This window comes from Stenella coeruleoalba (assembly GCF_951394435.1).
Source record: "Stenella coeruleoalba genome assembly, chromosome: X".
Taxonomy (NCBI): domain Eukaryota; kingdom Metazoa; phylum Chordata; class Mammalia; order Artiodactyla; family Delphinidae; genus Stenella; species Stenella coeruleoalba.
In genome coordinates this window covers 21,026,475-21,148,370 of record NC_137152.1, presented here as the reverse complement: position 1 = coordinate 21,148,370, position 121,896 = coordinate 21,026,475, and the positions used below count along the sequence as shown (strand labels likewise).

Below are 121,896 nucleotides of genomic sequence, written 5' to 3'. Positions count from 1 at the left end.
AAGAATTTGAAACTAGATCACCTGTAAGAGTCTCTCTGTACTTAAGTAAAACACATTCAAAATGCATGGGGAATTTGTCACACAGGGTCCACCTAATAACCAAAACACATTTCTAAGTACTTTAACCACATATACTTATAGTAGGAATAATGCTAGGTGAGTGAAGTTCATATTTGGGCAAGGGTTTTGTGACAGGACAGACTTAGGTTTGTGTTCTAGCCCTAAAACGTATTAGCTGCAAGTGAGCCTCTTTGAGCATCAGTGTCTTCCCCTGTGAAACTTCAAAAAGAGAACTTCCTTGCCAACCTGTTTTGGGAATCAATTAAGATAACTTACATAAAGCAATTAATATAATGTCTGGTGCCACGATGCTGCTCACTTTCTCTTTTTCTATGGAAAAAAAGAAATATAAAAGAACAATCTGTAAACAAGACCAAATGAATTTTATCTTCATATAGCAATTCAAACTTTGAAAATATAAACTTCTTAAATCTTCCTTTGGATGTTTATAAACATACAACACCCCACAGTAAGGGTGTGTGTGTGTGCGTGCGTGCGCGCGCGTGTGTGTATGTATGATGCTATTGTGTGAATAAAGTTCCCTTGTTAGCTGAATGAATCTTATAAGTTGGGAGACTTGAATATAAAATGTCTCCCTTGGTGGTTATAAAGGAAAGTCATGTGTACATTTCTGAATGTTCCATTATACACACTTTAATTGCAGTGGTATTTTAATTGCACAGTGATTGCAGTTTTATAAGTGAGACTTATAAAAATAGTCTATGCTATACTATATTGAATGAAGCATTTCAGCGTTTAAGAAGATGATATAAAAAGAGTTGTAAACTACAACTTAAAAAATTAGAATTAACTACAGCTTAAAAAATTAAGCTCTTTTTTTTAAGGTGATTGCTCTTTAATTCCACCTTCACTGCCCATAGGCTGAAAACAGTTGGAAGATGAACATTGTAATTGACTAGCATGGGAGATTTTAACACTTACTTGCAGTGTTGAGGGAAATCAGTTTCTGTACATCTTCTGAACTAAGCTAAAATCTCTATCTAGAGCATTCCTATTAAGTGGCCATCTTATCAACCTTCCCTTTATATGTTTCATTCTAATTTCTTTGTGGGATACCCTTGCTCATATAATAAAATATAAGCATGGATATGTTATGCTTTTAGGATCAAGCATGGCTTCTTTGATCATTCCTTTGTGGATATTCCAGGTATTAAGAACACACATGGTTGAAAAATTACATTTTTAGAAGTCCTATGCCCACAATATCTGCTTCTGTACTTTCATACTCTTATTACTTTCAATTTCCATTTTTTATCCCACTATATTCAAAGAAACTAATATCACCATGAATAACATGCTGATTCAGACAGATTTTTAAAAGAAATTAAAAAGACCAAAGATCACAGCAGCTGTTTTTCATCTAAGTTCCTTCTATCCAGGACCAATTTTCGAATGAGTGACTAATATTTATGAGGTTCTAGGCATCAGAATCTGCTGGGATTGAACCAGCTTTACTGAAAGATAATACAATAGATAGTTGTTTGAACCATTTTGCTTCTGAATGAACAGACTCAACTAATTCTGTCTCACATGTCCTTCTTGGCATATGTGCAGTTGACCCTTGAACGATGTGGGTTTGAACTGCGCAGGTCCACTATAGGCAGATTATTTTCTATAGTAAATATTACAGTACTATGTAATCTGTGATTGGCACATCCACTGATGCGGAACCACCTATGTGGAACTGCAGTTATTCAAAGGTCAACTGTATTAGAAATAGTTTTCCTCCTAATTTAAAAGTACTATTTTTACATGTTTGTAATTTTCTCCTGTCCAGAACTGAAAATTGGCAAAATCTAGAACAAACAAATGTGATTCTGTCAGCTTCCTAACCTATGAAATAAGGAGGTTGGGAACTAATTGGCTTTTAAGGCTTTTCTTCTGAGTCATGTTCTATGGTTTTAGTTTTCTAGGCTCCCACATTTCTTGCTCAGATAATTGAAAAAAAATTTGGTATCCTATGTTTCTTTTCTACTTTCTTCATATTCCAAGGGCTTGCTTGATTATTTAATGAGATTAGGAATACATGCATAAAATGGGGTCACCTTCTTCCCTGAAAACAATTGAGAACAAACAGCATGGAAAAATAAAAACTCAAACAAACTTGGTGAAAAAACCCCACAAAAAAACCCCAATCCCCAAATCCCCAGTGAATTAGAGTAAAATGGAACAAATCAAAATCTCAGCCCCAAAGAAATTACATGCTTTTCAGTTCTAGGGCATCTCTCTCACAGAGCTGTTCATAAGTCGGTAGCCTACTAAGCTGGCCATCCCTCCATTGAACCAAAGGGCCATTTACCACAGAGAGGCTAGAGAAGTGTGGCAAAACTCACATGATACCAAGAAGTTCAGGGGAAAGTGATGATCAAAGAATTTGATAGACATATCATTATTGAAGGAAGCAGATTTTAGTTACGGCTAAGCTTACACACTTAAGCAGGTTGAAGCTAAAAATCTATAGTTGCTGATCTGGTTAACTGAAGAGCAGTGGGAGCTAAATCACCATATAAAAGATTATCAAAGTGCTGGATTCACTGAGAGTCAGGCCTTCTACCAACTGGTAGGTGGAAAATACTCTCAGCATTGAATGTCAGGGAGAAAGAGTTTTAATTCTATTGATCTAAATCTAAGATACTTACTCCTTAATTCATCCCCTGGGTCTTTCTACCTTACAGCATTTAATGAAAGCTTGGCAACAAGAGAAGCCACTGCAATGATGCAATGAGAAGCCCGCCCACTGCAATGAAGAGTAGCTCCCGCTCGCCACAACTAGAGAAAGCCTGTGCACAGCAATGAAGACCCAACACAGCCAAAAAAAAAAAAAAAAAAAAAGAACCTCAAGGGAATTCCCTGGTGGTCCAGTGGGGTTAGGACTCTGTACTTCCACTGCAGAGGGCACTAGTTCGATCCCTGGTCGAGGAACTAAGATCCCACATGCTGCGTGGTGTGGCCAGAAAAAAAAAAGTTAAAATTAAAACCTCAAAATCCTCACAGGAAACAACTCCTCTTAGAATATACTTTAATAAAAATGTTTCATATTGACAGAAATTCTGCCAGGGTCTGAATTAGATGTATAAAATACTAAGAACACTGGATACATCAGCATTTGATGTGCAGCTAGACGGTGAGTGAAGACGTATTACTTAATTTTTGAGGATTCTTCTTGTACAGAGTTAGAAAGTGCTTGTATTTAATCTTTGATAAATTCTAAGCACTTCCTTAAGATATTCTTTTCTGCCTAGGGAAATATACTCATTAAAAGAATATTTTAAGATGTAACTTAATGAATAAGAGCAAATATTCATGAGAGAGTAAGTTTCTATGTGTTTACTAAAATTTTAAATAAAAATTCACTTAAATCAGTTCAGCAAATGTTTATTTCACATCTACTATATAGAATGTACTAAGCTAGATGTCGTGCTTAAGTAGATAAAATGTCAAAGCAATACTGTACATATTAGTGGGAAAAACTTATTACATTTAAAATGTAACCTTATTCTATTAACGTTGCTTTGCTATAGAATATGCTACAGGTTTCCTCATACCTTATTTATTTGCGTGTTGCTGGGTTTTTTTTAAGGAGTAGAATAACATATTTATATGCTCTTATTTTTCTTTGCTATTTCTTTCTTATTATTTTTAAAGTAATATCTTCATAGCAGTTTTCAGAAGAAATTTAGATTATAAAAAGAGAAGACATACATATGTGGTAATATCTTTTATGCACACCACACAAATTTCACAGCTTATTAAATTTCTTCTTTGGTTGTTGCTAAAATGCACCTCTTAGCAAACCAAAGAAATTTACTTCATGACTCAAATTCTCTGTTCTTTGCAGAAGCCTAGCATGGGTACCATTTCAAATTTTTGGCTCCATAGTTTTAAATATTTGATGTTCAAGAATGTTTCCTGCTGATCGAATAACTCTTTCACTCACAAACATAAGAAGGAAAAAAGTGGAAAAGAGAAGCTGAGGGAAACAAATTGTTCTTAAAATACAACAGCTGGCTGAATTAAATTGAGTCAATTACAGATTGCATCTTACACTGAAATACAGTTTTCAGCAAAGAGACAACAATAATGTGATGATTTAGTTTTTGCATGAGATTCTCACTTATTGAACATGTAAAATAGACAAATATGACATTTATCAGGAAATACATGTTAAAATTTTAGCCCTCTGGGTTGACAGACTGTGTCATAGTGAAACTTTGCAGTGACAGTAGGGCTAGAAGAAAATTTGAAGATTATATCTTTTTATTGCAGCAGTAATTAAGTGGGCAGATGTCTCAATTGTGGTGCAATTGGCCTACTTTTCCACAAGCTAAACTTCTTTGCCCATCTGGACATGGCCAATGACCTACTTTTCTCAATTCTACCAGTATTGTATACTAACTCACAAAAGTGAAAAGTAATCTACATATTATGAAAGGAAATACTGTGGTCGAAATGACGTATGATGTTTAGCAATTACTCTTGTTTTCCTAATATATTTGTTATGGGGTAAATATACTTTCTTATAGGCTATTTTATGTAGATTCCTAAATTTAACCTCAATATATAGCAGAAAGGTAAGCCTAGATGTGAACACACACACATACACACACATACATTTTGATTTTGATTTCACATTTTATTTTCACCTTTAAAATACTCTTTTGAACCTGTCTTCCCTTATCTGGACTTGCTATGAAGACGGCATAAATTTACTGTTTCTTATACAAATTTCAGGGAGTGACCTTGAGCCTGAGTCTTGGGCACTGTTGCCTGTGTCTTCCTTACGTGAAATTGTTCAGTATTAGATTTTACATTGATTTTAACTGGAAAATGGATATCTTTCTTGAACTTTTCACTACTATTCTTTCTCCATGAGACATTGAACACACTTTTCTTTTTGTTTCATTCCTATATATATTCATGAATACATATATGGTTTTAATACATAAATTCACTAAAAATTATTATTATTATTTTAATATTTTAAAAATTAATTTAGTTTATTTCTTTTTGGCTGCATTGGGTTTTCGTTGCTGCGCATGGGCTTTCTCTAGTTGCAGCAAGTGGGACATGGGCTTCTCATTGCGGTGGCTTCTCTTGTTGCGGAGCACGGGCTCTAGGTGCGCAGGCTTCAGTAGTTGTGGTGCACGGGCTTAGTTGCTCTGCGGCATGTGGGATCTTCCCGGACCAGGGCTTGAACCAGTGTCCCCTGCATTGGCAGGTGGATTCTTAACCACTGCGCCACCAGGGAAGCCCACTAAAAATTATTTATTAAATCCCTATCCTGTGCTGAGTACTTTGCTGTTGTGGAAAATATGACTATCTTATAATGGATATTCAGAAACTTAGAATATTTTAAATCTTGAATGTTATGTCTACCTCTAAGTATAAAACATAACTTAATATTCTGAACTAAGTTTTAAAGATTTAAATAAAAGGAACATGTTATGGTAATTTGAGACATAGTTTGTCTCAGTCAGATAGAATAAGCTGTTCCGTAGTAACAAAAATTCCCCAATTCTCCAAAGATGATGATAATGGTAAAGTTGATATCTTGTTTATTCTACGTGTCTGTTCTGGGTCACTGGGAAGGGATAGGGGAAGTACTTTTTGTTCATGGTAGTTGCACACGGAGTCAAGCTGACAGAACCACCACCATCTGGAATATTGCTGGTCATGGGAAAAGTGCAGAAAGGGATCTATGTATGGTAGCACATCTGTAATTTAATGAGCCAGCTCAGTAGTGACGAGCGCTGCTTATACTCACAGCAGCAGCTAAAATCTAATCACACAGTCCTATCCAACTGCACAGAGAACAGGAAGTACAGTCCTATCATGTATATAAATGGGAAAATAACCAGAAATATTTGTCATACAGCACTAATAACTGAAGAAACAGTGGTGTTTGACAAACAGCCCCCACCTACTGATCATTGAATACTATTTGGCTCACCCTCTTTCTCTCATATAAAATACATCTATGTCTCCTCCCCAAGGAGATAAACCAAAAGCCTCTTTTAGGCAAAACATCAATTTCAGTGTCCAGGATCACAGCGTTACCTCTATCAGGGAGACTGACGTGTGGCAAAATCTATGAACAAGAAGAAACACAAGGTATTTCCCTACACCATCCCACCATATGCAATGAAGGAACAAGTTCAGTATAACTGCAGTAAACACTCCTCATGAGAAAATAAAGGATAGGGGACTTGTAGAGTTGGGTAGCAATTCTGACACGTCACTAGGAAGACATTTGAATGTGGGGACTATTCCTTGATTAGACTCCAGATTTTCTCCCTAGAAGGAACTCCCCAGCCATTGATTTTTAAAACCCTTTTCTGTGTCCGGTGGTAGGTTCTTACATTTTTATTACCATCTTTGCCCACATTTGAAATGAGATTTCAGACTAAGCTGTTCTTGAGGGCTGTTCAGCTTTCTCATCCTGCTTTGTCTATTCAGAAGTTTGAAAGCCCAAGTATTGCTTTGTGTCTCAAAGAACTGTAAAAAATTTTACTACAAATTTGTGTTTTCTTTCTCTTCTACTCCAGTTTGTTCCGTGTGTAAACACATACACACACACCTATTAGTTTTTTGTGTGACATAATATTCTTTACTCACTTTTACATGACATTTTTGACAAAGCTACTCAGCTCTCCTCCTATTACAACTTTTTCTTTAACTTTTTATTTTGAAATAATTAAAATTTACATAAAAATTGCAAAATAGTAGAGTTCCCATATACCTTTCATCCAACTCCCACCAATATTAACATTTTATATAACAATAGTATAATTATCAAAACCAGGAAATTAACAATATTAACTAGATTACAGACTTAATTCAAATTTTATCAGTGTTCCCACTAATGTTTTTCTTCTCTTCCAGGATCTAAGCCAAGACTCCGTATTGTATTACTTGTCATGTCTGCTCAGTCTCCTCTAATTTGTGACAATTTTTAACTTTTTATCTTTCTTTCATGACCTTGACACTTTTGAAGAGTACTGGTCAGGTGTTTTGTACATGTTTCTTAACTTGGGTTTGTCTGATGTTTTCTCATAATTAGATTGAAGGTATTCATTTTTGGCAAGAATATCACAGAAGTATTATTCATAGTTATTTTTTGAGATCTTTCTCTCTCCCTTTCTTAACTGTGGGCACATTGTTGGAACAGTTTGTTTCCATGTCTGCTACCTAGTCCTAAAGCTAATGCCTCATATTTGAGACTTTTGTTATAGCAGTACTCCCTTTCTGGGAATCAACTTTGTGTCAGTCATAACAGACAGGTTACGTTATAGAAAGTACAACTTGCATATCTCAATGCTTAAAGAAACACATGCTTACTTCTCACTCACACTACATGGCAATCACTGGTTGTTAGAGAGGCTTTCTTTGCTCATGGTCGTGTCTCAGGTATTCAGGCTCATGAAGCAGCCACTATTTTCAATGTTTCTGGTCATAGCAGGAAGTATGTTACCTCAACAATTAAATGCCCCAGCCTGAAAGTGACACATCATGCTTCTGCTCTCAATTCAATGTTTTGATCTAGTCAGAGGTCACCAGGAAGTATATTCCTACCATGTGCTTAGAAGGAGGAGGCCAGAAATATTTGACAAACAGCATCAATGATGATCACATTCCTACTATAATACTTCATAAAATTTAAATGATTTTATAAAATTATTTTCTGATTTTGCATATTATGTGCAATGGAAAAATCTGAAAAGAGCAAAAAAGCATGAAGGATAAACATCACATTATTCCTAATTCAGCCCTCAAGAAATTATGCATAAGTGTTTATGCTTGTTTCCTTGCATTTGCTTTTCTGTGTGTGTGTGTGTGTGTGTGTGTGTGTGTGTAACCAGGATCACACTTCAGAAACAGATTTATATACTGCTAAATTTGACTTACTGTAAAAATTCTACTATTTCAGCAAAAATTTTTTGAAATGATTGTTTTATTAAATAACTATACTATTTCATCACATATATACAATGACATTTTCATTTATATTTTTCTTTGTTAGATATATTGCTGTTTTTAATACTCTACTATTCTAAAACTGCTATGATATAATCTATTTAAAATACATTCTTTCTGTTTTTCTACTTATTAGCATGGCAGATGAAAGCTGGACAGATTGTCATGAGACTTTGGAGGCTTATATATGGTGCTTGGTTTATTATTATTATTCCTGGATATTAGTTATCATGAATAAATAAAGTTCTTGCTGCACCATACCTTAAAGCACAGCACATGGAGTGTTCTCACTTACCTGCAAAGCAATTTTATCCTAATTCCAGAACATCACCAGCCCCTCATATGAATTTTAAACTGTCGTTTAAATAAGAAATATTTTGCTGTTAATCTTCTTGGGGTTTCCAAGCATATCTACAAATTCTCGTGGTTTTCTCTTATTTAAAAACTACACTGTGGCAGCCATGAGAATGAGCCTCTTAGATCTATGATTTCAGGGAGCATAATTGACAGAGATCCCCAGTTACTGCCCTCTGAAATCCGTCATGGTATTGGCACCGAGGTCACACTTCCCATGAGCTGCTCTCAGCCAGTGACTGAGCATGGCAGGGATACTAAGACAGACAGACCCGTCCTGGGAAACAGAACTCCTCTGACTCTTGATCTTGGCTCAAGGACTCCCCATCAGCTTTGCTGAAATTTTTTAGAACTGCACTGCATTCTTTAATTTTCTCTCTCTCCCACCTTTCCACTAAGAGGCATGCCAGGGATACTGGCCTGCTTTTGCTTTTCCTTGTTAGGGGGCAACTATGAGAAGAAATTCATCAGTGTTCGAACAGTGTGGGAACCAGAGCATCAAGGTTGTCTGAGAAAGCTAGCTTCCCTGCCTCTGGAGACACTGAGGTTCATAACAGGTGTGTTGCCCCTCCTTTCAGTAAAAGGAGCTCATCTATCCTTGGAGAACTCATCCACCCATCTCCTCCTGCTGAGAGAAGATTGTACTCAGGTCTCAGGCAGCTCATTGTCTAACAAGCTGAAGTAAGTTCCTAGGGTCACATTTGGACACTTTTGCTCATTGCCCCTACCACACATTAAAATGTTTGCTGGTAGTTCAAGATACTATTTTTCATAATACAAAAGTGTCCTTCTTTTATATTCATAGAATTATTAATATTAAGCTATCTTTTCAATCCTGAGATAGCCCTATTTTTTTCTCAGCAGTTAAATCACTTAATGAACAATTGAATTTGTTTTCATGAAATCAGGTATTCTCATTTGAATTTACTGGAGATTGAACTATTGTGGAACCATGGTTTTACGCAGATGTGTGCGTGTGTGTGTCCACAATGAGCTTATGTGTGTCCCTTACATTTGCCAATTATTGACAGCCTAGGTGTGTTCCATTCAAATACAAATTGCTTGGCTTTCCATTATTTTCTGTAAGAGTAAATGGTTTACTTAGCATGGAAATTATCATAACAGAAAACAACACATCATCTTTACTTAGAACCTATTTGAAAACTTTGGTATATTTTTCCATTTCTTCCATGTTAATTTGTTGGTTCAGGTTTTGTCTACTTACATCAATTTAGATAATTTATGTTTCCATAAATATTTATTTCCTCAGATTGACAGAATGTATGTAGTCTGTCTCTATATTTTTAAACAGCTCTGTAGGTTTTTCTTTCTTTTTGCTTCAAATTTTATTTATCAGTGTTTTCTATATTTAACTTGCCAATATTTATTTATGAAACACTTTAAGAAAACAAGTATTCTATTTGTTGTATTGTAATTGATTGTCCATATTCTTATTTATTAATTTATGTTTTAAGTGTTCTGATTTTTTTCTTGCTTTACTTTGGGTAATTTTTTTCTTTCTAAAATTGAATTAATTATTTACTTAATTAAAATTATTTTTTCTCTAAGGAACATATTTAAACCTATGAATCTTTTTTCCATGAGTAGGGCTTCCAGCAAACTTCCTATGTCTTGATAAGTAATATTCTCACTGTTTTATGGATTATTTGCAATGACATTTTCTTATGCTTTTGTAATTTACATATTTTAAATGTAAAGAATAATGCATGCTTGCCGTGACAAACTGAGCAATACAAAGATTTATAAAGAAATTCAATATCTCCTCTACCCTGGACCACCAATGTTATAATTTTCTCTAATATCTTTTTGCATCTTTCTTTGTGCTTCCTTCTATAGATACTTCCAAATATCCATAAATGCATAGTTCCTCCCCCTCATCTATATGTTTACAAAGATGGGATCATTCTCTATATATTACTCAGCTATTTAAAATTTTTGTTTGTTTTTTCTTAGTGATATACCATACTTAGCATTCCATGATAACACATGTAGAGCTAGCTCATTATTTTTCGATAATCGCTTAATATTCTGTGTTGAAGGATTTAGGCTCAGGCTACGGATTATTTCTCTATTGAGCTTCATTACCCTTTGTAACTAGTCAGATTCATTACAGGTTCGACCAGTTAGTTTTAGTTAATTTAATTTGGGGTATGTTGGAGTTTTTTTTCCTTTTTCCTTTGTCTTTGGCTCAGAAGACATTATTTGGAAAAATATGAGAGAAGATATGTTAGCAATTTAAAGTCAGATCCAGCTTTAAGTTAGTAGTCTCTCTAACTTTTGTGTTATTCTTTTCAACAAGCCTTGCCCCTCCATCCTCTTCATTTATGACTGTTCATTCTTTCTCAATTGGAAGTTAAAGCTAGAAATTAAATTTCTCATCAAGATATACAAAGACCTCCATGACATCTTCTCTCCTCTTTCCAGCCTCATCATCAGCCATTCCCCATCTCCAAACAGACACTACACAATCATTTTCAATCCTAGATTATTCTTTGCTTTTCTGGACCTCCTTATTTAAATTCATGTTTTTCCTTCTGCCTTGAATATCCTTTCTCCTTTTCCATTTCTGACTAATTCTTATATATCCTCAACAGTCACTTTAGAAAGCACCACGTCTGTAAACCTCACCCCATCTCCACCCCATCCAATTTTAGGCCCATTTCTTTCTTTTGCACTGTCTATAATAGCACCTATCATCCTGTTGCTGCTGTATGTGACAGCCCTAAAAGTGTTTCCTGAGCTTCCCTGACTCCTCAAGTTCTCATTATGCATCTCCTCTTGGTTACCTGGAATAGCAAAACAGTAGCACCTACCACAAAATTTAACATTTAAACATAAATAATAAGGTACATGAAACACATATACATATGTATTTACTTATAAATTAGATAGAATACATAGAGATAACTTATCAATATGGACTTAAACCCCAGATGTCTAAACACAGAATACACTGCTAATCAATGAATATACGTTAAATGACAGATGTATCTTTTTTACTTCATAGGGAAGAAATAACCTTACATGGTTTTATTCTCTTTTTAGATGATGTTCAATGAAATTTTTAATGGTTAAATTGTAAGAAAGGGCCATGGATGCTTTATACGAGCATGAATAGGATAGACTTTTCTGCCTCTGAATGAAGACTATCCATTAATAAGAACAATTACAATTTACAGTCAGTTCTGTTTTCAATCTCTCTTCACCATCTCAACCCCCCCAAAAGATTTATAAGAAATATGTTTGTTACAAGCATCACACTATTTTTTATAATCTGGGCACTCAGTAATGTTGGGAATATAGTCCCAAACCACCTGTGTTTTGCCCTGTGAATTACAGGAGCAGCAGCGCCAACAATGTTCTATTGTCACCTTCTGCCCCACTGGCCTGCTGGCCTCTCTGCTCAGCCACCTGATTGCTCCTCATACAGAATGATCAATGCTAGAATTAGGATGGACCTTAGCACCAGCAATGTGAGCTCCCTTATGTTACTGATGAGGAAATTGAGGCCCAGAGGTTCAGTAGCTTGCTCATTAGTTTGCAGTGAGTCAGCGATAATGCAGACTCTTATCTCCTTGGCCAGTGCTTCTTTCTTTCTTTTTTCCCCCAATTTTATTGGGATATAATTGAATCCAGAACTGTACAAGTTTAAGGTGTACATCATAATGATTTGACTTACATACATCATGAAATGATTACCACAATAGGTTTAGTGAACATCCATCCTCTCATGTAGATACATTAAAGAAATAGAAAAAATATTTTTCCTTGTGATGAGAACTCTTAGGACTTACTCTCGTAACTTTCATATATAATCTACAGCAGTGTTAATTATCTTTATCATATTGTATATTACATCCCTAGTATTTATGTATCTTCTAACTGGAAGTTTGTACCTTTTGACTACTTTCATCTAATTCCCTCTCCACCCACCCCCTGACTCTGGCAGTCACAAATTTGATCTCTTTTTCTGTGAGTTTGTTTGTCTGTTTGTTTTTGAAGTATAACTGACCTACAACTCTACGTTAGTTCCTGGTACACAACATGGTGATTCACTATTTCTATACATTTCAAAATGATTACCATGATTAGGCTAGCTGTCCTCTGTCGCAAAACAAAGATTTTACATAATTATTGGCTGTATTCCCCATACTGTACATTTCGTACCCATGACGTATTTATTTTGTAACTGAAAGTTTGTACCTCAATCTCCCTCACGTATTCGTTTCTTCTCCCAACTCTCTCCCCTCTGGCAACCACCTGTTTGTTCTCTGTATCTATAACTGTTTCTGTTTTGTTATGTTTGTTCACTTCCTTTGTTATTTAGATTTCACATAAGTGAAATCATACAGTATTTGTCTTTGTCTGACTTATTTCACTTAGCATAATAACCTCTAGGTCCATCCATCTTGTTGGAAATGGCAAGATTTCCTTCTTTTTATGGCTGAGCAATATCCCATAGTGTGTATATGTATACATATATACACCACATCATTGTTCATTCAGCTGTTAATAGACACTTAGGTCACTTCCGACTTCCATATCTTGGCTATTGTAAATAATGCTGCAGTGAACATTGGGGTGCATATATCTTTTTGAATTAGTAATTTCATTTTCTTTAGATAAATACCCAGAAGTGGAATTACTGGATCGTATGATAGTTCTATTTTTAATTTTTTGAGGACTCTCCTTACTGTAAGGAGAGTCCTCAAAAACTGGCTGCACCAATTTACATTTCTACCAACAATGCACGTGGGTTCCCTTTTCTCTACATTCTCACCAACATTTGTTATTTCTTATCTTGTTCATAATAGCCATTCTGACAAGTGTGAGGAGATCTCACTGTGGTTTTGATTTGCATTTCCCTGATGATTAGTGATGTTGAAGATCTTTTCATGTGCCTGTTGGCCATTTGTATATCTTTTTTGGAAAAATGTCTATTCTGGTCCTCTGCCCATTTTTAATTGGGTTGTTTGATGTTGAGTTATATGAGTTCTTTATATATTTTGGAATATTAACCCCTTGTTGGATATTTCATTTACAATTATCTTCTCCCATTCAGTAGGTGGCATTTTTGTTTTATTGATAGTTTCCTTTGCTGTGCAAAAGCTTCTTAGTTTGATGTACTCCCATTTGTTTATTTTTGCTTTTGTTTCCCTTGCCTGAGGAGACATATCAAAAAAAGATATTGCTAAGACCAATGTCGAAGAGTGTATTGCCTATGCTTTCTTGTATAAGTTTTATGGTTTCAGGTCTTACATTTAAGTTTTTAATACATTTTGAGTTTGTTTTTGCATATGGTGTGAGAAAGTAGCCTAGTTTTATTCTTTAGCACATAGCTGTCTCTTTTTCCCAACACCATTTACTGTAGAGGCTGTGTTTTCCTCATTGTACATTCTTGCCTTGTTTGTTGTAGATTAATTGTCCATATAAGTGTGGGTTCATTCCTGGGATCTCTATTCGGTTCCTTTGACTTATCTGTCTGTTTTTGCGCCAGTACCATACAGTTTGATTACTTTAGCTTTGTAGTATAGTCCGAAGTTAGGGAACGTGCAGTCAGTTTTATCTTAAGAAGAAGGTAATGTTCAGGATGATTTAAAAAACTGAAGTTTCATTTTGGAAAAATATATATGTATGAAAAGAAGAAAAAATTTTATATGGATATATATTTCTTTTTCAATTGTTTCTGTAGGCATAAAAAGAATGAGCATCAAGAAAAGAGAATTAGAAAAGTAGATAACTTTATGTATTATGTATGTATGTATTCATTTATTGCCTTATAAATTATAATATAGAATTGAGGAAGATAATACAGGGTTTATAACAGTCAGCAAAGCTGATAAAATGACATGAAGACTTAGGCAAAGCTAAAAAGCTCCTTAAAAAGTCAAAAAAAATTAAATTAGTAATTTTTGAGCTTGGGGAAATACTGGTGGAGACTAATTTGAATGAAAATGTTGGTTACCTCTAGAAATATAATATGGAGTCAGAGAACTATCACTTCCCAAATTAGGCAAATTATCTGATTTCTCTGAGACTTAGTTTCCTTCACTATAAAATGGCACCAAATGGCATGCCTATCTCCCAGATTTGTTTGAGGAAGTGAGATAAATACACTAAAAGCCTTACAATAACACCGATTAGTATATAATCTGATTCTAAAGGGAGAAGGGGAGGGATTAAAGTCCACAGCACCAAAATCACCCATTGCCATCCATGTTTAAGCTGTACTTGCAAGTGATTTTTCTTGTATTTGCAAGTAATTGATGACTTGTAAATCCCTATAGAAATGATAATTATAATCCCATAGGATTTCTAATAGTGTCATTATTAGTTCTTTTAGGGATAAATTTTTGGTTAATAAAATCAGTCTACTGAGAAAATCAAAGCAGAGGCTTAAAAGGTTTACTTTGTCTACAATGGTCAAATTAATTAAATTTCATTTTTTCTTAAATAAACATAGTATTGATGTACCTGTTAATGACAATGATCCCTTACATTTTTTAGTGAGAAGGTTGAGCCTAACAAAGGAAATTTAACATTTTCAGGAGGTGAAATTGGAAAAGATCATGAATAATTTTCCCAAAACTGGAAACTGATAATTCAAACTATATCCATTTACATACCTAAGTGTAATGAACGTCATGAATCTTGTTCATCTCTGTTGTCTAGAACATAGCCTGGTGCATAGTAGGTGCTTAATAAATATTGGATGAATGAACTTTGTATTGCATTCTAAAGGAGAAGGAAATCACAAGGAGTGAAATTATTTAAATTAACCTCTGAGCAAGTGTGTTTACCTTGAAAGGTTTGGATAGGATTAATACATTATGAAATGTGCATATTCTTTTATAGAAGACACACCATAACTTCACTTGGGTAAGCATGTTTCTGATTTGCATGTAAATGTAAAATACCATTGGATTCTGCGACAATTCATTTAATCAGTCTAAGCCTCAGTTTCCTCATTAATAAGGTCAGGAATTTGGGTTGGATACTCATTCCAACTCTGGCAATTCTAAATTTCTGTAATTCTGGGTTTTACTTAAATAAAACAGGTTCATTAGATACCTGGGTTTTATGGCTATAAATGGGAAAACCTATACTTAGTTCACAGTATCAATAGTATATAATAAAAATAATCTATTTGGCTATGTCTTTTGTAGTTTGTGTTTTTCCTCCATCTTACTTTCCAGAACACATGCATATTTTCTTGGTATTAATTTTATTTTTTATTGCAGCTATACAGACAAAAAAAAAGCCAATTACTTTTTTAAAGGGTGTAAAAATGACTCAGTGCAGGAGACTTGGAAGTTATAACAATAGGGGGAATTTCTGTTTCTAAATCCAGTGTCTGTTATGGCTCCCGAAGGATTGAGAAGTGTTTTTAAAACACTGTGCAAGTTCTTGCTCACGACTAATTGCTATGAAGAATATTGTGCTCATATAGTATCAGTATGTATAATACAGAAAATCTAAATTGAAGTTTGACAGTACTTATCTGTTTTTTTAATTGCCACAAAAAGCTATTAAATTTGCTGAAGCACAGTTTCTATGGAACCACTTCTCTGAGTTTTATCTCAGTTGTTGCACAGCACCAGGGAAGAGTATTATCTACTCCTCATACCGTCAACAAATCTAGCTTTGTGCTAGTTTCAAAAAGTTACACACACTATGTAAGGAGAAATTCATAGAAACTTAAAAAGAAACTTTTCATTTTAATGAAAATAGTGTCTAATAACTTGAGATTGTCTCTTTGCTCACCTGTGAGTCACAAAAGAAATTGGGGAGAAATTGTTCTTTTTATTTAAAATGACCATTGGCAGGCATGTAAACCTTATCTGGATGTATTTTAGTTAAATTCCTTGAAGTAATTCACTTCTGGGCTAAGAGCAAGTAAGAAATTTCAGCCCCCAAAAGTAATTTTTCACGACAAATAACTGAAGCAAAGATTTGGAAGGAAGGTGCCATCTGAACTCAAGTTATAGCACTGATAATTTCAAGCCTGACGAAAACTGATTATTGTGTTTGCTCATCTTAGAAGACAGGGAAATCCTAAGTAACGGGGTAGAAAAAAATGTAGTCTGAAAATCTAATTGACTGTCCATGCTTAAAATAAATAATGCAAATAATAAAAACACAAAATAGGCTTCTTTTGTTATCATAAAGTTATATAGTTTAAAATCTGAATTTGGACCCCTTGAAGTAACAGAATTTACTTGAGGAAATTCTAAGTACCTCTCTTACTACAGAGAGTCATAGCAGAGTCAAAAGTCCTAGCATGAAACTGCTGAAAGTGGCTAATTAAAGTGTTGCATGACTTGACAGAGATGATAAAATATGGAGCTGCCTACCTTTAAGGAGAGAGTGGTTCATTTTCATGTCTATTTTTAACCAAGTATGAGAAAATAATGTATTTTTTAACAGAAATTCTGAAAGCTTTCGAAAATACAGAAAATACAACTTTAATGCTTCAATTTTAAGAAAATTGAATGAAATTTGACTACCTCCCACCTTTTCCTTCTCCATTTTAAAGATCTGGAAACTGAGGATAAATGACCAGACCAAAGATTTCTGTTAGCTCATCTCAGGACTGGAATTTAATTTTATGATACTCTGCCATTGGTTTTCTCTCCTCACTGCATTGATTCCAATATTCAACGTTCCCTTTTTTTCTTATATAATTTATATGATTTTTCTCTTCACTACTTACTAGGAAGCCAGATTAATTAACCAAGCATTTATGTTTGGTTTCCCAGATAATTCCCAGACGCTATGACTCTGTCCAGGATGTCAAGGTTTCACACAGTTCTGTGGGTCCTGAGAGAGGAACGGCCAAAGCCTAGATGGCAGAACCTTCTCTTTTGTCCTCCTCCAGCCTGATATCGTCACTTGTTCTGGGATTCCCATGGCTTGGGATTCATACCTGCCTAGTGAGCGAGATGCTGAGAAAACTCAGCTTGGGTTTTTCTGCCTGGGGATTACCTTCTGATGTTTTCATTGTTGATGCCTTGGGCTGACTTTTCATATCTGCTAACTTCCTGCAAATTTCTGCCAATGAACATAATAAATAAAATATTCCCAAACCAGGTGGCAGTGTGGCCCAACAGTGTAGTCTGGGGGTCAAGAGATGGGATTTTGGCCTTTCACTTGATTTCTGTTCCACCATTGTACATAGTTCTGGAATAACACATGGTTTGGAAAATAGTTTTTTGAGTTCAAACACTGGGTTCAAAGCTAGCAATATGTTCTTGAGGGAATAACTTGGGAGCGCTGTGCCTGTTTCCCCATCAACCAAAGGAGATAAAAATAAAATATAAATAATAGAATTGTTGGGGAAAATGGCAATTTATTTGAAGAGTTTAGAATTATGCCTGACAAACAGTGTCACTTGATAAAATGTAGCTATGATTATTAATATTACTGTGGTGACATTCCACTATCCATTTAGTAAGTAGGACTGCCATCTACTTCCACCTTAGAAAGAGTTTATTGAAATCTGCTGTGTGGAGAAAGGATGGGTTTTTGAGTTAGATCTTACTTGCATTTGAAATAGCAATTATACAAGCTGAAATATCAATTATACAAGCTACTAGGTATATAAACTCTGGATAAGTTATTCACTCTTTCACAGCCCTCGTAGTCCTCATCTGTGAAATGGGGATTGTATCAGAGAATTGTTTTAAAAAAATAAAGTGAAAACTGATAGTGAGAGCAAGAGAGAGATTGATTGTGTTTTTGTCAAGTGGTGATGTGGAGGTAAGCCTTATGGAAAATGTGCGTGTGGGATGCGTTGGGGTTGGCGGGGGACTAATGCAATTGAGAATCCTGTAAGATTTGTAAGGAAATAATTTATTTATGAGCATATTTGTGTATTTAGTAGTACTTCAGGAAGTTCTGTAGGTGTGACATAGAAAATAAATTGCCAAAATAAAAATTAAATAAGACATTATCTCTGTTACCCCTTTTAATGTAAAACAGTATCCTTGGCAGTTTGCAGCTGCTTGTGAGCATAGTATGTGTGTTAAAAAGCCCAGAGGTCTTTGGAAATTTGAATCCTCATAGCTAATAAAGAACACAAATGGAAATGATAATGTTGCAGTTTCAGTACACTGGGTTTTGGATTATTTTATAATTATGATGTTATGGTTTTCTCTTACTAAAATACTAACGATTCACTCGGCCAGAAAAGCCTAAGAAGTTGGTGGCATGCCAACTATGGTGAGCACATCGTTTGATTTGCTCCTATGGTTGCAGAGAATTTGAGTATTTCTGAAGCAGAAACAGAGAAAAGAAGGCTTATTTAAATAATAAGATCCAGAAGTGAAATAACGAGGAAAAAAAGAAAACTCTCCTGGTGTTTGGGGCCCGTGTGTCTCTGGTCCAAAATGCTCTCACCTATGAAGGCCCTCTCCAGAAGTATAGCTCCCATGAGATGTTCAGAATGACACCATCAGTGATTACACTTTTTTCAAAATAAAAATATTTCTCCAAAGGATAGTACATCAAGTCTCTTATATTGTTATTTAGTTTCTTACTAATTGATTTCCCCCCCAGAGCTAAAGAAAGGGGCTGAGAGAAGGGGAGCGGAGAAGAACCAGGGGGTATTGTAGATTATATAACTGCTCAGAAATATTTACTTATTCTTGCCTCTCCTTTTTCAGGGGTGGAGTTTATTTCCCTATCATTTGATTTTTGGGTTTATGTGACTTGTGTTGACCAGGAGAATGCAGTAAAATTGACAACATAACCGGCCTGAGCCTTGGTCTTAGAGGGCTTCGTGGTTCTTTGCTTTCAGTCTGGTGGTTCTGCCATTGCCATGGGGATATTTCTGAGTTTGCCTGTCAGTTTAACAAGGAAAAAAAAGATACATGAACAGAGCTTCTCCAGCCAAGTCCAGGTGATCCGTAGCTTAGCCATTTATGCGTAAGAAATAAATGCATAGTATTGTATGTAACTAGGATTGAGTGTTATCCAGTGTGTCATAGCAATTGATAACTGATGCAGTAGGGCGTGCTAAAAACCAGTTTTGCCTTCGCCACAATTTCTCAAGTTCTCTTCCCCTCACATGAGGCCTGAAGAAAGTCGTTGAGGGAATATAGTATAGACATAGCTCTACTAGAGTCTTTATTCATTTTCCAGGCCTAAGTAAAGCATCCATGATTACGTTTTCTCTTGAAGTAGATCAAATTGCCTCCTTAAAGCTTGCTGTTTTTAGTTGCATCTGTTGTTTTTAATCCACATCTTTCATGAAGAATCTTTTAAAAAAACAAATGATCAGTGAAGGGTGTTCTACTTGTCTCTTTTGCTCTGGTTTTCTTCAATCTTCTCATGGTGATTTATACAAACTGATTCTTTGTCTAGGATTGTCTATTCAAATCCCAGGTCCTTAGACTTAATATTTAGTCTTCTTTAGCTCATTGTTATTTACTATTTTGTACTGTGTGCAGGAAAAATCATCATTATTGGAGATTTTAAAAAGTGGATGAGATGGAAAGAGAGTAAAGTATATTCATCTTTATTTTGATCCTTTCAGACATGCTCTTTCACTATTTGTAAAACTTAGAAGATTGAGCACATCTTATGAGGGCATCTCCAAACTCTCTTTAATCTCTATAAACGTACGTCAGTTACAAAATAAACCAATTCAGTCAGAACTGTAGGTAAAAACATTAGCTTACTCTTCCTCTCTTTAGTCAGGTGAATTTTGCCCTAGTTTTATAAAGGGAGACACTAGAATTTAGTCACTTGTTAAGTTATGAAAAAGTTTCAATATGTTAAGTGGGGTATCTTAGTGGAAAAAGCAGAACTTATATAAGATTTTTTCCTACATATCTCTGGTATTTACATGGTTTATTCTAAAATTGACCCACACTTATTTTTCAAAACATAGTTTTCTCTTATTCAGGGCTCTTCCCTTTATGGTGTTATTATAACTTGACAATTATGAGTACTACAATAGTGATCCTTTTTTACTACCCAATATCAATTCTATTGGAGAACTTTTACATGCTCCAAAAAACTCTTTCCTACTCCCACTTTTAAATTTGATCCAACTTTCATCAATCCATTCTCCACTTAATAATCAAAGTGATATTTTAAAATTTAAATCAGATTATTTCTCTTTTTCTTGGCTTAAATTCTTCAGTCACTTCCAATTTCACATGGAATAAAATTTAATGTCTTAAATGAGGTCCTAAATTCTCTATTTCTCCTGCTTTTCTTTTATGTCAGCCTCACTATATTCTTTTACATCCTCTGAAAACCCCTTTTCTGGAAAACTCTTTTCTCATCTCAAGCCTTAGCAAGTAGCATTTGCAAAAACATGGAAGTACAAGAATGTATGGAAAATTCAGGAAAGGAAAAATTGTTCATTATGAATGTGGCATAGGGACATATCAGGAGTGGTTACAAAAATTAGCTTGTGTTTGCTCACATGCTACAGAAAATACTTGTGTTTATGTCAGCACATGTGATAATATATGCATTACACAAGTGCATATATATCATGTTTTTCTTGGTAAGTCAAGATAAAGTGTAATAAATTCAAGTTGGCAGGTGTGATCAAATGTCTTTACCATACAGGTGATATAAATTATTTAACGTCTTTGAGCCTCAGGTTTCTCACGCAAAAAAGAAGAAGAAGAATACCTACTCACAGGGTTGTTGTATTTCAGAGATTTCTTTTTTGTAAGGCGCACTAAACACTTGGCACATTGCAGCTATTCTATGCACATCAGGGAGTTAACCGTAGAGAGGAATGTTAAACAAAAAAACACAGATTTTACTCCCAGTGAGATTTAAAACTCTCAGAACAGAAATCTTTACAGGGCAAAAGGGGTAAGTACCCATTAACCTACTCATCTTTTAATATAATGACTAAAAATAGTAAAACTTTCTGGACTGAGAATTCCATATCCCAAATGCAGAGTCCTGCCATGAGGTCACTGAGGAAAGCTTTGATGGTGAGCATTGACCTCAAATATTTAAAGAACTAAATTCACCATGTTTGTGTGACCAGGACCCGTGCCCCTTTAGGTTCAGACACTGTATATTTCTCTGTGATTAAGCACATACTACAATATCAACTAACATTTTTAACTTGATTGTCTTTTGGTAACAAAGCTTCCAGGAGCGCCTGAGCCAGCTACGTCATTCAGGAAAACAGCTTAAAATTACGACACTAGTTTAGTTTTAAAAATATTATGAGCCGGGCTTCCCTGGTGGCGCAGTGGTTGAGAATCTGCTTGCCGATGCAGGAGACACGGGTTCGTGCCTGGGTCTGGGAAGATCCCACGGGCTAGGCCCGTGAGCCACGGCCGCTGAGCCTGCGCGTCCGGAGCCTGTGCTCCGCAACGGGAGGGGCCACAACAGTGAGAGGTCTGCGTACCGCAAAAAAAAAAAAAAAAAAAAAAATATATAGATATATAGATATATAGATATATAGATATATAGATATATATGTATATTATGAGCCAGTCAGGTAATGGAGACTATTGTAATGCCTAAAGGAAATGAATACAGAAAGCGTCTAAGAAAACAAGTTAAGAAATTTGTAGTCTATATATCACTTTGCAAAAAGCTCAAAAGTTTAGACTTTAAAAAATAAACCGAATCCTATCCTTTACAAATTTGTCACAAAACTTATGAGTACAGATTTTTTACCCGATTGTTAATGCCTCTTGTAACTACTGTAAATGCAACTTGTATTGTAATAGTCTAATATTCTTCAAGGATTTTATTTTGGCCAGAAACCATAATTGGAGAAAAAGGTTATTAAAAACAAATTCAACCTCAAAAAGTTGAAGATTTACTTTGATACTAACTGGGAAAGGCCTAATATAGTAGAATGCAAATATTAATCATGAGTTTATAAACTACGTAACATATTCAATAATAATTTCATCTTACAGAAACATTGTATTTTGATTTAGTTTATGCCAAACCACAGACTCAATCCAAGGAATTTTCTATGGCGCAACTACTCACTTGGAAATACAAGGTTTCTCTAGAAGAGAAGCTTAACTATTATATTCTTACTGATATTTGATTGCTCTAAATGAGACAGAAGTAGAGATAGAATGAATATAGCACTGGCTTAGTTCACTACATTTGGTGTGAAATGTAGGTTTAAATCCAGGGTAGTAGTTTCATGACACTGGACAAATTACTTAACTTCTCCATGTCTCAATTTACTTCTGGGGATGATATTAATGGTCCTCAAAATAATTTGATGATAGCTAGAAGTTGTGTGTGTTGTAGTAGCAGATTGAATTCCCCAGAAAGCTAACTCTGACTTGAAGATTAAGTTCATTATGGAGTACTCTTGGGATAAACACTGTGGAAGGGAATATGCAGAAATGGGATTAGGCAGAGGTAGAAGCTAAGCGGCAATGCGCTGTCAGTGGAAGCCTCAGCCAGCCCATGGAGAGTTCTGTAGATAGGATGAATCTTCAGAGGAGTCCTGAGTTTGGATGAGAGGAATGAGTCGTTTTACCCCCTCACAGATCAGTCATAAGATGAGGGCCATCTGGAATGGCGGAATGACCTTGGCTGAGGCTGTTCACTTCAGCTGAGGCAATCATTGAAGAGGGCTTGGTAGCTTGAGGGCTGTCAATCATTAGCAGTACTTCCAGCGCCTGGGATAATTGACCCTTCCTTTCTGAACGGGATCTGGGCAGCACTTCAGTGTCCACTACAGTTAGTCACAAAGTCAACTGTAAGTGTTTAACAGTATATGTTACTATGAGAAGGGTCATCTTTCATATTTCAAAGAGACTTTAGAAGTTCCCTCCCGCCTCTTTTTATTCAGTTGCACTATTTTTGTATTTGAATTTGCTCTTCTATATTGGGTCAGGCACCCTATGAGGTATCTTGCATGTCTTATATCATTTAATTTTCATAATAACCTGGTAAATTGGTATCATCTTCAACAAGTTACTAGAGGAAACTGTTGTCAAAATTGAGGGTATAAGCATTTTAATTTACAAATCTAATATACAGTGAAATATGAATTCAACCCCAATATTTTTTAAAATCTAAAGCCTATATTTTATTGAGGACTTTGGTGTGGTTGGACTTTGCTATAATTTATAACTTAAGCTATTTTGACAAAATCTTTTAATGCCTATAAGGATTTTAATTTAGCATATGCTGTCGGCAACAATTATCATATTAAGATTAAATGTAAGATCTTTTAATTTTTTATATAATTTTATAAGTAGGTTAATTACATGAATTTAGTTTAATTATTAAAACTTGTATTTAATTTGGATAGACAGGTAAACCTAGAATTTTCATGAATATCTGACAAATATTCTCATATCTTATATAAAATATTTTGGCGCCATAATTTCTTACTGTGCTATTCACTCATTTTGACCTAGAAACACAAGTGAACTGATTAAAATAAGGATTTACCTAACTGTTAAATACCAGTGTCCAAAACAGAATGAACCAGAAATATCACAAGATATAATGACACACACATTAGGTGGTCTTCAAACAAATACACTTTGTTCTTTGAGATACATTAGTTAGAGGAGCAGAAGCAGTACACCATGAGAACAGCTGGGTTTTTCAAGTAGCTCACTCATGAAAGGCAGGTGAGTGGGTGGTGCATTCAGTTAAGGGATTGAGGAGTTAAGGACCTTTCTCCATAACTGAGGGCTCAGAGAAAAGCCTTGGAGGTACAGAGAAAGCGAAAAGGAGATCCAAGTGAGAAAAAGCACAATGTATAGTGGGCATACAAGTCTAGAAGCAGACAGATAACAGGGATCGCTTTTGATTTGGCCTGTGACCAAGGATTGCAATCATATGAAACATGTTGGGGTTGGCTATTTTATTTTATTAAAAAAATTATTTATTTATTTTTTTGGCTGCACCACGCACCATTTGGGATCTTAGTTCCCTGACCAGGGATTGAGCCCATGCCCCCTGCAGTGGAAGCACAGAGTCTTAATCACTGGACCACCAGGGCTGTCCCTGGGGTTGGCTATTTTAGAAGGCTTCCAAAAGCGTTATTCTCAGCAGTTTAGTGATAGAAAGAAACAGCATCAGCCTCCAGGTTATGGGATCAGAGATCAGCTTCATCACATGAGAGTTACTAGAAATTTCCCCCAGGTTGTGGCACCAGGTTTTTAGACAGTTTTAGCCTCTGAGAGTGATATGACCTTTTCTTAAAAATCTTCCGTGAGTGTGTCTTCAAGGTATTTTAGAAGTAGATTGGAATTTATTGCATTGGGGCCTGGATGTAATAGTTAAGATGAATTTTAAACAAGAAATTCTTGGAGCGACATAGGTCATTCCCAACTTGGCTCCCCTTCCCAACAAGAACAACTAAGAACTATTCATGGACAAGACACCACTGAAAAAATCCTAGAACACAGTGGTGAAGCTAAAGCACCCCCTGTATCACAGAGGCCAAGACAGAACCAATCAGAGGATGAGACGAGCAGTTACATGCTGACTTCAATGTCCCTCCTGCAGGCTGGCCCAGTGACCAAGCCCCGCAGATTCCCGCACAATCCCCATGAGGTAAGAGCAGAGTGGGGACTGCCAAGAAGCAACCGACAGGGCTAAGGAAGCTGGATGTCGGCAAGAACTGTAGGCTCAGAGATCTCCCCTACAGTTCTTAGCCTACAGTTCTTAGCACTGTGGGTCACTTCTTGTCAGTCCCCACTCTGTTCGCTTCATGGGGATTGTGGGGGGAATCTGTGGGGCTTGGTCATTGGGAACCTGATTGTGACTAAGAAGCGGGGAGGAGCTCACAACAACCAGCACTTAGATCTGGGCAAACCAAGTTCCTATCTACAGTACCCGAGTTGTAGTCCCAACCAGCAGCTATGCTCATCTGCAGAGCCAAGTGGGACAGTTTGACCAAGGAACAGGGAGGGGTGCGGATATGCCTGACTTGGGTCCTCAAAGGAAGAGCCTTGCTGGCCCTGGAGCCTGATCTGCCTCGCCCCCTGCCCACCCAGGCAGAGGAGGTGTCATAGCCCCACCCCTACTGAGTGTAGCTCCCAGCTCTGCCCGACCAGAAATCCTGTCCGGAACATGTGGAAGCTGTGTAGCCCAGCAACACTCAAGTGGAGAGTCTGGAAGACAGAACTGATCTTCTGCAGAGCAAAGCCAGTGGCCCCATTCAGCTAAGGAACTTGGGGTACTGGTCGGGTTGAGTCAAGACCGCAAAGAACCTCGCTAACTTTGGAGTCAGTTCTGCCAGGACAGGGAAACTAATTTGTAGCCCTACCTATGACTGAATACAGCCTTCAGCCCATCTGACTAGGGAACCTAACCAGAGCACACTGGAAGCTGCAGACCCCATTCAACAGCCCTGCTTACAGTGTCACTTGAACAGAGAGCACTACCAGTGGCTTTCCCCATCTGCAGAACAAAACTGGTGTCCCCATCTGGCTGGGGAATTCAGTGAATATTCTTGCTTGATTCAGGTCAGCGAACAGAGAGCACTGCAGGTCTTAGGGCTGTTCTGCTGCCCCCCAAGTGCAGGGAAACTAATTCATAGTCCCACCTACAAGAGTATAGTACCCAGCCCTATTATCTAGGAAGCCCAACCAAAGAACCCAGACAACCATGGAGCCCATCCTACAGCCTCGCTTGGGCAGGGAACAAAGCCAGCAGGCAGTTCTAGCCAACTGTTCTCAGCGAGTGGCACCACCCCAACCCCACCTCAGAGCTTGGGCAATGGCCTTGCCCCCAAATAGAGCCCATTAGTAAGCTCCACCTGCCCAAGGACATTACCAGCTGACACGTCCAGAAACCCAAAATGAGCTGCATGGTAGAGAACTGTCTCTGCCAAACACATTAGGGTGGTTCAATGTATGCAAATAAATAAATGTGATGCATCACATTAATAGAATGAAATATAAAAATCATATGATCACCTCAATAGATGCAGATAAAGTACTGGACAAAATTCAACATCCTTTCATAATAAAAACTCTCAACAAATCAGGTATAGAAGGAACATAACATAATAAAGGCCATATATGACAAGCCCACAGCTAACATCATACTCAGTGGTGAAAGGTTCAAAGCTTTCTTGCTATGATCAGGAAAAAGACATGGGTGCCCACTGTTACTGCTTATTCGAAGTCCTGGCTGGAGTATTAGGCAAGAAAAAGAAATAAAAGGCATCCAGATCAGCAAGGAAGAAGTAAAATTGTCTCTGCTTGCATATGATATGATCTTATATATAGAAAAGCATAAAGACTCTACAAAAAGTGTTATGTCAACAAATTCAGTAATGTACAACCTGGTAACTATAGTTAATAATACTATATTAGTTAAGTACTCGGAAATTGCTAAGAGAGTAGATCTTTAATGTTATCACCAAAAAATGAAATGGTAATTATGTGAAGTGATGGAGGTGTTAACTAACCCTACTGTGGTAATAATCATTTCTCAATATAAGCATCAAATCATCACATTGTACATCTTAAACTTATACCAAATTATATGTCAATTATATCTTAATAAAGCTGGAAAATAAATAAAATTCAGTTCCTCCCAAGAGGCCAATCCTCAATTAGATAAGGAGCTGAGCCAGAATGAAACTCAATGCACTGCTTCCTTCTTTGAGAAAGTCATATCATGAAAAATAGAAAGCTGGCTGAAAGAAATAGTGTGCTTAGTGATATAGCTGAATTACATTTTGGCATAAGCTCCTTATCTCATTGTAGTCTAGTCATGGACAGGCAGCCATTAACTTGGTGTAGCAAAGTTTTACCTGTATCATTTAATTTAATCCTCAAATCCATGCTATGAGAAATAATTATTAATCTCATTTTACAGGGAATTCAGATCCAGAGAGTTAGTGTAATTCACTCTCGTGTCTGCAATTAGCAAGTGCTGGTCAACGATTTTCAATGCAGACTGACTCCATTGTCCTCCTGTTTAATTATTGTGCTTTACTGGCATTTCGAATATAAATGGGCTTTAGAAGCTTTTACACAATAATTTTTAAAATGAAATCTCATGTGTGTTCCAACACATAAAACAGATAAAAGTGGATGTATCTGGTTTGATTTGGGAAAGCAGGGAATTTGATATCTTACTTACTCAGACTCTATCAGCCCCATCTGTCTTGTTTTGTGTCTCTAGACACAGCTTGGACCCCTCTAGTCTAGATTATACTGGAGATTGGCATAGTTATTAGAGCACAGACAAGTTTTATTTTGTTCACTTGATAACATAACCAAGGTATGTATGTAGTACACAAAATACAATTTCATTTTGTGGATCAGACCTATAGAGAACAAAAGGAAGTCATTATTCAAAAGTCTGGGGGAACACTGATAGAATCAACCCAAGATCATCAATCTGGGAATATCTTATTCTTGTTTCAATGGCTCCTTTAAGTCTCTCTTTACCATGCTTTTATTGATGCAAACAATCATTTGGGAAACCCAAATGTGATCAAAGAAGCACAATTCCTCAGTCTATGCAGGTACATGTTAATTCCATTTAAAAAAATTTTTCAGAGGATGTTGAAAGCATATCAATACTTCTACCATTTTATGATGAACTCCTTGTTAGGGTCAGTTGCCTCAGGTTAAAAAAAGTGTAAATATGCTGTTTCTTTCAGTGAAATTAGCTCCTTTTAAGGCCTGGAGGGATAAAGTTTGAATTGCATCTATGATTCCTGATGTTTATGTACTGAAGTTTGCATACAGGTGAGGTTCTACATTGTATTAAGGGAATGATCAACAAATCTGTTAAGATTACATTTCTTCCAGGCAAATCTTAGGATAAAAATGTAGAGTTAACAAAGAGACTTTGCAACGTGAAAATGTAGTATACGAAAATAACCATATTAACATAAAATATTTATATGTCCCAACCTTATTTTCAGTAAAATAATTTTATACCATATAACTATTCTTAATAAGTGACCAAGTAAAATAGCAGCTCATTGATACTAATTATTTGACTTATCTCCCTCAAAATATTTCTTAAAGTATGCTTCCATTACTAAAACCATACTGAAAAAGCCACAAGCATCATTCAAATAAAAATTTCTGACTATGCAGTTCACCAGCAAGAGGAAATGCATTATTAATTATCAGAGCATTTGCTAGTTCCACTCACATTCTGCTTGGTAGTAGTTACTGCCATTTGCCATTCCATAATTTACACTCCACTCAGACCTAATTGCTTGCAGCTTCTAAAACAAACAAAACTGTTTTTAATCTTGGGTGCCTGCTGACACAGTTCTTTTTATCTGGGAACCCACTCTACTTTTAATAGAGTAATTAATGCTCCCTGCTATAATAAAATTCCCACAATCTCATTGCCTTAACCTACAAAGATTTAGTGCATTTTATCAAATCTAAGCTGCCATCTATTTTAAGGTGCATTGTTTTGTATAGTGCCCAGGAAGAAAATGAATTCTCCCAGTTAAATTATGGTACCTTGCTTCCTTATCACTTTAAGAAGCATCCTTATTATAGAGAAATTAAAATGTAAGGAGGAAAAGTACCTGAGAATCAATGATACTGCTTTCTCCTTGTGCATAGTCTACTGAAGATCATCTAACTGGAAAGGGTCTCCATCAGGCTGTGACTAAGGCATCCTGGCTCTTTCCATCTTGAGGCTCCACTGTCTCCTGGCGACTTCTGAGTTCTCCATAGGATCCTGTCCATTGAGATTAGCAAGAAGTCACGAGAGAGAGAGAGAGAGAGAGAGAGAGACAGAGAGAGAGAGAGAGAGAGAGAGAGAGAGAGGATGGCAATCGTTGTTTCAAATGTCAGGTCTAGGAGTGTCTTACATCACTATCACTCACATCCCTTTGGCAGCACTGATCACATGACATATCTAGATTTACGAGGAGGAGAAACGTATTTTTCCTGTGGTCCAGGAGGAAAATGAAATGGTGTGAATACCACATGGTATCACTACTCCAGTTCAGCCCCTATCACTTCCATTCATCTTTCACAACTTACCACAAGAATCACCTTTTCTGTTCAAGTTTTTCTTACTCATTACTCTTCCAAGTTAAAATGACTACTCTTCCTTTCGTGCTGTACTGATTTTCTTTTTTTTTAATTTAATTTTATTTATTTTTTTATACAGCAGGTTCTTATTAGTTACCTATTTTATACATATTAGTGCATATATGTCAATCCCAATCTCCCAATTCATCCCACCACCACCACCCCACCCCAACTTTTCCCCCTTGGTGTCCACACGTTTTGTACTGATTTTCTGATATAAAATTAATAACCCTGTATGTTTGCATTAGACAGTGTCATAGTCTGCTAGGGCTGCCATAACAAAATACCACAGACTGAGTGGCTTAAACAACAGAAGTTCATTTTCCCAAAGATCTGGAGGCTAGAAGTCCAAGATCAAGGAGCCAGTAGGGTTCCTTTCTGGTGAGACCTCTCTTCCTTGCTTGCAGACAGCTGCCTTCTCACAGTTTACTCATGAGTCCTTTTCTCTGTGCATGTGCACCCACCAAGAGAGAAATCTCTCTGGTGTCTGTTCCTCTTCTATAAGGACACCAGTCCTATTGGATTAGGGTTCCATCTTTATGACCTCATTTAACCTTAATTACGTCCTTAACGGCCCTATCTCCAAATACAATGACATTGGGAGGTTAGGGCTTCAACACAGGAATTTTGGAGAGACACAATTCAGTCCATAACAGATACCAAGTCCTTTTAAATGAGTGGATCCCTTCTGCCTGGAAGAATTTAGAAAATTAATACATTTGTTCTAGTTTAATTGGAATTAAATTGGAAGATGATGAAGAAGGGAAACAGTTGGGTTCTAGTTCTAGAATTTACATCATTTATCTATGTGATCTTTTTTTGCAGTACGCGGGCCTCTCACTGTTGTGGCCTCTCCCGTTGTGGAGCACAGGCTCCGGACGCGCAGTCCCAGCGGCCATGGCTCACGGGCCCAGCCGCTCCGCGGCATGTGGGATCCTCCCGGACCAGGGCACAAACCCATGTCCCCTGCATCAGCAGGCGGACTCTCAACCACTGTGCCACCAGGGAAGCCCATCTATGTGATTTTTAACCCTTCAGACACAAGTTTCTTCATCAAAAATTTTAGGAATTACAACAGATGGGTCTTTAAGTTTTCTTGAATGCTAAAATTTTTAATCTATTTGACACCCACAATAAAAATCAATGAAAGATCTTAATTCTCAATCAGGGCTCACAATTTTGATATACATACATCTTTTAAAGCAACAGATCATATTCCTGTATTGGGTCACAATTTACATTTATGCAAATTCATGATTGAATTCATGATTCCTGACTTTGTAACTATATCCTACCACACGCTGAAGACACATAATGCTATTCCAATTTCCCTTGCTATTGACTGGGTTGAAGTATAATATATTCTAATAATTATTTGCCATCAGGGAATTCTTTAGCAAATCTTTCCTCAGTTATTCCATTTCTGCAATACAGATGGGGAGATTTTTCACTTTTCAAAACGCTAGTGAATAAAATTCACATAAAGCTACCTTTCAAAATATAAAGAATTCATCTCATTTGAATCCTACCAAGGTCACCAGTGACTCTAAATTTACTTGAAAAAACACATTTAAGTTAGAATGTGTTGTTAAAAAAGCAAAAATCAGCTAGAGCATTGTGAATGAGGGATAATGATAAACAATATTCCACCATAGAGTTAGAAGTCATCAGCAGTAGTAAGTTAATACTATTAGCTTTGAGGCTAGTTATAGTTAGTATTTTTATAAAAATACATTAAGAAAACAAAAGAATGATAATTTATTTTTCTAAGTAGGAAGAAGTTAGAACAAAATACAAATATTCAAAAGAAAAATGTATCACTTCAGATTTGAAAATGTTTCCAAATATATTCATTTCTCCGTAATTTAATTACATATTTTGGGACTTTCAAATGATACTTCTCTGTTGAAAGCAGGAAATAAAGAATATTTTTAAAAGTTCAACAAATATACATGGTAAGATTTGGGTATATATAGATATATATGTTATTAATGGCACCAATGATCAGAAGGTTTTTTTTTTTTTTTAAACAATTAAACTATTTTTATTTTTGTGGTACGTGGGCCTCTCACTGCTGTGGCCTCTCCCGTCGCAGAGCACAGGCCCCGGACGTGCAGGCTCAGTGGCCATGGCCCACGGGCCCAGCCGCCCCGTGGCATGCAGGACCCTCCCGGACCGGGGCACGAACCCGTGTCCCCTGCATTGGCAGGCGGACTCCCAACCACTGTGCCACCAGGGAAGCCCCAGAAGTTTTTATTGAGCCTCACTATATACCAGTCACCATATTCAGTGATTTAAATATAAATCCTCACACTAAATGAATGAGGTAGGTACTATTAACATCCTGTTTTGTAAATATGGAACCCAACCAAGGTACAGAGATTTAATGTCAAGACTATACAATTAGAAAGTTGTGGAGCCCAGACAATTTGACTCCAGAATTTGTGTTCTTTCCACCATATTCAACTATTTCTGATAACACTGGGGCATCAGTTATGTGATTCGTACCTAGAGTAAATAAAGTCTTAATAAATTTTGTACCTTTTTGTGTATGGTTGTAAAGTAACTTTTTATAGTACATAATTAAGAATGAATTAGAAGTATTTTTTTAGTCTTGCCAAAAATGTACCAACAGAATCTAACCATGAAGAAACAACAGATAAGCACTGTACAAAGTACTTGTATTCTTCAAAAACGTCAAGATCAAGAAATACAAAGAAAGGCTGAGGAACTTCTCCAGAATAAAAAAAGACTAAGGAAACATGACAAGTAAACGCAGAGGATGATTTTGGATTGGATCCTGGACTGGTGATAAAAGGGAATATATATAAAGGGGATTATTGGAAAAATTGACTAGATCTGAATATGAGCTGAAGTTTAAGTAATAATGTATCAATGTTAAATGTCCTGTGTTGTGGTTATATAAGAGAATATACTTGTTCTTAGGAAATACACACTGAAGTACTGAAATGTGTGTGTGTTTGTGTGTGTGTGCATTGGTGGGGGGTGCATATGAAAGGAGAGAATGATAAACAAATGGGATAAAATGCAAATATAAATGAATTAATGAATCTGGTGAAGGCCATAAGGGGATTTTCTTGCAACTTTTCTTTAGGTTTGAAATCATGGAGAACATCATGCTAAGTGAAATAAACCAGACACAGAAAGACAAATGTTGTATGATGTCATTTATATGTGCAATCTAACATATTAAGACTCAGAATCAGAGAGTAGAATAGTGGTTGCCAGGAGCAGGAGGGAGGGGGAAACAGATGTTGGTTAAAGGGTACAAAGTTTCAGTTATGCAAGATATGCTCTGGAGATCAAATATACAGTATACAACACGGTGACTATAGTTAACAATACTGTATTGAACACTCAAAATTTGCCAAGAGGGTAGATCTTAAGTGTTCTCACCACAAACAAAAAGAAAAATAAAAAGAACATGGTGACTATGTGAGGTTATGGATATATTAATTAATTTGATTGTGGTGATCATTTCACAATGTATTCAAAACATCAAGTTGTACACCATAAATACATACAGTTCCTATTTATCAATTATACCCCAATAAAACTGAAAAAAATAGGAAAAAACACACTAAAAGGATAGGATAGAAAGAAGTATGTTATCGATTGTTTAATTCATAAGCTTATAAAAATATAGATTAATAAGCCATCAAGCACTAAAGCAGGCACTAAGGATCAAATGAAATTGAAACTAAGTATCTTCATCAGGAATGTAATTACCTGCGAAGAAATGTTTGAAAGTAATAAAAACCTTCAGTTAAATAGAGAATTGGGATATGTTAGTTTAATTGTTTTTTATTAAGAAAACTATCAAGAGACTAAAAAAATATATTCCAGATAATATTAAAATATGTTGGCTTCTTTCACAGGAAATATCCATTTTAATCATAAGAATGTTTCCTTTCTTGTGGATCTGCTTTGGTAACTTTTTTTAACTAAAATAAGTTAGGCACTTTCACATTTATTATTATTTTAATTCACAGAATCATTCTCTAAGTTGTGTTATTATTTCCATTTTTGTAGATGAGGAAACTGAGGCTCAGAGCAATTAAATAACTTGTTCAAGGGCACACAGGAGTTATGCTTCTTGGATTTCACATCCCCATCAGCCTGATCTTAATCCCATACTTTTTCTACCTTAACCCTCTGGCATTTAGTGAAAGGTGATTCATTAAAATATAAAGTAAATTGAAATAGCCAAGACGACTTTCAATGAAAAATGAGATGGGAGCCTTCTTAGTGGCAAAATGGATTTTGAAACTTTGCTTTGTAATGAAATGCTAGCCCTTTACAAATTAGAAGTTGTTGATCTTTAAACCATGGCTCATTTCAGTTTACTGAAGGGGGAAAAAAAAAGACTAAAATGGAAAGAAAGAATAAAAGAAATACTGCTTTTATCAATGTGTTAGACATAAAAATGACTGATTAATTGAAAAATTGTCACATAGCTTCTCTGATATTGAATACTTTCAGACACATTTGGCTTAAAACTGAATGATTCCTTAGAGACCTTTTTTCTACCCCCATAACTGCAATGCACCTTAAAAAACCCTTATTGGCAGGAGTCTCAAAGCTGCTGCAGCATTTTGTATGACAAAATATCTGACAAGAACTCTTCTCACTGGGACAGTCATTAGAAGCCCAGGAAATAATGCCAATAGAATAAGTCATCCATCAGCTAAAGAAGATGTGCCTTCTTGGCTTTTTCATTTTATTTTAAGGAGAATCATAAAATAAATATGTGCCATTGTCATTGATATCCAAAAGAATTTTTTGAAGTGTTACATAATTATTTACTGAACTATTAAATAATAAAGAAAATAAGTTATTGTGTTAATTAATTAGTCAGTTATTTTGTATACTGTTGTTGCTCCACAACAGAGATTTTCAAAAGTGCATTAGAATCACCTGGAGGTCTTATTAAATGCAGATTGCTAGACCCCAAGCTTTGAGTATCTGATTTAAGATTGGGGTAGGGCTTGATAATTTATATTTCTAACAAGTTCGTAGGTGATGCTGATGCTGCTGATCTGGGGACCATACTTCAGGAATATTTGGTCTGGAATATATGTAAGATTTTTAGATTTCCAAACTAAGATTCTTCATTGATCATCTGGAATCACTTAGAATCCTTTGTATTCAAGAAAAGATTATAAATATGCAAACATAACTATCTTTAAAAGGCTCTGTTTCCACCTGGTTTGTTAATTGACCTTTGGACTTAGATCTTCACTGTCCAATATGGTAAACACTAGGTACATGTGGCTATTTAATTAATTAAAGCTAAATAAATTTAAAAGTTCAGTTCTTCAGTCACACTAGCCACATTCAAGTGTTCAATAGCCACATGTGGCTAGTGGCTTCTAGAGTAGACAGAGAAGAACATTTCCTTCATCTTTGGAAGTTGTATTGGATAGTTAATAGAGTCTTCCTTAACTTTTTAAAAATTTTTTATTAAAAAAATTTTTTTGACTGCGTTGGGTCTTCGTTGCTGCTCGTGAGCTTTCTCTAGTTGTGGCAGGTGGGAGCTACTCTTCGTTGCAGTGCATGGGCTTCTCATTGCGGTGGCTTCTCTTGTTGCACAGCGCGGGCTCTAGGCACACGGGCTTCAGTAGTTGCAGCACACGGGCTCAGTAGTTGTGGTATGCGGGCCCTAGAGTGTGTAGACTTCAGTACTTCCAGCGCATGGGCTCAGTAGTTGTGGCACGTGGGCTCTAGGGCACGCTGGCTTCAGTAGTTGTGGTGCACAGGCTTAGTTGCTCTGCAGCATGTGGGATCTTTCTGGACCAGGGATCGAACCCGTTTCCCCTGCATTGGCATGCGGATTCTTAACCACTGCGCCACCAGGGAAGTCCCTTCCTTAACTTTTTCAAGTTAACATAACATAACATAAACAGAGCAGGCAGATCAGTGATGTAATTTCAGGCATTTGGTCTTCCTCAACATCCCCCTCCAGCTAAGATCATCTGTGCGTGCATACATGCACACTTACGAACACAATTTTCTCACTCAATATCTAATATCTACAAGCTAACCTTCAAGTCTGGGATCCAGTTTAAAGACATACACACTGGGAAAGATTGTCCTTTACATGTTTTAATCATTTAAAATTCTGTAGGTTTTAAGAGCTTCCTGAAGTTCTAATTTGAGGGCACAGATAATAGAGAAAATTAAAAGTAAAATTAAAATAGTAAAACATATTTTGATCCTGGAATGTTGGAACAGAGGAATGTACCATTCAGGAACATGTAAAATATTCAATTTTACTTCATTTTCTTCTAAATTGTCCTGCGTATTATATTGAATCCTCTCTATAGTGCCAATTTGGCTATGAAGAATAGAGAACAGGGGGCTGTGGCTTTCTATACGGAATGCTGTATGTCTATGTCCCCATTCTACTCACTTTTCTGTGACATTGTATGACATCATTGGATCTCAGTGCCTTGTTTATAAACGGAACCAACATGATTGTTGTAAAGAGGACATGAAGAAAGTATGTTTGAATGTACTTTGTATACTGTCAAAGCTTATGCAAATTCTGTCTATGGCATTTCTCTCATGCTAAAAGTTGATATTCTGGTTGTGAAAGAAAGCTGATAAACAGCCTCACGAGACAGTATGGCACTACAATCCCAGAAATTCTCATCTTCATCTCTGTGAAACAGGGCTGCCAACTCAATGCACTTTGCAGCACTGTGCAAAGATAAACAACAAAATATTTCAGCCTTTTAAAGCTTCACACATTCAACTTAGAAGTATAAGATGGATGTGATAAGTAGGATGCTAAGGTGTCTCTCAATGTTCTTCACCCACTCCTATGAGATCCTCTGCCCTTGAGTGTTTGTGGGACCTGTGAATATAATGAGATATTACTACCATGATTATGTTAAATTTCATGGCAAAAGGAATTTTGCAGATGTCATTAAGATCTTAAATTAGTTGATGTTAAAATAAGGAAACCATCCTGGGTGGTTCAGACCTAATCAGATGAGCCCTTAAAAGGTCCTGAACTCTTCCTAATGCAAGAGATTGGAAGTGTAAAGGATTCAATGAGAGGGAAGGTCTCTGTTACTGACATTGAAGATGAAGGGGGCTACATGGCAAAGAATGTGGGAGGCTTCTAGGAGCTGAGAGTAGCCAGAGATGATAGCCAATGAGGAAATGGGGACTTCATTCCTACAACCACAAGGAAGTAAATTCTGCTAACAACCTGAATGAACTTGGAAGAGAATCCCAAGCTCCAGATGAGAGTGCTGACATCTTGATCGCAGCCTTGTGAGATTATGAGCAGAGAATCCACTCATGCTAGCTCAACTTCTGACCTATAGAAACTGTGAGATAATAAATTGGTGTTTAAGCTGCTAGATTTATGGTGTTTTTGGTACAGAACAATAGAAAACTAACACAGTGCACTGGCACTTAGGAGGTTGCTTTTTAGTATCTATTATTTGAGAGAAAGAGACACTTTGACTGCAGCATTTCTGTACATAAAGTATTTGAAATCATAGCATGTTATTCATATTTAGTGTGGTTCAATTCCTCAGGAATCAGAGGACTTAAAGGGAGGAGAGTATGCAGTGAGTAGATGATTCCTAGGCTCTAATTCAGTAGGTCTGCATGTGTGGCCTGCAGTTAAGACTACTAGGGAACATCTGTCAATGGTTACTGAGAAAAAGTTAATTAAAATCAAGGCCACTTGGTCCGTACAATGAATTTTATGGGCGTGCCGTGTGAGAATCAGGTAAGGTCCTTTTAAAAACTGACTTAGAGAGAAAGGCACAATATATATATTTGTGATCACCAAAGTGTCAATAATATCCTAAGCCTTCTTACAGTTTTTCCATCTTCCATTCAAACTGGTAATAACATACAATATTCTAGAAGAAAGAGAGTAGAGAAAACCTTACCACAGAAGTGTCTGTGTTTTGAAACATCTGATACTCCTAAGTGATCATGATCCACCTTGTTCTCATCTTGGGCTGTACGGCCAACATTATTTTTATTGAGGACGATCAACTGCCTTACAATGTATCTTTGGTATGCAACTCAGTGATCTGCAAAGTCGAGAAACAAAAAGAGATCATAGTGAAGACTCTGCTTATTAACAGCCACCCTGCCTTAATATCAGAGCCACAACAATGATTGGAAAATTGAACATTTTTTATTCCTTCTCAGTTAATTACAAATTTCCTTCTGGCATTAATATTGGACTATCATATGTTTAAAATTATATCTCAACATCGATGAACCTATATTTTAAATAATTCCTTAATTTGATTCTATTACTGCTGGTTCATTGATCTTCTTTTGAGAATCAATTGGAGAGATCATTGATAAAGAGCACTTACAGTGGCTGAGAAGTAATTTGATCAGACCTACTACCGTAGTCAAGATGAGAAAGTTACCAGTTCTGCCTATGGAATGAATCAATATTGGTAGTGAAATCTAAGTATAGGGATTTATTCCTCTTGACAATTATCTCCTAGGCATACAGTTCTGTTCCTGAAGATTGTTCCATGGACCACCCACATCAGAATCACCTAGAAAGCTTGTTAAAATGTACATGCCTTGGCCTCACCTCTGGCCTATTCAGTTAGAGCCTTTGGTTTTACTGCCCAAGAGTCTGCATTTTAAAGAAGCTCCCTACAAGATTCTTAGGAACACCTAAGTCAAGAAACAGTGATAAATGGAGGCTAAGAAGTGGAGTTGTTTTGTTTCCTAGGTCTGGTAGAGTCCAGACCTCTTCAAACTTGGCATACCCTCTCTTCTGAGGTTCATGAGGCCTACCTTAATGGTCTCTGATCTCAACTATAATGACAAATCCTACCTCAATATTGAATGTCTTTGTACCCTCTGCCAACAACATATCTCAAGTAAGAGACTGTTTCTAACTTGTCTTTAGCTTTGCAAATATCTCCACTTTCCTCCATTTTTATTCAAAAGAGTAAATCACCTAGAATGCCTTTGAATATGATGCTACTATTTTATACCAGATGAGTTAAGATGGTAGGCACATTTGGAAGGGGTTGTGCCTCAGGACTCCACAGTCATATTTTGAACCTGAAAACCTGAGACTTTTCATGCTTCAAGAGACGTTATCTTAAAGCATGTCATAAGATCATGTGATGGGCCTGAAACTTCTGGGAATTTAAACAGGGATGATTAACTTTCGTGATCATGGATGAAAGAAACCCCTCAAAAAAGTCAGGAGGTGAACTTTCACCTATACTTTACATATATATTTTGGGTCTTGGAGATGGATAGACGTCAAATTGTACTGCTACTGTGTTACATTCGAACCGTATGTGTCTGTTTTGTCTTCTATAAAGTTCATGTGTATATGTCTCAATTTTATCATCTATAAAATTCACCTGCCTTTAGGATAGAGTTTTCAGATAAAATATAGGACGTGCAGTTGAATTTGAATTTCAGATAAACAACAAACAATTGATTCAGTATAAGTGTATCCCATGGAATACTTGGGACACATTTACATGAAAAATTGGTTTGTTGTGTATCTTAAATTCATATTTAACTGGGCATCCTACACTTTGCTAATTCGCACAACCTTAGTTTAGGGATTTAAATTGCATAAGTCTAAGGATTTTTGGAACAATTAAATGAGCTAGCACATGCAAAATGCAAAAATGAATGTTTGGTAAATATTTGACATTGCTGTGTACATTTTCCTACTTCTTATCCATACCTTCTGTTCCAGTTTGGGCACTTTGCATAGGTGGAAGCTCTGACAGGAAGAGATCTACTTGTCTTCAGATTTTTCCATCTGACTAAATAACAACGTTTATAGTTAAATCCGCTATTAGTTTTCATAGCTTAGCTATATGTAAATTCCTATATTCTACTTTGCAAAAATTAGGAGCACAGAAAAAATGAGCTAAACATTATTTTATCTAAGCCCTGGAACAGGTTAATATGTATATCTAATAACAATCAATGAAAAGTCCTTTTATTGATATGAAACATATAGGTTAGATATGAGGTATAGTATATAGGAAGTAATTTCCTTTGGGTATATCTTAAAAATTTCTGAAAAACATTGTGAAATTGCATCAGTAACTTTTTTGATAATGCAGAAATGTTTCAAGAAGCCAAATAGTAAGCCAATTTCTGTACCACTTCACTTCTTTATAAATGAAAATGGTGTTTCAGTCTAATTCTAGTTGTGATTTTCTTGCCATGAATTTTCATAAAGAGAGAAAACCAATATGTATATACGTTAATTTTTAAACTTCATATTATATACTTATATAAGTAAATCCAGATATACTTAATAAAATAAAAATGGGAGTCTTGTTTATTATCATTTACATCAAGTTGGTGATTTGATTTTGAGTTGGGTGCTCTTCAGCAGATCAGATTAATTGGAACTTCTCAGTACAGTTCAGCAAATACTGCTAAGTGATTTTCAACTGTTCGCAGCTGATGACTAGGAGGACAATAATTTGGGGGGCCTTTTTAGATCAAATACCACAATATTTTAGATTGAACATACCTAATGTTAAATAGCTGAGTACACTTTGCTTTGGCAGACAGCACAAAGGAAAAAGACACAATCTGCCTTTGGTAATTTTAACTCATCGAGGAGATAAGTTTGTATCTATTTCACTTTCTGTAGTTTCAAGAGTGTTCTTTAATTCAAGGTCCAAATTGGTTCTCCAAATATCAAGAGGTTTTTAATTAATAAGTGTGTAAAATTTTGGTAGAAATGTTGTATTGTTTATCACTAGACTGTGTGGTCCTCAATTTCTTCCCTATTCCAAAGTTTAGGGATCTTTGTGTGAGGGACAGGAGAATTAATGTGCAACAGGAAGCCTAGCCTGCTAAAGGAGAAACGGTTTGCTCAACGATTAACCACTTCAAATCGCAGTGTGGGTAGTTGCAATTAATTCGGGATCTCCCTTCTTTCCAGCAGAAAAGACTGTGTCTTCTAGTAGCAGCATTGTTCCTATCGTGTCATCCCTTGGCAATTCTATACCTGAGGAGTAAGAATGACTTAGGTATGTCAGAGGAATCACCTTGAAAGAGAACACAAAGTAATAAAAACAAACATTTATTGAGTGCTTCAATTTGCCATGCACTTTTCTAAGTTCGTACTCTACATATGTTACTGTTTATATTCTCAACAAATCTGAGGTGGATAGGATTATCCTCATTTAAAAGATGAGGTGATTGGGACACAAAAAACTTAAGTATCCTAACTAGTGTCACACAAGAATGAACTGGTGGAGTTACGATTTGAACCCAGGCGGTCTGATTCCAGAGCCACTGCTCTTATGATTTATATCATAATTGTGGGGAGATGGTTAGTCCTTCTTCATAATTCAGATTTCTCCTATCAAGAAACTATTACTATTGAGTGGAGTTCAAGATAAATCTTGGAGCAAAACATTTAGCCTAAATTATTTTCTTCCTTATTGTCTGCCACATGTCTGTAATTTCTTAGCACATTCAATCATTCAACATATGTTTATTGAACATCCACTACATTTGGGGATTATTTGAGACTTCAAGGTTAAGAATGCAAATAAATTACAGTTTGGCATTAGAAGAAGTTAACTACTTAAAGTGCAAGGTCCGGGAGGTATTAGAAGCACCATGTATAATATGTGCTGGGGAACAGAAAAAAATAAGGTCTTGGATTCTGCCTGGGCCCTTAGGAAAGGCTTCCTTCAGATTTTCTCTCTAAAATTATATGGTTTTAAGATCAGCATTAACTTAAGATCTTGATTGCTAACATCAAGGATCTACAGCAATCATACTCTGCCTTTATACCAAGACGTCAATAATGAGCTAAATAAAACATTCTGTATTATAAAATATTATCTATTTATATAATTTTGGAACTTGCCTTACCAGTTCTCGTTCATAGATCCTACTAAGCAAACACATAACTATATATCCATGCTATTTAGTAGCGGCCATAATCTTCATCCAGGGTATGATGTCATCTTGATATCCCTCAGTGTTCTGCCTATATTATATCAACTTGACTCTGTATCTTAAAAAATGTAGCTGTGATCATTTGCTAATTTTCAGGGAAAGGGCCTTTTAACACTGACTAAGGGAAAGAGAAAATCAAATTCCCCTTTCTGTTCTTTTTATCCCTATACACTTTTTGGTGGTTAAGTTATGGATGGAGTATTATAGCATAGAATAAACACATTAAATGTACAGACTAGTGAACATACCTCCCCTCACATCCGTAACATGTGCCTGTACGCACACAAATACACACACACACAGGAAAATACAGACTCAGTAAATGGCCATTTATATCACATTTCATATAGAGCAGAGAAATACTCATATTTGTTTTTTTCCTTTCTAGTTTGCTTTTCTAAACAATTCAGGATATATAACAATGATATGACACAGATATATTACTCTGTGGAGATATGCGCATTCACGACATTGGCAAGTGGTTTGAGATTGATGACATAGAACTGCTCTAGCAGATGATCTGGCATTGTATGCTCTTCTCCTCTAATGAAAGAAGGAGCTACACATGGATCATAATTATCAAGAACTATCTGTTACTGTCAGTGACAAAAGGAAATCACATTGTTTCACTGTGTGTGTATTAGATATTACTGCTGAAGATTAAATAAATGTAATGTATTATAGATACAGAAGGAATACATTAAAAATTAGCTGAGATATTTATAAGATGCCACAATAGGAAGCAAGGGTTCATGGCATTATCCAAGGTAATGATGATTTTGGCATTGAACACGACTTACATGTTTATGCAATGGTAAATGTTTTCCTGTTTCAGAAGTTACTTTTTATAGAAAAAGGCAACAAGAATGTAATCACTGGTATTAAGTGCATTAGGGGAAGTAACTAAGCAGATGAAATCTTTCTGAACATTCTCCAGCATTGTAAAAATGCACCTAATCATATGGCCATATCGCTGGTTACATGACCTCTTTAAAAAAAAAAAAATCTGAAGAGGAAGCACAAATATTTTAAAATATTTTTTAAAACAAATACTGTGTTTTTGGCAGGGAATATTATCTAAGTTGTATAGATTAGGATGACTTTGCTCTGTTTTAAAATCTAAGTTCAAAATTATTTAAAAGTGAAATGGAAATGATATACAGAAATACTATTTACATTACCAGATATAAATTTTCAAATATTCGTAGTAATGGACGGGAACCTGGAAAATACTGGTTGCAATTAAATTTGGATTTGGAATTGTAATCACCTATTCACACCCTCAGCATTCAGCTAACTAGTTTTTCTATTACATTTTAAAATTATCTTAGCTATACCTACACAAGTGTTAGAAGGCTTGAGTTTATAACTTAACAATTTACTAACTGAGGAGAAAGTAAGTGATCTTCTTTCACGTTAATCAGTTGTTACAATTGATGACACTGAGCAGAAAGAACAACCAGAAATCAAGAGCTCTGGAATTCTCAAAGCCTACTGCTTGGTTTCATTGCAGCAGCTGTTCCACTTTGGCTGTGTGAATTCAGCAGCAGGGTTTGGTCTCCCTAACCACTCCTGTGGTTGTATATTCATGCTATACTCTGAAGTCCACTTTCAGAGAACCTCCACTTGCTGGTTTTTGGTTTGTTTGTTTATTTACTTACTTACTAGTGTGGCAATTAAAAATATGTTTCTTGTAGGTCTAGACAATAAATTCATGCATACTTGGTAGCTAACTATAAAAAAGAGATGAGCCATCAATACATGTTCTGTAGAGGCATTCCAAAACAGGAGTGCCTGGTATATTTAACACAGGGCTTAAGGTATTATAATAATTTAAAGACATGCTATGTTTGGTATTTTACTATTATTATTTTACTTTATGGTATTTTTGTTTATTTCCCCTTTTTGTTATTTTTCTGGACTAAGTTGCTCTACATGCTTTTTTTTTCTCTGTCACTTAGAAGGCAAGACTCTTTAAAAATTTTCTGTTGGTGATAGGATGACTGAAATGTTTGGCCTTATCAAGTACTATCAAGGATGTGGAATTTTAGAACACTTACATTGCTAGTGATGATGTAAATTTGCACAGCTGTTTTGGGGAAAATACCTAAAATTACTTACTTAAGCTATGCAGCAACTTAAGCAGCTTATTTTATTCCTGGATATATACCCAACAGAAATAATTCTTCATGCATGTACAAGGCATGCATGACAGTGATCACAGAAGTTTTATTCATAATAGTTGAACGCGGAAAACAACCTAAATGTACATCAAAAGTTGAATCGGTAAACAAATTGTGATATATTTATGCAGTGGAACACTTTACAGCAATGAAAAAGAGCAAACTACCGATAGGAGCAACTAGATGGAGTAATTTCAAAGACATAATATTGACAGAAAGAAGTCAGACACAAAAGAGCATGCACTGTATGATTCCATTCATGTGAAGTTAAAAATACAATTTGTTGTGATAGAGATTAGAATAGTATTTATCATTGTAGGGGGACGCTACTGACTAGTCAGGTGGACAGGAGAAACTTCTTGGGATGTTGAAGATGTTCTCTAACTTGATGTGGGTGGTGGTTACATACGTGAGTATATGTGAAAATCCAAAGAAATTAAGATTTATTTTTTCAATTTAAGTAATTCTTCAGTTAAGAAAAATATACTGTACCAGTATATTATATACCAGTTGTATATAAATGTCAACTACTTTTGAGTTAATATTTCTTTCTTTTCTTTTAACATCTTTATTGTACTATAATTGCTTTGCAATGCTGTGTTAGTTTCTGCTGTATAACAAAGTGCATCAGCTGTATGTATACATATATCCCCATATCATCTCCCTCCTACATCTCCCTCCCACTCTCCCGATCCCACCCCTCTAGGTGGTCACAAAGAACAAATCTGATCTCCCTGTGCTTTGCAGCTGCTTCTCACTAGCTATCTATTTTATATTTGGTACTGTATATATATCAATGCCACTCTCTCACTTCGTCCCAGCTTACCCTTCCCCCTCCCCAAGTCCTCAAGTCCATTCCTTATATCTGTGTCTTTATTCATGTCCTGCCACTAGGTTTTTCAGAACGATTTTTTCTTGCTGTTAGATTCCATATATATGTGTTAGCATACGGTATTTGTTTTTCTCTTTCTGACTTACTTCACTCTGTATGACAGACTCTAGGTCCATCCACCTCACTACAAATAACTCAATTTTGTTTCTTTTTATGGCTGAGTAATATTACATTGTATATATGTGCCACATCTTCTTTTATCCATTCACCTGTCGATGGGCATTTAGGTAGTTTCCACATCCTGACTATTGTAAATAGAGCTGCAATGAACATTGTGGTTCATGACTCTTTTTGAATTATGGTTTTCTCAGGGTATATGCCAAGTAGTGGGATTCCTGGGTCATGTGGTAGTTCTATTTTTAGTTTTTTAAGAAACCTCCATACTGTTCTCCATAGTGGCTGTATCAATTTACATTCCCACCAACAGCGCAAGAGGGTTCCCTTTTCTCCACACCCTCTCCAGCATTTATTGTTTGTAGATTTTTTGATGAGGGCCATTCTGACCAGTGTGAAGTGATACCTCATTGTAGTTCTGATTTGCATTTCTCTAATGATTAGTGAGGTTGAGCATTCTTTCATGTGTTTGTTGGCTGTCTGTATATCTTCTTTGGAGAAATGTCTATTTAGGTCTTCTGCCCATTTTTGGATTGGGTTCTTTGTTTCTTTGATATTGAGCTGCATGAGCTGCTTGTATATTTTGGAGATTAATCCTTTGTCAGTTGCTTCATTTGCAAATATTTTCTCCCATTCTGAGGGTTGTCTTTTGGTCTTGCTTATGGTTTCCTTTGCTGTGCAAAAGCTTTTAAGTTTCATTAGGTCCCATTTGTTTATTTCTGTTTTTATTTCCATTTCTCTAGGAGGAGGGTCAAAAAGGATCTTGCTGTGATTTGTGTCATAGAGTGTTCTGCCTATGTTTTCCTCTAGAGTTTTATACTATCTGGACTTACATTTAGGTCTTTAATCTATTTTGAGTTTATTTTTGTGTATGGTGTTAGGGAGTGTTCTAATTTCATTCTTTTACATGTAGCTGTCCAGTTTTCACAGCACCAATTATTGAAGAGGCTGTCTTTTCTCCACTGTATATTCTTGACTCCTTTATCAAAGATAAGGTGACCATATGTGCATGGGTTTATCTCTGGGCTTTGCATCCTGTTCCATTGATCTATATTTCTGTTTTTGTGCCAGTACCACGCTGTCTTGATTACTGTAGCATAGTAATATAGTCTGAAGTCAGGGAGCTTGATTCCTTCAGCTCCGTTTTTCTTTCTCAAGATTGCTTTGGCTATTCGGAGTCTTTTGTGTTTCCAAACAAATTGTGAAGTTTTTTGTTCTAGTTCTGTGAAAAATGCCATTGGTAGTTTGATAGGGATTGCATTGAATCTGTAGATTGCTTTGGGTAGTATACTCATTTTCAAGGTATTTTATTCTTTTTGCTGCAATGGTAAATGGGAGTGTTTCCTTAATTTCTCCTGCAGATTTTTCATCATTAGTGTATCGGAATGCAAGAGATTTCTCTGCATTAATTTTGTATCCTGCTACTTTACCAGATTCACTGATTAGCTCTAGTAGTTTTCTGGTAGCATCTTTGGGATTCTCTATGTATAGTATCATGTCATCTGCAGTGACAGTTTTACTCCTTTCTGGCTTGTAGAGTTTCTGCTGAAAAATCAGCTGTTAACTTTATGGGAGTTCCCTTGTATGTTATTTGTCGTTTTTCCCTTGCTGCTTTCAATAATTTTTCTTTGTCTTTAATTTTTGCCAATTTGATTACTATGTGTCTCAGCATGTTTCTCCTTGGGTTTATCCTGTATGGGACTCTCTGTGCTTCCTGGACTTCGGTGGCTATTTCCTTTCCCATGTTAGGGAAGTTTTCGACTATAATCTCTTCAAATATTTTCTCGGGTCCTTTCTCTGTCTCTTCTCCTTCTGGGACCCCTATAATGCGAATGTTGTTGTGTTTAATGTTGTCCCAGAGGTCTCTTAGGCTGTCTTCATTTCTCTTCATTCTTTTTTCTTTATTCTGTTCTGCAGCAGTGAATTCCACCTTTCTGTCTTCCAGGTCATTTATCCATTCTTCTGCCTCAGTTATTCTGCTATTGATTCCTTCTCGTGTAGTTTTCATTTCAGTTATTGTATTTTTCTTCTCTGTTTGTTTTTTAATTCTTCTAGGTGTTTGTTAAACATTTCTTGCATTCTTGATCTTTGCCTCCATTCTTTTTCTGAGGTCCTGGATCATCTTCACTATCATTATTCTGATTTCTTTTTCTGGAAGGTTGCCTATCTCCACTTCATTTACTTGTTTTTCTCAGGTTTTATCTTTTTCCTTCATCTGGTACATAGCCCTCTGCCTTTTCATCTTGTCTATCTTTCTGTGAATGTGATTTTTGTTCCACAGGCTGCAGGATTGTAGTTCTTCTTGCTTCTGCTGTCTGCCCTCTGGTGGATGAGGTTATCTAAGAGGCTTGTGTAAGTTTCCTGATGGGACGGACTGGTGGTGGTAGAGCTGACTGTTGCTCTGGTGGGCAGAGCTCAGTAACACTTTAATCCGCTTGACTGTTGATGGGTGGGGCTGGGTTCCCTCCCTGTTGGTTGTTTGGCCTGAGGCAACCCAACACTGGAGCCTACCTGGGCTCTTTGGTGGGGCTAATGACAGACTCTGGGAGGGCTCACTCCAAGGAGTACTTCCCAGAACTTCTGCTTCCAGTGTCCTCTTCCCCACGGTGAGCCACAGCCACTTCCTGCCTCTGCAGGAGACCCTCCAACACTAGCAGGTAGGTCTGGTTCAGTCTCCCCTGGGGTCACTGCTCCTTCCCCTGGGTCCGGATGCGCACACTACTTTGTGTGTGCCCTGCAAGAGTGGAGTCTCTGTTTCCCTCAGTCCTGTCAAAGTCCTGCAATCAAATCCCACTAGGCTTCAAAGTCTGATTCTCTAGGAATTCCTACTCCTGTTGCCGGACCCCCAGGTTGGGAAGCCTGATGTGGGGCTCAGAACCTTCACTCCAATGGGTGGACTTCTGTGGTATAAGTGTTCTCCAGTCTGTGAGTCACCCACCCAGCAGTTATGGGATTTGATTTTACTGTGATTGTGCGCCTCCTACCATCTCATTGTGGTTTCTCCTTTGTCTTTGCATGTGGGGTATCTTTTTTGGTGAGTTCCAGTGTCTTCCTGTCAATGATTGTCCAGCAGCTAGTTATGATTCTGGTGTTCTCACAAGAGGGAGTGAGAGCACGTCCTTCTACTCCTCAGGGAACATTTGTATCTCTACCTTCTCTGTGCTTGATGAGGACACTGCACCGTGATATGACTTGCTTGGGTTCTTGTCAAGTGCTGCCATCTTAATCAGGTAAGAAACATTATTTGAGGTGAATTTTCCTCACTATACCTTTGGATGATTTTCTGTTTTCTATTGCAGCCTATATCCTGGGCCTAACATTTATCTATTCTTAAGTGTTGCCTGATGGTCTAATATATTAAAAAAGGATACCAAATGGCACCTTCTCTATCTGCCTAATAGCCTTTTTCCTTCTGTTTTCCCTTTTTAGTTTCTACAGATCCATACTTTATAAGATGAGATGCAAATTGTTTCTTGGTCTCTTTCTAAGATTTATTATCATCTGCACCACATTTAGCAGAAATAACTTTCATGTTTCTGCCATGTGTATAACCCTCTCCAGTAACTCACAGAATTCTTGCTGTCAATAAAACAAAAAAAATAAGCTATTCAGACATAGCAAAGTTTTTCTGATCGTGAGAACGATAGTGACTTCCCCCAAGGGCTCTCATAAGGAAAACATTGTATTTTGTTCTTTAGTGTGTAACACATTTGATAACTTAATCATCAATAAACATGTGAACTAATTTTTAAATTTTGATTTGGATCATTCTGTCTTCTGACCATCATTTTTTATCCATCTAGATAACTTACACCAGTACTCTTAATTCAGCAATTATTTGTCTTTATGGAAGCCTCCCACCTGGAGATTATCCATTGTCCATTGCCTGTGGATGTCTATATTCCCCTCTTACCCAGGTAACATTCCTGATCCATCATTAAAGTCACTCCTTTGCAATTTCTTGCAATATTCTTGCTCCACTCTTTCTCCCGTATACATGGCTGGCTAAAAGCATCTATCCAAATACTTTGTGCCTTCAGCCAGGAAGCTGAAATCAACATAAAAAATGCACACAAATATATTGGATATATTTTATATTCATGATCACGCATTTAAAACATACACAATATTGCGAGACAAACTTTTTTCACTTTCTTAATTTGACTGATTTCCCATCCTTCGAATTATTTTTCGTAAGTTTTTCTCTCTCGTCAAAGAACCAACATTTTTCCATCTACTCCCTCTCTCTCAGCCGATATTCTAATCTCACTCATCTCTTATGAGATAGAAACAATAAATGAGAAAACTCCCTCAGTTTCCTTTGACCAAGTTTATCATTGTGACTTCTTTTGTATTCACATTGCCTGCCTTTCTTCCTTTGCAGTGTCCCTACTTCTAAGGCCAACCTCAACAATTGCTACTCTTGATCTCAACCTCCCTTATCTTATCAAGCATAATATTCTTGCAATCATACACTCTCTCTCTCTTGCTCTGTCTACTAGTCTATCTCTCTACTAGTGCATTTTCCAAAATACACAAAATGATACTTTGCCAATCACCTTAAAAACATTGCTGGGATATTAGTCAGGACAGGCTTAGCTCTGCTGAGGTAACAATTGAAACTATTTATTTCTGGCCAAACACAAGAAAGGTTTATATTTTCCTGATGTCAGAGTCCAAGATGGGTAGCTTGGCTCTTCTTGGAAGCTCTCCTTAATACTGGCCCAGCAACCCAGGTTGCTTGCATATTGTGGTTACTGTTTCTGGGACACATGTCTTTCAAGTTTGCCACTGAGGGCAAAAAAGAAGTGGAAGACTGCATGAGATGTTTTCAAAGCTCAGTGCTGAGAAATGGCATGCATCATTTCTATCAACACCCCATTTTCCAGATGCAGTTCCATAGTAGGAACCTAACTACGAGGAAGACTGAAAAATGTACTCTTCCTATGCTTAGGAAGAGGAAATGTTGTGAATACTAACATTTTCTCTGGCATAGTCACACTAATCCCACATGTCCCATCCAGCTATTGCTCTTATGTCTCTGTTCTTCTTAAGAACAAAATTTTTAAAAAGATCTCTATTACCTATTTAAACATCCTTAAATTCTTTTTTCTGTTCAACATACAGCAATCCATTTTCCATGCCCACTAAATCATGCTGCTATTATCAGTGATCTGAAAGGTGACATATCAAATGGTTGAACTTCTATTCTCTTAATACTACTCTCAACAACATTCCACACAGTTGGCCACTTCCCCCTTCCTGGTATTTCTTGATGTATATCATGTTTGGTGTCCATGAAACCATAGTGCTTGTCTTCTGCCTACTCTACTAACTTCCCCATCTCATTCTGCTTTGAGGTTGCTTCAACTCTTCCTCAAGTTTTTTTCGTAGGCTTTCTACTTTCTTCTCCAGAGGAGCACATCTGGTTTTGTGTTTTTAAATTCTTAGATGCCACTCTGTCCTAAATTTATACCTCCTGTCTCATCCTCATTTCTTTTTTTAAAAAATTGAAATACAGTTGATTTACAGTGTTGTGTTAGTTTCTGGTGTACAGCAAAGTAATTCAATTATATATGTATTCTTTTTCATATTCTTCTCCATTATGGTTTATTACAGGATATTGAATATAGTTCTGTAAGCTATACAATAAGACCTTGTTGTTTATCCGTTCTACATATAATAGTTTGCATCTGACCATACTCATTTCAATGTGGCTTTTCATATTCAATGGCATTTGGTTTCTTTCTTTTCTTTTTACTGCCTTTCCATGTAATCTATCAGTGAGTCTTACTGGTTTCTCCTCAAAGATGTATCTTAGGTGTGAACCTTCTTTCCATCTCCACTTTTCCTCATTAAGAGAAGCTTATATTTTTCTCTCATCTAGCCTAGTACAGTAGTTTTATAACTGGTTTTCTTGATTCCTTTCTGTTGGTTTGTAACTCTTGTCTTCATAAAATCTGTTCTCCAAAAAACAGCCAGAGATTTATTTAAAAAAAAATTATATCACTCTCTTGCTTAAAACCTTACAAAGGCTGATTATAATTATAATATAGGGTTGAACTCCTTACTATCACCTACACAGTCCTATAAAATATGTCTCTTACTTGCCACTTTGACATCATGGCCTACCACTTATTCACTCTACTCTAGCCACTCTAGTCTTCTTGGCACTCATTGAACATTGCTCACCTCAGGGACTTTGCAGTTGTTCTTGTTTTCACTAGGAACTCTCTTCCCCAGATCTTCCCATGGGTAGTAACCTCTTGTCATTTAGCTCTCATTTCTAACACTACCTTAGTGAGATCTTTCTTAATTACCCAATTAAAACTTTTGATTTCCCTCTCCTACTACGTTAGTTTTAGTTTTCCCCAAAAGCAAATCTTGAGACAAGGCCTTGAATGCAGGTAGTTTATTTAGAAGTTTATTCCAGGAATCACAAATGAAGGAATGGGGAAAGTGAGTCAGGGGAGTAAAGAAAAATGAGTAGGTTGCTGTAGTGAGAAAATGGAGCTAAATCCTTCTAGGATACCCTAAGAAACTGTGGAACACACTTTAGAATTATCCCATCAGAGAAGGACACTGTAGTATTTATATACTAACTCTCATCCCCCATTGGTTGAGATTGAGGTGAACCCTGCCCTTTGCACTGCTGAGTTGTGCCTAGTCAGGCATACTACTGTGGTGCCAGAGAAAGTCCTCAGGCAGAGAAGCAGAAATATGCATGTGCTTGAGGTTCCAGATGGTGTTCTACCATAGTTGCGGGTGAATTCAACGTAGGCCATGGAAATACATGGCAGGGCATTAATAGCATCTGTCACACACCTCTGTCCCCCAAACACACGTACACACTACCTATGCCTATGCTGCTTGTCAACTATTAATACATTTCTATATCTTCTCATTTATCATTGTCAAAGTTATCTTACATATTTGCCTTCTTATTTATGTTTGCTTTCCCCACAAAGAATGTGAATTTCATAAAAACAAGGTTCTTGTGTTTCTTATTCACTGTGACTTTCTGAGTGCCTTGGACAGTGATTGGAATGCACACAGCAAATATCTTTTAAATGAAGGAGAAAACAATATTCTCTGCAAATATTTCCTATAAGTACTGGGATCATTTTCTAGAACACTTTAAGGTTACCTTATCATTTTCTTATAAGTCTATGATTTTCCTTTTTTTCTAAAGGTGGGAACTGTGCTTTCTAAACCGTGACTGTCTTGCATTATTTACTACTGGAGATGTCAGCATATTTTGTGCAGTTGATGACATTTCTTCTAAAAAAAATGCCATCTTCCAGCCATATTAATCAGTAAGTGACAAGGCATACATAGAAAAATGTCTCTAAGCTCAAGTGACAAGAACATATAAGCATACACATCACCAACTGCATGCAGCTGTCCCAAGAAAGAACTAAGTGCTGTACATAAGAGAAAGTGGAAAGGAAACCAAAAGAAGAGAGAGAATGAATCATTAAAGTGATAGGAGTGGTACATCCTAAGTAGGTTCTAAAGATGCCACCAGAAAACTACCAGAGCTAATCAATGAATTTGGTAAAGTTGCAGGATACAAAATAAATGCACAGAAATCTCTTGCATTCCTACACACTAACAACGAAAGATCAAAAAGAGAAATTAAGGAAACAATCACATTCACCATTGCAACAAAAAGAATAAAATACCTAGGAATAAACCTACCTAAGGAGGTAAAAGACCTGTACTCAGAAAAGTATAAGACACTGATGAAAGAAATCAAAGATGACACAAACAGATGGAGAGATATACCATGTTCTTGGATTGGAAGAATCAATACTGTGAAAATGACTATACTACCCAAAGCAATCTACAGATTCAATGCAATCCCTATCAAATTACCAATGGCATTTTTACAGAACTACAACAAAAAATCTTAAAATTTGTATGGAGACACTAAAGACCCCAAATAGCCAAAGCAATCTTGAGGGGAAAAACCAGAGCTGGAGGAATCAGACTCCCTGACTTCAGGCTATACTACAAAGCTACAGCAATCAAGACAATATGGTATTGTTACAAAAACAGAAATATAGATCAATGGAGCATGATAGAAAGCCCAGAGATAAACCCATGCACCCATGGTCAACTAATCTATGACAAAGGAGGGAGGGATATACAATGGAGAAAAGACAGTCTCTTCAATAAGTTGTGCTGGGAAAACTGGACAGCTACATGCAAAAGAATGAAATTACAACACTCCCTAACACCATACACAAAAATAAACTCAAAATGGATTAAAGACCTAAATATAAGACCGGACACTATAAAACTCTTAGAGGAAAACATAGGAAGAACACTCTTTGACATAAATCACAGCAAGATCTTTATTAATCCACCTCCTAGAGTAATGGAAATAAAAACAAAAATAAACAAATGGGACCTAATGAAACTTAAAAGCTTTTGCAAAGCAAAGGAAAATATTTGCAAATGAATCAACGGAAAAAGGATTAATCTCCAAAATATATAAACAGCTCATGCAGCTCAATATTAAAAAAACAAACAACCCAATCCAAAAATGAGCAGAAGACATAGACATTTCTCCAAAGAAGACATACAGATGGCCAAAAGACACATGAAAAGCTGCTCAACATCACTAATTATTAGAGAAATGCAAATCAAAACTACAATGAGGTATCACCTCACACCGGTTAGAATGGGGATCATCAGAAAATCTACAAACAAATGCTGGAGAGGGTGTGGAGAAAAGGGAACCCTCTTGCACTATTGGTGGGAATGGAAATTGATACAGCCACTATGGAGATCAGTATGGAGGTTCCTTAAAAAGCTAAAAATAGAATTACCATATGATCCAGCAATCCCACTACTGGACATAGACCCAGAGAAAACCATAATTCATAAAGACACACGTACCCCAATGTTCACTGCAGCACTATTTATAATAGCCTAGTTATGGAATCTAGCTAAATGCCCATCGACAGAAGAATGGATAAAGATGTGGTACATATATACAATGGAATATTATTCAGCCATAAAAAGGAAGGAAATTGGGTCATTTGTAGAGACGTGGATGGACCTAGAGACTGTCATACAGAGTGAAGTAAGCCAGAAAGAGAAAAACAAATATCATATATTAACGCATATATGTGGAATCTAGAAAAATGGTACAGATGAACCAGTTTGCGAGGCAGAAATAGAGACACAGATGTAAAGAACAAACGTATGCACACCAAGGGGGGAAAGAAAGGGGGTGCGTGGTGCTGGGACGAATTGGGAGATTGGGATTGACATATATACACCAATATCTATAAAATAGATAACTAATAAGAACCTGCTGCATAAAAAATTAAATTAAATTTAAAAAAAAGAAAAAAAGAGAGAAGTCATAAAAAGGAAACATGTATTTCAATGAAATTTATAAGGAACATTAAGGACATGGGTTTATAGAAAAAATACATCAGGAAAAGGTAAGTGACGGTGCATTGAAGGTGAAGCAGAGATTTTAATATTAATTGTGGAAAGAAGAAAGTGGGCTTTGGAGTGGAGATCAATGCTGTGAATCACAATCAGCTAAGCGCCTTAGACACTAATATGGATGTTTATAAATGTTTACAGCTGTGAAATGGCTCGGCTTTTTAGAGAACCTCAGTGGTGTTGGGGGATAATAGCTGTGAGTTCAGCACCTATAGCTTTTCCACCCCTAAAATCACTACCATGGTATTTTTTAATTTAGGATGAGTTGCTTTGGTGATTCTTGTCTTGAGCAGTCCTAGAGGGGACTAGGATAATGCATGATTATCTGGATTGGCACAGTGGACTAAACAGAGGCTATTTCTAACACAAACTAGTATCTTATTGATGAAGTGCAGGTTCCTGTTTTTGTAGATCACTCCTTGGCTTTGTGCCTCACCTTTGTTTCCAGATCAATCTTTAAATCTTCTGCCTTTAATGCATGAAACTATTTGATGTGGGGCTTCGCTTGTGGCGCAGTGGTTGGGAGTCCGCCTGCCAGTGCGGGGGAGGCGGGTTTCATCCCTGGTCTGGGAAGATCCCACATGCTGCGGAGCAACTGGGCCCATGCGCCAAAATTACTGAGCCTGTGCTCTAGAGCCCACAAGCCACAACTACTGAAGCCCACGTGCCTAGAGCTCATGCTCCGCAACAAGAGAAGCCACCAAAATGAGAAGCCCACGCACTGCAACAAAGAGTATCCCCCACTCGCAGCAACTAGAGAAAGCCCGCGCGCAGCAACGAAAATCCAACACAGCCAAAAATAAATAAATAAATGAATAAATAAATAAATAAATAAATTTAAAAAAAGAAACTATTTGATGTAACACTTCTTTAGAAAGAAGAAAAATGGGGGATAAATTCCTTGAAATATTTTCTTGTAATATTTTATAAATCATTCAAGGTGGAGATTATTGGTAAAACGCCAAAAATGAAGATTCGAACTATCTTAAAAGAGACTAACAAGACAATATTTTTACACATTTCTATCCACATACATGAAGGTTCATTTAGAGCATGAAAATATAAGCACTTCAAGGAAGATTAATAACTTTATATATCCTTTTTAATTTCACTTAAGTCAGTATCTGAGTGTATATATACAATCTCCTCTTTAAATACATGTGAAGAATCGATGTGCAGGGTGTGTAAACCATGACATAATGAAGCAGAAATGGCACTCAAATCGATTTTAGTATCTACCATATTACAGCCTAGCATGGTGTGTCATGATTGCAGATGGACGGGGAAACCACTGTAACCCGCCCTCTTGCTTGATGGATGCTTTTAATCCAAGGGATTCTCTGTTTGAGAAAAGATGAGAATACAACTGGGATGTTAAGAGAAGAGTTAAATCGTTTGCCACTTTTCCAGAGAATAGCTACAGATATGAATAGAGAGAGAAATTCCAGGGCACTCAGGGTGGAACGTCATTGGTCCTGAATTGCTCATGTCAGAATTGCTCAGGCCACACATAGATTCTAATTGCTGAGAATAGCAACAGCTTTAATAATGGAGGCTAATAATAAATGTATGAAATGGGATGGGCTGTTGATGTTCAGACCCACAATGAAAAGGCTCTTCCAAGTGTTGGTACTGCTGCACTGGGATTGTTTTTTTGCAGTCATCCTCAAAAGTAAAAAATCACAACAGAATAATAATCTAATTTTTTAGAGGGGAGGGGATAGGCATAGTGGAAATTATACACAGCAAGAGAATTAAACAAGTGAAAATTAAGAAAGAAAAGAAAGGGCAACAGTGGATTATAGGAAAGAAGAAAGGGAGGGAAGGAAGGAGGGGGGAAGGAAAGAATGAACTAATATTCTTGGAATGATTATTGAATTTTGGACTCTTGGCTCTATACAAAACAATTTAAAATTCTACTTAAAGCTTTACACATAGCTCTCTAAAATATCTAATTTTATTTATGCAGTTTTTGTCTATAATTGGACTCTTCCACTAGTTAAGAAAGCTCTGTGAGGAAAAGACTTTGTCTTATTCATCCCTGTATCGCCTGTGTCTAAAACAGAGTCTGACTCATTGAAGACCTCGAGGGAACATGTGCTAAATAAACAGTCTAACAAAATAGGGATTCTTTTCCAGAAAAGGTAATAACTGAAGGCTGAGCTGCTGGTGGCAGGATGCACAAGGGAAGACTTTTTCCACCAAAAAACTAAAAATCTGTGTAATTTTCTTCTATTTCTCCTTATTAAAGACTGTTTTCATACACCTGATGTCCACTGTCAAGTTCAAGGTTCTATTATCCCTGAAAGAACAAGGTACATTCTTGTCTAGGCTCTAGATATATTTAATTCTGTTACAAACTTCTAAGGTATCAATTCATATTTTTAATATATATCTGATGCCCCCATAATTGAGAAGGTATTTGAGGGCAGAATATATTTCTTTCTTTCTTTTTTTTTGAAAAACACATGGTAGCCTCTTGACTGTTGTACCAATTAAAATTTCATCAATAATGTGAGAGAGTTCCTTTTTAATAAGTAACTTATACATGCTGTCAGAAAAGAGGGAAAATGGAGTTATATTAAGAGAGCTGCAACAGTTAGATTAAGGAGACAAATAAAATTTGTGTAAACATTTGATAAATGGGAAAATCATAATGCCCTTTTCAGAATAACCATTTGATTTTTTGTGGGTATTATTTGAGTGAAATTAATGAATTTTCATTTGAGCATGTTGGCTTTTTACTCATAAAGGAAAAGCAATTCAACAGAATAGTCAAAAGCAAAAACCTTTTAAAAATTTTACGTTCCAAGGGATGATTCAGCCCTCTTCTTTACTTCGTCACTTTGAACTAGGCTGCTTACATTTATCAAATTAACTAGATGCTTTACAAATCTTTGTATGTGCTGGATAAAACTGGCTGATGTCTGACAAACTATAGTCTACAATCTCCACATCAGTTGTCTGTAACATGCTTTGAGCTGAATTCTAATTTTCACTTCCCTATTTCTAATTTTTGATAATTGCACATTGCCTATCAATAATGTTCTCATTTAAACCCTTGCTGTAATAGATACATATATATCTAGTTCTTTTGCTCTTGCATAAGACATTGTGGCAGTTAATTCTATAGTCTAAGGACCATTTTGTAATGAAATTTTGCTTGAATTGCTTATAAAATAATCCCCTTCTCAAACTTGATCGATAAACCTCTTGTTTTTCTAATTAGTTATTACATTGGCTCAAACAGCTTCCTAGAATCAATCAGTTCCTTTCTATTTCAAACTTCTGTGCCATCATTTCTTTAACTCTATCAGTCACCTCTGACTAATCTATCTTTATAATTCATACCCACAACCCTGAACTATTTCTCTGCCTTCTGACCTAAACTTTTCAATCTCCACTATCCTTTCCCTAGTTTAGGGAATCTGGAGGTAAGCCTGATATTTCAAAAATGATACTACTGGACTTCCCTGGTGGTGCAGTAGTTGGGAGTCTGCCTGCCGATGCAGGGGACACGGGTTCGTGCCCCGGTCCGGGAGGATCCCACATGTCGCGGAGCGGCTGGGCCCGTGAGCCATGGCCGCTGAGCCTGCGTGTCTGGAGCCTGTGCTCTGCAACTGGAGAGGCTGCAACAGTGAGAGGCCCAAACGATACTACCTCCCTTTGGTGGGACACATTTAATAATTTTGTTATAAAATACTTTATGTTCTTTTTCCATTTTGTCCTCAGTTTGAGAATAATATGGCTTTTTGTTTGATCCATTTGTTGATACACTAAAGTCAAATTAAGTTATGCTTAATAAACCTGAAACTTTTATATGATTCAATGTGCCACAGTTGAGATTTATTAGTAACTGAGGACAAATTATCACATTAGTATATTTTATTCTTTCTAAATACAATTTTTATGTTATATGTCGTAAAATTCACTTTGTTGTGTACATTTTTATTAATTTTGGCACATTTGCAGAGTCATGTATCTACAGCCAAAGTCATGATACAGAACAGTTTTATCAAATCATAAACTTTCTTTATGGGTTTCCCTGGTGGCGCAGTGGTTAAGAATCTGCCTGCCAGTGCGGGGGACATTGGTTCGAGCCCTGGTCTGGGAGGATCCCACATGCCGCGGAGCACTGAGCCCGTGAGCCACAACTACTGAGCCTGCGCGTCTGGAGCCTGTGCTCCGCAACAAGACAGGCCACGACAGTGAGAGGCCGGCACAAAAGAAAAAACCAAAAAAAAACCTTTCTTTATGCCTCTCCTTGATAGTCAACCCTTTCCTCTACCCTGAACCCCTAGCAACCACTGATCTATTCTCCATCCCGATAGCTTTGCCTTTTCCAGAACATCATATAAATAGAATTATTTAGTTTGTAGTCTTTTGACCTGGCTTTTTCCAGTTAGCAAAAAGCATTTGAGATTTATGAATGTTGTTGCACGTATCAATAGTTTTGGGTTTGGTTTTTTTTTTAAGTTTTATTGCTGAATACTATTCCACTGTATGGATGTACTACAGTTTGTTTATCTGTTCACTGGCTGAAGAACATTTGGGTTCTTTCCAGTGTTTTGTGATTATGAGTAAAGCTGCTAAAAACTTCCACATACATGTTTTTGTGTGAACATAATTTTTCTCTCTTTTGGGGGGAAGTGGGATTTCTGGGTCACATGGTATAGGTGTGTTTACCTTTAAAAGAAACTGTTTCTGCTTTCCAAAGTGATCATTTTGCAATTTATGAATGTTCGAGTTGCTCTGTATCCTCACCAGCAACTGATGTTGTTTTTTAGGCATTCTAATAAACATTTGGTAGTATTTCATAGTGGTTTTAATATGAATTTTCTTAATGACCAGATAAAATGAACATCATTTTATCTGCTTATTTGCCATCCGTATACCTTCTTTGATTTAGTGTATATTCAAACATTTTGCCCATATTTTTATTGTGTTGTTTACTTTCTCTTTGATGAGTTTTGAAAGTTCTTTATATATTCTGTAAACAAGTCCTTTGCCATATAGGTGATTGACAGATATTTTTGCCCTGTCTGTGGTTTGTGTTTTCATTCTCTTAACAGTGTGTTTTGCTGTCTCAGGTCTTCTACCAATCTTTTGGGGGGAGGGTAGGGGAGCGAGGCCCATGGAGTAAGTTAGGTGTTAAGAGTGGGTCTCAACTCCCTCCCTATCTATGATCCCCAAGGGATCCACATACTCTTGCCAGTCTCTACTTGTCCTTTACCAATTTGTTAATAATTTCAGCTGAACTCTTTTTAGATTTTGGTCTAGTTGGCTACCCTGTGACTGAGGTCTCTTACGGATCTAAAAAAAGTTGTAAACCTGCAGTTTGTCCAGCTTTGGTTCTTGTTATAAGGATGGATTAATGTTTTTTTCAGCTCTCTACTTCCCATGTAGAAACCAGAATTCTCCTCATTCTGTTTTTCATGTGACTTTTCATTTACCTAAGTTGGGGAAATATTATTAGAAACAAAAATCGTTTGTTAACCTAGAAAACCTCTCCACAAAGGTAGAAAAAGAGAAAGAAAAGAGTTTTATTATTGAATGAGCATTAAACTGGAGTGTGATACATAGCACAGGCAATCTAAAAAGAATGCAAAGACAGAAAGAAATCTTACCCTTTTATACAACCAAGCAGATACAACCCATTATATACTTGTTCCCAAGTAAACAATAAACAATAACAAGCCTCAAGTATGAGGACTTGACAGCACCCTTTCTCACACAAAGTTCATCCAAAATTCACCTGGTAATTGGAGTGACCATTTGTGTTTGGTAATGGTCTTTATCCAAAAGAAAAAAAATTTCCTGGATCTTTATGACAGGAGCTAGGTTTGCAACTTAGAGCCAGATACCAGCTAAACTTAGGCTCCTGTCCTCCGTGGAAACTGGGAGATAGGGGCACTATTTTCCTTGATGATTGCATTTCAAATCATGGCTCCCTGGTCCTTGAGGAAACATTACTGGGTTGTAGAACTAAAAAAAGGCTTACTTAGCTTTTGAAAAGATTTACATACATTTCAAAGAGGCAGAGAAAGATTTTATAATTACTGAAATTCTAAAGTAAATGCTTTAAGAAAAGGAAGGGGGAGGAGCCTGTTTCCCTGTTTGCACCAGGGAGAATTGATTTTTTTTTTCTTATTTTTAATTTGTATTTTTTCTTACACCTGTAAACATCAGGAATGCAGCCCACAGAAAGGTTTACACAATATATTTAAATGCTTTGGTTTACTTGAGATTTACAACAATCCTGTGAGGCAAGCCAGAAAGTAATTATTTCTATTGGTCCAGTTTAGTAGATGAGGAAATTAAGATGCAGAGAAGCCAGTTGAATTGTCCAATTACACACTTCTAAGAAGAAATAAAACCAAGGCCTCTCAAATCCAGCTTCTCTGGAGTTGTCTCCAGTCCTGCCACTCTATACTACCTTCTCAAAAGCTTATATATTAATAATCCCAAATTTATGTTTAGGATCAAAGAGTAAACACATGCACACTTCGCAGGTCTCAACAAACGTTTAGGATATATAATTTAGCCATATTAAATGTACCCTTGATTGGTTCAGTTGACAAGTAATTTGGCTGAGAGCAAAAGAGCCAACAGAGTTAATATTTATTGATACATTTATTATCAATACACACATCTCACCTCATTTATGCCTTCAAAGAATATTTATTGAATGTGTATTATGTACCACATATCATTTTAGGGGCTGGGGAAGCAGTAATGAATCAAACTGATCAAGTCCCTGCCCACATGAAGCTTATATTCTAGTGGGTGGAAAAGAGAATAATACTTAACACTACATAAAATATGTATATATATACACAAAGTGATTGCAATGTATACAGTGTAGAAAACCAAAGACCAAAACAAGAAACAGGGGACAATATGTGTTAGGAGGACACAAGAGCTTTTTTTTTTTTTTTTTGGCAAAGGCCTGAAGAAAGCTAAGAGTAAGCCATGATGATACCTAGGGAAAAAGCAAATACATAGGGGAAAAATAAGTAAAATGTCCTTGAAGCAAGACTATGTTTGTGTATTCAAGTAACAGCAAAGAAGATATGTGACTGGCGCTGAGTTCAGGAGGAAAGAGAGGTGGAAGGGGCTAGGTTATTAAGAGCCTTGTAAGTGAGATCAGAAGCCTTTGTGTTTTGAGAAAATGACGTTGATCAAACATTTAAAAAGTTCACTCTGGCTGAGAAGACACTATTGTGGGTCTAGGGCACCAGCATTGAGACCAGATAGGCAACTATTGCAATTCAGCTGAATTCATGGTACCAAATAGGGGGAAATATCCCTGCTTTATCTTATTGTTATAGTTTTTAAATTCACTTTTTTTCAAAATGTTTTTTTAAATTTATTACAGTGGTAATAGATTTATGATACCATGTAAATATAAAATATGGACTTTAATACATCAGAAGGGCATTTGCTTAGGAAACATTTCATTGACATTTCATGTAGAAAAATAACTTCACATTTGCCTAGGATAGGCTGAGACCATGACAGAATGAGTAGTAAGAGTGCTCCGAGCTGTGTTTTTCAAATAAGAATTTACTTGATAGTTTATCAAGTAGACAACATGTGGAGAGAAAGATAGAGTCTGCACATCCAAATTCATCTTGTAGTTACATTTGCGATTGAGATTAAGGAGAGACGTACTGGAGTAAATTCCTATCTGCTTAAGAACTGACAAAACTGATTTACATTTGTCAGTTTCTCAGTATTACTGAAATATGTATTGGTCCACTAACAAATTATTGCGGAATATCTTCCACAAATTCAGTAACAGTTTTTCTGCACGGTGTCCCTATTTTTATCTTAAATGTGGCAAATTATCCTCAACTTTAGGATAGTCTTCAAATTCCTTTGCATGTTAAGTAAATTTATTCAAAGGGCTTTTAAGTCGCTTTATAATTTTACTAAGATCTGCAATACAATTTCTAGGCTCTTTCTACTTTATTAGTTTGAAATAACTAACTGAAGGCTTTGGAAGAAAAATCAGTATCTAAAAATGTTTTCCCTTTTTCTATTGTTAGAGTAAAACAAAGTAAGTGTTGAGATCTCTTTGTCACCTATAGATTTCTCATTACCCTCATAGCATTCCATTGTTTGCTACATCCTTAATTGAAAGACTGTTATAAACACTTATGATCATCGATCTTAGTAAGCTCATGTAATTTAATAGACTTCTTGTGGGGTAGTTGTTCCTCAAGAAAAAGTTGCTCTTTATTGTTCAGTTTATTTTCACATTAATGGTTGTTTGAGAAGCTGCATCTATTTGTTTCTTTTCTTTTCTGACAGCTTTTAGCTTCTCCTCCTTCTTGTATTTATTTTATTATTATTATTTAAAGAATCTAGATCCTACCCTCATCTTTTACATAGAGTTAACAATAAGAATGACTAAGGTAAAGATGTCACTGACATCCCCATGACCACAACATAAATTCAGTCCAAATTAAAAGCCATCATCTTCCAGGCTTCCATTTCTTTGACCTACACCTAGGTATTTTCCTTTCTCATTTGAGTATACAAAGCCAACCTTCTTCACTTTCATACCCTTTTTCTAAGATCATAAAAACTTAAGTCCCTATTCCATAAATACACTCATTCAACACAATTTATATGTAGAATATATGAATCAGTGGTATCATCAGAAAAGGCAAAGGAATATGCATTGAATCTTGGGATCAGATAACACTGAGAGCTATAATGGACCTTCCAGATTATTTATACCAGCAATTTTATTTTATTGGTAAGCAAATTCAAAGGTCTGAGAAGTTAAGCAGCATACTTCAGGATGCACAACAAAGTGCAAGTACCGAATTGGAACACTGGTATCTTGACTGCCATTTCGTGTTTCTGCTACTACACCACAATGATTTTCACCTACATAAGTAGTCATAGTAACAGTATAATGAAACAATACTTCAAAAAGGAGAATTAAGATTATGTTGATGATAATTATATTACTAAGCACCTGCTTGGATATGCCATTCTTTCTTTCATCCAAATTACTAAAACAGAATACAAAGCACTTAAAAAGATACAACTGCTATATTATAGTAACTTATAAAGAAGAAATGACCATGGTTATAATATAAATAATTTCCAGAAATGTACCTAATTATGGAACATTTTCAGAAAGTAAGCATTTGCTTTATAAAAAATTAAGTGGCAAGGTTTTCTCTGATTTGAAAGAGAAGAAATCAAAGGAGGTCAGGAAAAGTTGAATATGCACTTTTATTTTTGTTTAAAGGAGAGTAAAAATTTTAAGTGGATACTTTATGTGAATTTTTAATGTAGAAAGTTATAGAGGCATAAGGAGTTCTAAGAGAGAATCAAATAAAAAGATAATTCAACAATGAACCCCGTTTATTACATTCTTACTATGTAACAGATGTTTCCTGGCTCTGGGTGGTAAAAGAAAATAAGACCTAGTTTTGGATCTTAGGAATCTCAAGACTAATATTAAAACAAATTTATACTATTTAGTAAACTACAATATAGGTAGAAATATATGTAGGAAACATGATACAGACGAAGTACAAAAAAGGAATTTGTTTGCTTGACCCATCAATGTCAAGAAAGGCCCTGCCAAGAAATGATGACTAATATTGGTGTCAAAAGTTAAGAGTTCACCATAGAGACATGAGGAATATTATATCTCAGCAGGGGAAGCAGTCTGTTTAATGGTTTGGGGACATCAAACAACATGACATGTTTGAGCAAGGGCCAAAATTTTTCCTTTTGGATTATGCTTAGAATGTTTCAGGAGATGAGGATATAGAATTAGATAGAGAGCAGGACTTGGGAAGCCTTGCTCTACATAACACATCAAACAGCTTTTTCATAAGAAGTGAAACATACGGAGAAAAAGAAAAACAAAAGAAATGTACAAATCTGGGTTTATTTTGGTGAAATCTGTTGAAGCAAACCTCAGGATCATGATGTTATATATATTGTAGTGAAAAGTAATGCTTTGGGAAAGACAGAAAATCATCCACAATCGCATCATCATTTACCTTGACTTCTTGAAAGGTAGTAGCATCACACTCCCCTCTACATGCCCCTTCTCACTTTCGTTTCCATGAAGAGCCCCTCACTCCAACTTTTCTTCCTAGATATCTAAGCTCTTTGCTGCCATCATGCCCATAACTTTGTGACTTGAGGATGTAGTGGGATTGTAAAAAATTCCTCAGCAAATAGTAGTGCAGCCAGGGAAAGAGGAATGGGCAAATCAGTTAAGTCAGGGGAGAAAATAGTATGGTTAAAGGCAATGCAAATTGAATAGGAGACTCATGTTTAAGTTGAGGAAAAATGAGGAGAAAGACATAGTGATTTGTGTGAAAAAGACTAGAGGACTAGGGCTGAAATTAAAACCCTTAGAGCTGAATTTTAAACTAAATGTACAAAGTAATTTGAAGCAAAGCTAGTGGACCAAAATATAACAAAGAGTCCAAATTGTGCCTTTCCATAAGCAAAGGTCATGAACCAGTGGTATTTTCTTTGTAATAGGAACCCTATAGGAAATCTAAGATCAATGCTGGATGTAGATTTACTTGCATTAAACATGCTGATTCTACACTATTTTTGAAAGGTTAAGAAAACATGTGAGGAGCCCAATACAATGAAAAGTGTTTGCATGATTTCTTTTTTGAACCTGAAGAGGTTGAAGCAAACCCTAGACTGAATCTGTAAGATGATAGTTGTAGCAGACACAGATGGCATCCCACCTCTCACCTTTACCATCTTGATTCATACTTGTGAACTTCAAACTGCCAGCTCTTAAATTTATGTGTGTGTGGGGTTTTTTTTTGGCCCTTGGGGCTTGTTTTGCAGCTAGACAGCAGACCAGAAATTATAGGCAATTAATAGCTCCCAGGACAGCTACATGTAAAAGAATGAAATTACAACACTCCCTAACACCATACACAAAAATAAACTCAAAATAGATTAAAGACCTAAATGTAAGGTCACACACTATCAAACTCTTAGAGGAAAACATAGGCAGAACACTCTTTGACATAAATCACAGCAAGATCCTTTTTGACCCACCTCCTAGAGAAATGGAAATAAAAACAAAAATAAACAAATGGGACCTAATGAAACTTCAAAGCTTTTACACAGCAAAGGAAACCATAAACAAGACCAAAAGACAACCCTCAGAATGGGAGAAATTACTTGCAAATGAAGCAACTGCCAAAGGATTAATCTCCAAAATTTACAAGCAGCTCATGCAGCTCAATATCAAAATAACAAACAATCCAATCCAAAAATGGGCAGAAGACCTAAACAGACATTTCTCCAAAGAAGATATACAGATTGCCAACAAACACATGAAAGAATGCTCAACATCATTAATCATTAGAGAAATGCAAATCAAAACTACAATGAGATATCTCACACCAGTCAGAATGGCCATCATCAAAAAATCTACAAACAATAAATACTGGAGAGGGTGTGGAGAAAAGGGAACCCTCTTGCACTGTTGGTGGGAATGGAAATTGATACAGCCACTATGGAGAACAGTATGGAGGTTTCTTAAAAAACTAAAAATAGAACTACCATACGACCCAGCAATCCCACTACTGGGCATATACCCTGAGAAAACCATAATTCAAAAAGAGTCATGAACCACAATGTTCATTGCAGCTCTATTTACAATAGCCAGGAGATGGAAACAACCTAAGTGTCCATCAATAGATGATTGGATAAAGAAGATGTGGCACATATATACAATGGAATATTACTTAGCCATAAAAAGAAACGAAATTGAGTTATTTGTAGTGAGGTGGATGGACCTAGAGTCTGTCATACAGAGTGAAGTAAGTCAGAAAGTGAAAAACAAATACCGTGTGCTAACAAATATATATATGGAATCTAAAAAAAAAAAAAATTCTTCTGAAGAACCTAGGGGCAGGGCAGGAATAAAGAAGCAGATGTAGAGAATGGGCTTGAGGACATGGGGAGTGGGAAAGGTAAGCTGGGACAAAGTGAAAGAGTGGCATGGACATGTATACACTACCAAATGTAAAATAGATAGCTAGTGGGAAGCAGCCACATAGCACAGGGAGATCAGCTCGGTGCTTTGTGACCATCTAGGGGGGTGGGATAGGGAGGGTGGGAGGGAGACGTATGAGGGAGGAGATATGGGGATATATGTATATGTAATAGCTGAGTCACTTTGTTATAAAGCAGAAACTAACACACCATTGTAAAGCAATTATACTCCAATAAAGATGTTAAAAAAAAAGAATGCTAAGTGGTAAATTTTGAAATCTAATTTTATATTTAATATTTCAAAAATCTCCCTGTAACCAAAGGCTACCCCCATTAGAACAGTGGTAAGGATTCGGGTGTTATTATATCTCACTGATTCCTTATTTACAGGATATTAGAGAATATAAAATATGCTTCATCAGAGAAGGAAATGAATGCTTATTATTGTGCCATTGACAAGCTGAGAACCTTGGGGTCAGAGCACTCAAGAACATCTACCTGTCATGTACTAATGGTAAGTGTGTGTAAAATGTAAGAGGAAGGAAGATTTTTCCTAACCCTATAGCTTTCATTATATTCACCTATCTGTCCTTTACATCTTTGATTAATTCCATTTAGGGGCACATAGATGTTTTCACAGACAGTTTATTTTGATTCACAAAATGGAAAAACAAAGGACCTTTTTTCATTTTGCTTAAGCTTTAACTTCTAATTGAAGAAACTCACCTGGAATAAGCTTTACAATAGTGAGTACATTTTGTGAGTCAACTGTCACTTAAAACATATAATTCCTGAAACAAATTGGTTTACATGGACTTTAATTTTTGTCCTACTGTTTACTTTCTCCCAATAAAATATGCACCAGATGGATGTTAAGAAAATGGATTGAGTGAGAGAATACATTTTTGCAAAGGTGATTTCTCCTCAAGTAAATTGTTCATATTACTTCGCCAAAAGTTTGTGTCTAAGGAGGAGAAAATCAACTATACAAATGACTAACTATTAAACAGAACATATAATGTTTAGGGACAATTCTCTATGGGTCACTTGCTATTCTGCATATCTTGTGAGGCACTGGCTGCCCTTTGTCTGATATTTTCAACAAAGTCTGTGTATCAAACAGCCTTGGAAGTTATAAATAATGTCTCCAGAGCAGGGGGGAGGCATGCTTTCTGCCCATTATACAAAATTCAGGTTTCCTAAGCACAGGGCTCCTTTCCTGCAATGCAACTCACTGTATGTTCTGGTGTCACCTGGACCTCTCCATGTCACTCTCTGGTTACTGGGACTTGGATAACCAGTGTAAGAAAATGCATATACTCTGGCTACTACTATTGCTTTGAGTAATAACGTTCTTTATCTCTTACCCAAGCGTCTTGTGTTTTTTGCCAGCATCCATGAAACTGTGACAGGCTAACTTGTTAGCTTGCAAGAAGAATAAAAATCTTAGCTTCTTCACAGCTCTTGACAGCAGCAAATACCTCTGTTTTCCTATTTGCAAACAAAAAACAAACAAAATTAGCCTTTAAAATAGCATTTAAGGGCTTCCCTGGTGGCGCAGTGGTTGAGAGTCCGCCTGCTGATGCAGGGGACACGGGTTCGTGCCCCGGTCCGGGAAGATCCCACATGCTGCGGAGCAGCTGGGCCCGTGAGCCATGGACGCTGAGCCTGCGCGTCCGAAGCCTGTGCTCCGCAATGGGAGAGGCCGCAACAGTGAGAGGCCCGCGACCTAAAAAAAAAAAGCATTTAAAATTTTCCTTTTGCTCTTACTTTTGTTTTAATATGTATCATAAGTCTGAATTTCTTCAAATCATTTAGCTTCAAATATATGATTAAAATGTGAGATACGTAACATGATGAAGAGTGAAACTGTAAATCAAGGAATATAGTTTTGATATCAGTTATTTATGAAAGTGACGCTACAGCCATTTTAACTTGTCTCCTTGTAGCACTGTGTTCTTTTTTTAACAGAACATCAAATTCACTAAGGTTAAGTAATGATGATAAAATTGAACTCTCTATTGTTACATATACATTATTTTTACTTGTTTATATCCATATTTTTTACTTTAAATGTTGTCAGAACTGTAAGAATAACATATATGTGTATATATTACACAGGTATACATTATTTAGATCTAAATTTATATACATTTCAGTATTATTTATATACTTACGTTATATATAAATTTATATATTTTTATTAACATACATTTGAGGAATATGTGTGAATATTTAAGCCACATCACTATAAGCTCCTTTGCTAATTACTTATCTAAGTCTGAATTTCTTCTGTATTTAAGCAGAATAAACAATTTAAAATTGTAGGCAACAAATTAATTCTACTCATAATCTGCACTGATTATCTTATATAATTATCTAAAATAGTTGTACACAATGTTTGTATGGTGTTATATGCAAGAACATGGGGGAAACAAAGGTATTTAACTACTGAAAAATTTCATGACTTCCTGTCATAGGCTTTTGTCCTATCCCCTTCCCCATGTATTTTCTCTTTTGAATTTTAAGTACTGCACAATTTCAAACATGTGCTCCTGTGGAGAAGAAGGGACATGCAGTTTTACATCCAGGTGTGATGCGACAGATAGCATCACTGAGTTCTGTATACACAGAACAGTATTACCAATTCCATGTCATAGTTATCTATACTACTATAGTGCTTGCTAGAGCAGGGAATATCTTCTCCCTGGATTTCATCAGCATCAGGATTAATTTGCTGGCCTCAGTGTTGACCAGGATACTGGTGCTGGTGGGGTTAGAGATCTGGACATCATCACAAAGCTATTTCTATCACCAAACAACAAGGACTACTCTAAAGAATAGGCACAGTTTTAGTAAATCATTTTTATGCAGTTGCACTTGACGTCATTACGGGAAACTTGGAAGCTAGAATTAGAGGACATTTTTGATCCTTTAAGAAACTTTCCTAGCTCAGCAGACTATGAATACTATTAAATCTCTTTCAGAGATAGTATCAGCATGATGGCGTACTTAGGATTGGACCCTAAAAACCCATCTAAGTCAACATGAAAAAAGAGATTTTGGACATTCACTACAGTGCTATCAGTTTGAGAATGTTTGAAGTCTGTGCTTCCTCTTCTATTATTCCTGTTTTTAGATTAGAAACTCGAGAAAGGCAATGCTAACATTTGTTCCTAATTGCTAGGCAGTATGCTAAAAAATAAAGATAAGCAGAAAATAAAAATGTTGATGGTTGTTGTATCTAAGTTATATGATGATAGAAATATTTTTTTTGTTCTTTAAAGCTAATTCTATATTGCCAAAAATCACAACTCATTCTCGAGCCTAATCCCTGGAGACAGATGTAAAAACAGAATTCATAATTGGTTAAGTCTTAAAGAATGGGGCAGAGATTAAGAATATGGTGAATATTAGCACATGAGATATTGTCCTAAGACGCTGTGTTTTTGCTGATGGGTAGAGGGTCACTGATGAGATATGGAGTTTAGGGATAACAGAAGTAGTAGAGATGGGGTAGGGATGACTGTTACATGAATTACTTGCTAAAATAAGTTAGATCTTAATAGCTGATTTGGGGTTTAAAAAAACGTAAATATCAAAATATGATCTACATGAGAATGACCATATCAAATGCCTAGGTAAAGCCCAGTGATCAATATGGTGAGCAGTCTCAAAGATAAGTAGTCTATTTTGAGCAAAATACCACCTACCTGTGAAATGAACAGTCAAAAAGCTTATCTTTCTGTAACAGGGTATAGATAATATACAAATATCTCACGCACTACATCTGACTCTCTTCTTTGGGGCTTATGCCTTGAGGCCACATAAACGTGTTTGCCATAAGTTAGTTTATTATTCTCTTTCATTTTAAGTAACTTATTGAATATTTCCTGTACTTTTATGGTAATTTTACAGTAATTTGCTTCCATTATGGTAATAATGAACGTTTATCAGCAACACTGTAAATAGTTAAACTACCTACATTTTTTTTTAACAGTCTGGCTTCAAAAATTGCTCATCTAGAACTTATCTAGCCTTAATTACAAAGCAATGTTACCTTGTTCTTTTTGTTATTGTGATATTTGGGATGGGGTTAATTATGACCAACAAATATTAGGAATCGATTCTAGATGAAGGAGTAAGATGGGCTCTGAAATGTCTAAAAGATAGAAAGATCAGTTGAAGGATGTATATACAATACCATCACAGCCATGTGAAAAGGGAAAATGCATGGAAAATTACTCAAATACTTGGTGTATACAAAGCTAAGAAGGATTAAGTAATACTTAACCTATGCTTCACCAATGCGTTAAATAAAGTGGATAATTAAACATTATCAGTAAAACTTGGGTATTCCTGTTTTCTTAAAGTTCATGTTGTTCTATTCTGAATCATATCGTATTCTTATAATTCTTATACAATATTCATAGAGGCTATTCACAAAACCTAAATGTATACAATATTCATAGAGGCTATTCACAAAACCTAAATGTACAAATGCATACACATATGTAACCCATCCCCATCAAGATATAGTGTTATTCCACCACCTCACAAAGATCAGTCATGCCTTTCCCAGCCAATTCCAATAGACCACCTCCACATCATTCCTCTTCCACAGTTCTGATTTCAACTATAGATTGGATTGGCTCATTCTAGAATTTTTAACAGCTTTATTAAGGTGTAACTGACATACAATAAACTGCATATATTGAAAGCACAAAATTTGATAAATTTTGGCATATGAATACATTCACGTAACAACCAGCACAATCAACATAATGAATATATCCATCACCCCCAAAAGGTTCCTCATGCTCCTTCGTAATTTCTTTCACATCCCTCCCAGTCCACAGGCAACCACTGAATGATACTCTTTACGTCACTATACATTCGTTTTCATTTCCTAGAATTGCATATAAATGAAATCATACAGTATGAGTTATGTTGTTATGTGTTATGTTCTTTCACTCAAAATAATTATTTAGAGAGCCATGTATGTTACAGCATGTATCAATACTTTGTTCCATTGTATGTATACACCAAAGTTTATCTATTCCTCTGTTGATGGACATTTGAGTTCTTTCCAGTTTTTCACTATTACAAATAAAGATGCTATGAACTTTCATATAAACATCTTTGCATGGATATAAGCTTTCATTTCTCTCAGGTAAATACCTGGTGGTATAATAGCTAGGTCATGTTGCAGGTATGTGGTTAACTTTTTAAGAAACTGCCAAACTGTTCTCCGAAGTGGATGTACCAACTTACATCCTCACCAGCAGTCTCTGAGAGTTCCTTCACATCCTTGGCAATACTTGGTATGAGCAGTCTTTTTACTGTGCATATTCTGATATGTGTGTAGTGGTATCTCATTGGGATTTTAATTTTTATTTCCCTAATGATTAATGATGTTGAGCATCTTTTCACGTGCTTCTCTGTCATTCTTAACTGTCTTTCAGTGAACTGTCTGTTTAAACCTTTTGACCATTTATATTGGGTTATATGTTTTCTTATTATTGAGCTTTAAAAGTTCTTTATAAATGCTGGGTAGCTTTTTACCATATAAGCCTTTTACCGTATATATGTTTTGCAAATATTTTCTCCCACTCTATTAGTTGTCTTTTCATTCTCTTAGCAGTGTCTTTTTGAAGAACAGATGTTTTTAATTCTGGTGGAATCCAATTTATCAATTTGTTCTTTTATGAATTGTCCTTTTGAAGTAGTAGCCAAAAAATCTTTGCCTAGCCCAAGAACCCAAAGGCTTTCCCCTACATTTCCTTCTAGCAGTTTTATAGTTTTGGATTTTACATTTAGATCTGTGATCCATTTTTTGATATTTTTCTTGTACAGTGAAAGTAATGGATCAAAGTGTGTGTGTATATTTCCAATTGTTCCAGTATCATTTTTTGAAACGACTATCTTTTCTTCACTGAATTGCCTTTGTACCACTGTTGACAATCAGTTGTTTATATATGTTAGAGTCTATTGCCAGTTTTTCTATTCCGTTCCATTGAGCCATTTGTCTATCTTTACAAAAATACCACATTGTCTTGATTATCATACTTTATAATGTCTTGACATGAAGTAGTGTCAGTCCTCCAAATTTCCTTTGCTTTTTCGAAGTCATTTTGGCTATTCTTGTCCATTGTATTCCCACATAAATTTTAGAGTATATCAATTTCTTTAAAAAAATATAAAGGCCTTCTGGGATTTTGATGGAGATTTTGTTGAACCTAGAGATATTTGGGGGAGAACTGACAACTAAATGGTCTCATTTTCCAATCTCTAACTCCTTTATTTCATTTATTTCCTTTTACTGGGCTGGCAGGTGTCTCTTTTACAATGTGGAATAAAAAATAGTGATAGTAGCCATTCTTATCTAATTCCCAATTTCCAGTGGTTTTCCACTAAGTATGATGTTTGCAATGGAGGGTATTTTTTTGGTAGATATCCATTATCTAGTTTGATAACATCTCTTTTTATCATGAATCAATATTGATTTGTATAAAACAATTTTCTTTATCAACTTGTATATTTGTCTCATTTAATATGTCATTGTGTTATGCCAGCCCTATACTTATTTGCCCTCAGAGCCACTCCTTACTCTTTCTTTGCTCTGCTCTGTAGTGTTTTGCAGATAACTCCTGCAGGCTGCAGCTCCTAGGTTCTCCAATATTTGGCTACTATCAAGGATCGGGCAACAAGGACACCAGCAGATTATAGTCCAGGAGGAGAGAAACAGTCAGACATTTTCTCCTTCTCCCTTTCTCTCTCTGAATCAAGTGGCTTCTCCTTCAATGGTTACATCTTCTCTATGACTCTAGCCCCCAATATGTTGGTTAACCATGGTTCTGGATCCTGCTGACCCCAACTCCCAGTCTCCAGTAACACTACCTCGTCTCTTTGTCTCTCTATCCTAAAGATGGGAGTGATTTCCTCAAGTTGCAAAGTATTGGTTTTCCTGACTCTATCCTGTTTGGCTTCTCCATTATTTGAGTAACCAATTTCTTGCATTAAATTCTACCTGAGTTATCGATTGAAAGTAACTTCTGTTTTCCTGAATAATCTCTGACAGTTGCATTTGTAATTATTTTGTTTGATTTTCTAATGTGAAACTCTCCTTTCACTCCTAGGAAAAACTCAATTCAGTCATAAGCAGTTAAATGTGTTCAAGTCTCTTATATCATATATAACCAAAACAAAACAAAGCAAAACACCCACTGGGACCCTGAAACCTCTCTAAATAATTCTCTGCTTCTCTCCTCCTCTTCACATCCTTCTCCAAAATAATTTTCTCCACTTACTAGTATTTGTGTGTGTTTGCATGTATATGTGTGTGTGTATGTATATATATGTATATAGATATTCAAAAAATTCTAAGAACATAAGGAATACAGAGACATTCAGCTTGTAAAAAATTCCAGCACTACACATAAAGCTCTATTAGCATTACTTGTGGGAAACACCCCAAGTGGTACTCAGAGGGATATTTATAGCCTTAAATAAATTTATTTAAAAAATAATGCAACTGTTATGGAAAACAGTATGGAGGTTCCTCAAAAAACTAAAAATATAACTACCATATGATCCAGCAATTCCACTTCTGGGTATTTCTTGGAAGAAAATGAAAATGCTAACTTGAAAAGATATATGCACCCCCATGTTCATAGCAGCATTATTTACAATAGCCAAGATATGGAAACAACCTAGATGTCCACCAATGGATGAATGGATAAAGAAAATATCATATATATATATATGTATGTATATATATATATATACATAATGTAATATTATTAGCCATAAAAAGAAGGAAATCTTGCCATTTGCAACAACATGGATAGACCTTGAGGGAATTATGCTAAGTGAAATAAGTCAGACAGAGAAAGGCACTTATATGTAGAATAAAAAAAAAAAATGAACTCAATGATACAGAGAAACTACTGGTGGTTGCCAAAAGCAGGGGGTGGAGAGTGGGCAAAATGGATAAAGGTAGTCAAAAGGTACAAACTTCCAGCTATAAAATAAATAAGTCCCGGGGATGTAATGTACAGTATGGCAACATGGTTAATAATACTGTATGTGTATATTTGAAAGATGCTAAGAGGGTAGATCTTAAAAGTTCTCATCACAAGAAAAATTGTAACCATGGGTGGTGATGGGTGTTAACTAGACTTATTGTGGTGATCATTTCACAATATATACAAAAGTTGAATCATTATGTTGTATACCTGAAACTATTATGATGTTATATGTCAATTATAACTCAATTTAAAAATAAAATCCATTAAAGAGAATAGAAAGCATAGAGACCATAGGAATAAGAAACTAGGGAAAAGAACAGGCTAATTTGAAAAAGAACTAAAACAATATCTGGAAATAAAAATATAGTTATTGAAATTAAAATCCCAATGGACAAAAAAAAAAATAGAAATATTTAAAACATGCAAAAAATTTCAAGAAACTAGAGGAGCACCATATTAAACCCCCCAAAATAGAATGTATGAAATAGTGTAGAAATGATTAATTAAAAGACAATGAAAAAAAAAAAAAAGGGCTTCCCTGGTGGCGCAGTGGTTGAGAGTCCGCCTGCCGATGCAGGGGACACGGGTTTGCGCCCCTGTCCGGGAGGATCCCACATGCCGCAGAGCGGCTGGGCCCGTGAGCCATGGCTGCTGAGCCTGCGCGTCCGGAGCCTGTGCTCCGCAACGGGAGAGGCCACAACTGTGAGAGGCACGCGTACCGCAAAAAAAAAAAAAAAAAAAAAGACAATGAAGCCAACTAACAAAAGCCTACTCTTTGAAAACGCTGATATAACTGACAGTTTTATAGTTATCATCAATTACAAAAGAAAGAAACAGAAGTGATATTAGTTGAATAATATTGTACAAAATATAGGTGCAGAAGGAATTTAAATATTCTAAGAGAACAGTATAAATATTACCAAATGGAGGACAAGGATAGGTTTCTACATAAATATATATTTCATCTAATAAATTCAGAAGGAATGATAGAGAAAATTAACATTGTGTAACTCTCAATTAGTTAATGGATAAATATGCTAATCTTCAAAGACTGCAAACATCAACACAAATGGAGACAGACATTAGGTTCCTAGTAATAAAAGTGCACAGTATCACCTATGGAGCAGTCTTTCCAGAAGAAGAAAAAAAACAAAGAGAAAAAAGTTAAACCTTAATCTGATCTAACTTCAACCGATTTAAAGAAATACACGGGGAGAAGGACACCAGTGTTGGCATCAGCAAAATCCAGGCCATACGAAACCGGACTGAACATAAGATGAGGGTTTTCCCCCGAACAACAGCAACAAAATGACAAGGAAAAAGAAGTAATGTATCTATTGGAGAGGGGGGAGGATAAGATCTATAAATTAATGGACATAAAAAACAATGACAATGAACAGACTTTACTTGACTCTAATTCAAGGACAAAACATTTAAAAAATATGTCAGGTAAATGTGAAAAGTAATTGGACATTTGATGATATCACAGAGTTAGTTTTTTTAAGGTAGAATATGTATAATCCTACCATATAAGGTTTATATTTCATAAAGAGTACTTACCTTTTGGAAACCAGCACTGACATATTTAAAGATGAAATGGTATTATATCTAGGATTTGTTTCTCATTATTTCAGTGGCAGAGATTGGAGTACCTATGGGTATAAATGGAACCAGACTGACTATGTATTGATAATTGTTGATTCTAATGTCAGATGTATTGGTTTTACTACACTAGTCTCTCTATGTTGTATATGTTTGAGAATTTCTCCAATGAAAAGAATATACATGTTGCCATTAAATTTGAAACCCCAATGAAAATAGACCATTATTTAGAAAAAATATTAATTACCCAATTGATCCAAAGAGAAATAGAAAACTGTAATTGAGAAATACAAACTGAAACTCTCCTCAAAGCTCCAGCCACCTTCAAATGTTTCAGGACAAGGCAGTTCTGCCATATAATAAGCAAAAAATGAACCATTATCTTATGTAAACACATCCAAAGCATACAAAAAGATGGGAAATCTTTCAACTCATTTTCCCAGGCTAGCTTTCCTTGATAAGAAAACCAGCTGAGGACACCCCGAAAACAGAATACTTGAGCCAAGCTCACCCACACACAGGCAAAGATCCTAAATAAACCCATAGAAGTTTCAATACAGCAGTGAATTAAATGTAGAAAAATGAGGCTGAATCCAAGAAATGTAAAGATGATATAACATTAGGAAAAAACTGCCTAAAATATTACCACATTAACAGATAAAATTTTAAAACGCTTTGACCATGTACTGAAATGCAGAAAAAGCTTTTGAAAAGAACTCAACACTAATGCATAGTAATACCATTTAGCAAACTGACATTAGAAGGGAATTTTCATTTCCTAAAATCTACAGCAAAAGAATTGAACTGTGAAACACAAAGTGTTAGTAGCATTCCCGTTAAGGTAAGGAAGAAGACACAGCAAGCAGAATGCTACCAACTCTACTGTTCAACACTGGACTGGAATGCATAGCCAGAGGATAAGAATACAAAAATAAATAAATTTTAGGACTATTAAAAAGAAACAAAAGTTATTCGTTGTAAATTTGATCATCATTTTAGAAAATCCAAAGGATTTTGTACAAGTATCAAATGAAAGAGCCCGTTACCAAGGCGGATATGTTGAGAAATGTAATACAGATGTACAAGAATCACTTCTATAAGATCCTCAGGAAAGCCTCTGAGCATTTGGAGCTGGTCTTTGGCCTTGACGTGAAGGAAGTGGATCCCAACAGGAATATTTATGTCCTTGTCAATAAACTGGAACTAAGCTATGATGCAAAGCCGAGTGATGACAGAGAGGTTCCCAAGACTGGTGTGCTGATGACTGTTCTGGGTGTGATCTTCACGAAGGGCAACTGCGCCACTGAGGAGCAAGTCTGGGAATTGCTGAATATAATGGGGTTGTATGCTGGGAGGAATAACTTCATCAGTGGGGAGCCCAAGAAGCTCATCGCCAAAGATTTAGTGCAGGAAAGGTACCTGGAGTACTGCCAGGTGGCCAACAGTGATCCTCCATGCTATGAGTTTCTGTGGGGCCCGAGAGCCCGCGCTGAAACCAGCAAGATGAAAGTTCTGGAGGTTCTGGCCAAGATCCATGATACGGTCCCCACTGCCTTCCCATCCTGGTATGAAGAGGCTTTGAGAGATGAGGGAGAGAGAGCCCGAGCCAGGGCTGCAGCCAGGGCTGGCACTGCTGCCCTGGCCAGCGTGCGCTCCAGGGCCATAGCCAGCAGCTTTTCCTGCCCTGAGTGAAGGCTGAGGAAGATTATTTAACATGTTCAAAGAGAACAGCTAATGTTCTCATTAGTGGAAGGTTGGGGCAGGGCTGGAGAAAACAGAGTATATAACATGTTTGTGCTCCTGTTCTATGTAGTAACTTGGATAAATTTGCCTAAATGTTGCTCCTTTTAGTAGAAAGTTTAAGTAGCTTCAGAGTCTGAGTTTATGAATGATGTAAATCAGACATTTATTGATGTTTATGAGGTTTAAGAGTTTTACTATTTTATAGAATTGGGAAATTTTCCATCTCATTTAGTTATTTGGAACAAGATAACATGTCATTGGGTTAGGCATTTCCTTGGAAATGTGAAAAGAAATCAGCAGTAAAATGGTTGGGATCAAGAAATAGAGGAAAAAGTAAAAGGCGATAAATATTTACATTCCCTTATCATGTTTAGTCTGTTCTTCTATAAAATTAAGAGATATATACTTGGATGTGCTTACTTTATTCAAGAATGTAGAATTAATTACATCATAAGAAATTAGACCTCTTGCACACTGTCTCATCTATTTCTCAAACATTCCATGAGCATCTGCTCTTTGGCAGGCTCTGGGCTACTACTGGGAATGTCAGGAAAAACAAGACCAACTGTGCCCATAGAATTTTAGAGTCTAGGAACAGCTGTAAAGTAAGGAAGATAATGAGATACACCCTAAGACCTAAGGACAGGTCAAAAGGAGGAGAGGACATAGGAGGATCCAGAAGAGAGCAGTCAAGTGTAAATGCCCTGAGGCCAGTGGGTTTGGGAAATGGCAAGTCCTTCAGTGTGAGTCAGTGCTGTGGTAAGCTGGGAGGCGGGTCAGATGAGGCTGTGGGAGTGGTGGGCAAGGGCCAGACACTCAGAAGGTGTGTCCAGAGTTGAGAGACTAAAGCCTGAAATGGAAAATTTCTAGCAGTTACGTTTGAGTCATGGATAAACCAGAGAAAGTTCTCCACCTGGGATAAGAATGGAAGGTGACCTACATCCTTTCCAGTGTCCTTTTCCCAGTGCAGTTGAGCACAGCACGTGAACTATGTGTTTTATGCTCATCATCCCCAGGGAATTTCTGAGAAATAGGGGTGATCATCTATGACATGCATGTGGTTAGAAGCCACCATGCTAGCAATCTTTGCTCTGGCCTGGGAGAGACAGAGTCCACTACATTTGAAGTTCATCTTATTTAGGTTGTCTTGTGTGTAATTTGGCAAACTCCAGGTTAGGGCTAGATTTTTTTTTTTTTAGGGCTAGATTTTTAATGGGACTGAAATAAATGAAAATAGAGGTGGTTTGAATGGAAGGACAGTTGGAAGGGATGGAAGGAGTTGGTGCTTGACACAAATTCTGGAATCCCTAAGTTCCACCTGGGGAAGATTCCCCTAGACACACAATAAATAACATAACCTCAAAAACTTATGTAGTAAGTAATTTAGTTTTACTTGCTAAGCATCATGTTAGCTAATATGTTATACCATATCATAGGGTGCCCCATATTCTCTGATATCTCTTGGATTAAAAAAATCATAGAGCAGATTTTGGTAGGGTCTGCGGTCAAAATAATAACAGTAATAACTGCAAATCATGAAAAGACTCAATACTTGCCAGACACTGTGCCTGGTGCTTTCATACATTACATACATCCCAGGAGTCCTACACAGCAGGGCTTATCAAACTCACTTCATAGAAAAGCCTCACAGAGCTTCACAATTTTCCTGACTTCACATGGCTCATGAGTGTCAGAACTGGGACTAGACCTCTGGTCTGAATTCATTTAGGGCTCTCACTGTTCCACTCCTTGAATAAAGCAGTTGCTCTGTCGCTTAATTCAGTTCTACTCTCAACACTCCACAATGTCTTTTAGGCAATGAAATGAAGGACCCTGTTGCCAATGTACTAACGCCAGGTATAATAAGTAAAAATTAAAATGAGAATTAAAAACAATTCAGGATAGGCTGTGAGCTTAGTTTACCTAGGCTCCTCCTGCCCCTACCCCCAGAGATCCTTGAGATCTGACTCTGCCCTAATCCAGCACTTCCAGAAATATATCACTCTTGGCCTGGGTCTTCCTCCTGTCACAATCTAGATCCTGACTTGCTGTCTAGTTTCCTTTCTTAAGGCTGCTATCTGCTCCCAGTGGAAAAAAAAGCCCCGAATCACCTGCCTCTCCCCTGATTTAGAGCCTCCCAATCCCCACAGATGTCCCCTGTCTGTCCCATCCTTGACTATGGAATCCCTCTGATAACAATAGCCCCGTCCATGTGGTTGTTCACTTTGGCAGTGAAGTTTAGACGTCTGCTCATCTGCTCTGGGCCCTTCCCCTACACTCAAAGTTTTTTCCAAATTGGCCTGTGAGTAGAGTCTGGTTTGGCACAGGATCTACGGGTTATTGGAAGATAACCCTGAAGTTAGGGAAGAGATTTTAGAAAGCGGATGAGGTTAGTAAGAAAGGAGAATTTAACTTGGGATTTATTTGAGACTGACCACTGAATCCATACACTGAAGAGTGAGCTTAACTAAGTGGCCAAGAACCAAAGCTTCTTTCCTAAGTGGTAGATGAGGAAGGACCAAGGAAATCGCTGTGTCACAACCATCTGCAGAGGCTGGATTCCTAAGAACTCAGGTTTTTAGGAGGATTTAGTATTTTTCTATTGCTGACAAACAAATTGCCATAAATTAAGGGACTTACAACAACACACATTTATTCTCACATTTCTGTAGATGGGATATATGGGTTGGCTATGCTGTTTTCTTTGTTCAGGGCTACACAAAGCCCAAAACAAGCTGTTGGAGACTGGGTTCTCATTGGTAGGTGCTGAGAAGAATTGCATTCCACTCTTACTCAGGTTGCTCTCAGAATCCAGTTCTATGAAGAATTCAGTTCTTTGTGGTTATAAGACTGAGGCCGTTTCCTTGCAGACTGTCAGCCGGAGATGCCATAGTTCCTCTAGGCCTTCCTTCAGTCCTTGCAAATGGGCCCCTGCTTCTGAAACAGCACATTGCATCTGTCTCTTGTGGAAACTCCTACTTTCCCCTCTGCTGCATCTCTCTTCTGCATCCAGCCAGAGAAAAGTTCTTTGCTTGTAAGGGCTCATGTTGTTTGATTGGGCCCACCCAGATAATTCAGTATAACCTCCCTATTTTAAGGTCCATTCCATAATTTTAATTACATACACTAGGTGCCTTTGGCTATGTAACATGACATATTCACAAATTTCAGAGATAAAGCTATGGGCATTATGTGGAATGACTATTGAGTCTACCACTGAGGTAGAATATGTCTCCTTGGTGGAGATGCCAGCTTTAATAAGGAAAAGAAATTGACCATCATTTTCCTGAGTCTTGTCTGTATCTGCTCCAGAGGAAAACCCTGCTTTTCCAGTGTGCCTAGAGACATCTGTACAAGTGTTCAGGCATGTTCAACAGGTGGTGAATAGCAGAGACTCACAACTATGATTTTTTCATGCAGCAGAAGGAAGAAGAAAAATCTCAGTGTATTGAGATTATAGAGGTTACTGAAAAGGTCAGTGTAGAATGGTGCTAAGAATGAAGAAGGGTGCATCCTCCCTGCTGAGATTTATGAGATCCTTTTGAAAGCTGAGGTGACCCTGTATTTGAAAAACACAGGTCACATACTGGCACTAGAAAAAGTTGTTGAATTGCAAGGAAATTTGATCTTCCCAGAAAATCCTCCAGGAATGATGAGGGCTAATGTCATAACAAATTTTAATAGTTGCTCTTTTTTGAGCAACTACTGTGTGACAGTTAATGGGAACGTCTACAAGTGCTCATTCACTTCGTGTCCTACTCTCCATCCTTGTAGTTCATATGGAGACTACACGCGCAACCACTTGTAGCTAAGAAGGGTCATGTGATTATCCATGACACTGAAATATGAGCAGAAGCATGCTTGTCACCTCCAGACCCAGGTATTTGAGAACCAGTATGTCAACTCCATGCTTCGTGTTTCATTCAGCAGCAAACGCGGAGAGCCTGTGTTGAGATGTGGAAGCTCATGATGGAAGCAGCCTAGATCCCTGAGTCACCTGACAGTGTAGACACCACCACCTCCTGCCAGCACCCATCAGATTTTATGTGCATAAGAAATAACATTTTGTTATGTTAAGCCATTCAGAAATCAGATTTCTCCCATCACATCTCATAAAAATCTTTATCTGAATAATACATACCTACTCTTTGTTATTTTTATTTAAATATCTTAACCAAAAAGGAAATAGGACATATATTCTTGTTTCCAAAACATTCTAACAATAGGAAGAAATCCCAATTCCTCTTCCTTGCCATGTTCCTCCAAAATTCATCCTTGCCCAGAGGTAACTGCATTAAAAATTCTTCTGTGTAGTATTTTAGCATTTATTCCAGGCCTAGTCTTACATACCTGTGCTAGAAATATACACTGTGAGTTTTTAAAATACATGCATAACACTATTGTTCTGGCTTTTGCCCTTGTCACTGAAGAAAATGAATGCAGGATCTTTCCGTGAGAACATATATAGATCGTGTCGCTCTTTTAACTATGCCCTAGAATTCTAAAGTGTGTATGTGTTGTAATTAATTTAACCATTCTCTTCCTGACAGACACACAAGTTGTTTCTCATTTGCTGCTATGATTAACAGAACTGACATCAACATCATCGAACATCAATTCTCGGGCAAATGTGCATGTTTTATCATAGGAAAGATGTACAAAAGTGCAATTAGATTAAAGTGGAAGGAGTGTGATGATAGTAAATTTTTATGAATATTGGTGATATTCTGTTCCAAGAATGCTATACTAAATTATCTTCTCACATATTTATGTATGTGAATAAATTAAGCTCTCATTGGTATTTTATCAAATTTTTAAATTTTGGTCAAACTTTTGATTGAAAATATATCATCTCACTGTCATTTTAATTTGTATTTCCCTATTTTCTAAATAGATTGAGCAGAAAATTAATTTAGTCCTTCACCCATATAAAGCAGAGTTTCTTCAGTGATATCTTAAGTACCACGATTGCCCTAGGTGCACGCTTTAAGAATTCTGATAAGTCAAGTAAATGTTCCCTTTACTTTGAGAAGCAAGGATCTGTCAGAATGATCAGGTGCCAGGAAATGAGCCTGGACAGGAAAACATCACTAAGTGAGGGACAACAGGAGGATGTTGGGAGGGGTGATGGGGTGATGGGGGGATGGGGGGAGTAATTTCCAGAATCCATGAGAGAGATCAAATATTGAAACAAGTCCAGAGAGCCTAGGGCAGCTGGAAGTCGGGGACCTGTATACAGACTTCAGCAAAAGATGGAAAAGGTACAAGGAGGAGAGAAGGTGGAGAATCTGGTGGAGGGTACTGGACAGCTTACATGGAAAGGCTAGGGAATCTCTGGATCATCATTACCACCCTGAAGTTGTAGAGTGGTCTGAGTGGGAAGGTCTGCTGGATCAAAGTACCAGAGGCACGCCTGAGAATGCCCCTCCCCAATGTCAGGCAGAGTATAGCTAGCTGATCTGTGTCATCCACCAAGTGACGTTATTGACGGATTCTGGGAGGGTACATCTCTTCACTACTCTGGTGGTTCCGTGCACCCTTGCCAGTGTACCAGGGCCGAGAGCTGTCTTGATGCCTGACGGAGACGACTATTTCTCCCCATGTATGTGGCCCTCCTACTGCTGAGGCTGAAGCTATGCAAGTGGATGGAATTGGTTGGTGATCCAGGTCAGGTTTTAACTGGGCAAGTATTACTAATGAGTAGAAGGGGGTGTGCAGCTGCAAGGAGGGGGAAACTGGAGGAGGAATTCCCTAAGGCTAATTACCTCAGTGACTCTGGGAATAAAGGGCTGAGTATAGACATGCCTTGAAAAACAACTCTGGTGTTATCCCCAGCTTGGACTGCCTCCATGGTTCCTGATTTCTTTGCACACCAGAGGGCAGAAGTACTTTGGCTCTGTTTGGTGGTCTGTGTTGCTACCAGATACTGACTGGAGTAGGGGGCTGGTCCACAATGCAAACATTTACAGGGTAGATGGAGAACCATGTAGTTTGTGTAGTTCCTTGTTAAATGGACGGTGGATGACAGATATATGTGGAATCCAAAGCTATATCTCTCTTATGGTAATAACTCTTATGGTTTAACTTGATTGAATTAAAAGTAAAAAAAGAAAATTCTGTGCCAGCCATTCCTGAAATCATCACAGTGATCTGTAGTAAATATAGTAAAATCAAACTCTGAAGTGAGGACAGTGGACCAGCCTGTCAGTTTCAGGCTGGCTGATGGAGGAAACCCAGGCCCTAACAAAATTAAAGGTGAGGACTCTGAATGAGGTCAGAGGGACCAGCCATTCCAGAACAGATGGTGCCATACAGAGGCCCATCCCTGTTGTCAGCCTTGGGAAGCTCCAGAAAGCGTGGCTGGAAATGGCTTCCCTTGAATTCTGTCTCTGGTGTCTAAGGGATGTGAACACTTTGATCTGAGGTGGGCAGCATCAGGTCAGCAGAGGGAAGAGTTCCTGTCTTGCTTGACGTTTAGGTAAGGTCCCTGATTTAGTTTGAGGGGACCCCGCACCCCAGAAGAGTGGACCCCAGGGCCTCACCCCTGCTTTCAGTCCTGGCAAGTTCTGTGCAGGGATTTCCTAAAGTAGTGCCTTCTGCATTTCCCCTCTGGGGACTCAGAAAGTTGAGGGCATTGGACCTGAGTGTCAGCTCAATGGAGAGTGGGTCCCAGGCACTAACAGAAGTAAACATGAGAATTCTGTTTGATTCTGAAGGAACCCCAGAACATGTGGGCAGCAGAGTGGCCTGCTCCTGGTGTCAGCTCTGGGAAACCCCGGTATGGCTATGAGGCTCAAGAAGTCCCTTCACCTCACCCTTTGAAACCTGGAGAGCGATGTATGGAGGGCCTTGGTTTCAGTCTAGTTAACCAGAGGGAGGATACACAGGATCAGGCAGGAATTAAAAAAAAAAAAAACCCTATGTGAATTCCAAGGGAATCCCCACCCGTACAACAAAGTTGAACCCATAGAACCCCGCCCCCTCGCCCCATGTCAGTCCTGGGAGACCCCAGGCAAAGCTGGCCGGAAGTGGTGCACTCTGATATCTGCCTTGGGGTCTCAGGGAAGTGAAGGCATAGGTCTGAGGGGAGCGGTGTCTTGTACGCTAAGGGAGGCACTCTGGGCTCTGCCTGGAATTACAGGAAAGATCCTGAGTTAGATGTGAGGGTACCGCCCGTCGCGGACTAGAGAGGCTCCCAGAGAGCCCCGCTCCTGCTATCAGCCCTTAAAGAAACCAAGCAGGAATGTAGCAACCTCTGAGAACCTTCTAAATTCCCTCTGAGAGGTCTAAGGCAGGTGAGGGCGGTGGGACCAGGGTGTCAGCTTCAAACTAGAAGAGGGACGAGTCCCAGGCCCTAAAGGAGTAAAGGCAAGGACCCTGGGCAAAGTCTGAGGGAACCACCCGCTCCAGCGCATAGGTGGCCTCGCAGAGCCCAAACCCCTTTTGCCGGCTGCGGCGAGGGGCCTAGGTAGGGGTAAGGATGTGACGTGGGCCAACTTCTGCCTGTGGTGTCTGAGGAGGCAGCATCACGTCAGTCCAGGGAAAAGCTCCAGGCTCTGTGTGGAATTACGGTAAAGACCCAGAGTTGGGATTGAGGGGACTGGCCAGTCCAGATTAAAGGTGTCCCCAGAGAGTTCCACCCTGCTCTCAGCCCTGAGAGAACCTGGATGGCAATCATCTGACCGAACGACCTGTTAAGTATTTTTGAAATTTCCCCTGAGGGGATGAGGGCGGAGCAGGGTGTCAGCTTCAGACCAACAGCGAGACGGGTCCCAGGCCCTAATGGGGGTAGAGGCGACATCTGTCTCTTTGTGTTCCGGGGGGAATGAACACTCGAGAATGGGAGGAGGATGGCATGGCGTCAGGGGGAGGTGCTCCCAGGCCCCGCGGCCTGTTACAGCGAGGGCGCCGAGTGAGGTCTTGGGGAACTCCCACCCCCGACAAAGGGGGCCTTGCAAAGCCCCACCACCGCCGTCAGCCCTAAGCAGCCTCCCGTAAGGGGTGAGGCCGAGGCATCCCCTCGTGTGCTCCTCGGGCACTCTCAGCAAGACGAAGTCTGGTCTGAGACAGCAGCCTCATGGTCATTAAAGGGAGGGAATCCAAGCTTTTCCAACCGTCAGTGTGAGGATCCCGAGTGAGGGCCGGGGGGACCACCTGCCTCAGAACAGTGGGGGTCACAGAGAATCCTATCCATGTCATTAGCTCCGAGGGTACCTGGGGCAGATAGGTTAGACTGAGGCCTCCCTAACCTCCTCCTCAGAACTTTCAGGATTTGAGGGCCTTGCTCTGAGAGCATAGGTCTCATGTCAGCAGAGGGAGGAGTCCTAGGCCCTACCAGAAGCGAAAGTAAGGTCACTGAGTGAGGACTGAGACAGCTAATCATCCAAGGATAGAGAGGGTCCCACGGAGCTCTGTGTTCTCTTCCCTGTGCATTCCCAGGCAAGTGTGGTATAATGAAGTTCTGCTCATTTCCATCTCTGGGGTCTCAGAGTGATAAGGACTTTGAAATGAGGGGTCAGCATCAGACCAGTAGAGCACAGGAACCCCAGGGCTTGCCAAAAGTGAAGTGATGACACTCTGTTCGTTAACTCGGAACAGAGCCACTGCTCTAAGCCCCAGTGAGCCCCAGGCAGATTTGGTAGGTAGGAGCTAAGGTACACCCTAGTTATTTCCACAGGGTCCTCAGGGAAGAGGCAAATTAGAGAATAGGAACTCTGTGGGCTCCTAGAACAGTGCCCTCAAGGAAACCTACAGAGGCGGCCTTCAGTAGAGGCCAAGCCTGTATGTATCTCCCTGTTGAAGTGGCCCAGCAATCTCATCCTCTTTCCTTTAGGTCACTGAGTCACCCGCCACTTGCCTGCTGCTTTTGTTGAAAGTCATCATGCCTCGGGGTCAGAAGAGTAAGCTCTGTGCCTGAGAAAAACGCTGCCAGGCCCTAGACGAGCCCAAGGATCTGGTAGGTGCTCAGGCCACTGTGAGAGTGGGAGAAGAGATTCCGTCTTCTTCCTCATTGCAAAGCTATTTCCCAAAACTCACCTATTGCTTGGTCATGTTGCAATCCACAGGGTCAGAGAGCCAGAGCTGTTTCATACACTGAGCCCATCTACAGAGGCCATATGGATGAGAAGGTGGTTATACTGGTGTACTACCTGTTGTACAAGCATCAAATGAAAGAGCCTATTACCAAGGCAGATATGCTGAGAAATATAATCCAGATTTATAGGAATCACTTCCTTGAGATCCTCAAGAGAGCTTCTGAGCACCTGGAAATGATCTTTGGCCTTGACCTGAAGGAAGTGGATCCCTACTGGCACATCTATGTCCTTGTCAACAAGCCAGAACCAAGCTATGATGCAAACCTGAGCGATGATAAAGAGGTTCCCAAGACAGGCCTGTTGATGGCTGTTCTGGGTGTGATCTTGACTAAGGGCACTTGTGCCACTGAGGAGCAAGTCTGGCAAATATTGAATGGGATGGGGTTATATGAGGGGAGGAAGCACTTCATTTTTGGGGAGCCCAGGAAGCTTATCACCAAAGATTTAGTGCGGGAAAGGTACCTGGAGTACCGCCAGGTGCCCAACAGCGATCCTCTGTGCTATGAGTTTCTGTGGGGCCCAAGAGCCCACACTGAAACCGGGAAGATGAAAGTGCTGGAGTTTGTGGCCAAGATCCATGATACGGTCCCCAGGGCCTTCCCATCCTGGTATGAAGGGGCTTTGAGAGATGAGGGAGAGAGAGCCTGAGCCAGGGCTGCAGCCAGGGCTGGCACTGCTGCCCTGGCCAGCGTGCGCTCCAGGGCCATAGCCAGCAGCTCCTCCCACCCCAATAGAGTCTGAGGCAGATTCTTCACTTTGTTGTTAAAAAGAGAAGTCCACATTCTAAGTAGTAGAAGGTTGGGGTGGGGCTGCAGACAACATAGTGTATAACATATATTTGTGTTTCTGTTCTATGTAGTAACTTGGATAATTTTTTAAAATATTGTTCCTTTTAGTAGAAGGTTTAAGTAGCTTCATAATCCAAATCTATGAGTGATGTTGCTCAAACACTGATGGCTGTGAATGAGATTTAAGAGTAAGAGTTTTATTATTTTGTAAAACTAATTGGAAAAGTTCTACCTTATTTAGTAATTTGGAATAAGATAACATGGCAATAGACGAGGCATTTCCTTGGAAATGTGAAAAACTCAACAATGTAATAGTTGGGGTCAAGAAATAAATAAAAGATGATAAATTCTTGGCTTCATTTATCACTTTTGGTCTGTTATTTCATAACATGATATATATATAAAAATAAAATAATATTGTAATAAATATTGTAATAATAATATTTATTATTATTAATATTGGAGAAATAATATTGTAATAAATTAGACCTCTTTTTCAGTGGCCCACTTTTTTCTCCCTTAACAATAATTAAGCATCTAATCTTTGCAAAGCTCCCTGTTAGTATGGGGAATACTAAGATGAACAAGAACCATTCCTGCCCATAGAATTTTAAAGTAGAATTTTAAAGTCTTGGAGCAGCTATGACGTTAGGAATATTGTAAGATATTCCCTACCACTAAAATGACAAGTCAAAAGATGGTGTGAGGACTTGGGGGTTTTAATTGTAGTGAAATGTAAATATCCCATGGTAAAGGGGTTTGAAACCTTGGGAAACTGCAAGCCCTTCAGTGGGAGGTAATTTTAATTAAGCTGGGTGGTCGGTCAGATGAGTTTGTTTGAGTGGTAGGCAGAGACTAAAATCTCAGATGATGTGTCTCAGATTGAGAGACTAAAGCCTGGAATGAAAAGCTGCTTTTAGCAGTTGCTTCAAGACCATGTATAAAGCAGAGCGATCTTCACCTGGGGCGGAAGTGGAAGAGGGCCTGTGCTCTTTTTCCAGTGTGGGGGAACACAGTCCAAAAAATAGGTGATTTGTGCACATTATAACAATGGAGTGTCTGAGAAGTAAGCGTGATACTTATATGAGGCGGGATGCTCAGAAGCCACTGTGCTGGCAATCTTTGCCTTGGGCTGGGAGAGACATAGTCCATCCAATAGATGGGCATTTTAATTAGGTTATCTGGGATGTAATTTGGTAAACTCTAAGCTAGAACTAGATTTGTGATGGAGGTAAAGTAACTGCAAACACAAGTGTTTTGGATGGAAGGGAAGATATAAGGGAGGGATGGAAATAGCCTTTGACACAAATTTCAGGAATTTTGAGTTGCATCAAACTGGGTAGGATCCCCCACACCAGTAATAAATAATATATCCTAAGAAAATTTATACAGCAAGTAACTTAGTTTAACATGCTAAGCAACATATTGGCTGATTTCTTATGCCATATCCTAGAGAGCTACAAATTCTATGATATTTCCTGGATTGAAAAAAAAATAAACCAGAGGGGGAGGTTAGTAGGTTTTAGGGTGAAAATAATTATAGTAATAACTAAAGTTTAGTAAAACCCAATAAATGCCAGAGAGTGTGCCAGTGTCTTGCATAAGTTACATTCCAACATTCCTATTTACATGATATATGTGAAGCAAGAGCAAGAGGACTACTTATCAAGTCCATTTCACAGATGAAGACTCTGAGGCTCATAGCGTTTTGCAATTTTCCTGAGTTCACCTGGCTTGTAAGTGACAGAGCTGGGACCAGAACCCTGGTCTGAATTCCTCTAGAGCCCACACTGTTCCACCCCTCCCAGCCTGAGGCCAACTTTCTATCTTTTAATTCATTTCTCATTACTCCACAATGTCTCCCGGGAAATAAAAAAAAAGAAGTTATCTGCAGCCAATGTACTAAACCCAGGTGTATTAATAAAGTGAAAATGAGAATTAAACACCAAGTGAGGACTATCTATGGCCTGCATTTGCCTAACGTTCTCCTGCCCCTATCCACAGGGTTCTTTTAGGGCTGATTCTACCCAGTGCTGGTACATGGGACCAGATCCAGTCCTTTCCGAATTACATCGCTCTTCCCCTGGGTTTTCCCCAGTGTGCCCTCATGCCCACATCTGGATCCTAACCTGCTGTCCAGCTCTCCCCTGCTTCCTTTTATAAGGCTGCACTCTACTCCCAGTGGAACAGAAAACCCAGAATCACCCACCTTTCCCCTGATTTAGAGCATTCCAACTCCCTGCAGACATCCCATCTGTCCCATCCCTGACTGTGGAATCTCTCTTCTAGCAGCAGCCCCAACCACTGTTGTTTACTTTGGAGGTGAAGTTTAGAAGTCTGCTCATCTGCTCTGGGTGCTTCCACCACACTTTCAAAATTTTTTCCAAATTGGCTTGTGAGTAGATTAGGCACAGGATCTACAGGTTCTTGCAAGATAAACCTGAAGTTAGAAGGTTTTAGAAAGCAGACAATGTTAGAAAGAAAAGAGAATTTAATCTGCTGACTTATTTGAGACTGGCCACTGAATCGGTACACTGATGAGTGAGCTTAACTAAGTGGCAAAGAACCAAAGCCTCCCTTCTAAATGGTAGATGAGGAAGGACCAAGGAAGTCACTGTGTCACAACCATCTGCCTAGACTGGATTCTAACAGACCCTGTAGCCCTTCCAGAAGTTTATGCCAGTATTCCACATATTGCCACAAATTTAGCAGTTTACAACACAAATTTATTCTCTCACATGTCTGTGGGTAAGAAATCCAAGTTGCGTCTGCTGGTTTCTCTGTTCTGGGTTTCACAAGGCCCAAGTCAAGCTTTCAGCTGCCAGACCTCTCCTCATGAGTTCTGGGAACAATTTCCTTCCAAAAGCATGCAGGTTGTGACAGAACCCAGTTCTTTGTGATAATAAGACCAAGGCCCTGTTTTCTTGCTGACTGTCAGCTGGAGCTGCCATAGTTTCTCCAGACCTCTCCCCCGTCCTCACATGTGGGCCCATATATTTTGAGTCAGCAATTAAACTTTGAATCTTCCTCACGCTTGGCATTTCTTGAACTTCCCTGTCTGCCACATCTCTCTTCTGCAGCAAGCCAGAGAAGGTTCTCTGCTTGTAAGGGGTCATGTCATTAGATTACCTGGGGTCCAGCCAGGTATTCCAGTATAATATCTTTATCTTAAAGTCGCTTGCATAACCTTACCACATCTGCAAAGTGCCTTTGGCCATGTAACATAACATATTCACAGGTTTCAGGGATAAGGTATGGGCATCTTCATGGAGCAATTATTCAGTCTACCAACAATATAGAACATAATCTCCCTGGTGGACATGCCACCTTTGATAAGAAAAAAAAATTGACCATCATTTTCCTGACTCTTGCCTGTATCTGCCCAAGAGGAAAACCCTGGTTTTCCAGTGTGCCTAAAGACACCTGTACAAGTGTTCAGGCATGTTCATCAGGTGATGGGCAGCAGAGGCTCACAAGCTGTGATTTTTGACCACGCAGAAAAAAGAAGAAGAAAAGTTTCAGTGTATTGAGACTACTGTAAAGGTAAGTGCAGAAAGGTACTATTTAGTGACAAAAGGTGACCGACACTTCCCTGCTGAGATTTACAGTGTCCTTTAGGAAACTGGTGTGAGCCTGTATCTGAAAACACCTGTCACATAGCAGACACTAGAAAAAGTTGGAGTGTTGCAAGGCAATTTTTGCCTTCTCAGAAACTTCTCCAAGAATGAAGAGGGCTTTTGTATACAAATTGTAAGCGTTGTACTTTACTGATGATCTCCTACTCCATTAACTGTTTGTGGAGAGATTGCAAGACTGTATCGTCCAGTCCACTTGTATTAGAAAGGGTTTTGTGACTACCCTTGCCACTGAAATATGAACAGAAACAATGTTTGTCCTTTTCAGACCAAGGCATTTGACAGTGTGCTACCTCAATGCTTTCTGTTCAATTAAGCAGCAAATATGCAAACCTGTGCTGAGATTTGGATCCATACGGTGGAAGCAGCCTGGATCCCTGGGTCACGTGACAGCAGAGACACTGGCTAACCAAGGCAAGCTTTATGTGTAGGAGAGAGAAACTTTTGAAGTGTTGTCATTCAGCTTTCCGGCTTCGTCCTACATTTCTGCTAACAGATACTTTATCTGAATAACACACAGCTACAATTATTTCTGTTGTCCGTCTTACTTAAATATACTAATTACAATAGAAATACTGCATATATTCTTGATGCTACAAAAATATGGATGAATCCAAATCCCATTCCTTATTTCATCCTCCAAAATTCAGCCTTACTCACAGGTAACCATAATTTTTCAATGCTTATATATTATATTAAAATATATTCTGGGCTTTTTTCTTACATAGATATAGTACGAAAATTCAACGTGAGTTTTTTAACACACATAGATAATGATATAAATATTGTTTTGCCTCTCATCCCTGTCACTTAACGAAATGAGCGCAGGATTTTCTGTGAAAGCACATATGGATCCATCTCAGTCTTTTAACTACCCCCAATAATTCTAAAGTGTGTATGTGCCATAATTAAATTAACCATTCTCCTTCTGATGGGCACATAAGTTGTTTTCCATTTGTTGCTATAACTAATAGAACTGATACCAACATCGTTAAATATAAATTATTGGGCAAATGTGTATTTTTTCTTATGGAAAGACATAGAAATGAACATTGGGTTGAAGTGGAAATAGTGTATCGATTGTAAATTTTTATGAATATCACTGCTATTCTGTTTCAATAGTACTGTACCAATTTCTACTCTCACATATTAATGTATATAAATATCATAAACTCACAAGCATTTTATTTGATAAACTTTAAATGTTGATCAATCTTTTATGTGAATATATATCCTCAATGTTATTTTATTTTGTATTTCGATTTTCTAATTATTTTACTCAAAAAATAATTCCTCATTAATTAATTCTTCATCCATACAAAGCAGAATTTTTGTAAGGTATCTTGAGTACTGGGATATCTCTGGGTACATGTTTTAAAACTCTATGTCAATAAGATTCTTTTCAATTACTTTAAGAAGCAAGGATTTGGTTAGAATGACTAGATCTCCAGGAAGAGTCTAGACAGGATATCCTCAACTAGTAAGGAGCACCAGGAGGCCTGGCTGGTAAAGAAATTTCCAGAATCCATGAGAGAGGCCACATACTAAACCAAGTCCTGATAGCCCAGGGCAGGCTGGCAGTCAGGGTTCTGAATTCAGAGTTCGGCAGATAGTGGAAAAGGAAACAGAAGGACAGAACATGGGGAATCTTGGAGGGTCCTGGCCAACTTCCATGAAAAAGCTTAGAAAATCTATGAATCATTACCAGCTTAAAGTTGTAAAGCCATCTGAGTGGGTAGATCTACTGGATGAAAGGACCAGAGGCTTGCCTGATACCCCTCCCTACCTTAGAATCTCCCCTGCTCACTGTCAGTCAGGCAGAGTATAGATAGCTCACCCCCTGTCAGGCAGTGATAATATTAATGAATTCTGGGAAACCTACATCTCTTCACTACTCTGGTGGTTCTGTGCATCCTTGCCAGTGTACCAGGGCTGAAAGCTCTCTTGATGCCTGATGACAAAAGCTATTTCTTCTGTGTACAGAGCCCTTCCAGCACTGAAGTTGGGGCTAGAACATTAAAAAATAATCTAGATGCTATCCCCACCTTAGACTGCCTCCCTTGGTTCCTGAGTTCTTTGCAGCCATAAGGCAAACGTGTATTCGGTAGTCTATGTTGTCACCAGATACTCTCTGGGGTAGGCAGCTGGCACCAGGTATGTAAACATTTTGCAGACTGGGTGGAGAGAATCATTGCAAATGGTGCAGATTGGGAGTTTGGGATTGACATGTACACACTGCTATGCTTAAAATAGATAACCAACAAGGACCTACTGTAAAAAAAAATAAATTAAAAAAATGACTGGAGTTGATATGTGATGTCCAAGTTGTTGTAATAACTCCAGATTGATTGAATTAAACATTAAAATTAAATTCTGTGTTAGCTATTCTCAACATTTTCAATAGTTTTCTAATTACAGAAAAGTTGCAAAGGTAGTACAGAGAGTTCCCTTATACACAGCACTCACTCTCCCCTATTCTTAATATCTTACATTAGTATGATAAATTTGTCACAACTATTGAACCAATATTGATACCTTACTAGTAGCAAGAGTCCATACTTCATTCAGTTTTCCTTCATTTTTTTCCTAATGTCCTTTTTCTGGACCAAGATCCCACCCACAATAGCACATTGCATTTAGACATCACTTCTCTTAGGCTCTTCTAGACTGTGACAGTTTATCAGACTTTCCTTATTTTTGATGATCTTGACAATTTGGGGGAGTATTTGTCAAGTATTTTGCAGAAGGTCCCCTCTATCGGGATGTCTTTGATATTTTTTTCATGATTAGACTGGCATTATGGGTTCTTAAGAGGAAGGCCTCAGGAATAAAGTGCCATTTTCATCACATTATATCAAGGGCGCACTATCAACATGACTTAACAACTGATGATATCACCTTGCTCACCTACCTAAGGTAGTGTTTGTCAAGTTTCTCCACTGTACAGTTACTCTTTCCTCCTCCTTTCCATACAGTACCCTTTGGAAAGAAGTCACTATGTTCAGCCCACTTAAGGGGTGGGGAGTTATGCCCCGCCTCCTTGAGGGTGGAGTAGCTATATAAATTATTTGGAATTATTCTCTACATAAGATTTTTCTATTCTCTCTGATTTATTTATTCATTCAGTCACTTATATATAGCAATGTAGACTTATGGGTATTTATTTTATACTTTGGGTTATAATACAGTATTAGGTTTATTTTCCCACTCATGTTGTTCCCTTGCTATTAGAGTCTTGTTGCTTTTAAGCCCTCTCAGAAGATAGAGCTTAGAAAATGTCTGTATACTAGCCCATGTACCCATATATATCTATAATTATTTATACATCTGTCCATTTGTATCTATATTAAGGTACACATGAGTCATACTGATGTCTCCAACTCTAATCTAGTATCACGTTGATTCATTCTAGCCTTCCCCCCTGCTTACCTTTGTGAGAAAATTGGCTCCAACTATCCGTATACTTATTTACTCAATCCCAGTATACACGTATATTGATTTCAGATTGTTAGCCCATACTCTTCTAAGAACCTTACCAACTAGAATACAGTATCTATATACAGTTCCTTTTTTCTTTAGTCTTACAGTATCCACTCATTTCCAAAGTTACTTAGGTCAGCACTCCTTTTCCCCATACTCTTCATTGATGTTATTTCATACGTTTGTAAACAGCTAGATTTTTTTTTTTTTTTGGTCATAGTCTGCATTCCATCCTGGGATACCTAGATCTCTGAATTGATTTTTTATTTGCATATGTTAAGGTTCACTCTTTGTTCTCTAATGTTCTATGGGATTTAAAAAATGCATAGTGTCTCATATCCATCCTTACAATATCATAAAGATAGTTTTACTATCCTAAAAAATCCCCTGTACTTCATTTGTTCAACCACTTCCCCCCTGACAAAAAAACATCTAGAAACTACTGGCCTGTTTTTTGTCTCTGTTGTTGTCTTTTCCAGGATATCTTACAAATGGAATCATATAGTATGCAGTATTTTCAGACTGGCCTCTTTTGCTTAGCAATATGCATTTAAGGTTCATCCATGTTATCCCGTGAATTAGGAGTTGATAGTTTATTACTTTTTATTGCTGAATAGTATTCCATTGTATGTATGTACCACAGATTATTTATTCACTCACCTATTAAAGGCATCTTGGTTTTTGGTAAGGTAATTATGGATAATGCTGCTATAAGCATTTATATACAGTTATTTGTGTTGACATTAAGTTTTCAATTCAATTGGATAAACAGGAGCACAATTTCTGGATTGTATCAGAAAAACATGTTTAGCTTTTTAAGAAACCACTAACCTGTTTCCAAAATAGCTGCATCATTTTGCATTTTCAACATCAATGTGTGAGAGATCCAAATGCATCCTTGCTAGCCTTTCAGTAGGTGTGCACTGGTAAAAAATTGTTGTTTTGGGCTTCCCTGGTGGCGCAGTGGTTGAGAGTCCGCCTGCCGATGCAGAGGACACGGGTTCGTGCCCCCGTCCGGGAAGATCCCACATGCCGCGGAGCGGCTGGGCCTGTGAGCCATGGCCGCTGAGTCTGCACATCCGGAGCCTGTGCTCCGCAACGGGAGAGGCCACAACAGTGAGAGGCCCGTGTACCGCCAAAAAAAAAAAAAAAAAAAAAAAATTGTTGTTTTAACTTGCATTTCCTTAGTGCCAAATTGTGTTGTGCATCCTTTCACATGTCCATTTATCATCTGTCTATCTTCTTTTGTGAGATATTTGTTGAGATCTTTTGTCCACTTTTAAAATAAGGTAATGTATTATTTTTGTAGAACATCTGTAATAACACAAACTGGGAGGCTTACAACAAAAGGAGTTTATTCTCTCACAGTTATGAAGGCCAGAAGTCTGAAATCAAGCTGTCAAAAGAGTTGGTTCCTTCTGGAGGCTCTAAGGGAAGATCCATTTCCAGACCTTTCTTCTACCTTCTGGTAACTACCCAGCAATTCTTGGATGTTCCTTGGCTTGTAAATACATCTCTCCAATCTCTGCCTACACCTCCATATTCACATGCCTTTCCCCTCTATGTCTGTGTCTCAATTCTTCCTCTTTCTCTTATGGGACCTGTCCTTGGGTAGATCATCCTTAATCCAGGATGATCACATCTTGAGATCTTTAACTTAATTATATCTACAAAGACTTTTTCCAAATAAGGTCACATTCATAGGTTTCAACAGTCTCTTTTTAGAGACACCATTTAAACCACTACTGGTTCCTTGTTTTATTATTGTTGAGTTTTAGGAGTTCTTTGTACATTCAAATACAAGTCATTTATCAGATATGTGATTTGCAAATATTTTCTCTCAATCTATGGCTTAGTTTTTCATTCTCTTAACAGTATCTTTCACAGAGCAAAACTTTTTAATTTTAATAAAGTCCAACTTATAAGTTTTTTTCTTTTATATATTGTGCTTTTGCTATTGTATCTAAAACTCATCACCACATCCAAAGTCATAGATTTTCTCCTGTATTTTCTTCCAGAAGTTACATAGTTTTGCAGTTTACATTTAGATATATACTCTATTTTCAGTTAATTTTTGTGTAAGGTGTGAGGTTTGTGACTAAGTTCATTTTTTCCCATATGAACATCCATTGCTCTAGCACTGCTTGGTGAAAAAAATTATTTTTCATTTATTGATATTTGCCTTTGTACCTTTGTCGAAAGTTAGTTGACTATATTTGTGTGGGACTATTTCTGGGCTCTCAATTCTCTGGTTCAACGACCTATTTGTCTATTTCACCAATACTATGCTGTCTTGATTACTACAGCTTTATTTTAAGCCTTGAAATAGGGTACTGTGAGTCTTCAAACTTCATTCTTCTTTTTCAACATTGTGTGGGGTCTTCTAGGACCTTTGCCACTTCATATAAATATTAGAATCAGGTTTTTTTTAATTTCTACAAATAAGTTACTGGGATTTTGATTGGGACTGCATTAAATGTATAGATTAAGTTAGAAATAATTCACATCTTAATAATGGTGAGTCTATCAATTCATTAACAGAGAATATTTCTCCATTCATTTAGATCCTCTTGGTAAGTGTCTTGTAGTTTTCCACAAATCGATTTGGTATATATTTTGTTAGATTTATAGTTAAGTATTTCATTTTTTTGCATTGGTAAATGTTTTTGCTTTTTTAAACTTCTAATTTCAATTGTTAATTGCTGGTATATGGTAAAGCAATTATACTGTTATTAGGTCCAGGAGGCTTTCTTTATAGATTCTTTGTGGTTTTCTACATAGACAATCATTTCCTGTGCAAAAAGTATATAATTGTAATTTATCCCTTTCCTATCTGTATACCTTTTTTTTGTGTGTGTGTGGTACGCGGGCCTCTCACTGTTGTGGCCTCTCCCGTTGTGGAGCACAGGCTCCGGACGTGTGCAGGCTCAGCGGTCATGGCTCACGGGCCCAGACGCTCCGTGGCATGTGGGATCTTCCCAGACCGGGGCACAAACCCGTGTCTCCCGCATCGGCAGGCGGACTCTCAACCACTGCGCCACCAGGGAAGCCCTCTGTATACCTTTTATCTATTTGTTATTGTTTGTCTTGCACTGGATAGGACTTCCATCATGATATTGAACTGGAGTAATGAGAGGACATCTTTGTTTCATTTCCAGTCTTAGGGGGAAAGCATTCACTCCCTCATTATTAGGTATAAGGTTAGCTCTAGGTTTTATGTACCCTTTATCAGGTTACAGAAATTCCCTTCTAAACCTACTTTTTAAAGTTTTTATCCTAAATGGGTATTAAAAATTTCAAATTATTTTTCTACATCTATTGGTATGATAACATTTTTCTTATTCAGTCTATTATTCTGATAAAATCACTAATTGATTTATAAATGTTATATTAGGCTTGAATTCTGGAAATGAGCCCTACTTGGTAATAATGTATTACTCCTTTTACATACAGCTGAATTCCATTTGCTACTATTTTGTTAAGGATTTTTTTGTCTATGTTCATAAGAGATATTTGTCTGTAGTTTTCCTCTCCAGTAATATATTTATCTGGCTTTGGGCTTAGGGTGATGCTGGCCTCATAAAAAAAACAGAGTGCTTCTCTCTTCTTCTATTTTCTGAAAAAGATTGCACATGATTTGTATTATTTCATCCTTAAATATTTAATGGAATTCATCAATGAAACTATCTGGGCCTAAAGATTCCTCTATTTAGAAGGTTTTTAACTATTAATTAAATTTCTTTCATAGGTGTAAGGCTCTTCAGACTATTTCAATTTAAATGAGTTTAGGTAGTTTGTGCCTTTCAAGGAGCTAATCCATTTCATCTTTATCAAATTTGTAGACATAGAGCCGTTCATAACATTCCATTTTGACAAAAATCCTTTTAATGTCTCTGGGATCCAGAGTGGTGATCCCTCTTTTATTCCTGATATTGGTAGCTGATGTCTTCTCTATTTTCTTTCTTGGTTATCCTGGCTAGTGACTTACCAAGTTTATTGATGTCATTGAGGATTTTATGGATTTTCTCTACTGTTTTCTTATTTTAAAATTTCATTTATTTATAATTATTTTTTATTATTTCCTTTCTTCTGCTCATTTTACGTTTAATTTGCTCTTTTTTCTCTAGTTTCCTAAGGTGGGCTCTTAGGTTATTTGCATCAGAGCTTTCTTTTTTTTCTAATATTTGCATTTAATCCTCTAAATTTCTCTCTAGGCAGTAGTTTAGTAGCAATCCACAAATTCTGGTAATCTGTATTTTCATTTTCACTTATTTCAAGAAATTTTTAGATTTCAAGAGAAATTTTAATTTTAAAGAAGAAATCTTTGATATAAATTTTAAAGAAATCTTTGATTTATGAATTATTTATAAGTGTATTGTTTAAGTTATAAATATTTGGGAACTTTCCAGATATATTTCTGTTATTGATTTCTAATGTCTGCTGTGATCTGAGAACATATTTTGTATGATTTGTATTCTTTTAAATTTGTTAAGGTGTGTTTAATGGTATTTTATGGACAGAGATATGGATGAAAATGTGGTGTATACAGTAGGCCCTTATTAGTTATCTATTTTATGTATAGTAGTGTGTATACTGTATAGCACAGGGAACTCTACTCAATACTCTGTAATGGCCTATATGGGAAAAGAAGCTAAAAAAGAGTGGATACATGTATATATATAACAGATTCACTTTGTTGTAGACCTGAAACTAACACAACATTGTAAATCAACTATACTCCAATAAAAATTTTTTAACAATTTTAAAAAAGAAAGAAAAAGAAAAGTTGGTCTAGCTTGGTGAATGTCACATGTAAGCTTGAGAAGAATGTATATTCTGCTGTTGTTGTTGGGTGGAGTAGTGTATGATGTCAATTAGGTCAAGCTGATTGTTAGGATTGCTCATGCCATCTATATATTTGTAATGATGTTCTGACTTCTTCATCTATCAATTACTGACACAGAAGTGTTGATGCCTGCAACTATGACTGTATATTTCTTCTTTCAGTTCAATCAGTTTTTGCCTCATGTATTGTGATGCTCTGTTGTTAGGTGCATATATGTTTGGGGTTGTAATACATTCTCAGATAATTGATCCTTTTATTATTACATAATGTCTCTTCACATCCCTGATATTATTCCTTGTTCTGAAATCTGCTTTGGCTGAAATTTATATAGCTACTTTAGCTTTTTTTGACTACTTTTATCATGGTATATCTGTCTCTATCCCTCTACTTCTTTTTAAGCAGTCTACTCTGAAGTGCATTTTGTTGAATTCAAAGGTGAAATGCCTAACTGAGATACAAGAAACTAAAATAAAGTTAGACAAGCATGCATCATGAGACAAACCAGTGATGAGTCCCATTCAAACAAAATCAGAGCAGATACTAGTTCATACCACAGCCCCCATGAATGTGTTTCTATTTAATAGAACCGTACATTAACAGTAGCAACACAATGACCACAAGAGACCATAAGTGCACTTGAACTTTTAGTTAGTTCTAGCTAGGCTCTGACAAGTCTACCATTCTTTTTTTCACCAGCCAAGTAAACAAAAGAATTTATCTGTTAATGTCAGAAACCTTAAAGTTCTTTATTCAGCTGAAAATGACCACAAGTAAGGGTGCATTTTCTAGCTTCCTGCTTCCTCAATACAGATTTGCCTAACAGGTTAATTTCAGCGTAACAGAAGGTGTCATCTGGCTGGCTGCACCATGTACTGGTGAAAGGAACAAGTTTAACGTGCTTTGTGCTCAGGTTGCTAAGCTTCTTGGCTGGCCCTGTCTTGCCCTGCACCTTGGTTCTCAGCATTCTGAGACTTGGTCAGCTGAAGATAAAAGAAATCTACCAGACAGTTTAGAGGTATGTTCTTAACAAGATAATCCATCACATCATCTAAAGACTCCTTCTTTTTCTGTAGCTGACTCTTGCTTGAGTGCTTTAGTTCAATTACAATATAGATTTATTCCAATTACAGTAAGCTGGTTATGTGTCTACCATGTATGTGAATTTCCCTTGCTCTTGTTTTAATTAATAGACATTATTTTTAGAGCAGTTTTAGACTTACAGAAATATTGAGCCGAAAGCACTAGTTCCCATATACCCCCACCCTGACACACACACACACAGTTTTCCCTATTACTGACATCTTGCATTAAGTGTGGTACATTTGTCACAATTAATAAACTAATATTAATATATTATCATTAACTAAAGTCCATAGTTTACATTAGGGTCATTCTCTGTGTTCTAGACTTTGACAGATGCATAATGTTATGTATCCACCATTACAGTATCGTATAGAAGAGTTTCACTGTACTAAAATCTCTCATCCTTTTGCTTTTAACCTATCAGAGTCTTGATACACAAATGGGTTTCTCATAGATAGCATATAGTTGAGTCTTTTTTAATTTATTTTTTAACCACTGTGATAATTTCTGCCTTCTAACTCGTGTATTTAGAGTATTCACATTTAAAGTGATTATTGATATATCAATAGTTTTATTAAAATCTACTATTTGTGTAACTGTTTTCTATTTGTTGCATTTGCTCTTTTTTATATCCTTTTTTATGCTCTCTGGTATTAACTGAGCATTTTATATGATTCTATTTTATCTCTTTTCTTGATATATCGTTCATACTTTTCTTTAACCTCTTCACTGGCTTTCCTAGGGTTTACAATACACATTTCTAAATAATCTTAGTCCACCTTCAAGTAATATCATATTGTTTCACATGTAGTGCCGATTCTTTATAACAGAGGATTTCTAATTCCCTCCTGTCTCTTGTGACATTGCTCTCGTTTATTTTACTTGTCCATGTGCTACAATCACCTAGTCCATTGTTACTATTGCTGCTTAAAACAAACATTTTTAAATTAATTAAGAATGACAAAATTTAAAGATTTCCTTTTATCTCCATTTATTCCTTCTCTGACGCTTTTCCTTTTTTATACTCATCCGAGTTTCTGATCTATATCATTTTCTTTCCACATAATGAATTTATTTTAACATTTCTTGCACAGTAGATCTACTATGAGGCCTATGAGGCAATGAATTGACTCCGGGTTTTTTTGTCTGTCTGTTTGACTGAGAAAGTCTTTATTTCCCCTTCTCTCTCTCTCTTTTTTTTTAATTTTGTTGGATACAGAATTCTAGTTGATACTTTTTCTTTCAACATTTTAAGGATTTCACTTCACTCTCTTCTTGCTTGCATGCTTTCTGATGAGGAGTTTGCTATAATCTTTATTTTTTTTCCTCTTTAGGAGACGTGTCTCTCCCTGCCCCCAACTTTCTTCAAAATGTTGTCTTTGCCTTTGGTTTTCTGCAGTGTGAATACGATATGCCCAGGTATAGTTTGTTTGTTTGTTTTGGTATTTATCTTGGTGTTCTCTGAGCTGTCTGGATCTATGCTTTGGTGTCTGTCATTAATGTTAGAAAGTCCTTGGCCTATTGTTTCAAATGTATTTCTACCCCCATTCTTCTCTGTCTGGCATTGGAATTATCTGTATATTACACCTCTTGATATTGCCCCATGGTTTTTGGGTGTTCTGTTAATTATTTTGTTCTTTGTTTCTCTTTTTGATTCAACTGAGGAGGTGCAATTCACCTATCTTCAGATTCACTGATTGTTTCCTCACATGTGTCACATCTACTAATGAGCCTGTCAAAGGTATTTTTTCAATTCTCTTACTGTATTTTTGATTTCTAGCATTTAGTTTTGATTCTTTCTTATACTTTCCTTCTCTCTAATAACATTACTTATTTAGTCTTGCATATTGTCTATTTTTCCTATTAGAGCTCTTAAAATAGTACTCAAATTTATTTAAATTCCTTGTCTGGAAATTTCAAAATCTGTAAAGTAAAAACCTAACAAATGCTAACTGGATCAATATTTACCACTAACTATTATGTTTAACCTCTAACTATTAATGATTGTTGATTCTGAGTGTCAGGTATATTGGGTTCATTTTACTCTTCTCTGAACGGTTGTATAACATTAATAATTTCTCTAGTGAAAATGTTCATTATAAATATCATATCTTTATACCACATTTTCTTTCTCCAATAATCTGTTGATGAGAAATTGCTAAACTCATTTTAATAGGTGTGCTGACCTTCATACAGAGACCAAATAATGACACCCCAAGAAAAAAAATCACTTGAGCTAAGCTCACTTATGTAGAGGCATCTATCCTAAATAAATTCATGGCATATCCAATACAGCAGTGAGTAAAGAGGCTGACTTCAAGAAATGCAAAGATATTATAACATTACAAAAAATTGTCAACTGGACTTTCTCTATATTAATAGATTAGAGAATAAAATGTATTTGATCATGTCCAGGGGTGTAGAAAAAGCCTTTGAAAAAATACTTAACACCATGGTTAAAAGCCTTTAGTAAAATAACATTTGAAGAGAATTTTCATTTCCTAAAATCTACAGCAAACTTAGATAAATGTGAAATGTTAGAAGCATTCCCATCAAAGTCAGGACAAAGATACACATATTATGGTACTGTATCTACTGTTTAAAAGTGGACTGGAATACATAACTAGAAGAATAAAAATATTGAAATAAATAAGAGGAAGGAATATTGAAAAGACAGAGATAATAAATGGCAACAATATAACCCTCTAATTAGAAAATCCCAAGGAACCAGTGCATAAAATACTCAAATGAACAAGAGACTCCAAAAGCTGTTGTATATAAGATTACTATACCAAAATCAGGAGCCTAACCACACAAAAGCAATAGCTAATTAGAATAATTAATAGAAAATACTCCCATAACAACAGCAGCAGCATCCAAAACTTACTTAAAAGGAAACTTAACAAAAATGTACATGAACTTTTTGTAGGCAACTATAAAAATGTACTGATAGAAAAAGAAATCCCAAATAAATAAAGAAGTACACTATGTTTATTCATGGGGAAAAGAATATTGTAAATATGCCACTTCTCCTTAAATTATTTACAGATTTATTACCTGGTATGGACTGAATTGTGCCCTCCCCACTCCCCACAAATTCATATGCTGAAGCCCTAATCCACCACTGTTACTGTATTTGGAGACAGGGTCTTTAGGGAGGTTATTAAGATTAAATGAAGTCATAAGGGTGGGGCGCTAATCCAATAAGGCTGATGTCCTTACAGGAAGAGGAACTGACACCAGATATCATTCTCTTTCTGTGTATTTACAGAGAAGAGGCCCTGTGAGGACATAGCAAAAAGCCAGGAGGAGAGCTCTTACCAGAAATTGAGTCGGCCAGCACCTCTATCGGGAACTACTAGCCTCTAGAACTGTGAGAAAATAAATTTCTGTTGTTAAGAAATCCAGCCTGTGGTGTTTTGCTACGGGAGCCTGAGCATGCTAATACACTGCCTCATATGTAGTTTCCAAGATGGCTACCAGAATTGGGCTGCTGTTTACTAAACTCGATACTGGAGAAACTATAAAAGGGAGAATGAAAGAACAATACCAGCAACAACAAAACAAAATAAATGAGAACCCCCTGGGAGAGACTAAGGCTGTGTTGAACTAGAACCTGACTGTGGGCAGGTAGGGGGATGCCCTGAATTCGAGACAGGTCTGTAGCCTGCAAGAGAGGCAGATGACAGGAGTGATTAGAGAAAAGCCTATAACGTTGAGCCCTTGATTCTTCCACTGTGCTCTGGGACCATGAATCTCTACTGCTTCACTGAAGGAATCTGAGGCAGCATTTCAGAGCCCGCATGCCAGGAGCATGGGACACCAAAGATTGGGCTGGATGTGGCAGTATGGTCCACAGGCTGTGAAATAACCATCTGAAACTTTCTTAGTGCATGACAACTGGCCTTTTTAAGTGATCATCTTAATAGACCATCGCACACGGACTAAAAGAGAAAAGCAAGTAACACAGTGGTTGTACAAAAGGACAGAAATTCATTTCTGAACTTTTGGGCAATGCCCCTGATGTCAACAAAGAGAGACCACAGTGGGAACTGTCAGGCTAAGGCGCCCCTTCACTAACTCCTCTGGGATTCTGTGGGGCATGGCTGGGGACAGGGATGGATTCATACCAGAGAAGGAAGGAATCGCAGGCCCCGCCAGCAGTCAATGTGAGGACCTTGAGTGAGACCTGACGGGCTCCAAACCACAGAAGAGAGTCTCGCCTCCTTTCCCCTCAGCTCATCTTACCTGCAGCAGCCATGTCTGGGAGGCTCCAGGCAGAAGAGTCCAGATGAGATGTGCCTGCACTTCACACCAGCAGTCTCAGGGAGCTGATGTCTTTGATGTGAGGCCTTGGCCTCAGGTCAGCAGACGGGAGGTACCCAGCACCTACAGGGAGTCAAGAGAAGACACTGAGAGAGGACTGAGAGCAGCATCCACCACAGAAGAGGGGGCCCCAAAGAGCCCTCACTGTCAGTCTCGGGGGACCCAGGCATGGCTGTGAGGCTCAGGGCCCCAGATACTTCCGGCTGGGGGTGCCGACAGAAATGAGAACCAAGGTGTGACGCCTGCTGACTCAGCTCAGCAGAGGGAAAAGTCCCAGGACCTGCCAAGAGTCAATGAAAGGCCCTCGTGCCAGGTCTGCGGGAAGCTCCCCCGGAAGCACCCCCCACCGCCCACCCCCACTGCCCCGCCCCTGCCGTCCTCCTGGAGCCCAGATGCGCATGACCGGAAGTCACGTCCTCCGAGCCGCGCTGTGGGGGCGAGGCCATTTTTGAGAGCTGACGTCCGGCGACGGTGAGCCGCGAGAGGAGTGCCACGTCTCGTCAGGTGTCAAGGTGTGAGGTGACCCCAGTTAGAAGTGTGGGGACACGCCCCTGACACCCCCAATCCCCATTCCCTCCGAAAAGAGGCGGCCACACAGGCCCCGCCCACGGCCACACAGGCCCCGCCCACCACGCCCCTGCTCTCGGCCCCAGAGGCTCGGGCCTGGCTGTTAGGCCCAAAGTCCATCCGCTTCCCCCACGGGGTCTCGGGCAAGGAAGGCCTCGCTCTGAGGCTGGTGGACCCTGGCTCAGCTCAGTAGAGGGAGTGCCCCAGGCCCTGTGGAGTGAAGGACGGGACCCTCGTGGGGACCGAGGGGCTCCACACCCCACAATGGCGGCCACGCGGACCCCGCCCCTGACGTCGGCCTGGGAGCCTCCGGGCAGGTCTAAAGACTGAGGGGCTCCCTCAGTGCAAACGCGGACGGACGGACAGACGCGGGAGGCCCAGGGAGGAGGGGGCTTTGTCCTGAGGGGCTGGCCGCAGGTCAGCAGAGGGAGGATTTCCAGGGCACGGGAGGAGTCAGGGCGAGGACCGTCCTCCCCGTCGCAAGGGCACCTCAGAACCCCTCCCCTGTTGTCAGCCGCTTCCTTCTGGCCACACACGGAGGAGGGAGGGCTGCTGTCTGAGAGGGGAGGTGCAGGCCAGCAGAAGGCGCGTCCTAAGCACTCCCAAGAGTCAGCCCAAGCCCTTGAGTGAGGGCCAGTGGGGCCGCCAGCCGCAGGGCCTCGCCCTGTCTGCCGCACGCTGCAGGCCTGGTAAAACTCTGCCACGTGCGGCCGCGTGGTCACCCTCACCGCCTCCGAATGAGACTCAAGGAGGTGCCGGCACTGGTGCGAGCAGATGGCCCTCGGGGCAAGAGAGGAGCTCCAGGCTGCACCGGCCGTCCAGGGAGGACCCCGAGTGAGGACTGAGGGAGTCACCCACCCCGAAGAGAAGGGACAAGGGAGAATATGGCCTGTCCCCTCTTGTCAACCCTTAGACTCCCAAGAAAGGACTGTCAGGCTGAGACCGCCCGTAATTTCCTCTGCCAGTTCCGAGGGAGGTTAGAGCTTTGTTCTGAAGGGGCAGCCACCAGGCAGCAGAAGGGAGGGTCCCAGGACCCTTCGGTGGTGGGCTGAACGCTCCCGCCTTTCCTCCTCCTGGGTGTCGTGGAAGATGGTGGTGTCAACTTCAGAGCAGCAGAGGGGAGGGGTTGGGGGTGGGGGTCTTGGCAACAACTGTCATCCTGACTCTGAATGGGAACCGTGGGGACCTACCTCCCCTGCCAGCCCCCACTGTCACCCCCGTACCGCCCAGGCAGGGCTGGCTGGCTGTGGCCCAAGGCTCACTCTACCGTCCGCCACAGGGGTCTCAGGGGACAGGCTGAGCAGGAGAACAGGAGCCCTGTGGGTCCTCGGGCAGTGCCCTCCAGGACCCTGCAGAGGCGGCCTTGGTTAAAGCCAGGGAGGAATCTCCCCGCTGAAGGTGCTCACAGCATCTCCTTGTCCCTCCCCCAGGTGCCCTCGTTGCCTGCCTTCCTGCGCACACTCCCGCCTGCTGGCCCTGACCTGTGTCATCATGCCTCGGGGCCGGAAGAGCAAGCGCCGTGCCCGCGAGAAACGCCACCAGGCCCGGGGGGAGACTCAGAGTCTCAGGGGTGCCCAGGCCACTGAGGCGGCGGCGGCAGAAGAGATGGAAGAGTCGCCCTCCTCCCCCGCTTCTGTTTCTCCAGGCACTCCCCCGAGCTCCCCTGCTGCTGGCACTCGCCAGGAGCCTCAGGGAGCCCCAGCCACGAGCTCTCGTGATGCAGGGGTTTCATGCCCAGGATCTGAAGAGGGTGCCCAGAGCCAAGGTGAGAAAAGTGCAGGTACCTCCCAGGCAGCACCTTTCATTCACAGCAGTTGCAGAGATCCTCTGACCAGGAAGGTCAGAAAGTTGGTGCAGTTCCTGCTTGAGAAGTACAAGACGAAGGAGCCCATCCCGCACGCAGCACTGCTGAAGGCTATCAACAGGAAGTACCAGAAGCACTTCCCTGAGATCCTCAGCAGAGCCTCTGAGATCATGGAGGTGGTCTTTGGCCTCGAGGTGAAGGATGTTGACCCCAGCAATCACTCCTACGCCCTCATCAGCAAGATGGCCCTCCCCAGCGAGGGAAGTCCAAGTGATGAGTCGGGGCTGCCCACTTCCGGTCTCCTGATGACTGTCCTGGGCGCGATCTTCACGAAGGGCAACCGTGCCACCGAAGTGGAGCTCTGGGAATTCCTCAATGCGTTGGGTTTCTATGCTGGGAGGAGGCACTTGATCTTTGGGGAGCCCAGTAGGTTCATCAGGAAAGATTTCGTGATGCAGAAGTACCTCACCTACTGCCAGGTGCCCGACAGCGATCCTCCGCGCTATGAGTTCCTGTGGGGCCCGAGAGCCCACGCTGAAACCAGCAAGATGAAAGTGCTGGAGTTTGTGGCCAAGATCATTGGTACCGTCCCCAGTGCCTTACCAGATCTCTATGAGGAGGCTCTGAAAGATGAAGAAGAGAGAGCAAGAGTGAGAGTCGCGGCCAGGGCTGCAGCTGTTGCTGCGGGCAGAGCCCCTTCCAGGGCCAAGGTCCACATCTGCCCCAAATGTAGTGGGGGAGGCCGCGGGCAGATTGCTTACTTTGTTTTGGAAGAGAGCAGTCAGGCTCCTAAATAGTGCAGAGTAGTAGTAGGGGTGGAGGGAACAAAGTATAGATCTTATTTATCTTCCTGTTTTAAACTAGTAACTTCTATATATTATTGATTGATTGATTTAGGTTTTTTCAAATTTTTTTTCTTATAATAGTGTGTTTTCTTAAGAATATGAATTCGTGAATGACATTGCTTGCATATTTATTGCTGTTTAAAGAGTTCTAAAGTTACAGTTTTGGTATATGTAACAGAAAAACGAACCATCTATATTTTCTGTATGATCCAGAAGTAGAAAACATGGCACTGCAATAGAGATTTTCATGGAAATGTGAAAGGCGACCACAGAAAATATTTAGAAACAAAAAATGGAGAAAACAGAGAGTAAAAGCCATTTAACTCGTGGTTTGCCTTACTTCGTTTAAACTTTCTTTTGGTAGAAATAAAAGATACTTTGATTTAGCTCATTTGTGAGTATTTGTTTCTTTTGCCCTAGTGCACTGCATATTCTCTGCTACCTACTGGATTAAAAATAAACTCTGATGGGAGGGTGGCACTTCGGGGTTCATAATAATCATATCATAACTGCCATTCATCAAAAACCCAATATTGCTTAATGAGTATGCCACTGCTTTACATGTAGTACATAACATTCCAACATTCACGCAGGATAGGATTTAGCAGACTCCCTTTACAGGTGAATAACTTGCAGGTGTCTCAAGTTCACAAGACTGATTAAGTGACCTTGCTGGGTCTAGTCCCCTGGTCTGGAATAGTCTAGAGCCTACACTCTTCCACTCCTCCCAGCCTAAGCCAGACCTTACGTCTTTTAATTCATTTTTCTTCTCACCACTCCAAAATGTATCTCATGGGATAAAAGGGGCCCTGTTCCCAAAGCACTGTTTTGGAATACAGTAACGCTGAATAAGTGAATGGTGTGAATAAAAAGAAAAATTTTTGGTGACAATGGGGTCTTCTACATATGCAATGTCAGATACCCTGAAAAGATCAGCATCTCCTCATTCACTCTTCAAGTTTCTCAGGGACATAAAAGCCTTGGTTTAAGAGCTGTGTCCTCAGGTCAGTGGAGGGAGGAGTCCCAGCCTCTGATAGTTACTCAAGGTGAGGACCTTAGAACAGAAGGGCGCCCCACAAAGTCTACCCTGCTTTCTCCCTTGTGTGGCCATGCGCAGAGCTGCCTGTCTGAAGGTACCCCTTCTTTTCCTCCGGGGCAAGGGTGGAGAGGTTCTCAGGGAGGTGAGTTCCTTGGTCTTGTGGCAGCATCTCCAATTCTGCCCAAGTAGGAGATCCTAACAGGCCTTAATTTGCTTCAGGGTGAGGACACTGGGTGCCGATGAGTGGACTCCCCATAACAAAGGGGACCACACAGAGGCCCCCAGCAGAGGTAGCCAGGGAATAGGTCTCTTATCTCCCCTTCTGGTGTCTCAGGAAGGTGAAAGCCTTGGCCTGAGGCTGGCAGACAGACAGTAGGGAGGGTGGAGTCCCATATGCTACCTGAAGTCAAGGTAAGAAACCTGAGTTAGGACTGAGGGGCCACTGACTCCAGAAGAGTGGGGCCTTGTAAAGTCCTGCTCCTCAGAAGACCCCAACAGCTTTGGACAGATCTGGTTCATCCTGACTTCCAATTCAGAATTCCCAAGAAGGTAATGCCTTTGTGCTGAGGAGCACAGCTTCAGGGGAGTGGAGGCTGGAGTCCTGGGTCTGGTCAGGCATCACGATGAGGACCCTGAATGAGGAGCAAGAGGACCACTCACTCCAGAACAGAGGAGAATGCAGAGTCCCGCCCCTGAGGTCAGCCCCAGGAGGCCCAGGACAAAGCTTTCTGGCTGACCTGCCCCCTCTTTCCACTGGGGGTGGTCTCGGGGAGGCGAGGGCCTTGGTCTATGGGGAACAGCCTCACTCAGTAGAGACTGGAAATCTAGTGACTCTAAATGAGGATAAAGGGACTCCACCTAGAGCAGAGCCCTGCCACTGGATACCTCCCCTTGGCAAATCCAGGAATGTTGGCATGGTGCGCCCCACGCCTTTCCTTTTAGAGCGTCTCAGGTAGATGAGGCACTTGGTCCCAGGGGCCAGCCTCAGGGGAGCACAGGGAGGAATTCCAGGTCATGCCAAGAGTCGAGCAGAGGACCATGAGGACTGAGGGAACCACCCAAGTCATAAAAGCGGGGACGCCACAGAATCCCTCCCTTACTGTCGGCCAGGAGTGACCACAGGCAGTCATGCCCACGTGAGGCAACCCTCACATCCTCCTAGGTGGTCTCGGGGAAGTAAAGGCTGTAGTATGAGAGCACAGGCCTCTCTAGGTCACGGGAAGAGCCAGCGTAAGGACTCCGAGTGAGGACCAAGGGGAACGCCCAACCGAAGAGAGAGAGGAACAAACACATAGCCCCACCACCCTTTCGGCCCGGGGAAGCCCCAGGCAGGGGTAGTTCCATGTGTCACCCACTTGCCTCCGGCTCGGGAGGACTCAGGTCGGTAGAGGGGAGAGTCCCAGATCCTGACAGAGTGAGGACTATTGAGGTCACAAACCCCAGAAGAGCGGAGCCCGGGGAATCTTGCCCTCTGTGTTAGTCCTCAGAAGCCCCACAGAAATAGCTGTGGCTACACGTGGCCTACTCTGACTTCTGCTTCTGGGGACTCAGGGTGGTGAGGACTTTGCTCCGAGGCTGGTGACTCAGCACAGGGGAAATTTCCAGGTTGTGCTAGGAGTTGGCGTGAGGACCTAAGGCTGGAGTGGAGCATGAAAACCATAACAATGGGGGCAGCACATCATCTCTCCCCTGCTGTCAGTCCTGGGAGACGCCTGGAGAGATGTCAGGCTGAGCAGAGGCAACCCTTAACTCCTCCCAGGGTGACAGAGAAGTGGGGACGGTAATAGGTGAAGAGAGGGAGAAATATAGGTCTTCCCAGGAGTCAAACTGAGGAAGGGCCTGAGTGAGGACCGGCGCGGCCAAGCATAATAAGGCCTGGATCTACCGGCCCCGGCTTCCTGCCTTCAGAGACCACAGGTAGACGTGGGACATCAGGCTACCCTCACTTTCTTCTGTTGGCTCTCAGAGAGCGGTGGGCCTTTCTATGAGCACATGTCCTCAGGTAAAGAGACAGGAGCCACAGGCCTTCCCAGGAGTCAAACTGAGAACCCTGAGTGACGACTAAGGGGAACATGCCCCACCCGCTGAGCTGTGGGGACGACAAAGAGTCTAGCCTTGCCCCTGCTTTCAGCACTTGAAGGCTCAGGACAGGGCAGTCGGGCCGAGGCTCCTTTACATCAGGTCTAAGGGAGGTGAGACCCTTAGCCTGAAGGTAAAGCCATCAGAGGGCAGAAGGGTGGGTCCCAGGCCCTACGTGAAGCCAGCTGAGAGCACTGAATAGGGACTGAGGACCCAGTGATCCCAGGATAGAAAGGACTCCACAGAGCTGTCAGCACGGTGTTCCCCGTCAGGCCGGTGAGCTGGGCCACCACTCACTTCCTCCTCATGGGTCCCCGGGACCACTGAGGTGTCAACTGCAGAGCAAAAGAGGGGAGGAAGCCCAGGCCCTGGCTGCCGTCCACCTAAAGATCCTGAAGATGAACTGAGCAGACTCCCCGCCCTAGGACACGGAAGGTCCCACTGGCAGCCCCTTCTGTCACCCCAGTGACACTCAGGTAGGCTGGCAGCCTGTAGCCCAAGGCTCACTCTACCGTCCGCCACAGGGGTCTCAGGGGACAGGCTGAGCAGGAGAACAGGAGCCCTGTGGGTCCTCGGGCAGTGCCCTCAAGGACCCTGCAGAGGCGGCCTTGGTTAAAGCCAGGGAGGAATCTCCCCGCTGAAGGTGCTCACAGCATCTCCTTGTCCCTCCCCCAGGTGCCCTCGTTGCCTGCCTTCCTGCGCACACTCCCGCCTGCTGGCCCTGACCTGTGTCATCATGCCTCGGGGCCGGAAGAGCAAGCGCCGTGCCCGCGAGAAACGCCACCAGGCCCGGGAGGAGACTCAGAGTCTCAAGGGTTCCCAGGTCACTGAGGCGGCGGCGGCGGCAGAAGAGATAGAAGAGTCGCCCCCCTCCCCCGCTTCTGTTTCTCGGGGTACTCCCCCGAGCTCCCCTGCTGCTGGCACTCGCCAGGAGCCTCAGGGAGCCCCAGCCACGAGCTCTCGTGATGCAGGGGTTTCATGCCCAGGATCTGAAGAGGGTGCCCAGAGCCAAGGTGAGGAGAGCGAGTCACACACGAGCGGGCCTGCCCCATCCTGGACGGTTCGCCTTTCCCTCCCCTACCTGGACACTGGTGGTTGCAGCATGCCCAGAGATCCTCCCTCTCGTGGTCAAGGACCACTGCTAGGTTTCCAGCCATACCAGGACCAAGCAAGACAAAACCGCCAGCACAGGTTGACGCAGGCGCACCAAGACCTACAAGGTGACTCAAGGTAACCCAGGGTTCATTACGCCTCACTTGTAATAACTTAGCATCGCGGCTTTTGCTTCCCCGCCCCACCCCATGGGTTCTGCTTGGGTGCTTATGGGTAAGTGCCTGCATACTAGCAGGAAAGTTATATAGCCTAAAGCTGTCGATCGATTTGTCAGTCAAATAACACAGGACACAGGGAGGGACCACCACTCTACAAAACACAGCCCTACCCCATCGCGGGGCTGCTTCTGGTTTCCAGACAGCCCGCTCTCCTGCTTTCTCGGGAGCGTACCTTTGCTCTGCTTAACTGAACTCTTGCTGCTTAAAACTGCTCTACGCCTCTCGACTGAATTTTTCCTCTTTGGGAGGGCAAGAGCCCAGGAAATCGCCATTCTGCCGGTGACAGTATGGATCGCATATTCATTACTTTTATCAGGTACAAGTTAAAGTTTTCATATTTCATAAAACAAATTTAAAAACCTTCCATTTTTTTTTTATGACCTAGAACAAGAAAACACAGCAATGGAAGAGGGATTTCCATGGAACTGTGAATAGACTCGGCAGTAAAATCATGTGGGTCAAGTAAAAAAAAGAAAAGAAAAAGCGTACATGGTGGTACATTTTTGGTTTGTTTTATTCTTTTAGTGCTTCTTTTTGTAAAACTGAAAGATGTTTTCTCAGATTATTCAAGATTGTGAGAGAAATTAAACAATAATAAAGTAGACATCCTTATCGTTGCCACGCTTATTCCCAACCATTAATTGAGCAGCTACTCTTTGGAAGGCTCCGTGGCACAACTGGGGATGGGAAGAAAAAGAAGACTGAGCCACTGTCCATAGACCTTCGGAGCCTAGGAGCTGCTGCCATGTCAAGATGGGGAGACACACTCTGAGACCTAAATAAATGGCAAGTTACAACAAGGGGTGAGAAAGAGAGGAGGTTCCAGACGAGAGCAGTCAAGTGTAAATGCTCTGAAGCAAGGAAGCCTGGAGCTTTGGGACACTGCAGTTCCCTCGAGGAGGTGACTTTAAGTTAGGCGGGATGGTGGGCTAAATGAGGCCGAGTGAATTGTGGTGGGGGAGGGTGGGACCCTTAGATGGTGGGCCTCAGAGTTGACAGACTCAAGACTGGAATGGAAGCTTACCCTGAATTTTTACTTTGCGACTGTGGGTAAAACAGAGAGACTCTCCACCCGGGGCAGGAATAAAATGGCTTCCGTGTTCCTGTCCCAGTGCAGGTGAACACAGTGCACAAACTAGGTGTTTTAATCCCATCGCCTCCAGGGAGTTTCTGAGAAACAAGGATGATACTTCCTTGAAGTGAGATGTCAAGAAGCCACTGTGATAGCACTCTTTGCACTGGGGTCAAAGGGCCAGAGGCCACTCCCTTAAAGGGATGTTCTACTACTTACCTTAAGTGTAATCTGGGGAACTCCAAAGGAAGGCTACAATTTTTGGTGGTGAAAATAGGGGTGGTTTGGATGAAAAGGCACCTGGGAGGGAAGTTGTTGGTCCTTGACGCAAATTCTAGAACCTCTGAGTAGCATCCAGCTGGGAGAGATTCCTCTACACTCAAATGACATATTTACAAATGGGGAAGTTTTACATAGTTTCACGGTCTAAGCAGTTTTGTTCGTTCCAAAGGTGCTGCGTATCGTATTTTCTGACATCTCATGAGATTAAAGAAAAAAATCCCAAAGAGTTGGTATTATGGTCTGCGGTCATAGTTATCGTAGTAATAAATGCCATTCTTGAAAGACCATTGTTGCAAGTGCTTTACAAACATCACGTATATTACAACAGCTCTACAAGATAGGGCTTATCAGACTCACTTTGCAGATGATGAACTTGCAATTTTCTCAAGTTCACAAGACTTGTGACAGAGCTGGGAATAGACCCTTGGTCTGAATTCGTCTAGAGGCCACACTGTTCCACTCTTCCCGGCCTGAGGCAGACCTAGTATCCTTTAATTCACTTGTCTCCTCACTACTTCAAACTGTATTTCAGGCAATTTAAAAAATAAAAAGCAAGCAAGCAAACAAAAAACCCTGTAGCCAAAGGACTATAAACAGTCCTGATGAAGGAAGGTTAATACAAGAATAAACCGTAATTTGGGGATTGTCTGTGGGCTTCATTTATCTAGAGTCCTCCTGCCCCTCGTGCCAGGGTTCCTTGAAAGCTCACTGCCCTGGTCCCAGCACGTGTGTTCAGCTCCAGCACTTTCCCACGTTAGAGCTCCTTTCTCCTGAGACTTCCCCAGTGTGCCCTCAAGTCCAACTCTGGAATCTGTTAATGGTGTGTTGAGACTGGCCTCTGAATAAATACACCAATGAGTGAGCTTACCTAGGAGGTCAATATCCAAAGCCTCCCTCATAAGTTGGAGATGAGGACCTGAATAGACATTTCTACAAAGAGGGTATACCAGTGGCCAAACAGTACATGAAAAGATGCTCAATATCATTAGTCACTAGGGAAATGTATACAAAAAACACACAGTGGGATACCATTTCACTAGGTTGGTTATAAAAATGGAAAATAACAAGTGTTTGCGAGGATATGAAGAAATTGGATCCCTCATACATTGCTGGTAAGAATGTCAAATGGTTCAGCCTCTTTGGAAAACAGTTTGGTAGTTCCTCAAATTTAAACAAAGAATTACCGTATGACCCAGCAATTCCATTCCTAGGTATATAACCAAAATAACTTAAAAACTGTATTCAAACAAATCTTTGTACCCAAATATTCAAAGAAGCATTATTCATAAAAGCCAAAAAATGCAAACAACCCAAAATTTCCATCACTGAATGAACGGACAAACAAAATGTGGTATATTCTTACAATGGAATATTATTCAGTCATGAAAAGGAATGAAGTACAGATAACTGAGAGACCATGGATGAACCTTGGAGACATTATGATAAATGATAAATGAAAGGAGTCAGAAACAAAAGGTCACATATTATATGACACCATTTACATGAATTGTCCAGGATAAGCAAATTCATAGAGACAGAAAGCAGATTGATGGTTGTCCGGGGCTAGGGAGAGGTATGAAAGGGAAGTAACTTTTTGAAGGGTAAGAGATTATGTAAGCAGATAGGATAGGCGGTCCCTGGAGAAAGAGAACCAGGTATGGCTTTCTTGACATAAGAGAAGCCAATTTTTGGCCTAAGCCATTTTGTGATCTAAGCCTGGAGACAATGTTTGCCCTTGAACACACCTCTGTAATAATGATCTTAAGGGAATTAAAGAATGCGGCGACAAAAGAGTGTTATCAGGCAGGAGTAGTAACAGAAGCAAAGGTAATAAATCAGTTGTTAAGACTCTCAGTCTTTTCAAGGGTAAAGATTAGCCTGAAGCACAATCTTCAGCTGTTTTGCAGAATTCAAACCCCCCTCCAATGATCAACCACCACCAGATCAACTGGAACTGAAGGAATGAAGACGGTAATCTTCTCTGACCCTTGTGACTTCAAACCCCTATAAAGCTAGGACTCTGTTGACCTTTGTCCCAAATCTAGGCTGAATTCTCCTCTGCTCAAGCCCCTTCATGAATATGCATGTACCCTTAGCTTGAAACTTCCCCAGTTCTGCTGTCCAGGGAAACACTGCTTTGGGGAAGATCCCCAGGGTTCTCCTTCCTTGCTGCAAGTAATAAATCCTTCCTTCTCCTGCTCTTTGACTTGGTTGTGTATTTGGCTCGACACCCACCAAGAGGCAAACCCAGTTTTCGGGTAGCAGTTACCTTTTGGAATGAGGAATATGTTTGGAACAAGATAGAGGCGGTGATTGTACAACATTGTGAATGCAGTAATGCCACTGAATTATTCACTTTAAAATGTTATGTGGATATACATCAATGAGTTATATTTTTAATATTATATATAATACAATCAATAGATTGATTGATCCCACTATACATATAATATATATAATATATAGGTATATGTATGTATGTAAAATCAATGGAATGATAGAATCAGATAGAATGAGAGAATTACCATTCTACAGCCCCTAATGGATTAGTGGATAAGGGTGAAGATCCTCACTACCTGTCAATACCACCAGGAAGCAGAAAACAGACACTATGTACCTCCTAATGGAAGCACACAGCTTGGTCTCAGGGGTGAACTTGCCAATAAACAAACTGGTAAATCAATAAGCCTTAATCTGAACAAGCTGTTTCCTACAATTATGGAGGATCCTTGATGCTGAGTTCCAGGTATATTGGGTTCATTATTTTATTCTCTGTAATGTTGTATATGATTGTTTTTATTATAAATATCATGCCTTTAAAGTTGAAAACCCAAGTAAAATGGAACAATTTTTAGCAAACTATAAATCACTAAAGTGAAAATGTAGTCCAAACCCAGAGCACCATCAAAATGTGCCAGGACAATCCAGGTTTGGAGCCCCCTCACACCAAATGATCAGGGAAAAACTAATCACCACCTTATTTGAATTCTTCCAAACCATACAAAAAGATAGAAAACGGATCAACCATTTTAATAGGGTAGCCCTCCTTGATACAAAGTCCAGATAAGAATGCCCCAAGAAAAGGATACTCACACATAACCATGTGATTAAATGAAGAAATGGGCTATGACTAAGGAACACAAAGATATCATATTAGAAAATACTGAAAGGGAAAGAATATTTGTCTCTACACTTCTATTCTCAAGCCTGTTGACACCAAATGTATGGGCTTTTTGTTTTGTTTTGTTTTGCTCACACAAACCAATTCTCTACCACCAGCTGAGTATCCTACAATTCAATTCAAGTCTGACAATACCTACCTGCAGTTAGCATCAGATCCCACAAGGTAAGGGCTCATTCCCACAAGATTGCCCCACACTTAATCCAAACCCAGGTCTCCCATAATTCTGACTGACTGGCTATAAATTGGGGGCTCCCACAACCCCCTCCCTGGGTTTGGTAATTTTCTAAAGTGGCTCAAAGAACTCAAGGCAACAGTGTACTTACTAGATTACTGGATTATTATAAAAGGATGTGACTCCCTAACAGCCAAACGGAAGAGATACTTAGAGTGAGGTGTGGGGAAGGGGTGTGGAGCTCTCATGCCCTCTCCAGCTGCATCACCCCCATAGCACCTACATGCGTTCGGCAAACTGGAAGCTCTCCAGACCATTTTGGTTAGGATTTGTATGCAGGCTTCATTACACAGGCATAATTAATTAAATCATTGGCCACTGTTAATTAAGTCAATCTCCAGCCCTTCTTCCCTCAGAGGGTAGGACTGAAAGTTCCTAGCCCCTGATCACATGGTGGGTCCCCCAGGCAGCCCCCCACCCTTAGGGGCTTTCCAAAAGTCACCTCATCAACATAAACTCAGGTGTGGTTGAAAGGGGCTTGTTACCAGTAACATGAAACACTCCTTTCACCTTTCTTGCTCTTTTCACTTAGGAAACCCCAACAGTTTTAGCAGCTCTGGGGACAAAGACCAAATATATATTTCTTAGTATAAATCACAATTTAATTATATGGGAAAGAAAGGGCCTTTGATAAAAATTTTACACCAGACCATGGTAATAACTTTTCACAAACTCACATCAGTAGGAAATTTCTCTTCTGTAAAATCTATACGTATTAAGCATACTTAAATATGGAATGTTATCAGAATTCCCAATAAAATAAGAAGCAAGACACGGATATATGGTACCACCTCTACTATTTGACAAGAATTTTCCTGCTCTGCCACGTGAACATCTTGGAAGTCATCACTCCCATCCTCACAATGACAAAAAGCTGAACAAACTGAAAATCAACAACTCTTCTTAGATCCATCAGAGAATTGAAGTAACAGGGAAAACCAATGCTTCAAAACTGAAGATGCAGGGAAATACAGGGAATCACAGCTCACTGGGAGCTGAAAGTCCTGGATCCAGGAAGGAGGAGAAAAATTTACATTGTACTTGATGCAACACTGGAAGCTATGTGTGACAAGCTTCAGAGCCCAAAACTCCTAGGAGCCTAGTCTTAGGGGAGCCCACACACTTCTGTGAGTTTTACCTTCTGGGGTCCTAACAGGTTCTCACCGTAAAGATCCAAGAAAAATATTCTCATGCTTCTGGCATGAGGGGGACATAAACCCTTTTGAAATACACCTAGGAAAAAGTAACCATTCTGAAACACAGGCCCAGATGTTTCTGTTCTGTGTACTTTCCTAAACCAACTACCTTGGATGAAGGAAAAATCCAAACTCTAGCCCCCTCCAAACTTCCTATGTCACATAACAGGGGGTATAAAAGCTGAGAAGCATTTGTGAAGGCAATAGCCCAGGGGCACAGAGCCACTAAAACACAGACAGCTAATCACAGGATTATAGAACACTTCCTGGACATCTTACCACGGCATCAACAAGGTTCCAATATAATACCAGAGGATTCCTGCTGAAAGAACTGCAAGGCTTAGACCACTTATGAAGGTGTTCCTAGGGAAAACCAAAGACAACAAGAACACTCAAGGAAATTGAAATCTCAGGCGCCTACAGTAAGAGCAAACAGTAAACACGACCTAACTCTTACGCTGATAAATACAAACTCTCATGCTAAAGGCCCTTTAAATCGGTTCCTATTATCCAATACATCAAGTCCAGCCTTCAACGAAAAATTATAAGATATGCTAAAAGGCAGAAAAACACAGTCTGATTAAACAAAGCAAGTAAATTAACCACACTCAGATATAGGAGATAATCTGGAATATCAGACTAGGATTTTAGAATACTTATGATTCATACGCTAGGCCTCTAATGGAAAAAGGGAACAACATGCAAGAATAGTAGGTAATGTACGTAGAGAGACGGAAACTGTAGGAAAGCATCAAAAGGAAATGTGAGAAATCAAAAACATCGAAACTGACATGAAGAATACCACTGATAGACTCACCGGTAGACTGCACATGGCCAAGGAAAGACTCAGTGAAATTAAAGATATACGTTGATAGAAACCCCTCAAACTAAAAAGCAAAGAGAAAACAAAATAATTTTTAAAAAGGAAAAGAGTAACCAAGGATTGTGGAACAATTACAAGAGATGTAACATATGCATAGTGGGAATAATCTGAGAAGAAACAGAAAAAGAAGCAGAATTTTCAAAGTAATAATGACTGAGAATTTCCCCAAATTAATGACAGACACTAAACCATAGATCTAGGAACCTCGGAGAACACCAAGCAGGATAAATAGAAAAAAAAATCTACACCTAGGCATATCATACTCAAACCACAGAAAACCAAACAGAAAGAGAATTCTTGAGACGAGCTAGAGGAAAAAAGAACTTACTATAGAGGATCAAGGGTAACAATTACCAAGATGTCTCTTCACAAACGATGCTATCAAGAAAAGGCTACAGTTAAATTTAGGCATTGAAATGAAAAAACCCAACAACAACAACAAAAACACTACCACCAACCTAGAATTCTGTAGCCAGGGGGAGAAAATCCTTCAACAATAATGAGAAATAAAGACTTTCTCTGACAGACAAAAAAACTGACAGAAATTTGTCACACAGATCTACTTTGCAAGAAATGTTAAAAGAAGTTCTTCTGGGAAAAGGAAAATGATACAGGTCAGAAGCTTTGGCTGACATAAAGAAAGGAAGAGAGTAACACAAGAAATAAATGAAGATTAAAAAAAGCTTTTTATTATTTTCAACTGCTCAAAAAAGATAACTATTTCTTCAAAATAATAATATAACAGCAATGCATCCAGTGATTATACATTATGGATAAGAGAAATAAATGGCAGAAATGGTATACTTGCACTGTTACGAGATACTTGCACTAACCGTGAAGCAGGATGGGGTTATTTGAAAGAGGACTTGAATACGTTGCAAATGTATAACGCAAACGCTACAGAAACCACTAGAAATTTTATAAATGTATAACTGATATGCGAAAGAGGAGAGAAAATGGAATAACATGAAATCTTGAATTACAACTAGAGAAGGCAGAAAGAGAGCACAAGATTAAAAAGGAAACAAAGAGTAAGCTCAAGGAGTAGAAAACAGTTACAAATATGGTCAATGTTAATCCAACTATATCAATAATCACTTTTAATGTGAATGGTCTAAATATACCAATTGAAAGGTAGAGATTGATAAAAAGAATGAAAACAAAGAAGATCTAACCCTATGCTGTTTACAAGAAACACACTTTGAATATAAAGACATGAAATTATTAAAAGTAAAGGGATGGATACAATAGCCAGGTCATGGAAGCAACCTAAATGCCCATCGACAGATGAATGGATAAAGCAGGTGTGGTACATATATACAATGGAGTATTACTCAGCCATAAATAGGAATGAAATTGGGTCATTTGTAGAGACGTGGATGGACCTAGAGACTATCATGCAGAGTGAAGTAAGCCAGAAAGAGAAAAACAAATATTGTATATTAATGCCTACATATGGAATCTAGAAAAATGGTACAGATGAACCGGTCTGCAAGGCAGAAATAGAGACACAGATGTAGAGAACAAACGTATGGACACCAAGGGGGGCAAAGCGGGGGTGGGATGAATGGGGAGATTGGGATAGACTTATATATACCAATATGTACAAAACAGATACCTAATAAGAACCTGCTGTGTAAAAAAATAAAATAAAATAAAATTCAAAACAAAAAAAGTAAAGGGATGGAGAAAACTCTACCATGCTAATATGAGTGAAAAAAAGAAAACAACTGCTCTAGCTATATTATTTCAGACAAAGCAGTATTCACAACAAGAAAGTCAGGAATAAAGATGGGCATTACTTAATGATTAAGTGGCCAATTCTCAAAGAAATCATGGCAACCCTTAATGTGTATGCACCAAAAAATTCTGTTAAGATACATGAGGCAAACACTGATGAGACACATCTACTCTTATATAGGAGATGTCAACACATCTCTTTTCATAATTGACAAATCCACTAGGCAGAAAATCAGTAAGGTGCAGTTGAACTGAAAAGCAACATCAATTAACTAGATCTAAATGACATGCATAGAATACTTCACAACAGCAGAAAGCACATTTTCAAGTCCACATGGAACATACACCAAGATAGATCACATTCTATGCCATAAAACACACATCATCAAACTTAAAAGAATATAAATGATACAAAGAATGATCTCATTCTGCAATGGAAATAAACTAGAAACTGATAACAAACAATAGCAAGAAAATCAAGGGTATTTGGAGATTAAACAATATACTTCGAAATAACACATGGGCCAAAGAGTAAATCTAATGAGAAATTTTAAAATATGTTTAACTAAATGAAAACAAAATTACAACTTATCAAAAGTTGTGCAATATAGCAAAACCAGTACTTAAAGGGACATGTATAGCATTGAATGTCTATACTAGAAAAATCTAAAATCAATAATTTAAGCTTCTACCTTAGTAAACTGGTGAAAGAAGAGGAAAAAAGCAGAGGAAAAAGAAATAATAAATCAAAACAGAAATCAATGACACTGAAGAAAGGTAAAAAATAGAGAAAAACAACAAAACCAGAAGCTGTCTCTTTGAACATATCCAAAAGAAAAAAAAGAAAAAACAAGATAACAGTCTAACCAGGCTACTCAAGGAAAATAAAAAGAGAGAAAACACCAAT

General features: G+C 38.6%; 2 protein-coding genes, 1 long non-coding RNA gene and 1 pseudogene across 7 annotated transcripts; 3 read left to right on the top strand and 1 right to left on the bottom strand.

Annotated features, from left to right (window-relative positions):
• Positions 1-351: 351 nt before the first annotated feature.
• LOC307180079 lies at positions 352-104,933 on the bottom strand. Of its 4 annotated transcripts, XR_013825674.1 has the most exons (7): positions 104,658-104,933; positions 75,698-75,789; positions 67,475-67,598; positions 37,382-37,528; positions 28,931-29,085; positions 2,969-3,018; positions 352-382 (listed from the first exon to the last, which is right to left on the bottom strand). It is a non-coding gene; the product is annotated as an uncharacterized lncRNA (long non-coding RNA). The 4 variants fall into 4 exon arrangements; XR_013825675.1 differs by lacking the exon at positions 75,698-75,789; XR_013825676.1 differs by lacking the exons at positions 352-382; positions 2,969-3,018 and adding an exon at positions 23,128-23,147.
• Positions 76,321-77,431, top strand: LOC307180174 (melanoma-associated antigen B10-like; the record flags this gene model as incomplete). Its single annotated transcript, XM_079910309.1, has 2 exons — positions 76,321-76,341; positions 76,739-77,431. The coding sequence occupies 2 exons, from the start codon at positions 76,321-76,323 to the stop codon at positions 77,429-77,431; spliced, it is 714 nt and encodes a 237-aa protein (XP_079766435.1).
• LOC307180866 (melanoma-associated antigen B10-like) lies at positions 86,364-87,663 on the top strand (annotated as a pseudogene). Its single transcript has one exon. The product of its transcript is annotated as a melanoma-associated antigen B10-like (transcript).
• A 1,524-nt stretch (positions 104,934-106,457) lies between the features above and the next one.
• On the top strand, positions 106,458-108,759 carry LOC307180865 (melanoma-associated antigen B4-like). The gene has a single exon (XM_079911402.1). It carries the CDS (start codon positions 106,794-106,796, stop codon positions 107,901-107,903), a length of 1,110 nt encoding a protein of 369 aa, XP_079767528.1. The 5' UTR covers positions 106,458-106,793; the 3' UTR covers positions 107,904-108,759.
• The last annotated feature ends 13,137 nt before the right edge of the window (positions 108,760-121,896 follow it).

What these genes read in the sequence shown, in the direction of transcription:
- LOC307180865 (XM_079911402.1), top strand. Translation starts at nt 106,794, where the DNA reads ATGCCTCGGGGCCGGAAGAGCAAGCGCCGTGCCCGCGAGAAACGCCAC.